This window comes from Athene noctua, chromosome 17, assembly GCF_965140245.1.
Source record: "Athene noctua chromosome 17, bAthNoc1.hap1.1, whole genome shotgun sequence".
Lineage (NCBI taxonomy): Eukaryota > Metazoa > Chordata > Aves > Strigiformes > Strigidae > Athene > Athene noctua.
In genome coordinates, this window is record NC_134053.1 from 9,628,961 (window position 1) to 9,750,856 (window position 121,896).

Genomic DNA, 121,896 nt, shown 5'->3' on the forward strand with positions numbered 1-121,896 from the left:
GGTCTTGAGGGACACATTTCCCATAAGAACTCTGGATTGCACCTTCATACTCTAGTGCATGGTTATTGCATGAGCAGTATTGTATGTGCAGCTCTACCCATCTGGGTGCAAAATCTGCACTTGCTATATTTGGAGGCAGAGTAGAAGTCAGTTGGCATCCCCCCACAAGATGCCCCTTTATAGCCCAGCAGTCACCAAGTACTAGACCGTACCTTTAACCAGTCACTCATCTTGACTCAAGTGTTTGTAATGGTTCCCATTAGTCCATTTTCCTCTGTTTCACACCTCCAGGATTTGAGCTCCCATTAAATGGAACCAAGGAGACCTTCAAACATTACAGATCATCTCAGGATACTTTATTTTTAGAAATCAGCCTCAGGCTACAACAGTTCTTGAGATTCCTAGCTCCCTTCAGACTCAAGTGTATAATGTATCCCCCACAAATCACTTGAATTACAAATTCATATTGCATAGTCCCCAAAAGCCACAGAAAAGAATGAGGCTTCCATTGAGTCAAAAAAAAAAAAAGTCCGAAAATGGAAGACATGGCTCTAACCACATGTAAAACCCAAACAAAGAGTTGTTCTGGTCAGTGGAGAGGTGTTTTTATAAATAACTAGATCATCCCCCCTATATATTTTATAATTAGTTGCTTGCCTTTGTTTCACAAAATGCTTTTCTCACACGCTAGTTAAAAGTTACCCTACTCTGGTCTAACACGAGCTGGCAAAAGATAAACACGAGCTGCCTACAAGATAAATCTAGAGAGGAACACGCTCCATAGTAAAATCCTCCGTTGCATCTGTTCACTTCATACGAACAACTGCTGCAATCCGGTATTTCTGTTCCAACATATTTATGCATTTCATACATCAGTGGTAAGCGATTAGGCAAAGCAGTCCCAGCACTGCAAAGAGCTCACCAGCTGAACCGTGCGTGTGTGTGGGACGATCAGCTGCCAGTCTGAATCCACATGGATTTTGTTACCTGTTGCCCCTGTGCAACACAGTAATCAATATTAGGGGATTACACTCTAAGAACATGAGTGGGGTTCAGTTTTCTCTAAGTGACCCAAGCACATGCTCAGCGTGTTTGCATGAGGAGATCAAGTGAAAGATCCATTAGACAATAAAGCAGCACAAGCCCACGTTCCTGTGGGCTGAAATCAAGGGCACATTTTCAAGCTCTGAGTAGGCTAAAGAAACCTGATGCCATCTGAAACAGCCCTCAGTCAGTGTGTGCCGGCTGGATAGAAAATTCTCATTATCTTCTTATCCTGCTTTGTACCTTGCTGGTTTTTTGCAGTGTCTCAATAATAAAACAGCTAAGTAGCATGCCAGAAGGAGAGACTGAAGTGCCACACAATGTTTTCTTTATGAGGTGTTTTATGTATTTGCCTCCAATAGGTTTTTCATAGAAGCTAAGGATATTCAAGGGGAGAAGCACAGCGAAATCAATATGTGTCTGGAAAAGTTGATATGCTGCTTACTTGTTGTAACCTGAAGCCGTTGCCTTCTTTTTTCTCCCATTTTTTTCTTTTTTTTTTTTTTTTTTTTTTTTTTTTTAATTACTGGTACATATTTGAGACCTGAGCCAAAATTATATTAGAAGGAATCTTGCTGTGGCTTTACTGATACTTTGAACAGGTCTTTTGACAGCAATAAATACCCATGCCGATAGCACTGTATAAGACAATTTCAAATCAGGCCATAAAGCAGCAAAATCAGATGAGTGCTGGAAAAAAAATACCTAATGTAAGTGCATGTATTGATCTACTACTGCACTGTAACACTGGGTGCTCTGATAACTCCTCCTGATCAAGGAGGCTCAAGTGCTTTAAAAACACTCATGAGCTAAACATTCCAGCATCCCATGGAAGCAGGGAGGTATCCTTCACTCCATTCTGGCAGAGAGCTGATGCCTGCTCCCACCCCTGCAGGACTGGGGACTCTGATCCCAGCAGGACCACAGGATGCACATCCAGGAAGCCATTGACAGCACTGGGACTGAACCCACAACTCCCAGCCTTTTCCCTAACCAGGAACACAGTTCTCCCTTCAAGATGAAGGAAGAAAATAGACAAAGATATGCTGATAGGCTAATGTGAAGACAAATGGTATGCTAAATTTTCACATTAGACAGTGATGGGAAAGACTTAATAATTTCTACATTGAATGCACAAGATTAATAATGCATTTTCTTTTAGTAAATATTTAAAGCATAGTCACATAGTGTCAAACCTAAGCACCCAATTTTATGATTTAGTCCCCAAAACCAGGAGATTAGTATTAAAATAGCATAACTTGGTGGGTTATTGTTTTCTCTTAAATTTGCCTCCTAATTTATGAGCCGTGAGTCCTGTTTTTCAGATTATTTTTTTTCCCTATGACAAGGAAGGTTAGAAACAGCCTTGGTGTTTGAAAGCTGAGATTCTCCCTTAATTACATGCATGGCTTTAGGAAATACACCAAATATCACATAACTTGGCATTCTTACTACGTTTCATGTTCAAAGCACTTTGCAAACCTCAGTTAATGAATCCTGCAAGCACTGGTGTATTTGGAGACAGCCAATAATTATTACTCTGAGCAGGACTTGGGACCCTGAAAATGCTCACTGGAGGATCAGGCCCCAAGCAAGCTGTCTTGGGGTCATTGGAGGACTCATAACTGGGATTACAGCTTTGGATTCCTCCTGTCCTGAAAGCACACTTCTCTTATTAAAGATATTAGCACCCAGAGTCTCATCCATTCTAGAGCATCTGTTTATACTGGCTAGGTAATTTTTACTTTATATTACTGACCTACCCTTCTAGCCAACCCTGCAATAATAAAGCAGCATACAACATCAGTAAAAACAATGCACAGAAAACGTTTTTAAATTGAAATACCACACACCTCTGTAAGACCTGGGAAGCAGCAAAGCAAAAAATGGCAGCTCATGTTTCCACACCTGCCTTTCTTTCCCATCCACCCACCCAAAATTTTAACAGGAGTGTTTCTTTGGAGAAAGAAAAATTAAAAGCTAATGGATAAGAGATGCACACTGGGGATTCAGAGGGCGCTGGTCTAGGGACAGGGAAGGTCTCATTACACCTGGAGAGCCCTTTTTCCTTTCACTGCTAAATCCGACTCTTGGGCATCCCTTCTGGAAGGCTTTCTGAGGTTGGCAGTGTTTGCACTGCTTTGAAATGCAAGTCTCCCCCGCTTTGTTTGTTTTTGAAATGGTTTGAAAGGGAGGAGCAGACGTCCTTGGCTACTAAAGCTGAGCTTTCCCAAAACACAAGCTGCTGCTCTTTGTTTGCTTCTCGTTAATTAGCTGTGTGTCTAATTAGTGACAGGTTCCCTTTGGCTTTCCTGAAACCAAAGCTGCTCCATGTCAGTAGAGGTCCATCAGGGGACTTGTCAGTGCCCGAATGTTTTCCAGCTGCTCCGTGGCCCTCCACACAAGCACACGTGCACACACACTGACACTTACCCACTTCAGCCAACTGACTGCTGAGAGCCCTGCCAATGGAGATACAAGTCACTTTATCTGCACTGAACCCTTGATTTCAGCCAGGTCCAATCTGTAATATCCTAATTTACATCACATACTGGTTCACTGTAGAGACAGTTTCACAGAAGGATAGAAAACAAGGTCTTGACTTCTAACCCATTGCTCTAGTCCACTTTCTCTTCCCAATGTTTTGCTCTGACACTTTGGTCCTGATTCACCTCTCAGTTACTGTAGTCCAATAACACTAATTTCACCCAAGGGTGAAAACTACTTTTCAGCTGTGCAGAGCATCACTCAGCTGTTTTTGCAGTTTGTTTATTTAAACCGAGGTGAGCTTGGCCTGTTACCAGCTTTAAATTCACCATTTTGGGGACTCATTGAAAAATCCCTTCAGCTGTATAGGCTGGTGTGAGAAAGAGGAAGGACACAGACTTGCACCATCCCAGGGGACCACTGAGACTGTTCCTCCCCCACGCACACGCTTCCTGCTCTTCTCTGGTCACTTCCCCCCTACGGGCTTCCATCAGCAGGTCCCTAAAGAGAGAGGAGTTTATTTAATTCCCTACTGATGTCAGATCCTGTTGGTGCCAGAGTGATTGATGGGCAAGCCCCATGACTGACAGGAAGATGCGCTTTCAATTAGCTGTGTGGGCTGTTTCCCTCTCTCTGCCCTCACTCCCCACAGTCCCTCTGGGGCAGTGCCCTCATTACAGGGTTTCTCTTTGTACCAGCGTTCTGTATTCCCTACCCTCTCTTGTATCAGCAGCACCATTTTAAACAAACGTGGCTTATTTTAAACTAGGCAAAGCTGAACATGGAACTCTCTGTCTCAGGCATAAAACAACCCCAAACCCCATCAACCCGGGGCCACCAGAGAAGGCATTTCTCCCAAGGTTCATGGCATTTGATTCAAAATACGCCCGAAACCCATGGTCTGTGGCACCTGGCAGATCAAAGCTCCAGGGAGACACAGAATCAGGAGAAAAAGCACAATCCTTACATGGTTTTGACTCCTATTTTGCAATAACCACTCTAAGACTGGACTACACACACACAAACTGGGATTACTCTTAAGAAACACTACCAAGTGTGAAGGAGATGAAAATTCATCCTTTTTGGTTTCTTGTTTCTGCAGAACATGTAATATCTTAGCTCTTGCTCTCATTCCTGTGTAACAAATCCAACCCCTGGCACAGCCACTTGTGCAAACAGGGTGGCATGAGAACATCAAAAGAGCATTTTCAGTACCTCCCCTTGGAATTAACTTGAGCCTGCCAAATTAAAACACCTAAACCAAAAAGCTTTTGTAACTGTAATAAAATCAAGACAACCTTCAGCATTTAAAATGATGATGGTTAAACAAAAGCTTCCTCTGACTTTTCTACATGGTCTTGCATTAAACTGTGGTTTAAATAATTCACTCACAGAATCCCGATGTAGAGTGTTAAACCATGTATTAGTGAATCCATGCAGTCTCTTCCACAGCAAGTGTCCAAAGGGCAATCTGCTTTGACAGCATCGTGCCATGGGAAGTATTTACCTTGTAAAAGTCACTTTCTATAACAGAATCCAACTCGCACTTAGCAGTGAAACACATTTTTCACAAAAGTAATATACTAGTGTTTCTTTCCAGGTTGCACTAGAAGTAATACAGTTTCCTGGAAATATTTTCCATGAAGAAGAAATGGTACAATCTAAACATTGACTCCAGCCCAGAAGACTGAAACCACTTTCCTGTGTCAGAGTTTCAAAAATAGCCAGATGTGGATGAAGAGCAGGTGCCAACAGAAAACATCAGCTCTGAGCTCACATGCTCTTCACCAGCCAAATCCAAAGCATGAAGCTAGGTTATTATTTAACTTTCCACAGTTCAGACAATCTAGTCAGTGACAACTGTGTGGAGATGAAGGAAATCAGGGCAGTAATGAACAACTATACTATTCTGGGACAATCGACTCCAGAAACAAAACCAGTTGAAGAGAGGTATAGACAGACTTTGCTGGTGAGGTACTGAAGGTATGAATAAGATCTGTTATCCTGATCAAAAAAAGCTGTTTTGAGGTACTTATATGAAATTAAATCATGGCCAGAGAAACTTATCTTAACCTAAGTCACCTGTGATCGGTTTCCTGTGCCCTGTCCCTCCATCCGCAAACACATTCCTGGTTTGATCCACATCCAGCAGATCTATACAGACCACATTACAAAGCTCCATACTCCCAACCCACTGGCTCTATATATCTCCAGAAGCATTATTGTCTTCTGGAATTACAGAAGCGTCTCCAATTCAATTCTGGAAAAGCACGTCTAGAGATGCCCAGCACTGATCTATAATCAACAAATTTGAGATAAACACTTCTGTACTGGCTGGTACAAAGATTCCTTACTTACACAAATTAAATAGCATGCCAATATCAATAGAGGTTAAATACAGTACAAATTCATCTGTCATTTCCAACACTGAGCCAAATCTTCCTTGTTTTAGTCAGCCAGCATAACTCAAAGTCAGTTACATTATGCTTGTACTGTTTGAGGAAGAAGACTCCAGAAGACTGGAAAGAAATAGCCTCTAATAGAGACCTTCCCCACATTTCCATGTGGAAAAAGAAACCTTGAAGGAAAGGCTCTATTGTAGCCTTACAGCCTCTGTTGCTCTTTTAGTTCAAGCTAGAAAATGCCACAGTATGTAAAAATGAACGAAAAAGAAATCAAGCACCTGACAGATTTGGTTTGGGATTTAGGTGACATGTATGAGCAGATGCATGAGACTTTCCTCTATGACTCATTGCTCATCCTTGATCAACTACAATTAGGAAAGCAACAGACGGAATTAAAATGGGACAGAAAACCATGAAAGAACAAAAGCTGAGACATCAGTCAGCCTGACCCTAACCTTAGTTACAGCATGTGAACCTGGAATAAGTCTGCTAAAATCAGTGCCATTCTTCCAGACTTACATACATGAAACAGAGATTAGAAGGTAGTTCTGACAATAAATCAGAAGGCTTGCAATATCATTACTAGTTTCACTGCAGCTGGTGTACTGGAACACATGCCTCTGACAGGGAGATGCTATAAACAACTGAAGCCTGACAGTCAGAACTGGTTTGGACTCCAAAGGCTGGACTGCTTCATTTGGACCACGCACAGAGGGATGGCAAGGTTGTCTACACACCGCCTGCTGAACAGGTTGAAATGAAAAGGGAATCTGGCTTCACTCTCCACTGTTCGTCTGTTAAGAAAATAATTTGCATTAAACAAAAAAAATTATTTCGTTTTAGCGTTCTATTAGCTTCCCCTGCAGTTACATGTTTTAGATCTAGTGCAAAGAAGGGTCCAGGGAAAAGGGAAATAGAGTTGTCTTTGAAGAAGCAGCTTAATTATGTGTAATGTGGGGCCAGAGCCTACATCTAAAAAAGGCCATGCAACAAGGAGTTCAGCAGACCGTGAGGTAAGTAAGAGTTTGAGATGTAACAAAAACAAGGAAAAATTAACATCTTTTTAGATACCATATGCTTTTAAAACCAGGGCAAGAAGGCTATAAGGAATGTCATTAGTGCCAGTCAGTGCAGCATGTCTGGCTTCAAAGCTGCCCTTGCAGCACTGCATGTGTTTTTTCATCTGGGTCTGTAGAAGAGAGCAGTAAACAGCTCTAGCAGAGCTGTGATGGTCAGATTTGGGATGGAGTTTGAAAAAGACAAGTGAAGTTTAAGTAGGAAGTGCTTGTACAGCCAGTGCTAACTCTTAAATTGCCTGTTTCTTGATCTAATAGAAATTCGCCCAGGGAAATACAGAAGAACTGCACCCTGATCCAGGGATGTGTTCCCTGCAAGATGTCTCCAGCCCACCTGAAACAAAGGGAAGGCAGAAGGATCTGATCCAGTCATTGACCCTGTCAACAACATTTGCTTCAGCCATGGGCAGCAGAGATGAGCGGGGCACGCTTATGCCTGTGCGTACGAGCTCTGTGGGCAGGCGATGGGATTCAGAGAAATCCTTTTGTGGGAACAGTCCCTGGAGCCATTCCTTCAGACTGGTTGACTAGAGTGAGCAACCGGAGGGAAGATCCACCTGGGAGAGGTTTCTATTGAAGCGGCAGAGAAATCTGTCCCAGCGCAGGAGGTCCCTTTCCCCTCGCCTGCTCGCCAGGGGAAGCAGCAGAACAAGTGCATCCCGAGGACTCTCTCCAGGTTACGGGTGCCCTCTGCCGACCAGCGGGAGGAGGATTAGCCTGATGGGAGCAGCAAGGGGGAGAAACTCTTATGTCGGAATGCCTCAGACATAATGTAGAGACCATCCCTTGGCGTAGAAAACTCCTTCCCTCTCCCCAATCTGAGGGGGTTCCCTACGTAGCCACACATCTGCAAAGGGACGATGCAGTCGCCATAAAGTCATGCACATGGGGTGACTGGGAGTGCCATTCTGAACCTCAGCATCCCTTTCACTCCCAGCCGCTCTCCAGTCAGCAAGAGCAGGGCAGAGCCAAAGGTATTTAAAAAATCACCAGCATCTGTGGGTTTGTCTTCAATGAACAACTCCCTCAGCACATACTGAAGTGTATCAGCCCCTATATTCCTGCACTACAATGGGGCAGGGGAAGAGCAGCACAGCCCAGGAGCACTCTGTTTGTTCAGAGTGAAAGAGGGGATTATCTCACTGGGGCTAAACAAGTGCCCTGAAAGTTCAAGCGATGTCCAGAGACAGATGAAAACAAGCTATACTGTGGCCACTCTGATGGCATAAGATAAAGGGGCTGATGGATTAAAGAAAAGGGCTCATTTCACAGGAGAAATGGACGGTAAATTGCTCTCTTTATTTCCTGCTCAGTCAGCTGGTGATGAATTAGGAACAGGGATCTCTGCTGAAGAGCTCCCACAAGCTAACCAGCAGCCTGAGAATTTGGGAGGTTCAGCTCCACAGGGACCCATCGGGCTCCCTTGTCCAGCAGCATCCTGCTGCAACTGCCTGGGGGCTTGGGTTTTCACTGCAGGTTGGGTGAAGAAGCAGGAGCTGCCTGGGGACTAGCAGGGCAGCTATCCCACAAGGCTGATGAAGAGGATGAGGAGAGAGGAATAGGGGCTCTTTGCTAAAGGTGTGCCAACTTTTGAACTTTGGACTTTTCCTCTGAGGTAGGGAAAGGGCCAGTGCAGCAATATGCCAAGATGAATATGCTCTGCTTGCTCCGGCCTGGCTGATCTCAACATTTCTTTTCACCATTCAGACAAAATCTAAGTTACAAAATTGGTTCTCATTTCCAGCAAGGCCTCTTTCTAAAGGGGCTCCTCCAAAAAGCCATGTGAAGTAGTTTAAAACAAACAAGCAAACAAGACACAACTTTATACAGGGCTGTAGCACAAATACCACTAGGGCCCAAAGGACATGGGGCACTTGCAAGATGTGCTTTCCTTCAGGACAGGGCTTCCTGAAGCAAAGGAGATTTGATCTACAGTGCTCAGTACCAAGCTTGTGCAAGACAAAGTAAGTAATCCCCAAACTCTCTGGCCTCTGAGGCCCAGAAATGAGATCACTCATCCTACAGACGGAAAAGCTTACTGAGATTGTACTCGGATTGTAAGAAGGGTTCATGCATCCAAAGCTTTTCTGCTTTTCCTGGCTGTATCAGTTTATCCCTAGAAATCCAGCCTTCCTTGCCAAGCTTCAGGATAGCATTATGTGAAAGGAGAGAGGTGGGCTAGGTGATCCCTTTTAGTAACATTGGGATGTGAGGACATGGGGATATTCATCATTCAACAAGCTCACCTTCTTTTGATTTCCATACCTGCAACACATAGCTGCTCCATCTCATTCAGTTGGAATTTATTGAACCACCCATCCAAGGAGTGACTGGATGCTAGGAATGAAGACACGTACTACTGCTCCACACAAGCCTGGGAAGGGAAGGAAGCCTTGCAGTTCACCTGACAGCATCTTTACTCTTTTTGCCCTCCCTGGCACAAACCAGGCTAAAAAGGCCTTCCCAGAGCAACGAAGGGTCTCCCTGTGAAGGGCACAGTGACTGCACAGTACTATTTATGATAACACACACTATAAATAGCTGAAAGGAAAGAGAGTGACATATGTGTTTGTGGCAGGGCCTAACAAGAAAATTTGCTGTAACTTTGCCCCTGGCCTATCAGGGGTTTTTACAGGATAGAAACGCTGGTCTCTTAGCACAGCTTCAGTGGGGACAGCACAGAGATTTCATGCCCCACAGCTCAGAAGAACAAGCAGAGATGCTGGCATCCCTTCAGCTCCAGTCTCTCCCCATACCAAACAGCTCAGGAGCAGCCAGAGCAGGCTCAGAGCACCTGCACTAGGGAGTTGTGCAAAACCCCACACTCACAACACTGTTTCCCACACATAAAAGGGTGAACTGGCCTCTCCAGATCGATCTGCCACCCTCCAGTTTACAACAGGCTTAGCCATTGGCCACCCACAGTGATTATTTCCTCTAGTTTTTAGGGTGGCACTGGGCTGAAGAAGCCCTTTCCCAGACCTTTCTTGGAGCCAGCTGTCCTGGGTAAGAGCCCTGCTTCCTTGCTTGCCTCAGTTCACAGACTCTGCATGTAAATGTGCATCACTCGCTGCATCCCACACCTTAAGTGCCAAAGAGGAGAGCTGGCCTTGGCATCTGCTCTGCAGGCCCAGGGGGTGTGCACTGAAAGGCAACTGCTTTCAGGTTATGGGAACAACCCTATCAGGCCTCCATTAGAGAAGGCGATGACAGTCGCACTTATACAGGTGACTAGGTTTCACCCATAAAAGACAGGCAGGAGGATGCTTTAATGAAGGGCACACCAAGAAAAAGCAGCTTCTCTTCGCTAACCTCTGCCCTCCTGGTCCTTGCCACCCACAGTGAGCTAAGGATGTTCCCTGAGCCAGAACAACCAGTTCTGGTGGCAAGAGCTTGGCTTGTTGTCACAGAGCAAGGGCCAGAGCTTGCAACAAATTGTGCTTTATAAAAGCACTTTCCCGCCTGTTTTCCCTTTGGTGGCACTGCAGCACCTCCCCTTCCCAGGTGCCCTCTCCTGGACTAGACCTCAATTAACTCACAGCCTCAGGCTATAAATCAAGTCAATAAAAGGGGCTGTAAAATAAACACGAACAGGTCTTCCCCTTTCCATTCAAATGTACTGAAGTGGCAAAGCCTTTTTCCAAGCGGAGCTTAGGCACCCTGTACTTCACTGGCCTCACAAGAGGGAATCCAATGTGCTCAGATATTAATACAGGTGACCTGGTCACTGGGATGCAGGTAACATTAAGAAGTGCCCCATGGCTTGGAGGTCAGCCTCAGGTCACTTCTTCAGAGTTTCCATGGAGTGAACTGGTATAATTTACAGCTCACAAGAGCTGGAAAAGAAGATTTAGAGATGGAGGTTAAATAAGCAATGTTGTTTATTATAAGGCCTAGCCTACCAGAACATAAAGGTATACATTTCATCCAGCAGACCTACCTGACACCTCAAATAAGGAAGAAAACTAGATCTTCAGCCTCTGAGCCAAAATCTGCTCCAAGGGATGTCCATAGAGTCAGCAAAGTTGGCTGCATGACACTATCAACAGAAAGGACTAAATTCTGCTATCAAAACAGCAGCTATGAGAACTGTGACCTTTTCTTAAAATTTGCAGAGGAAGAGAACAGAGGGTCTATAAACCATTGTTATTTGCAGTGCTCCAGTGTCTAAAGCTTCCAGCTGAAAATATGGCCACAGCATGCCAGGTGCTGTAAGCTGAAGTGAGAGAAATACCCTCCTCTGAAGTAGTGAAATCCCTGTAGGAGAGAGGGGGAAAGAGATAAAGCAGGAAGAGCAGGGCTTTAGCCATAGCCACAGGACCCATGGTCCTGTGTTCTCTCACTGAGTGATGGAGCAGGATACCCCTTCCAAAGGCTGTCAGAAACAGTCTTTCAAAATACAATGACCCAACTTATGGAAAGTTCTGCCTCCAGCCCCTGCAGAGTTCAACCAACTCTCCACGCTGCCCAGCAGCACAGCAGCCTCACTCACCTGGTCTACAGAAAAGAAACCAACTTTACTACCCCAAGTCACTGCCAGATGCCTCCATGTTCCAGAGCCCACAACAAACTTTTTTATAGCCTTCAGAGCCATATGGATCCTTGAAATATATTATCTACCCTCCTGGGTCAGTAACACGAAAATACCAGTAACTCCCCAAATGTTTGCACTACCACGCCCTTTGGAAATCTTCCATTTCCCTTGTAGCTCATAATCCAGCCCCAACGAGTGTCTAACTCATAAGCAGACTGTTTGCTAGGAGCTAAATCCTCAGCATATTATCATGAAGGAGTGGATGAGGCAACTGCAGTCCATTTTCATTTGCAGAGGGTCCAAAGCCTGTTCAGAAGAACTGAACTGCTCCTTGCACTACAGAATGAGCACGTGTGCACACTTCTGTAGTGAAACAGTAAGGGTTAAAATCCTTGGGTCTCTCTTTTTGTATTCCCTCCTTCTGTGTTGATTGTAGGTTTGCAAGTAAATGCTCATTCAGAGAAGCAGGTGAGACATCTTTAGAGTCATGAGATGGATCAGAAGATACAGAAAAAAAAGAGTTCAAGAGAGGAAGAAAAAAAGCTGAAGGGAACTGAAATCTTCCTTCAAGTCTTTGTCCCTCTGTAAATGGGGAGCTATGACAATGCTCCTGTAGTTTGTCCAGTTAATTATAGAACAATACGAGGAGGAGGGCTGTGATGGATTGGTGATTTACAAGATAGGGGTGTGAGAGCCAGAGAATGGTAATTACACGAGTGCTTCCACACTGCCTATACAACTGACTGTTTGACTAAGGAAAAGAATCTCTCCGTATCTGCCTTCCCCTTGCTGATAAGAGCCGAATGCCACACAGGCCCAGGTAAACAGCACAGTTTGGCTTCACTCAGTCTCGAGCGGATGCCCGTTGTCCTTCCCCCACCCTGGTCCTGGAGAGGCACCTAGAGAGAAGGTGCAACACTGGCAAGTGGCTCACCTTCGCTGCGGGGAGTAGATGCCCAGGGTAGAGATAAGAATCATTGAAGCAAGGCCACAGGCAAGGGGACAATGGCCAGGCTTGGGCCACAAAGTCATCCATCACATGGGAAACAAAGCTGTTGTCAGCAGGGACGGCCGCATCCTCCAGGCATGTCAGCTGTTGAGTGAGTTGGATGACAGGCCCGTCAAGAACTGATGAGGCCTCCAGGGAGATGCCAAGAGGAAAAGAAAGGCCATACAGCGACTGTCCCGATCCCACACTGGTGCCAGGAAAGGGTTTGCAGATTCCTTCCAGGTGAAGAAAGCATAAATCTGATATCAGGGTTGATTTTTCTTAATTGAAAGATTTCTACAGTAGCTGAGGATGCAGGACTTTTCCTTGGCACAAGGGAATATTGCAACTGCACAAATTAATGCCGTTTACATATTCTGACCAAAAAATCCAGGCTCAAAATATTTAGGGATTTTTTTTCCTCTTTTTTCAATGGTGTGAGGCTGTCCCTAGTTAGTGTTGTAAGACTGAGCATACATAGAAGAAACACCATCTGCCTTACAGCCCAGCCTGTATATTCCAGCAATGTGACCAGCAGCTAAGTGATACAAGCTTTGCTCCGGTTACTCCATTACAAAACGGAGGGACATAGCAGGGCACTAAATGCTCAACAGAAGGGTTGCAAGGGAAGGGAGCTATAAGGTGGTACATGTCAGTCTTCACTCTCCTTCACATCCCACACCATTACTTAGGGCTTGCCTCAGGTATAGCTTTTTTGATGACCCCCCTCAGTGGATATTCTTATTTTAGGCTAACATAGTAACTCAGCTTGACTTCCCAATCCACTTGAGCCTAATTACCCCACATAGACAAGCCCTCGCATAAGTAGCTTCTTATATGTGTAGTTCTACCAAATCATCCACCTTGAGGGAACAAGCACATTTCCAGCAGGTCTGGCTTCCACATGAAAGTAATAGAAGAACAGACTTTCTGAGTTCAGTACTGGCCAGAAAACAAGAATGAAACACATGTTTCTGATCATTTCGGAAGCTCCAAAAGAAGTTTAATTCAGAGAATGGGCAAGAGTTCGAAGAGGAAGAGGGGAAACACGTGTCCTGTTTGAAGTGTAAGGTCTCATTTTTTTATTAAGCCATCTTAGCCACTCTTAACACATGCATGTGAAGTGTCAGCCCAGGGCAATGTGCAGAGTAGTTCATGATGCAGATATTAGAAGTTAAGACATCCCAGAGCTTGGAAACTGCTGAATCCAGCAACGTGGTCTGAACTCATTATAAAGAATGGTTAATGTGGAGATGGAGATGAGGGTCTGAATTCAGACTCACAAATACCAAGGCTTGCAGTGGGGTACATCTTGAATTATAAGCTGCTCTGTCTCCTTCCTTTCTTCTCAGTGTAGCTCCTGGGACTTTCCTTCTCTGTGTCATGTTTGGTGACTTTTTGCTTATTTTTCTGCAGTCGGGAGAGATGCCACAAACCTGGAGCTGGGCCCTTCCACCCATTAATCAAAAGCTACAAGTGCTCTGCAGGGAGACAAAACCTCTGTGTGTTTTCTCTGATATTTCTGGAGCACGGCGTGGAGGGCGGGGGGGCTGGGCCAAGGACCCCTAGTTAGATTAACATTTTATTCAGAGACCTATTAATCAAAGTCAGAAGTGGCGTGAAGCGGCACCAAGGGAGAAAAATAGCTGGACAATCAAGGCCCTTTCAAAAAAAAAAAACCAACCCATGAACCAAAAATCCCGTCTCAGCTTGTCCTGATTTACTGCAACTCACTCACAGTACTAGATGGGAGAGGGGGGATTTGCAGCCTCTATCCAAACAGGAGTGGACCATACAGGTAAATTCTGGCTTTTTTCACATTAAGCAAACAACTCTCTGCATCCTGCCCCCAGCACCAGTCAAAAAAGTCCCTATCTTTCTTTCTCCAGAGCATAACGCGCTTTCATGCAAGCTTATACTTTTTAATTATTATTTTTGGAAGTCAGCACAATTAGACTTCTTTTTCTTACAAGGAAAGACAGGCTCAGTTAACGGGAACAGGTCTGGCCAGCGTTCTGCTTGATTAGGGCCTTTTGGAAGGGAGCATTTTGCCCCACAGAGGAGGAGATAAATGGCCTTATACAGCATGATACCGATGGGAGTCAGGCACGTATGTGTCGGGAGACTGAACAACCCAGCATTTGTTCCCTCCGGCACCAGCTCTAACCCATCACAAGACGAAGCACAGTGACGCAGGTGGTACGAGCCTGAAAACACACAGATGCACAGGGCACAGTGCAAAAAGGGGTATTTTGCTTTAAGATAAAGATCAGCCAGGGAAGAATTCAACACTCATCTCTACAGTTTGCCCAAAGAACTCAGCCACTGGAGCCCAGCACATTTCAGTGAGAGTCCAGTCTGAAACCTCAAGGCACAGAGGGAATTGGACCCCATGGCCCAAAAGGGTAGTGGCACGAAGAACATTATTCTGCAGGGGTTTGACCAGTAGTGTCACATAAACAGAGGCCAGAGTAAAACCTTGTGCTTTCCTCTGAAAGTGGGCTAAGCCTGTTGGAAGAGAGGACAAGGGGTAAGCTGGAGAGCAACATTATGACCACTCATGCCAAGCACTTCCTAGGAAACTATGGCAGATGCTTTATACAAAGATATCTCTGCTGCAAGGAAGGAGATTTGTTTTTTTCTCAGAGGAGGTGGGGAAAACTGCATTTGTGCATCCTCCACCCAGGAAGAGCCAATGCATCTCCAATAGCTTCGGACTGGTTTTCTCCCATGGTGAGTTCCTGGCAGTTGCTGACAGCAGGGAGACTTGGGGAACTGGATCCCTCTCTCTTCCTCAGGTTTCTGCCCCCTCCAATCCCAAAACACAAGTATGTGGAGGAAGAAACAGATTTTTCCTGTACAGATACACGAGACGCCAGGCAAGGAGAGGCTTGTGGAATGCACAGCCCAATGGATCTAGTTTCCCAGAAAGACTGGCCTGGCCTTAGCAGAAGGTTAATTAACTCTGGCAGCTCAGGGCTGGAAAATGTCCACTTCATGCACTGGAGTGCCTGTCCACGGGTGAAGAGAGGGCCAGGCAAACCATAGGGGCAAAGGTCCATCCGCAGACACGTATGAAAAGTTTGGCTGGGCTTGTGCCTGGGTCCTGCGGGAGGAACACAAGAAAGATTTAGCCAATTGCTATAGCCAGTGCAGGATCTTGTGGGTGCAAGGGGAGAACAATAAAACCACAAAAGAGCTAGAAAAACACAGCCATGCCAGGCGTAGGTGGAGATGCATTATCTTATAGGGCAGGCATGCACTCTTCCCTCCCTTCTCTGAGCATCACAAGTGCCTTTGTAGCTCAGCCTCCAGAAAAAACAGCTGAGGGCTTGAAGGGGCTTGAAGACCCTCAGTGGGTGTTGTGGTTCACAAGTAGGGGAGCTGAGCACATGACTGTGGCATAGCAGAGAGAAATGAAGTTACTCCAAGGCCACACAGACCTGATGAAAGCAGGATTTGGCTTCCCTTGCACACTGAAAGAGGACACTGTCCCACATCTCTGTGCACACTTGAATAAGGCGTGTTTGGGACTGGAGACCTCTGTTCCCACTGCTAGTTCTGCATCTTGCCAGACTGCATGATACATTTCATGCTAAACAAGACCAAAGTTAGAGAGCTCTCTTCCCAGTGCATCAGCTCCCAGTTGCACCACACATTGAAAAATGTCCTTGTTCCCTGTCATTCCTGTAACACACAGGATTTGAATATTTTGAGAAGACTCATGGCAGCATTTTATGAGACTTCTGTGAGGTGGCAGCAGCTGTTCATATAAGCACAGGGCCTGGAGACAGACAGTGTCCTCAAGACCCTGGCATCAGCCTGTAACACCAACTCTTCCAGCCTCAGATTCAGTGAAACCTAGAGGGAACTCAACGATCAACTTAACCATGAAGAACGAGGGAACATGGTCCCTCTTCTGCAGTGTGCAAATTATTAAGAAGAAAGTGATGAAGAGCTACCTGCAAGACAACCACCTTGGGCTGCGTATCCTTCCCTCCCACTTCCCAGGAAGCTGATGGGAGATGCAGGGGTGTTCAGTCCCAGCTGTGCTGCTGATTGTGCTCTGTGGGAGCAGGCATATCCCAAAACTTTCTCTGCTTCAGTTTCTTCGTCTTTGCAATAGGTGTAGCAACTGGTGTCCAGCTTGGCAAAGCCGTCTGAGATCTGTTGATGAGAAGTATCTATGAGACAGATATTTTTCTTTTACTAAGTATGTTCCCCACACTTCCCAAAACATCAGGTTCATCACAAGGTAGGTAAAAGGATGAACAGTGCTTGGAGGTATTTGAAAGTGTCCCACTGTCCAAAAGGTAACAGACCAAATCTTCTATGCTGTGTTAAAACAGAATAAGCAGCAGCTTGGGAGCTTACAAATCTGCTTGGGGAAGCCTCTGTGCAGCAAAAGGAGGGCAAGATATTAACACAGAATTTCTGTGATTCCTTGGCTTGCTACTCAACATAAGTATCATAGCCTTAAATATTTGAGGGAAATACTAAACCTAAACAAAGTAAAGTAAGGTTCAAACTGAATTGTCTGCAAAGAATAGAGAAGGAAAAGAGAAGGAATAGACGCCAGGAGGCACTGGACAAGCCAAGGAAAACATTTTGAGAACGCTATGCCACTTAGTGCAGTCAAAAGTATTTCAAAAGCAAAGAAATAGTTTTTCAGAAGTTATTGCATAGCCAAGCTGTATGCAGGAGGTATATCCTTGCCCCTGCTTTGAACCACAGATACATCCTCTCCTTCTGCCCAGCATTTTTCACTCACAAATCTCAAAGCACTTACAGATGTTCAAACTTAGCATACTTCCGAGATTAACTTTCTAGATTAAGTTTTTTGATAACTCTACTCAATAAAACAGACTTCAGTTTTTTCCTTCTACTCACAAAGTCCCTGCAAAAGCTGCTTTGGTGTGACACTACAGGGTCCTTCATGGCACCCCATAACTTCTACTGCTGTTCTCTTCATTGCAAGCTTAAGTGCGGCAGCTCCGATATATGTTATGTGGGGGGGTTAAGTACAACTTGGCATACACTGACTTGGGTGCAGAGACTTCAATAGAAGAGCCTCCCTTTCCGGCCATGCTGGACTCTGAACCAGGGCTGGATTAGCCAGAAAGGTAGAAGGGCAGGGCAGGAGGAGCAGAAAGCCAGCGCCAAGACAGGCAAGGAAATCCTGACATTCCTCTCTGAGCCTGTAACCAGATCCTCCCTCCTCTGTTATTCTTGCCATTCATTCTCCATCTGTAGGAATTGCTGAGGATACAACTAGGCCAGCTCAGTAGGCAACAACTGCTTCAGCATTTGTAAATAGTCAGTAATCAGCCCAGATCAAGCTCCTTGTTGCCAGGAAACTGCCCATCAGGTCTAGCCCTTTTTTCTGCTTACTCCTGGTCGTTTGCCTGCTGGTGTGCACAGACTTCATCCTGAGGGCTGTTTGCTGTCAGCTTGCTTTGAGCATCAGTAGCACCGATGCTAAACTCTGCAGTGAGGTTGTTCCTCCCTAACTGAGCAAGGAAGCCTCTTCCAGGCAGCTCACAAGAGCAAATGATCAGGCAGCAGTGAATCCTCTCACATATCTGCCAGGGACCTCTTCATCTTTGCAGCACTCAACTGACCTTCCTTGCCCAGGGGAGCTGAGGGAAAAGCCCTTTGAGGATGGCTTAGTGTTGGGCACCCTAGGCAGCCAGGGAGGATGCCCCAACCAAGATACCCTCAGCAACCCTCGTGAGGTCCCTGTGGCATCAGTCCGACCCTGAAACTGCCAGGTGGGGGACAGCCTGTCTTGTTCGATACAGGGAACACTGGTGAATCCACTCATGGTCCAAGGATTCAGGTGAAGTGCTCCAGAGAAGGGTACAAGATGGTGCCCCATACTGCAGTAAGTTATCTCTTATAATGGGTAGTCATTAGAACCATGACACTGTTTACACAAGGCTCCTGCTGGTGCTAACAGCAGGAAGGAGAGCAGTTCCACACAACCTCTCAGCTTTACATGCTTTTTGTCCTGGGCACAATGTCCATCTCCATACCAGCCTGCTTCAGCACTGAGTTACCTTATGCCCCGCTGGTGCCAATGCAAAGGGATGCAGGGACCCGGCAGGGTGCAGCTTGCTAACTGTGCTCAGCATTGCATCCCACCCACTTCCCCACCACAGCACAGCCCAAGGAGACGTCACCCCAGCATCTCTGGGGCTGCAGCCTGCCCACAGTGGGCAGGGAGCCCAAGGCCCTTGACTGCACTAATGCCAGGCCATCCCTGTGCTGGATCAGCTGTCGGGATCCCCGCCTGCTCCTTACCTTTCACGCGAGAGGCTGCCTCCTGCTCTGCCCTCCCACCCCAGCAAAAGCTCCTGTCTGATACACACTCCAGCTGCTTCCCAACAGAGATGTTCCCTCTCTGACTGACATTTCCTTTGAAATAGGAGAAACTCAGCAGGCGCTAGACTCCCAGTGTGTCAACACGGGCAGCTCAGCACCTCCAGAGGTCCTGGGAGTCCTTCCAAGACTGCTGGATTGCTGTGGTTAATAAACTTCCAATCTCTGAGCAACAAAAGTCTTCTGCTTTCCACGGGAGAAACCCCAAACACCCTCAGTCCTGCACTGCTTCCATCAGGTGGATCCTCATGCACAGCAAAGCAAAAATAAAGCTGTAACTTGGGCAGGATCCACCCTCTTGCAGGAAGATTTATGCCACAGAGGCTTGGCTCCATATGGAACCATAAGCCACCTCTCCTCAACAGCAGCAGCCCACTAGGCCATGAGGTTACTGGTAGTCCTACTAACAAAGATAATTTACCCCACCCTCCTCTTTCTGTTCCTCTGCTGTCTTGCCACACGCAATGAAAGACACTTCAGCAGACAGACCCTCTTCACTGTGCAAGATACAAAGCTGGTGGAAACCATTCAGTGAATTATTATTTTAATATGAAACACTCAACTTGTCAAGACCAAGGAACAGTTGGTGTATGTATCTATTTTTAAAACATGGATTAAAAAAATACATAAATTAGTGGACTTGTTTAGATGTCTGATTTCCAGTTCACAAATATTGAAGCTCTGATTTTTGGATTAGAGTAATTTTTCATTTAAAAATTCAAGCGGGTTGCTAGTAGGCAGGAGGGTGAGCACGGAGATGAATGCACCAGTTATATGCCCTGGGTTTCAGCTGAATCATTTCCAAGATAGACTCTTTTTCCCCTATCTAAGATGGGAAACATCTGAGATTATGTTCCCAGGGATGGGAAATTGTGAAATCCATGTGGGATGGGAAATTGAGTGCCTAGCACATGGGGCCCCGCAGACATCTACAGATAAATGCAAGTGAAGGTAGGAATGCTGGAAACTCACAGACAAACAGGGATTGAAATTACATGCTAATTTTTCTACAGCTAATTAACTACTGGAACAAGTTTAGGGGATACATTGCCCAAATTTCATCCCAATTTCCTCTCATTTTGACAGGACTCAGATGGTTTTGGTGGTTTTAGAAATACTTGCCTTACTGTACATAACTAACATTACACTACCAAGACACGCACAATCAAGTGCCCACGTCCCACAGCTGTGCCTTCCTGCATTGGATCTCATTAAATAAGAGATTCATCTTGGCAGTTTGTATGCACAGCCTAGCACATGCTCCAAAGGTTCCTTCAGTGAACCCTGGCTTTACCAAAATCAGTCACAGAACAGAGCAGGTCTAGGATGTCACTCCCTGTTTCCACTGCCTTTAAGTTACACATGTTTCCAGCAGTTGTATCTCCACATCATTTTATTTTTTTTTGTCTGCACGTCTAGAACAGAAACTAGAGCACTGGTTTATTGCAACACACAGGGACTTACCCAAAGTGTGACTTCTCCCAGAATGTGAACACCACCACACAGTTCAAACCACACTGCAGTTAATGTGAAACCTTCTCTCAGATCCACACATGAAAATGTATCTCATGATACATTTTCAAATTACACACCAGGCAATTCCCTCTCTCTCCACCCTTACCTTATGTAAGCACATCTCTTTTCCTCCTCTCTGTGTGCCTCACTCACTCAACACAGAAACAGAAAACATTACAGTCCATTTTTTTGCTCAGACCGAGAACCAGCAACAGCCAGATCTAAACCACACTACCTGAAGCACAGTGGGAAACTGCAGGGGACTTTGCACTCTGAAATTCAGACACAGCACTTGAAGGGAGGTTCATTTAGGGGTAGGCAACACAGAAATTACAGTGTTGCTTCTTGCACTTTTGCAAGTCTCAGGCAAAGAGGAAAAGCGGCAAAGGGCTCATTAAAATGCCATTCTTGACGGATAGTGGCAGAGGGGAAGGGAGGAAGTGATCAACACCAGTGTCTTGCTTTTAACGCCTTCTGCACTGGATCGTCAAATTAATCAGTTTGATGGTTTTGGTGCAGCTCAGCCCGCAAAGGGCCAAACATGGGAAAGCAGCAAGCTATACTTTATGTACAACTTGAGAAATGCTGACAGCACTGGGAAGGGTGGGGAAGAACAGGTACCAACAGAATAGGCAGCAGCTCACAGCAGAGCTGATGATGAAGCAAGAAGGATGACGCCAGCTTTGGTTTGAAGTGAGCAGTGAGTCCAGGGTGAAGGCTTTGGACTAGACCTGGAGAGAAGCATTACAAGGCAGAAAAACATGTACAGCTGCACAGGGAAACCACCCTCTGCTTCATAGGTTTTAATGTGGACAACCTTGCTGCAGCACATGGGGATTTATGGAAATCAAATAAGACACCCAAGTCCCACTGACTATCATTTTGTCTTGTGTCCCCACAGAACAAAGATTTCATGGTTTATCTCCCTTCCTTTCTCACTGCAGGAATCCAGGCAGCTGATCGAATATGAAGATTTACCTGAGAAAGGTACAAAACAGCCTGGGGAAAAGCCTTCATTTCACCAGCAGGTTCATTCACAGAGATCACGACACGGCACATAAGGGGGCCATTGTTTCTGGAATAAAATCTTCATTTGAGCTCTCTTCTTTGGCCATGATCAATGGGAGGGAATTAAAGTCTCATCCTGGGAAAAAAATTAGCTTGCTAACACTGTGTTGAAAGATTGGGTAATGGAGATGCAGAGCAAGTGTGGGCACCCACATCATCTCTTGGAGAGCTTGAGAAAGCCAGAGGTTAAAGCCCCTGGTGGAAAAAGCTGCCCAAAGACAGGCACAGCCTCTATCATATCCTATGAGACAACCAAGCTAAGGGCTATGATTCGTTACAGGAGATGTCAGTGTTTCACAGTACTTCATCTCCCCACAGCTCCTCCCAGTGCTGTGGGCATTTAAATTCCCTGGGTGTTTACATGTTTGCCTGTTCAGCCTCTGCATTTTCTGTCCCACGGATGCACAACCCAGTAACTTTGAGCTGTTCCGCACCTCCATCCTATCTAGCTAGCCCTGGGGTATTCTCAGAGCACCTACCTCCCACCCATCCTCCAGGCACCTTCCCATCTCCAACAGGCAGAAACCCACAGCTCTCACCACTCAGTGGTGATGGGCAAGGTTTTTCCTCCCCACCTGCCAAGGGGTGGATTTCAAACCTCCAAGGCTCATCAGACTAAACACCCCACAGACAATCAACACTACTTCCATCACTGCCATAGCAACACAATGCCCACCTTCCTCCCCTCTCGGTTTCAGTCTGGTATTTTGGAATGCTAACAAAAAAGGGACTGTTTAAACTAGCAGTTACAGGTTCAAAAAGCAATGTCTGCTGCTTGGGCAACTATGGAGCATCACTGTCAGTCTCTTTGGGCAGACACACATCACACCTGCCTTCATCCTCTCCCAGGCCCACATCTCACGTTGATTTTACTAGTAAAAGCAAACAGATTAAAAGCTATTTGCTGCCCTCTTCTGAGCAATCCCAAATTACATGTCAATATGGTTGATGGCTCTGGAGATGGTCTTTCATTCAATGTGCAGAGCCCTGTTTCCATGCAAAATGAATCACACTGAAACGGCATCAAAGAGCTGTGACAGGGCAGGTTAGAAGGGTTCATCAGCTATTACAGACGAGGGCAGCAGATCAGTGCTACACAGCCTAAACCACTAGGTATCCACAGAGGGCATTCTTGGCATTTTGGTTTTATAACTCTCAGGTTAATCCTCCGATGTGGAAATAGAAAGAAATTCCTCCCAGCATATTCTGTTCTCAGTAATAACAAACGATTCAGAGCAGAAGCAGACCACAAGACATGTAAAGAAATAGGAAAAAAATTACTTGTAGATTTAAGAAGGTGATTTAGTGTTTTTTTTGACTAAAACCACTTAAATCTTTTATGTCCTCCAGCAGTGCTCTATCCTGTCCTTCCAGGGAACATACACCTTTATCTAAGCATACAGTACATACACACATACTATCTTCAGAACAAATCTTAACACTGCAACCTGCTGCTTTCAAGGCATTTATCCAAGATAACTAATAATCCACAGAAACCTGTTAAAATAGACCATGTGCTCTCCATTAAAGCCCTCTAAAATCAGGTTTATGAGCCTGAGGGAGCCTCAGTTTTCATATGCAAATATACAAAAAAAAAAAAAGTAAAAGCCATTTCTAAAATAGTTCTTCTTTCATGTACCCTAGGACAGATGAGATGTCCCATGATGTGGAATCAACACTACTTTTCTTGGCACTCTCTCTGGGACGCCCTGCATACCTCAGTCCTGAAGGGAAATGAGTAGTTTGAAGAAGATCAGGTAGCCTCATCTTAATGACCATGAAAAATGTCTTTTTCAATATGTAAGCAATGCAACAAATCCCAGATCAGGCTGCCACCAAGGCATCTATTGAATGTTCTCACTTAGGCAGATGCACAACATACAGCTGTGACTAGGTGAGACTGGGATATGTCCTGCTTTGCAGAATTTTCCTCCCTATGATCTCCAAACACTGCTTAATCCCCAGCTGTTGCACAGAATTGGCCTCAGTGACCAAGCCCTGCAGTGGATGATACAGCAAGTTGTTCTTCAGGTGTACAAATATGATACTTTCATCCCACATATGGGGTGCAGGAACTACGGGTCTATTTAAAACAACAAGGGTACATTCCCAGTGTCCAGTGAACTCAGACAATATGTAAGCAAGCACCTGCAGCAGTCTTGAAGCAAAACATAACCACTATCACCATAAGGTACAGGGACTGAAAAACTGGTTTTCTGTAGGATTTTGGGCTAAAAGTCTCAGCTCAAAAATCAGCTTGCTTTGCTTTCAAGACTTACTTTACTCTGCAAAGCATGCACAAGTCACTGTGCAGATATCTGAAAAACAGGGCATTTGAAAGATGGAAGAGCCAGTGTGCCCCCCCCTAATGTCATCTACCAACCATCTGGACCTTCACTTAGGAAGTGCTGACCTGCTTTTTAGACACCTCAGGTTTGGAGCTCTTCATCATGGAGGCTGCAAACACACTTTGGTTTGTTTTCCCAGTTCTTTTTATCCCAGTATCTTTCAGGGAAAGGAGCTGCTTGGAAACACCCTGAACCTTTGCCAATGCAGCAGCCTGTCCAGCAGGCCTAGCAGCCCAATCCTGCATGCCCAGGTGTTGGTTCAGCCTTGATACTAGGAAATGATTTGCAAAGCACCTTAATAGCTTGCATTTATTTTTGCCATATTTCACCACTGCTTCCCCTTTGAAGCCACTGTGCAGCCTTGGACAGTCCCTCCCTTCAGGAAGAAAGCCAATTCTCCCTTCAGCAGCAGCACAGCAGATCCTCCACAGGCCGGCAGAGCAAGAAAGCATCTGTGACGTGCAGCTTTCTGAGCCAGGCTCTAGATTTATGGATTAGACATGCTGCCATGGCATACAAATCACTCTGCGCTCAGTGCAATTCATTATCACATTGCTATGGCTGGTCGCATACTTCACAGGTGCAAATGATGCCAAAAAGGCTTTTTACCTTTCATGTGCCAAGAATTAATGAGGCAGAGTCAGGACCCCCCCCCTGCCTCCCCAGGGAAGGGAAACCAAAGTCAGCAGTTCTGTCTTTGTGGGCACACCGAGTCCTGAAGGTTTTCCAGCACACTGTGGCAGTGCTGACAGGCAGGCAGCTCAGCAGTCACACGGCTGGGATTGTGCCTGCTCCCAGTCCAGCTTCTCCCAGCAACTGAGCCTGTGCCTGTAGCACCATCAGTACCTGCCCACATGCACTAGCAATATCCTCTAACTCAGGTAAATTCAGCTAAACATCTGTAGGCAAAAACAGAGATTCATTCTGCCAGAAACTAGCAGACTTTGCAATAGCACTGGGAAAGCAAAGAGCCTTTTACATCCCTTGTATATATCAGTAAAGGGACTTGAACAACAAGCATAAAACAGCCAAGATAACAATATACTTGACCTAAAGAAACAAGAAGGAAGAGATGAAGGGAAGACAATGAGTTGTGCTACTTTCTTCCACATCTGCATCTTAATTTTGGGAAAGGGACACTGGGGAAGAACAAGCCAGAAAACAAGCTTTCTGTTCCTCGGGGCGGGGGGGGGAATAATACCACAGTACTTAAAAATCAGAGATTTGAGAGTGTCAGGGGGCCTCATGGAGCATCAATCTGGGCATCTCCACAGAGTAGACTTCTCAGTGGAGCTGTGTCCCTCCTTGGAGGCTATGGTCATGGTGATGTTGCAGGGGCTATCACAGTCCCTAGCAAAGGGGTGCATTGGCTACAAAGTCCCAATCCCCAGAAGAAAAAATAAACCTCATCTGGAACTCCATTTCTTTGGGTGCAACGTCCAGTCAGGCTAATGTCACAGAGGGTTAGTGCTGGAGGGACACGGGGCAAAGAGAGAAAAAGGAGGGCAGCGGGCCCCTGAGGTAGAGCCGTGTATCACTTCCCTCGTGCCAGGCTGGCCCAGGCGCACACAGCATGGTGAATGTCCTTCTCGGCCTTCGAAACCGTCCACCCCACTGCACGCCAGCCCTCCCCGGCACGGCGAGGGGGACTCGCTGCACACAGGACCCCATCTTCCCGCCTCAGCCCCCACCCGAGCACCAGCAGCTTATTCCACTGCAATACTTCATCATTTCTTTGGCCAACACAGACCCCCGAGAGGAGCTGAGCCGATGTGAAGCAAACTGATGCAGAGAATCGCCAGGACCCTCCTTTTCTCCTCAGGCTGCTGCCCTGAGCGCCCAGACCCGCTCCTGAACCTGTGGGGAGGCTCCGCGTGGGGGGGGCAGGGACAACCAGGGCCCTTAGGGGGCGTTCGGCCGCCGTTAGCCACCGCTGGGGGCCGTTAGCCACCGCTGGGGGCCGTTAGTCACCGCTGGCGGCCGTTAGCCTCCGCTGGGGGCCGTTAGCCACCGCTGGGGGCCGTTAGTCACCGCTGGGGGCCGTTAGTCACCGCTGGCGGCCGTTAGCCACCGCTGGGGGCCGTTAGCCACCGCTGGGGGCTGTTAGCCTCCGCTGGGGGCCGTTAGTCACCTCTGGGGGCCGTTAGCCACCGCTGGGGGCCATTAGCCTCCGCTAGCGGCCGTTAGCCACCGCTGGCGCCGGTGCGAGGCAGCGCGGCCTCCCGGCTGTCCCGTCCCCTGCTGCCGGCCCTCTGCCGCCCCCCGCTGCTGGCCGTCACCCGGCGAGGGGTCCTTCTGGCGGCTGAGCTCCAGCCTGGTGTGAGCTGAGGGCTGTGAACTGGCACCCCCGTGAGCCGGGCTCGGGGACCGAGGGCACATGGGCCACGGCCCTACAGGTGTGCTTTGCACCAGGAAACACCCTTCCCTTTTTTCCAGCCCACATCATAAAAACATAAGCAGCAACTCAGTGGAACTAGACTAAACTCCACAGTTAGACTGGCCCTTTGTGGAAAGCCAGTAGCTGCCAAAGTTTAACCCTATGGCGCGCTTCTGGTAACACCTCCACCTGCCTTCCGTATTTGTTCTGCTTGGCACAAAGTTTGAGTGTAAGGGAGCATGTGCAAATGCCAGGGAGCACGAAAGACTGCAAGATACCTAGTGTGGTGTAGAAAAATAAGTCATTTTTACATTATCATGCATGATTACTTTATTTCAATTTTGCTTCTTTCCAAAAATAATTAAGGGTACTTTATTTCAATTTTGCTTCTTTCCAAAAATAATTAAGGGACATCATAACCACCAGTAGACACATGAGGAGTTTTTGCAGTTTGAGGCTCCAAAGAAAACGGGATCTCTTGTGGCAGATGCCTTACAAGCAAAGTCAGAAAGAGCCTCTAGTCTTGACAACTCTTGGCTTCAGGGTGAATTCCTCATAAACATTCAGGGCCCCAGTCTGACTCAGTACATGTTGAAGTCAGTATTAAAACCATAAGTAGATTAAAAGGAATGAAGATAGGGTAAAACGAGTAGGCTTTCAAACATTCCTTCCCTCCCCACCCCCAGAACAACACTGGAAAAGATGCATCAGGCAAGAAACATCCTTTCCCTTTTACTGATGGGAAACTGAGGCAGGAGATGACTTAAGTCACTTATCCAAAGTTACTAAGGCAATCTGCTGCAGCACCAAGGAAACTGTATTTCTCCATTGTCCTAGTTCAGTACCTTTCCTGTTCACTGTCCACCTCTGGGTTCACCTGACCCAATGCAACCAGAAGCATCATGGAAAGCATGGCTGAAATACTCTAGCATATGAGGGATCGAGCACCACAGTCCCTATGAGCTTATAAGCAGTTCGAGTCAGTTTTGTTGCTGTAGTTTATGATCTCCCTAGTCTACCAAAGCTCAGCAAAGCAATCAAGATCATGCTAAAGAGTTTAAAGCATTAAAAACCACAAGATCAGGTCTTTGGAAATACAGCAAGTGTCTGATCAGCTCAAGTCCTGCTTTGGACTGCAGTCACGATCAGACGCTGCACTGAACTGTCCCCTCTGCATATCACAAACCACATGACCTCGGCATAGCATCACCCAAGGGGGAGGAGGGTCTTCAGTCTTGTGATGTTAATCACTGTTGTAGGGGTTTCTTGAAGAAGATACCCAAGTATCTACATGCTGGTGTAGATCTTGGGTGGTGCTTCGGGCTTCAGCGGTCATTCTCCGAAATTTCCGCAGGTAGACAATGATGAAGATAACCAAGATACCCTGGAGGAAAAGGAAGATGAAGAGACAGATCTGAGAGACGAGAGCCAGGCTGCAGTACCAGTACTGGCATGTGGAAATGATCTCGTCTTCTGTGAGATAGGCAATGATCCGGTCCTGCAGGTGAGCTGGGGAGGCGCATCTCACATCCCTGTACAAGGTCCGGTTCTGCTGCCACTGGAGCCAGGAGCGCAAGTAGAGGATGTCACAGTTGCATTCCCAAGGGTTGCCCTGCAGGTAGACTACCTGGAGGCTCCTTAGGTTGTCAAAGAGCCCACTAGGAATAGAGGTGAGCCTGTTGTAACCAAGCTGGATAATTTCAGCCGAAGGACGGAAAGCAACTGGTAGTTTTTCTACAGTTAGGTCTTTTGACGTGCAGTCGATAATGTTGGTGGCACACTTGCATGGCACAGGGCATGTGGGCATCACGAGTGGGAGGAAGCCAAGGAGGGACAAGAAGAGAATTCCACCGTTCATTTTCACCTGCAAACACACCCCTGGTGAGACTGGATGAGGTGGAGACCAGGCAGACAGCACACACTCTAGGATTGACACCACAGCCCAGGTCTTTCGTTGGTTTGTTCTGAGGATGAGTTTCTAAAGTTGGGTGAATTTGGTGTCCTTCACAAGAGATGTGAGACCTGCGAAAAGAGAGTTAAAAAGAGGTGTTGTGCAAATTCTTGGTTTCTCATTATGGGAGAGGGAATGTTCCTAGTCTTCCAACCCTGGATTTGAGGTGGGATATGAACAGATGGCTACTGGGAGGCTTAGCTGCAGCCATCAAATTCATTTTCACTAGTCCTCAGAAGCGTAAAAGAGCTGCTTGTATTTTCAGCATTACTGGAGGCGCATTACTAGGGTGGCCAAGAAAATTTATGTCAAGGAATCAAAAATTAGAATATGAAACTGCTCATGCCTTATCATAGCTTTGAATTACATCTGTAACTAGAGCTTTGTTCATGCAAACTGTAAAAGGAGATTCAGAAATAATTTTACTGTTACAAGTGAAAGATAGCCTTTCCTGTTTTGAAAAGAAGTGATAAACAGTCCTTGTCCAGCAGACAGAGTGCTGACCACTGAGGGTTAAGGTCAGTGGAGTTTTCCACACTAGACATTGCTCCAGCAGGTGAATAATCTCCTTCTGGAGCTGTGACCGTGCTGGAAGACATGGGTCAATGAGCTCTCTTTGTACTGCAGTCTCATGCCACCGCTGAACACATGAGCTGCTACAACTTCTTTCAGAACACATACCTGCAACAAGGCAGTGCTTTTCTGTGTAATCTGTCAACCAAATGAAAAGAAAAAAAAAAAAAAAAAAGAACAGAAAGTTTGTTGACTTACCAGAGTAGTTCAATCCTTGCTTTCTTGCTGGCTTTACAACACAAGAGGAAGGTCCTAAGGCAGACCAGCCAGTGCAAGAGTGTTTGCAGCTGCATAGCTGAGCTCCCAGATAATCCCTTTGCAGCTGGCTGGCAAGATAAGGGTCAGGCTCATCCTAGGGACACCTCCCACACAAGTCTGCTGCATGCCACCGGAAGCTGAGGCTTCACTGAGCAAGCCTTCCAAGAAATGGGACCTGACACTGCTCACAAGAACACGATTCAGGGCCCACGTGCTCAGTCCAGCAGAAACACTGCAAAGTCTCAGTTGCAAAGTAGTCATTCAAAACATTTCAACCTGCAAGGTGATGTTACTGGCTTGTACCACACTCCCTGAGCACTGTGGCCTTTCGTTTCTCATCTCATCAGGAAGACTATATTTGGCAGAGTAGTGGGACCTAGCACTTTGCAGTGTGCTGACCCTGAGGTTTCCCTCGAAGCAGTGACACAAATCTACTCCTAAGTAGCAGTGGAAGATCTGCTGCAAGAAATGGACTTCCAGTGACCACACTGCTGTCAACAGTTGATCCAAGGAGAAAGATCCTCCAGATACTTGCATCCTCTCATGATTTCTACAGGGCTAAAATAAAATTCTTGGCATTTCACTGTCTACATCAAAATAAACTAGTTAGATTCACAGGAAGGATGACAGACAGGGAAAGATAGTGCTCCAAGGAGTGCTCTTTTGATAGCCAAGTGAGTTGGCAGCTCTCAACTGACCACATCCTTTATTCAGAAGTTGCATTACACAAAGTCTTGAGCAAGAAAGTCCAAGGGTCAAAACTATACTTAGGTAGAATCTTGTCTTCTCAAGGCCATTGCACCTTCACAGGCATTTTTCTGCCATCAGCCTGACTCCAGGCATTGGCTAGGCTCCTTAGGATAAGGCCACCAGAACTACACTGTGAAACCGTTGCCCCACTGGAGCCAACTCTTCATTACCTTGTACTGTGCACATTGTACAGAGCAGAAATGATGAATGCCCTGAATGTGCTGATGTTAAGAGAATGTAGGATGTGAAGAACAGCAGACTTTGGCCCTAAGGGAAAATCTATGATGCTCTAAACAAAACAATTAAGCTTTAAGTTTCTAGAAAGTTGGAGCAGATTCTTCCAGTTGTTTCACTATGGCAAGCAGAGTGGGAAAGAGACCTTAGGCCAACAAACGAACCCAGTTTTTCCTGCAGGACCTGCCTTCCACTTGGGAGCAGCTTGACTACTGCAGGATAAGTCTGCTCGGCTAACTTACCTCGTCTCATGTGTTTGGTGCTACGTTCATTCACAGGCAGGTTTCAGGCCAGGTGTGGCATGGAGCTGATCTACAGCCAGGCCCATTCTGGCTCTGCATGCAGCACAGACTCAGCAATGCTCCTCTGACCACTTACAAAATGGATTTCCTGGGACTGGATCCTGCCCAGCTGCCCATTGCTGATTTACACAACTCTCTTCTAAGGGAAGCTAAAAGATGGAAGAACCTCAAGATCACCATGTCTAGCTTCTGACACGAACAGGCCAGAAATCCCATGCTGGAAGCCCTGCCTGGAGACTGCTCTGACAGAAATAGATAAAAGAAGAAACAGTGTCAGTTTTGATCTCTCCTGCCCATAATGTATCACCAATGCTGTTCAAGGGAACCGAAAATTAAACAGAAAGAGGTTGCTTTTTTGAATGTATTTATTTCACTGATCAATTCAGGTAGTAAACATTAATAATAATAATAATAACAATAATCATTTAATAAAATGGATATGTTTTAAAAGGTTTCATTTTTCTTTGTTCACAATGACAAAATGTTCCAACAGAAATTTACAAAAAAAAAAATTATAATAACCCAACAGACAGACAGGAAACAAAGAGCCAGGAATGGAGCAGGGGATGAGCAAGTTGCATGGCAGGAGCAAGCCAGTGTTAAAGCACAGCAGAGTTTGTGAGGAGGAGCAGGGAACGCCACTGCAGAGCACGAGGAGTGGGACCCGTCCTTCTCTGGGGGGAGGCATGCGGGGTGGCAGCGAGGACTGCACAGGCAGGACCAGCACAGCAGTGGCACATAAGGAGTTCATGCCACGGCTCCATCCCCAGTCAGGCACAAGGTCCAAGATGTACCAACAGCCCCAGCTGCAGCCTGGGAGAGCTCTGCGGAGTAGAACAACACCCCTGCATTGACTCACTCAGCAGGGAAAAGCTTGGCAGAGGCGTGGGAATGTGCCTGGGGGTGCAGGGGTCGAGTATGAGGCTGTGGAGGGTTTTGTGAGGGGAGGTGTTAAATTACTTTTCTATCCACACTTCTCACTGCCAGAGTCAAATGGTCAAGCTACATTTGTTCAGGCGTCTCTTCTCCACCTACTGTGCAGCTCAATGCAGCAGTACAAAACGCTCCTCCTTTAATAAACAGATGCCACCTTCCAGGCCAGAGTCTAAATCCCTGGTACCCCCCAAAGTCAGTCTCTAATCCCGTTCCAGGCAGCCCCCAAACTCTGCTGCTCTGAAGAGGGAACTTCCTACACGGAGACGTGATTGCAGCAGCACCGCAGCCCCTCTGTAGAATCCATCTCTCTGGTGCCTCACGCTTGTGCATTTTTTAATAAGTGCAATTTGAGCCATCTTTGCCAGCTGGTAGCCAAAGGCTTCAGCTCTCTGTAGTTGTCAGACTTGTGACTATTGACTTGATGTAGGTGCCGTGTACACTGAGCTGATGGAATCTTCCTCACCCAGAGGGACAGAGGCCAAATCACCCTCAGCAATGCTGCCTGCCTGTGACCTGTACCCTGTGCTCTCACCAGCACACAGCACGTCCACATGCAGCCCAGGATAGAAGCTGTCAGCTCCTCTAGATCCATGCTAAAGGGTAAAGGTCTCCTTTATCTTCTAGGAATTAATCTGTTCAAAAGAGGAACATCTCCAGCTAGACAGGGCTCATCTGCAACAAAACATCCTCCTCACAGACAAGACCAGTGTAAGAAAAGAGGGGACAGGTACTGCAAAGTGTTCCCCATTATGCTAGCATGGATAAAGCTGAGAACTCAGCAGTCCTGCTTTGGACAGCAGCAAACCAGCTCCAGAAAACCTGGAAGAAGCTCCTGTTTCAGGCTACTCCACTGCTCAAGTAAGCACACTGCACAAAGAAAGGTTTATTTCCTCCTTAAGCACCTTGAAGACAAGCTGAACCCTTCCTCTCTTCTAGGCTGGCACTGCCACTTCACTTATGAGCCCAATATAGGGGAGAATGAAAGAAAAAAACGAACATGGTTATACACTGCTCTTGCCCAGCTTGCACATTTCTGCTAAGGGGCTTGCACCCTCACTTCACCTTTCCACACTGTGCCAGGGTTTCTGGCCTGCCCCTACAGCCCATGTTCTGGATAAGCAGAGGCTCTGTAACGTGAATAACTGGAACCGGCCAACCTACTCACCACCTGGACAAGCCCTGGTAAGGACTCTAAAGCCCCACGGGGGAATCAGACAAACACAGCACCTAATAACAGAATTTAGGGCCTGGCTATTCCTGGCCAACACCATGCTTCTTACCCAGGGAGATCTACTGGGGAGAGCCAGAGATGGAGGAGCAGATACAAAAGGGGAAAGGAGACAGAGGAATTGGGCTGGGAGCCAGAGAAGCAGAAGGGCCCAGCCCATGGCAGCACTCCCTGGAGGCAGAGGGAAAAGCCCAGTGTCCTCCCTCCAGCAGCCCTGAATCCCTGCGAGCACAGCAGTGTTGCTGGTGAAGCCTGCCCTGTCAGGCACATCACGCTCTGGGGCTCTTCTCTGGCTGTACTAAAGTTAAAAATACTGCAGGAAGCAAGAACAGACACAGGTTGCTGCCCAAAGAGCGCTCTTATCTCTGCCCAGCAGATCCACTAGCCTTCGCAGCAGGAAGAGCCTCAGAGCGGGGAGGTGGAGAAGAGCCTTCTCAGGGGAAGGGCAGGGGAGCAAGTGACAAGTCTGCTGGGCTGGACTCAGCCCCATGCAGTGACACTCCTGCACCTGCCATGCTGACCCAAGCCCTGCCTGGACAGGTGGCTTGCAGATCTCTGGTACAAGCCTACAAAAACTGCCCCTTTCCAAAGGAGAAGCTCAGAGCCAGAGATGTGCTTGTGGGACTGCAAAGCATGGGGTTAGGGCACAGCTCTGCATTTGGGTTGGATTTCAGCCCTAGGGTTTCTATCCCCTCCAAAGCAGTCCTGCCCAAGCACTCTGGCTGCCACTGATCTTTTCAGAGCAGATGCTGGAGACACACTGCAGCTGGATGACCAGAGCTAAACCCTGAGATACCCTCACCCAGCTACTGCAGGGCCCTGGGGTTCCTCTACCAGTACCACCAGCCTGCTGTGGGAGGAAGCCATGGCTGAGAAGGGACTCACTCCATCTCCTCCTTGCAGGCAACAGTCAACAACTCATCCTCCTTGCCAGAAAGACATAACTGAGAGCAGTAGAAGACATTTTCTTCTAAGTGACCTCAAGAGACTCAATCCCTTGCTGCTCAGTGCAAAGATCCTGGAGTTTCTTGATAGGAAAAACAAAATGAACCAACTAAACAAAAAACCCAGAAAAACCCAGGCAGGAAACTAGGCAACCATCAGGACCCCTGAGCAGGTCAGTACACAGAGAAACTCCCAGCCCCAGCTCTCTGGGCCAGAGCTGGCCCCAGGCTGAAGAGCCTGATCAGCGCAGGTCAAACTCACAGGAGGGTACGGCTGCCTCTACAATGCTTGTGCTGGCCCCAGACAAGGGGAATGGGGAGGGGGGCACAGCATCTCGGTTGGGAGTAAACATTTACGTGCATTGACACAGATAGTCTTCAAGTTCGTACACCAGAGAAACCAGGACTTTAAATATCAGAGCATTCCCAAACAAGAGATTAGTACATGGGAAAGGGAGATCTTTTTCTTTTCTTTTTTTCTTTTTTTAGGATGCCTTAGGGTCTTCCCAGGCTATTTTCTTTTTAAAAAAAGAAAAAAGAAAAGAAAGAATAATTATTAAAAAAGAAATACACATCAGTAAACTGTTAAGTGAACAGCCTCCTCCACAATCCAGCTGACCACAAAGCCAGCACTGCTGCTAATAAATTAGAGGGTGCGGGTGCAGCTCTTGCCCACAAGTCTCTATACAACAGGAAACCTTTTCTAAATGTCCACAGCTCTTGCCAGGCCTCAGATGGTCACTGGAGGATTCCCTCTGCCCTCTGAATACCTGTCTCTCACTGATCCTGCATCTGCTGCTGCATCTTCTGCAGCATCTCTTGCATCCGCCGTAACTGCATGAGACAGAGAAGAAATAGTCAAAAAGGGATCTGTTGTGGCCAGGAGCTGTGATCTGCACTGGGGTCAGTCCCTGAGAGCTGACAAATGGATCCCTCAGAGAGCATTAACTACTGCCTGAGCACAGAGGCATCTGTATCTGGGATGGAATGGAGCCACGTTTCCCTGAGAGAGGAAGCCGCAGCTTTCACACCCTGTCCTCCGCATCAGGAGCCCATGATGGTGGGGGGCAGGAGTAGGAAGCCCCAGGACAGCCTCTATAGGGCAATCCTGAAGAAACTCCTCAGATTGCAGCTCCAACCCCAAGGAGGCCTAGGCAGAAATGGGTCTCACCTCCTCATCCTTCATTTTGATCAGCTTCTCTGTCTCGGTGTCTGGTGTTGGGAGAGGCAGGATAGGAATCGGGCTTTCTATCCTGTTATCCTGAGTCAGCTTGCTAGAGAGATGGAGAGAGGGGAGAAGCGCAGTCAGTCGTGGTTCAGGCTGGCTGGCTTTGGTGTCACCACATGATGGCTGTCACTCATGATGGCAGACCTGCCAGCAACGCAGCACCATGACCCAGAATGAGACCAAAGTCAATAAAAGTTTTCAAAATAGAAGCTTGTGGGTAGCTAACAGAGAAAGTCCAAGTCAGGCTTACACTGAGAGCAAACACAGAAAGGGCTGATGTTTCTGACCACCTTTTGTAACTGCATTGGCAAGCTTAGCAGAGACATTTACAGACAATTTATCTGGTTTCCTTTGTCTCATCTGTGCATGTACCTACACATATACATGGCACCAACACAAACAATCAGCATCCCTAAGTCACCACTGCTCACCATGGTCCTTTTTTTTCCAGGAAGATAAAACCAGGGGAGCAGTTTAATAACTGCAAGTCTGATAACAAAGCCTGTCATATTCAGGAGGTGGGAGACATGAGACACAACAGGCACAGCACAGCAGCACTGCAATGAGCACTAGGGCTGCACATGAGTGCAGGCAGGGGACAGAGGAAGAAGGTAGTTTTCTTCCAAAACTCAGAGGAGCTCTCAGCAGGGAAGAGGAGGTGGTAGTAGCCGAAGACACCCAGGCTGAAACTGGAAAATCAAGATGCCACTTGCAGGCATTCACCACTTGGAGTCACCGTTGGCTTATTATTGAGACAATTCCATCCTTGGAGCTTGGGATCTCCTCCCAAAACATCTCTCTAGAGAAGGACCCTTAACCCGCTGCTAGAAATGGCCACGCTCTAGTTTTACTAGACTTGTTCACTGGCAAGGAACTAGCCATGGCGTGAGAAACGGTACCAAACTTAAGCTTTCCCTAAGCTGAGCAACTGCTTTTTCATCATGCTTTTCTTTTAATAGATACATAGCCGACCTAAATAGCAACTGTGACACTTCTCACAGATCTCTAGCATTTAACATAGTTATTTTGGGACGCCATATTCTCACTGTTGAAAAAGACTGGCTCGTCTGCTATGCAAAAATACGGAGATACACTGTGTGTGAACAGAAAGTACCAACCTGCATGTTTGCACACATGCACGACTGTTCCTTGGTGAAGTACAGCCATTTCTGCTCTGCAACGTGGCAGCACAGACCTACCCTGCCAGTTCAGGCAGGAAGTGAAGGGGACGGTTTACAAGAGATGAGTCAAGACCTACTTAAGCCTAAAATTTGTCACCAGTGTTTCAGTCGTGGAAGGGAGAAGGAAAAAAGGTTTCAAATGAGAAGGCCATGAGTGTTGTCTCTTCTATTTTCTGATCATTGTGACTAAAATAATAGAAAATCAAATGCAATAGGAAGACAATGCAGAGACATCTTTGGGGATACGTTGAGTCTTGCTAATTGCCTGGGCTCTGTTGTCTAAGAAACAGCAGCATCCCAAGGGTCATGCTGTCATTTGGACAGAACTGCAGACTGCCTTCCCCTTTGGCAATGCACACAGCTATCACCCACCAGAGAGATGGTTTATCCCCTGTTTCATGAGGCTGCATGTATTTCACCCAGTCCTAGGAACAGCTCTTCAAAAGAATTCCCAGGCCTGTTTCCCAAGATCTGCATGGGGAATCCTCAGACAGGAACACGGATTCTCAGAAGCATCCCCACCATGAATTCAGGCTGTGGGAGACATGCCTGGATTTGCTATTTTACTTCTCAGTGCCATTCCCCAGGCTGCAGCCCAGCATGTCCTCAGCAGACCCACAGCCTCCTGACTGATGAGCTGTTCTGAGAGCAACCCCAGCTCTGTAGAGAGTGAGACATCCCTGTCACCTCCAACAGAAGCGATGGGGACCCACCTGGTCATCTGCTGGATGCACTGAGCTCTGTAGTTCTCATAGTGGACATCGCAAGTGACATCCTTCAGGTCGTGCATGTGTGTCCGGATCAGCATGTTCCGCAGCTTCACAAAGTCGCAGTGTGCCTGGTTTTCCACTGTGGAAGCAACAACAGGAGGGTGCTCGGATGTCACACATCACCAGCCCTCTCCAGGGAGCCCCTCCTCACCTCCTGACACCCAGGCTCGATTAAAACCTTCCCCAGCGCTCCTTCCTCATCCTCCCCAGCCACTGCCTGGGGCTCTCCCCCTGGCCCTGTCACAGTCCTTGATGATGCTCTGTACTTCTCAATGCTGAGGCCAGGCTGCTATGTCACTGTGTTCCCAGGACTTTTTCTGGGTAAAAGGATTAATTGAGTGAATAAATCAGAGCCCTGAAAGAGGATGCCGTTCCCAGGTACATGGGATGTCATTGTTATAACCACAGTGAGCACAGTCAGTGCTGGAGGCAAACTACTTGTCTTCTCAGAATTTAGGACTGATCAAAAAATGTCATGGTAGGCATAATCAGCCCCTGGGGGTCAAAACCACAAGCAGGCAATGGTCTGGAGGGGTGAAAGAGCTGCTGTTACCACAGGAAGCCAGGCTCCAGGCAATGCTGCAGGACCCTGCAGGGAAGCACTGTGCTCAGTAGCTGTGTGCCTGCTGTGGTGATCTCCATTTGCTCTCTGCAGGACTGAGGGAAGCTGGCTGTGTCAGGCCCAGGGTTTCACGACGTTGATCCCACTGCCAAATGTCACCCTGACAGGCACAGCCCCCTCCGGAGCCAGCGAGAGATCAGAGCCAGCAGCTGGGCAGCCCAAGCAGCCAGCACCAGCCCACAAGTGCACACGCAAGCTTTTGGGATCTAAAGCTGCAGGACCTTAAAGCAATGCACCAGCACAAGGGAGCGAGCCACAGCAGCAAAAGTCATTCCAGAGTTATTCTGCCTATGGGCTTTATGAAATTTCTCCGTTTAGAAAGGAAGAAAGTTAGAGACAAACCCATTATGTATCAGTACAGCCTCCAGCCCAACTCCAGCACATACAGGAGCAGCAGCAGATGAGGGAGTGCAGGAGGGTTTAATGATTCGGTTTGGCTGAGGGCAATGGCTTCTCCCCAGAAACTAAACTGGCAATGCCCAGTCTCCCCCTTGATAAGAAGCCATAGCCGGTCCCAGTGCCTCCATCTCTACCTTTCCTTGTCCCCTGCCACGTGCCAAAGGTGGCACAGTCAGTCACGGCCGTGCAGAGGTGAGCTCTCCCTGCTGTCCCTCTTGCAAGTGCCTGCCTGTCCCTCTGCCGTCCCTGCCTGCCCCTCGCTCAGTGCTCCCAGGCACCACGCTTACCTTCCACAATGCCCCAGGGGTAGAGCCGTCCACGGACTCGCTGGCCTTTCGCCTCCACCACAGTGTTACTGCCGATGACGGCAAAGGGAGCGCTCTCCTGGAATGAGAGGCATTGCTGAGCCCAGCTCAGCACGGGGCTGCCCACAGATCCCTCCTCCAAGGGCCAAGCTCAGGTGGAGTGGAACAGGAGGAGGAAGGTGCTGGTAGGAAAGGCACAGGGACACCCACATGTGCCACAGCCACACCCCAACCCAGGTGCAGAGAAAAGCCTAAGGCACGGGGATCTGCAGGCAGCTTAATTCCCAGCCTGACCTTCTCAGCTGTCCTGAGGGAAGCTGTGTCTCTGCAGGTGCCTGCGCCCCTTCTTTGAGGGGAAGCTCTACAAGGAAGCCAGGGCAGAGAGGCTGGGACACTAAGCAAGTGGGAAAATGTTGGCCAAGAGCTTGTCCAGGCAGGGATGTACAGGCTGTACTCCTTTCTGCTCAGAAGGGAGTCAAAGCCCATTGCAACTCTCTGACAGGAGAAACAAGGCCATTACTGCATGCACACACAGGGCTGGCTCAGCTTGGGAGAGCGTCAGGCCTGGGCTGCTGGGGCCTCCAGGCAGGCCTGTATGATCATGTTGCCTCCCTCCATGCAACTAAATGTGTCACAGTGGTGCCTTATCACTCATAAATCACTCCTCCTTGCTGATGGCATCACTCAGAAATAGGTGCTTACAAATGCTGTACAACCCAGCCTACATCTTAAACATACAGGCTGGCATAGACCAAGGAAAGACTGACACTGCCTGGTGGGAGAGCAGAAGTGCCACATCTTCACACCACACCTGACTTCATGGCACCAGCAAGGACATTAGCACCTTCTCCAGGCCATCTACCACACGAGCCAGTGAAGGCTGTCCCCTGGGTACCAGTAGCACAGGTTTTTGGCACACATAGAGCAGCTCTGGCTCCTTCTGGAATAACCGACACATCCATGAGCCTGACTTCCCAGTTCCCTGCCGAGCAGGTTCCTTACCTTCAGCTCTCTGTCTTGCTGCTTGAATTCCTCATCTTCATCAGAGTCACACTCAGGGAACTGGTACACTTTAATGCCAAATTTGTCAATCTCTTCACGGATCTGTGTCCATGCAAGACAAAACCAAAAGGATGCAACACTGAACAATACAGAAATGCTGGCTTTATTCCCTGTTTGTGCTACCATGGGTTTGCTATAGCCTACAGATGGTGAAAGGATTTGATGTTTCTTCTAGAGCTGGCCTCTCTGCAAACACCACTTCCCTTCTCACAGCAGAGCACTGCTGCAATTAGACTTGCAGGTACTCTGGGTGTGTGTGTATATATATATCATCACATCCATATATATATATATCACCACATACATATATCAATCTCTCCTCCCTTCTCACCCATTCCTGCCATCACATCATGTAAAGAAAGAGCATCTCACCCTCTCTTTTAGTTTCCGGATCTCAGAGGGGATCAGGCAGTCGGCTTTGGCAATCAGAGGCACAATGTTCACCTTCTCATGCAGAGCCTTCATGAACTCAACATCCACAGGCCTCAGCCTGTAGCAGGGATGAGGAGGGACATGGTTAGCAAGGACACACTGGGCAGCTCCCCCTCCAGCACGAAGGGAAAATGACAGCACCATCATAAGAACCTGTGGCAGCACTGGGACATCCCTCAGCTAGGGCTGTATTTTCAGGAAAGCTGTCTCAGATTTTATCTGCTTAATGTCTCACAGACACAAGCTGGGTATTTGCTTCCTTGCGGGCCAAATACTGCCCAGGCCACAGCTCGGGGCCTCCCTCCAGCTGCCCTCTGTTAGCAGGCAGCCAACACAGCTCCTCTGGCTGCTCCAGGCTAGGCTGGCAAACGAGCCAGCAAGGGGCAGGGACTGAAGGCAGCTTAAAACTCCCTTTCCTACCCACCGGTCAGGCTTAGCTAGATAGGGAGATACAATGTGTGGCATTATTTCTTCTGATTTCCAAAAGAGGCTGTATGGCCTGAGGGAGATCTACTCTGCCTGAGCACAGGCAGTCTGTCATGCCAGCGAGGGGGAGGAAGGTGGTGTGATGTTTAGCTGAGGGAGAGCATCCAGACAGCTCTTCTCTGTGCCAAGAGCCCTACCAATGTATAAGCTGCTACAAGGCAATCCTGGGGCACAAGGGTCTTCCCTCGAGACTGAGTCACACCCCAGCCCTGGTGGGGGCTCTCACCCGTGCCCGAAGGGTGAGATGAAGTAGAGGCAGCAGTGCACTCGGTTGTCCTGGATGTTCTTCCGGTTCAGGCCGCTCTCATCACGGAAATACTGTTCAAACTGCTGGTCGATGTAGTCGGTGATGGGCTTCCAGCTGGGAAGGGCAATTCAATCAGAACAAAATTATGTGTGTAACAGAACAGTGTCTCCTAGGGACTATGAGGCAGCATCATCCCCTTCCTGCTGCCAGACCCCCTTCCTGTGAAGCACCACAGAAAACAGGCATGGCCAAGGACTAGGAGGACGGCAGCAGTGGCCTGCTCACCACTCAGTGTTGTTAACAGCATCTCCAAAGCCTGGTGTGTCCACTATGGTCAGCTTCAGCTTGACACCCTTCTCCTCAATGTCCACCGTGTGCTTGACGATCTCCACTGTCTGGTTAATTCTCTCTTTGAACAGGAATACGTGAGTTAAAGCTAAGCAGTAACACTGGGGATCCCCTCTCACACCCATGACAAGCTGGCTCTCTCCTTATCATTGAGCACAGGGAGTAATATGGGTTTCAAAAATCCTGATCATCCCCTAAGGAGCCTCAGGGGAGTGGTACTGTGAGAGGCCAGCAGCAGGCAGGTAGACTCTGAGAAGACACACAAACCTCTGAAGTGCTCATAGCCCAGCTGTTCAGAACATTTTGTCCAGTCACTTGGGAAGGGGAATCCCTACCACATCCAGCACCCAAGAACAAATGACAAATTTCAACATTTCAAAGGGCTAGTGCTGCTCTGCAGCCTCATCCTCCCTTTGTAGGACAGAGGAGCCCTACAGCCAAACCCTTTTTGCTCAAATACTAGTGCTTCTGTAGCCAGCAAAGGAAAGCAGAGCAACAAACAACAGGGCTAGGATCCAGCCAAGCCTGTAGCTGCTGCTGAAGCAAGGAACCAAAGCACAGATCCTTAGGACAGTCTAGATCTGTGGGCACAAGAACTGTTCACCCCGCGTTGTCCCCAACTTACCCTCTGCATTGAGGAGCTTTCTGTCTTTGTAGAGGTCTGTCAGGAACAGGCTATTCACCAGCGTGGATTTGCCCAGACCCGACTCTCCTAATTGACAGAGCGCAAAGGGGAGGAGGGAAAAGCAAGTAACATGACCCACTAATTGACTTACAAATGAAACTCTGAACAAGGCTTTGAATCCTGAGCCAGAGGAAGTGAGAGAGACGAGCTGTCAGAAGCTGTTTATTGGCATTACATTTTTTCCAGCAGTGGGAGGACTTCTGCTGCAAGATGTCTCAATCCTTGCACAAATGTGATCTTCCCAGCTTCTCCATCCTCCCTCTCCTTCCTTTCCCTTAGTCCCTGGCTGGCCCTGCCTTCACCACCCAGACTAGCCACTGTTGGAGAAGCTTGTTCCAGTGGGTTATGAGTAGTCAGGAGGGGCCCAGTCCTCCTCAGGGAACTGTCTGACTGCAACACAGGCTGGGGAGCAAAGCAAGATCTGAGACAAGGACCAGAACAGAGCGAGGGGAGGATCCGGGCACTGAGGGAGTACGTAAGGGAAGTGAGGAGAGCTGGTCCCCTTCACACACCCACCATGTGGCCCAGCCACCTCCATCCATGGGCAGTCTCACCTGCGACCATCAGGGTGAAGTCGAAACCTTTCTTCACGGATTTCCGGTGGACCTGGTTCGGCAGAGTGGCAAAGCCCACATACTGCTTCTCATGGTCCTGCAGGGCAGAGGTGGATGGGAGCAGGTCAGGGTGTGTCACCCCTCCTGCTCGAGACTCACATAGCAACAGAGGTGGATTCAAAAAGCCCCTGACGCAGAGCCAAGGGTCGGAAGAAAGGTCAGTCCCTGCCTTGGCAGTGGTGTGAGGCAGAGCACGCACCTCCTCTAGGCTCAGGGACTCCTGCCCTTCCCGCAGGTGGGCACGGAGGCCACCTCCTCCCAGCCACAGCTCAGCTGCTCTCACCAGCCAACACTGCAGTTGACAGCAGCCTCCCAGCACGGACAGCACAAGGGAAAAGGCACATCCCACCATTCCCACCACAGAGCACATCTGGGGCTGCTATGACACACAACCTTCCTAACTTTAATTTTCCTGCACAGTCACAGGCTCCCTTCACAGCACGGTCACCAAATGTCACCTTTCCCCAGGTCTTTCAGAGTAATTTCTACATCTCTCCCTCCAGAGGCGCATGTGGTACACGAAGGAGAGCTCTCTGTAACTAGCACCCCAGGGCTTGTGGTGTCCTGAGCCATGTCTAGAGGAAGGTGCAGTCGGTGGCTTTGGCTTCTGCTTGACCTGAGAGGGAATTATTTCTTGCTGTGACATAGCCACCCCTGGCTGAGTAAGGAAATCCTGAGCAATCTCTAGTGTTATTTCTGAAGAGACAAAAGTTCAAGGAATGTGGGAAGATGCATAATATTGATAACACAGGTGAGATGCTTTTGGTGAGGGTGTTACATATGGTATTACCAGAGTGTTACCTACTGCCTAAGCACCTCCCAGACGCAGCCCCCCATCACTGAGCGCTCTCATACAGGATAAAAGCTGCAGTCACCCCACAAGCGTGGCACACGCTCTGTACAAGCACACTAAGTGCACACAAGGAGTGACATGACCAGTGGTGTGTTTCACAAGCACAAAGCGTGCATCCCGCAGCCAGGAGCAAACACGCAGCCTGCGCTGCACCCCAGGGGCACACACCCTGCTCGTGCAGGGTACGTTCCAAAAGGTGAACACGGCTCATCTACAGGATTCAGAGACCTGCTCCAAGTACTGCCCCTAGGCTGGGCTGAGCACACGGTCTGGTGCTCACAGCTCAGGCAGCTGTGGGTAACTGTGGACCCCACAGCCTGGCCACTCCATCCATCCAGCCTCCACCTGAGCACCACTGGTCTTCCACAGCCCACATACCCACAGCAGTGCATTCCCCTCCCCAGACCCCACTGCAGAGGGAGGGTGTGCACGGACCCTGGCAAATACCTCCCTTCTCACATACTTTCCAAGCTAGACCCAAGGGGAAACAGCCATTCACAAATGCCTGAGCTAGAGACATCACAGATTCCACTTTTCAACATCACTTAAAATAAACATAGCCCTGGGATTCACACCACAGGAAAATCCATGGAGCCAGGAGATCCTCAAAACAAGCCCCAGCTCCCACCCAGCCATGGATGCTTTCAGGCATACGGCTGTCCTCACCCCGCAGCTCTCTGGCACTGGTTCTCCAGGCACAGCAGGGACAACCTCTGTTCCTAAATTTAACTATCCCCATTCCTGGGGCACACACTCAAAGAAACACAAATTACAATCCAGTGCAAGTACACCTATTTCCATACTGCAAGTGGGCAATGCAGCTCCCAAGCAGCCCTCTACAGCCTCTGACTGCATGCCCACACGTGTGAGCATCCTCGGGCATCATCAGCCCTCGGGCATCCCCCGGTGTGGACATACAGTAGGGAGGACACAGAGTCCCCTCCTCCCTGTTTATGGCTGCTCTGGAGCTGCCCACTCAGATGGGACAGACATGTGTTCTTTAGCATGGTCACTGCCTTCTAAAAATTTAGGTTTGGTTTGGGTCTCAGACTTGGTCACTTAGGTCTTAAAAGACAGAGTGACTGTGGGCTCTGATCTCCCTCATCTCACCCCCTTGCTAACATGGCTGAAGCAATGCTGTTTTACCACCCCACAGTCCACAAAGGCGAGGAAGGATGGAGAAATGAAGTTAGAGAAGTGGGGAGAATTAGAGAGTGCCCAAAGCGCTCCACTGGCAGCTCTAATGGCTGAGCTAAAAGGCAGTGGGATTCCAAAGCAGCCATGCAGCGGTGAGACACCAGGGTGAAAAGTGATGGCTCTGATGAGCTGCACGTGGCAAAGCAATGTCTGCCTGGGAACACTGCGAACTGTCACCCAAAAGCCTCAGGAAAGGGGAAACACAAGGTGTACAAAGCAGTGTTCAAAATGTGATAATGGCAAGATCAAAAAAACAGGAAAAGAAAGGCTGTTTCCAGCCTGTGTCCCTCAGTGCCAGGGCTGCCTCCCAGCTGCTTTGCTTCCCAGTGAAACACACCCATGAACACAACCAAAGTGCAGGTGTAACAGCCCGTGCAAGGACCAGTATTGCTCAGCGAGCAGCACAAATACACAACATCCTTCCCCTTGCACTCCTTGTACAGCCAAGCTTTGGGTGGGAGCAGGAAGAGACCTACCCCAGTCTTTACCAGACTTTGGAAAGACAATGATCACCTGCTCTCTCTAATGACTTGACATGTGAAATAGTGCAAGTAACGTGCTAGTAAAAACCGTAGCTGAGGCTTGGGGTGTTTCTCCTATTTTCTTTGGTTTTTAACATAGATGACTACAGGCTGACAATGGAGACACAGGGGAGATGAGCTCTGGTGCAACTCCACTTACTTCAGCCAAGTGTAACAGGCTGAACCTGATCTCTTGTTCCTGTTCAGCCCAACCAAGAAAGTGTGGATTTACTGTATCTTCAGTTACTTCCCCATAGCTCAGTGGAATCATGACATTTGAAATGAGCAAATCCTGGCTGACTCATGGTCATTTCCCTCGCAGTAAGGAAGGTCAGTGCTGAGAGCAATACCAAGAGAAGAGCTTCCCTTGCAGTGGGAGGCAGCCAGAGTCACAAAGGGAAAGGGCCTGTCCCCAGCCATGCCTCCCTCTGATCAGCCATAGACACACTGCAGAGCCCTGCCAGGAGCCAGTGGCCAGCATGTCTGCCAAGAGTGAAGGCAAGAGATGCAGAGGAAAGTGTGGGGAGGGATCCCCTCCTTCTAACTGCCTTCTCTCAGGAGCAACAGCATGGTCCCTGCACCACAGCCAGCCCAGACCCACAGTTCCTCATCCTGGCTTTGAGACACCCCAGCCATGTTCAGGCACCACGAGAGGCCTGTGCCACCATCTCTGCTAGTGTGCCAACATCAACACTGCACTTAAGGAGCCCAAGTAGCCTCCTGAGCCCGGTGGCTGCCTGGCTCAAAGCTCTACACCACTCACCATCTTCATTAGGACCCAACACGGACGCTATCTGCAGAGCAACTATGCACGGGACAGTGCTGAAAGGGGCAAAGAGGGCTGGGAGGGCTACCGAAGGAGGCAGGTAGCTTTCTGGGTTGTGAAAAGCTAAAATCCATTAACTAGACGAGAGACTTGGACTGAGTGAGTTCCTGAAGGCATCACAGCCCCCTCTGCATGCTTCTGAGCCTTGTGAGCCAGCTCCCATCAAGCTGACACAAGGCAGGACAACTGGCTGCTGCACTGCGCTTCCTCGCCAGCCCCAGCTGTTGGGGAAGAGCCCCAGCCAGCCGGGCCAGCAGCATTCTGGCACGAGGAGCCCCTCTCCCCACTGCCTCCTCCACCTGCTGCCTTTGTTCCTGCTGGTGTCCCGCTCCCACACGCCCGGGAACATGCCCAATGCACCGCAGCAGAGGCCACCAAGAGATGTGGCCAAGCTCTGGGGCCCTGTTACAAACCAAAGCACCCCAGGCCAAGCAAGACACATCTGTTCCCTCCCTCAGCACACACTCGGTGGTTCACCAGACATCACAGCAACACACGGTGTCAGGGGCAGAAACATTCTCAATCTGTTGCACAGAAGAGAAGCCATCCCCAGTACCAAGGTGTCTGCAGGGCTGCTGGTACCTCCAAGGCAGGGTACCACTGTCCTTCCTGATTCCCTCCTCACCTCTTTGGTGGATGTGCTGTTTAAATCAATCCACATCTCATGTGACTTCACCATTCAGCCTGGGGATAAACGGCGCCTTGCTGGGTATATTCAAAAGGGCTAAAATAAACATGGTGGGACCACAGAAAATTTGAAGAATAGCCCTTAACCCAGGTCTGAAGCAAACCTCAGAAACGTTAGAGTTTGTTCTGGGATCCTAATGCCCCTGCCTTCACTTCTTCAGGGGGGCCCTCTTGGTGTTGCAGCCTGCAGCACAAGCCATCAGCTCCCTCCCGGGCAGCCCTTCCTCCAGCCGTTCCCGTCTGGCCAGGCACGGCCGCCACATCCGCGTCTGCAGGAACCAGCACAGCCCAGCCCCAGAGAGGAGGCTGACCCTTCGCTTTCTTTCATTGCCAGAAAGCTGCATAAATTCTTAACACAAACAGTCCCCAGGGCATCTCCCTTGTACATCTGCTGCCCTGGGCCTGGGGCTGAGCACGGGAATATCAGCAAAAGCACTCGCCTACCAACATTTGCTACAGCAGAAGGAAAACCGGCTCGCAAAGCACAGCATTACCATGATAACACAAACCAGACTGTGTTTGGGCACACATGCAGCGCTAACTCCTGCCCTGAGCCCCGCCAAGCACGCCATTCAGACAGGGAATCACCGCATCAAATAACCGCGCAAAAATATGTCACGCATCTATCTCCCAGCTGTCCAACGCAGCCCTCGGCCCTGCGCCTGCAGGGGCTGCTCCCCTCCTTTCTGTCCCCGCCATCTCTCCCCTACCAGTGTCTTTCCGCTCCTCTGCTCCTCAGAGGTCTCATCTTGTGCTGCACACATCTTCTCGGGCACCATCCTCCCCCCTCCTGTCCCTGCTGCTCCCTGGCTCACAGTGCTATAAATACATCCCCGTACCTTCAGCTTGGCCGGGTGGCTTCGCTGTGCCTGCGTCCGGGGAGAAAGCAGCCGCTCCACTAACCGCTCCTGAATAATGATTGAATCCATAACCGCGGCCGGCAGGACGGACAAGCCACCGCGGGCCAAGAGAAAAAAACCCAACCCATGTGTTCCCTCCCAGCCTTCGCTAAATCCATGCGGCAGCCCCCCCGCCTACGCATGCACACACACGCAGCGCTGGCTCGGCTCGCCTCGGCGCGGCGGCCGGCGAAGCAAGGCGAGGGGAGAGGCGAGGAGAGAGGCGAGGAGAAGCGAGGAGGCTCCCATGGCAGCTGCCCGGGGTTTCCTGCCTCCGCCTGTACCGCGGGAGGAGCCTGACAGCAAGGACAGGACAAAAGCCACCGCGGCTGCTGACCAGAGCCAATGTCTCTCGCTCTGCCAGTGTCCCACAGAGAGTTTCCGCACGTACCGGACACTGTCCCAGCCATGACTCCTTTTGTCAGATGGAGGATTTCTTAGATGCCCTGACTGATATAGCTGAGACAAAGGCTCGCTCCAAGGAAACCTGCTCTCAGCAAAAACGTGCTGCTTCTGGCTGCGTGTGTGAAGGACTAAAACATCCAGAAAGCTCCCAAAAAGCAGGGTCCAAACTTAGCCCCCAGATCCTAGTCCTGGTTGACGTGGATGTGCCTCCACATGGTGCATCTGCTGTCTAGTCCGGGCTCTACTGCAGCCTCATCTCTGAATCCAATTGGAATAGCACTGATGTATTCTGGACCTTATAACAACCATTTAAGCTATGGCTGCTATAACATTTCAAAATAAAATGTATTTGTTAACCATAAAAACCCAGCCCAGCAACAGCCTAGCATGCAGAGGAAAGTCATTCAGACCTCAAGTTTGGGTTCTGAACCTGCATACAGGACCTGATTCCCAACTCTTCTATGCAGCCATAAAAACTGAATGGGAATTTATTTGAAATGGATAAAAGCTGATAATTTCATATTATCACATGATTCCAGAAATTGGAGGGTTAATATCACAGCATGTGATATAAAGTCACACAAGATGGCAACACTGGTGGTGCTGGAGGAACCTGCCACTTGCCAACGGGTTCCTGAGAAGCTTTCTGCTTGCAAACGGGGAAGGACGCAGACTGCAGCCATGCTCCTGCCTCGCTCCTGGCCAGAGCTCCTGTTGCTTCTCTCAGAACCGCAGGTCTCCAGCAGTGGCTCCACAGAGCACCTGACCAGCAGGGCCTGTAGTTGTCACCCTTGGGCCACAACCCAAGGCCTCCATCACACACGCCAAGTGTGGCTGAAGCCAGGTTCTGCTATAAGGTACCAAGTTACTGCCAGGTCTCCACTGACCTGAAGTCTGGGGGCAGCTGTGAGACTGGAAAGGACTTAGAAGCACATCACATGCTGAAAATAATAGAAAGAAGAAGGAAAATGAGGAACAGTGTTTTACCTATGCTGCCATCCTGCAAGCTCAGGGAAGGCAAGTAAGTTGCAGGCAGAAGGTCCTAAAGGCTGAGAAAAATAAATGGAAGAGAACTGAAAAACACTCCCAGAGCAGGAAAATTCCCACCATATAGTGCTGTCATACCGCATGCATGAAGACCTTTTCCAAACCACCCACTCTGCCAGCAGCATCCTTAAATTACACCCACTGGGTTTTGTTCCCTACTGTTCCTGCATGTAACAGTCAAGCGGAAGGCCTGGACTGAGATCCAGGTGTGGCAGGAATTGCCACCTCTCAGAACACATCCCCATTCTGCCTCTGCTTTGCAGCACTGCTCCATTCCTCAGGGAGCCAATAAGCCTACAACGGCCCCCCAGCCCAGTGGTAGGCCAGGCCATGCTCATGACACTTCTTTTTTTCCCTCTTAGATTCACAATGCCTAACCCTTGCTTTCCTGACTGGAGACCACCAGGGTCTGCAGCTTGTGCATGACTGAGGAGCAATGAAGGTACCACAGTGTCTGCACTGGGCAGCAAGAACAATGGCTTGTGGCACACCAAAGATGTATCCAAACCTACTTTATATAACACAGAGGTTTCACCAGTCCTTCCACACCATAAACCACAATAGCTGCAAGCAAACCCTCTCCAACCTCCACGAATTCTCACGGCTTGGTAAACCCTTGTCTGAGAACCACAGGCCACATGGCCACCAACCACAAGCGTCTTCCCAAGGCGCATGGAGACATGTTGTGTCCCCACGAGCCCACTGCACCAAATCAGAGCATTCTTCTGAGCTGGGATCACAGATGAAGTCAACCATGATTTGGTTGCAACAAAACCACAGTGTTGTTGATGGCCCCAGGAGCCATGCTGACAGTGCAGAGAGAAACAAGGAGCTACTGTGCCCTGAGTGCCTTGAGCTCTCACACATCACACATGCTCTCAAGACTGGCAGCCAGGGAGGAATTCCAGCCAGAAGGCCATGCCTGGGAACACAAAAAGCAGATTAAGACACCCAGAAGGGTAGATCTTGGTTAGAGAGCATCTTAAGGCTGAGTGCCCATGGCTTTCGACATGTTGGAGGATCAACTGGTCCCAGACTCAGCCTCCTCTGACTCTCCTAGAGATGCTCATTTTTGTTCCTCTCCCACCCAGAGTCACCAAACCAGAAATGATGGGCCAAGAAAGGACACGTCTGTGTCCCTCCGATGTACTGCATGACACACCCAGAGCTGCTGGCTCAGGTTGTTCTGTGTGTAAACATCCCAAAGACAGCCAAGCCAATCTTATTTTGCTCCTGACCTTTGTGACTGCACCCCTCTCTTTTCGCACAGCCCCTGGAAATGCCCAGTGTAAACCCTGGCCTGCTCCTCCAACAAGAAATCTGATGTACAACGTCCTTAAGAGAGGAAAAATAGCACACAGGACATGTCACAGGCAGTGTGCAGCAGAGCTCAGCAGGGAAACACACTCCTTCGCCCTTTCAAGATCTAGACCAAAACTGAATGTTTTCTTCCACTGGCTTGTGGGCCACATGCAGCTCTAAGCTTCCCTTCAGGCAGATGCTAGCAGCAGCAGCAGCAGCTCAGGGTGAAGCTGACAGCAGAATCCATGTTTCTGACTGTCAGAGAAGAGCCCTGCCTGGTCCCAACCTGCTGAACACTCAGCAAGGGAGACACAGGCTTGGGGTGCACCAAGCCCATCCCACCTCATGGACCAGCTCTTCTTTGTCAGACTGTGACAACAAAAAAGAAAGCCAAAAAAATCATCAATGAGCCTGGCACAGCCTGGCTCCTTCGCATTGCTGATGTGTCAGCCATTTGCTCACTAATAACAGGGCCTTGGCAGAGCCAAATCACGTGCCCACTCTTCTACAACATCCCTCTCCTTTGGCTCGTTGAAGCAGCTTGGGGCCAGCACAGCCCCGAGAGCTGCTCTAGGCGAGGGACGCAGCACGTCTGGGTAGTGTCCCAACAGCAACAGAGCAAAGTCTTACTTTCCCCCTTGTTAGAGGGGATTTCTAGCCTGGCATGCTGAAGATGGGCTCTGAAAAGAGGAGAGGAAACACATTATCTCATGTTTTTACACGTAAACTCACAGATGACAAAATTCACCACCAGGCCGGATCAGCCGTGCGAGGGCAGGCGGGGGCAAACTCCCACGCCGTGCTGCACTCCCCAGCCCGGGGAACAAAGAACTAGGAGCCGTGCTTCACCCACAGCGCTAATTGAAGGCAGACACAGGGCTGTGCTATCGTACAGTCATCAGAGCTGGAAGGGATACACCCATTTAAGAAAAACACCCAGCACTCAGGACCTAGCAGCAGTGACAGGCAGAGATCAGCCACACAGAGCTCAGCATGGTGGGCAGAGGCGGCTGCAAATGCGACAAGAGAGGAGCAGAAACTATGCGAGGTTGACCGAGGAGACACCAGCACAGATGAGAGACGGGGATGGGGGCAGGGAGAGGAAATTCTGTCCTCAGCTAAACTAACACCATTCTGGCCAGGTTCCAGCCACAACAACCACAGCACCACACACCTTCCTCCTGGCAGCCCCCAGCTCCCCTCAAAGCGGGGCTTCCAGCTCAGCAGCCTCCACACTCAGCCCTTTGCAAGCTCTTAGCTGTGAGGCTCAGGCCTCCTGGGCTGCCCAGGGGGATGCAGCTGTGACATCCGTCAGACAGGGGCACGGACACATCTTCTGACCTCTCAGCAATACACTATCAGTACTGACGGTGACGTGATCTCACTGTAAGCCCAAGTCTTTTCAGGTCCTCTGCTCTGCTGCTACGGGTAGCAAAGATAATATGAATGGGAGCTCGATCCAGACGTCCAGGTGTGGAGAGCTTTTCCTTCACATCAACCAGAGCATCCAGGGGAGAGAGCACAGTGTGGGGAGGCAGGACCCCAGCCAGCTCAGAGGAGAGGTCTCCCACCTGTGGGGGAGCTGGTTTCTGGCAGAGATGCTATGGCCTAAGGGCTGCAGTGTTCAGTCTCCAACCTTGGTGAGCAGCCAGGAGCATGTCCTGGAAGGAAAATCTTCAGCCTGGTCCAGACAGACACTTTTCAGCAGCACAGAGCAAGGCAATAGGGTCCCATCAGGGATGTACCCAGCCAGCCTGGCCTGCGCAGAGGGCTGGTGAAGCTGCATATCCATGGCTTGGCAGGGTCAGCACAGTCACATTGTAACAGCATTTATGTTTTTTCGTCTGAAGCAGACAAAGCTATTTTCAGAATTTCCCACAGAAGGGAAATTTGTTTTCTGGCTGTTTTCTACCAGGATGGGAAGGGCAGTTCCAGAGGAGCCATTTGCTCAAGTCAAACAGGAGCAGCAGCAGACACTAGACCCATCTCCACCTTAGACCAGGGCAACGGAGGCTGAGGAGGCAGGTGCCTTCCCTGCAGGTGCACAGCTGGGAACCTCCATGGCTCAGTTCTCACCTTCTCCTCCTGCTGCCTCCTCTCCCACTACATGGAAAGTCAGTGCTGACTTCAGACAGAAAAATCTCATGGGTATCACAAGGTTTGTACTCTGCTGCTCCATCACCAGCAGAGCTGCACACTCATCCTGAGGTTCCAGCTGACCTGGCCCAAAAGAATATGCCTTGCTGATCTAAATTCTGATGATTAATTTAACCTTGAACTTGCAAGCAAGGCTCTATGTAAGTGGTTACTGGGAGCATCAGAGCCCTGACACTTCAACCAGGCTTCATCCTTTGATGCTCAAGGAAAAGAAAGATACCAAACTAGAAATGCATAAATTCCAAAGCACAGGATTAATCTCCTGTATGTATAAGTCCCATAAGAACAATCAACACAGCAATCGGATCTCCTGTCTTTTACCTACCTCACGGGTCAAGCTTTAATTTCCGCTCAAGGATCATTGCTACTTTGTCACATAATCCCTCCAGAAATTTATCAAATTCCATTTTAAAGGCATTTGTGCTCCCTGCTTCCAGTTGAAGTACCTCACGCTTCCCAAGAGGCACTGTGTGACTCACACGATGCCTCCAATCCAAGCTCTAAAAAAGAACCAACGACCATAAGTTGCCTCTTGCTTGTTTACACTCGTGATTCCCTCTGCAGCAAATTCCCATCTCTTGTCACATCCAGCTCCTCTGCTCATCATTTAGGATAATCTGCAAAATGTAACACACTGGGCTGATGTGGAGCTGGCTGGAATTCTTCCGCAGCAGCACAGGAGGAGCCACTTCCACCCAGATCTTCCCTGCTGCCGTACCGACATGTTCCACGCGAGGGAGACGCTGGCCCGCAGAAGAGCGGGTCCCGCGTGGGGACGGGGCTGCGCCCGGTGTCGAACAGGGAGCTCCCACGAAGGCTTCCCCTTACCAGGGCCTGACAGAAATCAATTTGCAGATCAAAGCTGCAACCCTCGTTGCTTCCGCCTCACGAAGGGTCGCGGGCACTGGCACCTCCAATTGCGAACACATTCAAAAGCTCAGCAAAGGACAGGGGGTTCCAAATTTAGCCTGTTCAGACAGGAGGAGAAACCAGGCGGCGCAGGAAGGTCTGAAGCAGTCTCTCAGCACTACTTGCTGCTCATCTTTCCCTCCGCTTCATCCTCCAGCTCTGCAACAGAAACCAAGCTTGAACAGATTCCCTGCCTCTCAGCTCAAAGCCACAGCTGGGAAAACCAGAGAGAGGCAGAGCAAAGCCCTGCCAGCCCCGGGAAGCTGGGAACAGGAACTTGGGAGACAAACAGGTACACATTGCTCCATGGCACTGAAGCTGGCTGGGCTTGGGAGCTATTTGGTGGAAGAGGGTGGAAAATTATGGTGATTCATCCTCCAAAATGGAAGAGCACTGCTTCTCCAGCTCTCAGGTTCTCCATCCAAATGACAAGAGCATCAGCAGTTTTGGAAGCTCTTGATGCACATTAACATACATGAACAGAAAAAGGTTGGGGACAGGATCCTACAGAAGGTCCACTTTAAAGTTACAGGTAGTGGTCCCAATCCTGCGATCCTTACTCACCGAGTAGTCCCTTTGAAATAGAGACGACTGCTCACGTGAGTAAGGGATGCAGGATCAGGCCTGTCTACCAAAGAGGCTGAATCCTGAACTGGAGAGGACATCATGGCCTCTGAGCATCGCGAGACACCCACGCCTGGTCCAGTGGGGGCTAGTCCAAGGGCATCGTCGGGGAAGACAGTCCAGGCTGGGGCACCACAGCTGCAAACAGCGCACCGAGCACAGACCATGGAGAGCAAGGCAGTGGACAAAGGAGGCTGGAAAAGGGATGCTCCACCCAAGCAGGGATGCTCCTGGTTCATCCCCAGTATGTCCATCTCACAGATACTCCCAGCTTTGCAAAGAGGTCTTTCTTATCCCTGCTGTCCTCCCAGCAGGCTTCTGAAAACAACACTGGGAGAAAAAAAGCCAACTGTCTTGGGACAGCTCCCAACCTGTCTGGGTCTCCCAGCTATAATTAACATAACTTTAGGAGTAGCTGATGCCCACAAGGGAGGAGAATAAGCCCACTCTTAGCTCACCAGATCATTTTTAATTCCATTAGTTAAGGGGAAGAAGGCAACTCTCTACAGCAACCTTCAGTCCTTGGTAAGCACCCAAGGAGAGGAAAGCCAGTCAGCCTGTGTGAGGAATAACCCCCAAAAGTGCTGCAGACTGCACCCTTCAAGGCCAGACAGACTGCAGCTTTCAGTGGCAAGGAGGTAGAGGCACCTCCTCCTTCCTAGGGGGTCTGCTGCAGATCTCCATCCGGTGCTCAGCCCCCCAGGCTCTAGCCTCCCAGCCTCCCTCCCCGCTGTCAGCTGCCCCCATGCAGTCACACTGCGGTAACACAAAGCACAGTCCTTGTGCACACTCATGGAGATGGCAGAGGCACACGGGCACCTCCACCTTCCTTCCCTTGCCCTTGGGCTTGCACCACGAGCCCACTTGATCAGGATGAGCCTGTTGAGAGGGTGCCAGGCATTTACCCTCCTCCCTTTGCACCTGCACAGCTCTGCCCACCCTCCACCGACACACGACACAGCTGTAGCCGGCTGCAAAGTGCTGTCCCTTGGAGCCTAGCACAGAGCAGTGTCCCCAGAGGAGGCAGCTATGTGGCTTACAGTCTCACCCAGCTCCCTGCGACGAGCACTCAACCATCTGCCATCCCAGAAGGGAGCCCCGAGAGCCTTTTTCCCAGCCCCACCATATGACCAGACTGTGCAAACCTCACTGCCCACATCAGTCTGCCCAAGGCTGGGGCCTGTGTTGGGACTAGTGTCTGTCTTTGCAGATAATTAGATTCCCTTTCCATTTCCTTTTTCCTCCTGATGGTTTCTCAGGCTGGCAGTTCCCCTGCAGCTCTGCACAATCCAGCAGCATTAGTCAGAGGGAAATTCTGCTCCCTTCCTCTCCTGGATGTTGCTCTTGGTTCAATATAAACAGCAGAATGAACTGCGCAACAATTTCAGTACTTCATTGCAGGAGCATTTGTCCTTTACAGCCTGGCAAACACAGCTTTCCCTCCCATACCTGCACCCTGCCCCTTCTCCACAAATGACACCAAAAATGCATGTGATTCAAATGAGTGTGATGTTGGCAACTGGAAGCAATTAGCCAATCAGCAGGAATAAGCAGTCAGCTACAGTGGGGTTGCAGCACACCTCTATTTATGAGTGTAGAACACTCCTTTCGGTTAAGGCCTAAAAAAAGCATACCTGATTATTAGCAGTGGTGTGAGATGCTCTCAGGAAAAGATCATAACACTCTCCCGCAGGAAACCTGAGGAAGAGATGGAGCAACAACAAAAATGGGGTAAATAAACACAGAGCTGTCTCAGATTTCCCAGAAAAGGGAAAGAGTGTGTGCCCAGGCGAAGCATCCAGAGATCCTCACTGAGCATACGAGATGTCTGTCCTTCTCCCCTGACACTAAGCAGGGGCTTCCTGGGAAGCAGTACTTGTACCTGAAGTCCTGATGGTTGCAAAAGCATCCCCAGGACCTGCAGAGATGCAGAGCCACATCATCTCCACCTGACAGACAACAGCAGAGGAGTTATCCTGCTGGGATTTACAGCTCCCCCACAGATCACCCCTCACAGGAGATGTATAGACTGAGGTTTTTCAGAGATGATCTGTCAGTTCTGACCTCTTGTACCCTGTAACATGCTGTGTTCTCCACAGGCAATGTCCTGAGCCCATGCAGAGCACTGCAAGTCTCACAATCCTCCAGTGCAAACCATCAAGAGACTTCCAGCAGCTCTGCATCACCGCCCAGGCTGGGTAGTTTCTGCTCTCCACCTGGCTGCAAAAACCAAACTGTCACCTGCCCATGGAGGGGGCTTTGAAAGGACTTTCAGAAGATTTCAAGAGCTTGCTGCTGACTCTCTCCCCCCAGATCCATGCCAGCCCATTGCTGGCTGCCCACCAAGCACTGCAAGTTACCCAGGTGTGCTGCTGGCAGGCTTGCTGGCCACAAGGACCGAGACACTGCAGCCATTGAGCAGTTGGTGCCTCTTCCACCATTTGCGGCCTGGCTGGGCTTCCCAGGGCCTGGCACACCATGTACACCAGCGACTGCAGCAGGTCAGTGCTGCTGCTGCACAGCGGCAGCACAGCGCGGTGTTCCCGAAGGGAATCACAGCCCCGGCTGACCCAGAGAGGTCCCCAGCACAGCTGTGTTGTGGGCCACCAACACAGCTGTGGGACTGGCCAGGTAGATACAAAGCCTAGCAGCTTGCTGTACGAAAGAAGAGCAAAGGTAAGGGCTGCAAGGCAGCAAATGGCTGCGCTCATCCCACACTTCAAAGACTGTTAACATTCTTTACAGCCCAAGGCTTGTGCGGCTCAGGCCAGTGGAAAGAGGCCGGGGACTAGACTGTTCCCCAGTTCCCTGTGGCTGTGCAGCCATCCAGCGTTCACACTGGCTCCTTGTAGCCTGCTAGCACAGACACCAAGGCTGAGGCTGGGAGGATGCTGTCAGAATAATCAAAGAGGGAAACAAGAGATGCTCTCCAACACCTTTTTCTCCCCTTCTCCTCCATCTACTTGCTCCAGCAACACCAAGCCTGGTTACACCTCTGCTACACAACTCACCTCTTCTCCATGCCTTGCAGCATGACTGGAGTTTCACATTTTGTTAAATGCTGTGATGATGAGAGAAAACTTCAAGTCACTGAATATCTAAATCAAATTGTGCTGTCAAAGGGAATTTAAACAAAGTTTCTTCCAAGCTTAAGGGTAATGGCAACTGCTGAGTGTTGCTTCTCCTTATCAGAGATGCTGACAAGTAGGGAAAAAATTAGAATAGTTAGTCTGAGTTTGTAGTGAAATAAAGCAAAATACTTGGATAGAGAAGTATCTGGCTCAGAGTCTTAGCAGAGACTGTGCTGGATACCAGAGAGCTACACATGCCCTTCCATAATACTGGTGTGATATGCGGGGTCTGGAACTCACAGTAGTGGTGACCATATGGATTATTTACCAAGACTGATGGACACTGACAGGTCCCAGTGGCTCTGTGGTACCCAAAGGAACACCCTCTCTCCAAGGCTGCTACAGGAAACACCACAGCTCGCTGGGCGGGGAGGTCAGCTCACAGTCACAGTGCTCTTGCAACAGAGGCAGTAACAGGCACCCTGGCACAGAGCCGTGAGCCAGCATGCCCTGTCAGCGCAGCAGCCTCGCTCTGCTTCGGTCCAGCCCCAAACTTCATTAGCAGTTTTGCAGCAGTGAGAGATTCCTGCTAACCGCTGAGATGACACCATCTGTTTCCACTTACGTGCTGGCTCACAGGAATGGCTATAGCGTAAAGGACTCTAGAGAGACTTTGCTCTCCTGAACAGTCAGCCAGTTGGGACAGACACAGTCGGAATTCACCCTCACCAAAGTGACCTAGTACCTCCCTTCTGTGCAAAATACACACCTGGGGGGCACAGCAGCCCTCCCACTTTGGTTGTGCTACCAAGCTCTGTCATACACCCACCCACAGGCCACTTCCCTGCAGGCACAGAGAACCTGCTCCCAGCAGACAGCACAACTGCACTGACTTAGCAGAGGAGGGACTGATGAAGCTGTTCCCACATTTCTTGGTCTGCCCTCTACAAAGCCAAATGCAATCTGCCACTAATAAGCAACAATCCCAAAGTTAACAGCTACCGGGCTGTCCTTCTATATCAAGGTTGTGCAGAGATCACACCGTGCAGAGAAATCGTTGCCTAGATACCTTTTTCATGTATTCATTTTAATGTATGCTCTGCTTGGGACAACCAACCTGCCCCAAAAAGCAGCAAGACGTGCCAGCAGTGCCAGTGCAGCCCTAACCAGCACAAAAGCATAGAGCAGACAGTGGAGATAAAAAATGGTAGCGTGTAGTATGGGAGTGTCTAGGCGGCTTCTGAAAACAGAATCAGGAGGAGGAAAAGGATAAAAATGGGGGACACCCTGTGTGGGCAGGGCTAAGGAAGTATTGGCCCTGTCTGTCAGCTGAACTGCTGGAGGAGGACTCTGCTGCCTCGTTTTACCAGTCACACCTGCCTTGGGAGGGAAAATAGTCCTCTTGCTCAACAGGAGGTTTCATGCTTCGAAACAGATTGCTTAATTCTTGGCAATTTGCGTTCAGCAACTACCCTCTTCCTGTGGTTACTGCTTCCTCTCTGAGCACACACTGTTTTTCAGAGTCAGAAGAAACATTATGCTCCTCTCAGCCTTCCCCCCCACCCTGCAATTCCCCTCAGTGATTCCTCCTTTTAGAAGAACTGGTGCCTGTAGCGTGAAAGGGAATGAAAGAGATCAAACAAATGAATTTCTAATAATTATTAAGACTAACCTGTGATGTGATATATGAAAGCTTTGTTTGTGCCTTGCTTCATTTGTTTTAAAGCTTTGCTTGTGTTTTGCTTCATTTGTTTCTCAAGGACTCCTGACTTCTCAACTATTTCCCGAGGTCCCTTTGTCTATTTAGGTAAGATTGAAACTCTCATTAGGCTCCCTACGTAAATCACTGATAGCAGACTCAAGGCCTTCAGCGGACACTTGGGCAACTACTAGAATAAGATAAGCGGGGCTCTAACAAAGAGACACAGAGACCCTATTATAGGGAAACTGATTTTGCTGACTCAGGAGGGAGACACCTGGACTTTACTTCACAGCGCATGCTCCGGAAAGAGAGTGAACTAGCAAACACTGTGAAGAAGACTACTTACTTCCTACCTCGACCACTGAAGACCCTCACCCTATTTTCACTACACATTCCTGGACTATGTAGATGAATTCTGGGAGCTCATTATCATAAGACACCCTTTCTAGGGGATCTAATGAATATGTGTGATTTGTGTGTCTGTAAACTGATGTCCCTTACTAATTCTTGGGAGCCCTTATGGTGGAGAATCCCCAGGGTGACCCCAGCGCTGTCAATAAAAGAATACCCGCTTAACAGCTATACTGGATTCTGACCGTTAATTTATTTCAGGTGGATTCACAACCTCAGCAGAGAGTGACAGAACATGCACTAAGTTCTCCTTTCCTTCTCAACAAAATCTTCATAGTCTTGCTTGGAGAGCAGTGAACCAAGTTTTCCTGGAGCACAGTGCTTTTAGGTGAGAAAGGATTAAACACCAGGACATACCATGAACAAAATGTAGCAGCAGCAGCACACTGGGAGACTGTAGTAGTGACAACCAGCTGGGCAAAACTGCCACAAAATCAAAAGCCTAGAGCATCCTACACAGCTTCATGGAGGAGATCCTTCCCAACATGATCTTGTCCTGTTGCCCCATTCCCACCACCAGCTTCTCAGCTCACCTGTGGTTTCGCATGCCCCACCACCACTGTGGAGTGGCAGCCCTGAACCTCCTGGCAGCAGCTCCTGCAGGAACAGCCACGCTCAGCACCACACCAGTGCGGCACCGATGCTGCAACCTGAGACAGGAGAGCGGCCAGACCTCGAGTCCATTCTCAATAGCTGGAGAAGTCAGCTTTCTCTAAAGCATATCCTCCTCTAACAAGTGTATCCAGTGTAACAGCCCAAGCATAGGAACTTCCCTCACTTCTCCAATCTGACTTTGCTTTGCTGTCACATACTGTCAAGCAGTTCCATTCAGCCCTGCTCTGCTGAACTCTTTCCAAGGCATACTTCTCCTCAAAGCCCCAGATATAGTGACATTGCCATCCCTGGTCCATTTCAGCCCTGTCCCAGTTACCCTGAGACCACTTCTGGGGGATTTATGCATTGCAGGGAACACACACAGCCTGTACACACACAGCTTCAGGCCACACACATGGCACAGAGCAGGCAGGCTGCTGAACACTGGGACCTGAGAGGCCAGGAGAGTCCTGCCTCCTGCAGCTACTCAGCCCACCGGGTAAAGCCCTGCTCAGGCAAGCAGGACCTGCTGCAAAGACCTCCCACAGCGAAGGAAGAACCAGCGACCCTGCCACCAGGCTGCTGGCTAGCCCTGAACCAGGGGAGGTCTGGAGCAGCGCAGCAGGGCTGGGCACAGAGCCCCACATTAGCATCCCAGCTCCAGAGCTGACAAACCTCCCGCTGAAGGCAGTGCCTGGTACAAGGGCTCATTTGTTCCTGACACACAAGCCCATTCCAGGCTGCCGCTCAGACACCTCTTCTTTATTGTGCCCTCCTGACTCCAGCAACAGGCAGGGCTTGGGGCTCAATGGCCCCTTTCTGGATGCTGCTGGGGCTCAACACAGGAGGCCACAGATGGCCGGGGACTGCCAAGATCCTGAGCCCTGCCAAGCAGCGACACTGGCACCACATGTCCTTCACCACTGACAGCAGCACAACCCTTCCTTGGGGCTCTGCTGACCCAAACCCTTTTTCACAGAGATGGCAGAGCTCCTGTCACCCAGCCAGCCACAGTCACCTGCCACTGCACTCCAGTGTCATGGGCACAGTTGTGGGATGCTGAGAAAAGGAGACATTTTTGTGCGAAATCCCTGCTTGTCCATGCACTTTCAGATTGTTCCATTGCATACAGGCATGGAGACAACTCTGAAGCAGGAAGGAGGAAAATGGGACTGTAAACTCTTGTCCTCACCATAACACAGTCATGATGGGATATGCTTCCAGTCCCTGCTCTCAGTGCAACAGGGAAAAGGGGCAGGAGGGCTGGGGAAAGCCTCTTGCCAGATCCCACGAATGGTTAAACTCTCCCTATTTAGCAGTGGTGAGAGGGCATTTATCTCCAAGCAAGAGTCTTGATACCACCTGGGATGAGGCCAAGAGAAAAGCAAATTCCTCCAGTGAACTTATTCCCCTCCTATACCGCCTACCAAGCTACAGGGAGTTTCCTCTGCAGCCACACAGCCACAGGGACATGAGAAAAGACTGCTTTTATTTTCCCACCCATAGTCTGCCACAGCCCAGCATCTCTTCAGCTTGAGCTCTCGCCAGAAGACATCTAGGCTCAAGAGGAAGTGGCTGGACTCTCCCACATGGCTGTGAGACAGCACTTGGAAGCTGTCCTTACTGAAGCACACAGTCGCTTACTGAAGTCCAGAGCTGCGCCTGGCAGACCAGCTTCAGCAGCCAGGGTAGAGCTGGGCTTGCTAGACATCAGCAGAGTCCAAAGACTCCAGGCTCCAACTGTGCAAGAGAAAATCCTGGCCATCTCAGAGTAGCAGACATCAAGGCAGGAGGAAGAAGGGCCCTTTGCCATGTCAGGAAGAATAATTCTATGGTAATTTCTGCAAGCAGCGTCTGCCTGTGGTCTCCCAAGCTCCCCACCACTGCCTGGGACCTGGAGCTGACACCCCAGTCAGCTCCCACCCCACACTCCAGATCCTCAGAACTCCCACAGACATCTCTGCTTCTAGAAAGCAAAGCCTCCGGGAGGGCTCTGATCCTCTTTTCTACTGATCCAGTAGGCCCTTGGATACAAAGATGCCAGCAGAGGCTCCCTCTCCATGCACATACCTTCAGCACCTTCCTGCACGAACACACAACTGCACTGAGCACGTCTTCCAGCCGGGCACAGCTCAGCACCCTGCAGGACAGGCCTGAACTTTCCATCAGGAAACTGCTCCAATATGTGCCATTGCCAGAAAGGTCTCTTGTCCAACACTGGTGCTGCTCCTCCACGGGGCCATTCCCTCCACCAGTATAAAAGGGGACACATCACCCCCCCTGCCCCTCCTGGCAGGGGTCACAACCATTAAAGAGAGCAGCACAACAGCTCAGACATCTCTGAGCAGCCTTAGATCCTGGTAACTGAGGCGACATGCCAGGACCTCGCAGGGCTGGAGCTGCATCTTACCAACACCCACACTCAGGGGGCTGGCTGGCAGACTGCAGGAGGCCTCGAGATGAGATCCCACCCCGTACATGCCCAGAGCACTCTGCTGACTAGGAAGCACAGGGCCCTCCCCAGAGCTGCAGCCCCTCGCCTGTGTTGTTCAAAGAGTGGTGTAAGCTGTGGCCATGGCTCCAATTGCTGCTCCACCTCAGAGCTGGAGACGGATGAGGTCACCTCCAGTCTGAAATCACTTCCGTTCTCAAGCTGCTCTCAAGACTGTGTCACACCGAAAAGAGCGAGATGGGTGGGGAGGGAAACCCAAATCAGTGGAGCATGTTCCCTATTAGGAGCTCAACACTTCATTAATCTCTGCCTGCCAGTCAACTGCCATCCAAACTCTCCACCCTCCCTCCTTCCCCTACAAGAACAAACCCAGCAGGAACTGCTTTGAGTTAAATAGCACAAGCTGCAGGGGACTACACTTGACCCCCAGCTCCCCAAATTCAACCCAAGCAGAGCAGCAGGGAGAAATTGCAGCTTGGTGCTGTCAGACGAGCTCAGCCACACCACTCCACCTTGTGCCCAGCTCCAACTGCTGGTCTTCAAATGCCTGCACTGCAGCAGCCCAACTCTTTCTCCCCACGCACATCATGTTGGAAATGGTTTGTACTGGCAACTGATCCTATCCACGCAGCACTGAGCACCAACATCACAGCCCCAGGGGCCTCTCCAGCACAGCCCCATTCTCTACTGTCCAGCTGGCCACACTGGCCAAGGTGGCAGCAAGGTTCTCCCACCGGGATCAGGCAGTACTTAATCCAATGCCTGAGGAACCAGGCTGAGCAAGGAGGATGGAAATTCAGGTCACCAGCATAGGGTAGTCCTATGGAAAAGAACCTTGCAATGGTCACACTTGGCCAGGAGAAACCAGACTGACAGTTTAGTGGCATCATTTTAAACACACAATGACCACAGATGAGTCAGTGTCTCATTCTTGGAAGCACTAAACTGACCACAGTACCCAACAGGGCCTCAAGCAGTAATGGCCAAGGCACATCACTGTCACACAGTTCTGTCCTACACTGTCATGGTTTTTCCCCCCCTCACTCCAGATTTTGCTCTACACAGGAAGGCACTGGAATTCTGTGGGTCTCTTCCAGAATTCCCAGTCCCATTGCAATGGCGGACATTGGGTGGGGCCATTTTTTCAGCAAATACAGCTCCTGCAATCCATACACTCTTTGGATCCACCCAACTGCAGCCCATGCACATGGCCTTGGCCTCATGTGTGCCACAGCAGCGACTGGCCAAAGCAACACTGGGCATGACATCGTCTCAGTACCATGGGGTAACGGGAGCTATTGCAAATGCAATGGACAGAGTATGCTTGAGTGCGCAGCTACAGATCACATGCTGCGTATTTCTAGGACTTCCTTCAAGCAGAATCAAGACTGGAACTCAGGACTATGTGCGCTGCCAATCCTGTGCTAGTTTCTCTGGATCACGCGACACCCCTGGGGCTGAACAGCAGGAGAAGTACAACGTGACCACTTCTCCCAGAGGACATTTTGCTCCCCAGCCTCTTTCCAGAGGCCAGTCCTGTATACCAACCAGACAAAACCACAATGAAAGCAAGAGCTTTCTTCCTTGTGGGCTTCATCCCTACAAGAAGTAGTGGGCACCAGAGAAAGGAACCTGTCTTAAATCCCGGCACTAGGCACAGACCTGGACTGTACAGGTGGTTCCTCTTCAGCATGGGCTAGGAATAAATTAGGCTGCAGGACTGACACATTTCAGTAGAGGAAGCAACAGGCTGTTCCCACCTGGCTGCATTCCCACCAGCTTCTTTCTTCCAGTTCTGGCTTTCACACCTGTAACTCGGTAAGATGCCAGCAGAAGTCATCACCATGGTGAGGAGGAGCTGGTGGGGAAGCAATATCCAACAGACAGCTTGCCTTGGCGGGGAGATGAGGAGCCACAGACCTCCTCCTGAGCAGCGTCTGCTCGCTCCCAACAGGAGAGCTCTAACAGCAATGAGCTGAGCAGGGCGTGCTTCACACCCCACTGCCATGAGAAACACCAACCACTACACAGAAGGAACAGGTCTGAAGTTGAACATTTGTGCTAAGGTGATTCCTGAGGCTCACACACCTCTGGGAAGCTTCAGTTGTGGTGTGATTGACTCACGGAGGAGCGGAGACACTCACTCATCAAAGTAGCTCCTGTGTATTCCTAAAAATCATGGCCTCCAGACAGAAGTGCCTCTAGACAGAGGTGTTATGTCCTGGGCTTCAGTTCTGCCACCTCTAAACAGCAGTGGAGAGAACTTCACTATGAACACCCACACCTGCATGGGCTGGGCCAGCGATGCCTGCCAACCCTTGAGGATCCTGGGGTGGAAGGCATTCAGAAAGGGTTGTTCTCTTCACCCTGAGCCCAGACACCCTGGAGAGCTGAGCCACACTCTCTGTCTCAAAAAACCTACATCAGCACTGTTTGAAGAAGACTCCTGCTTGCTATAAGCTTCATGCTTTTTCAGTACTCAGGTACTCCTTGTGTGCAGGAATGGGCAGCCATTTGGTCTGCCAACAACTGTACATGAATAATCCTGCAAGAACAGGCATGCACTAACACTCCCACAGAGTTCTCCTATATGTTGTTGTTTTTCTGTTTTGGTTTGGTTTTGGTTTTTTAATTTTTATTTTTAAATTGCTCAATATACAGGTAAAACCCATTCCGACTGAAAGCAAAGGCTTCACTCAGGGCAGCTCAGTAAGAATCAGACTGTGCTGTATTTGAGGAACTCACAGGGAAGATTCACATAAACATACAAAACCACACCCTGTATTTTCCAAAACTAGAAGCTGGAAATATCCTCTGAGGGACTGTTAAACAATCGGGATGGCAAGATCTGAAGATATGGTATGATATCTGAGGAGATGCTCTGAAATCTGTTAGTATATGAAGAGCAACAGAAAGTAATCTAATTCAAGAAAAAATCTCTTCCCAGGCAAACCAGGCTTCCTCTGTGCAAAGAAATTCCATGGATGTAAGGACATCAGTGCCCTGGTGGAGTTCGAGATGATGAAGGTTGTATTTTCCTTTTCCAGTAATACTTAGATTTAACTATATAAACTGTTCCTCTGGGAGCAGATCCTATTTCATTGTTTGCGCAAGAGTCTTAGAGTTGGATTTTAAAGGTGAAAGCACCCACTCCTGAACTGCAGGAAGCCCAGTCAATACAGATGTTCTTGCTATAGCAAACAGCTGCTTTGTTACACTTCTCTCAAATTCTTTGCCATGCCATCCTCTCTGTCATTGGCACAGCCAGAAAGAGCAGGACATGGGAGGAGTTCAACCAGACAAGAAGAGCCTTGATTATCCACGCTGCATAAGGTAAGAAGAGATCTGCAATAGCAAAGCCTACATGAGTTTTTCAGGCTGTGATGAGTCTAGGTGAAGTGGAGACAGGCACATGGGATGCAGAAGCATCCAGTCTCAGGGCAAAGCACTGCCTAGCTCTTCAGCCAGGGATTTGGCATCCAGGGAGTGGACTGCTATCAGCTACACACTCCCAGAGAGCACATCCCCATGTGCAGGGTGCTGAACCAGAGCACAAAGGCAATCTCAGCCCCTTGTATGCCATCGGAAGCATTCAAGAAAACTAACAGGCACACAGATCAGTCAAAAAGTTGCACACCTAGTGTGATAAACAGTGCCTACCCACCAGCCAGCTGCTGCCAAGTACGCACAGGAGGGGTTTAAGGAAGAGTTTGGAGCAGGATAAATAGGACAGTTACAAGAAACCAAAATGTTAGATGGGTTAATCACTCCTGAGCATGGCTGTGATCCTTCCAAAGCCATTTGCACAGAGCTACGTCTCTTACTGATTTTTTTGAGACAAAGATGAAAGGGCCATTCAGAGCAGCCTGGAACCTACCTCCTGCAGTATTTTCCCAGTTATTTTCCTTTGCCAACCCCTTTCCAGGACCTAATCTGTGGACCACAGCACATAAAAGGCAACTCTAAACCTGGCACCAGGTGTGTAAATTCCTCTGCAGCACCCTGCTCATGGAAGGTGGCAAGAGCTCTGGCTACATAGCAGCTTATATCAGCTAGAGTGATGGCGTGGGGAGAACAGTGGCAAGGTTGCTCACCAGAGCCAAATTTATAAAAATACAGGATGTGCCTAGCTCCTCTCAGTTTCAAAGGTCTTGGGCACTTTCACCCATATTTAAAGAAAGCTGGCCCTTGCTTTGTACTGCTGCAAACTAAAAAATTTGCCTTTAAAATAACTATATTGTACAATGTCCTTTGTGGAAGAGCTGATGTTTCATCCTGTTGTCTTTCATCTCCACACCACCAACCCAGACCAGAGGAACGTGTCAGCTCTGTGGTTAATCCAGAACATGCCAACGATCTCAGAGGCATTGCAAGCAGGATCGCTTAATTTGGGGCAGGCACAGCCTGCAGTTCTGGGCTGGCAGAATGCAAAACTGCAGGGCTGTGGCCCAGGAGAGGGCTTCACAGATACCATCACCATGCAAACACCCAGTAACTCTGCCATTGTGTCACAAGACACCACTGAGCTTTGCACTAGGAACAAGAACATCAGAGCTGCTGTTATGATCTTCCTAAGAAGGTATGGGGGTTTATAACCCAACTCTGCCATTTTGGCAAATGTCACCAGTGATAATTCAGTATAAATTACTGTGGCCAGATCAGGCAACCCAGTTGGACCACGACAGACCTGGAATACTGGTATTCTCCTAAGTCTCAGAGATGGTGTTTTCTACCAGATTTGAGAGGGGCATTTTTCCACTCTCCTCACCAAAAATCACAGCCTTAGGAACAAACCTTAGCATCCAACTGGACTGCAGGAAACAAGAGAACAAAGCCCCACATCTTGCAGAGGGTCATTAAGGGACATGCATTCTCAACTATATTGCCCCTCTCCTCCTAGAATCCTTTCTACTTTAAGATAACTATTTTTTCCCTGGAAAACTAAGTGAGAAAGCAATCACAAAAGGTTAGCGCGCCAAGCTGAATAAGTAATGTCACTGCATGAGGGACACAGAGCAATCACACTGAACAAACTGGGTTCTTGATAACATCTGTTCTTTGCAGATAACATTGCTGTGACACTGGTCTTGCTGCTATTTCAGTCTTGATTTCCACTATAAAGTTTATCCAGAGTCATCAATGCAATCTCTACTTACCCTGCAGCAAAATAACAGTGACTCATTAATACAGTACTGATCTGAACTGTAAGCACCTCAGTCTTGTGGATTTTTAGTGGTATTGCTGATTTCATGGATTTCTTTCTGGGCTCCACGTGAAAATAACAAAAATAGTGAAGAGCACGAGATATAAGATGGGAGATCTTAACACAGCAGGCACTGGAAGAACAGAGTTCATGAAAATGTCACCTTTGAAATTATTATAATGGATTTCTGGAAGCCAGAGCAATGAAACTGGACTAAAGAAGATATGAGACAAGACAAAGTCATTTGACTGTAAATGCTGTGGTTGTTGGTCACACAAGGTGCAGAAATATTCAACGTTAGAAGGAACTTGGAAGCAATGGAGTGGAAAAATTGCATTTGCTAGACTGTGTGTTTCTACAAGGCAACCCAAAGGAAATGGAAACAGCCACGCAGGTAAGACATAAAGAGTGAGGCAGGACGAGGAACGCTCAGCTCAGTCAATAGGTTAGCGAAGAGCCAGCACCCCCATGCAATGTCAGCTCAAGTGACAGCCACAGCCGGGCAAAAGCAACAAGAAGGGGGTACAAAATCAGATTAGATACCCATGAATATCTCTCGGGACTTACAGCACAGCATAAGTCAAACCTTTGTATTTTTTCAGAATCCAAGGATAACCATCTCCAAGCAAATCCCAGAACCAGCGTCACATGCAGAACAGGGAAGGATTTTCTTGGGCTCCCAGCCTGGGCTCTGACTTGCCAGGCCAAACAGCAATCTCTTGGGATTTATTTTCTGTGATTTACTCTCTAGTCACCTTTTGCTGTAAAATCTCAAACCACTACCCCTCACAAGCCTGTCAGAAACATGCCATCCCCTCACAGACATCCTGAATGTCACACCATACTAGCCAGATTCGGCAGACTCTAAGTGCCCAACCCAAAAAAACCTGCTTAACTCAGAGACATGGTTCTGTCCTTGATGTGGCTGTCCCTGCAGCTCACAGTAGCCTCACATGCCCTCAGACTACACAAAGTCAGGTTCTTTTCTTCTTATCTCCAACCTCAAGGGGGCAAGAAGGGAAAGAAAAATCTGTAACAGGAGGATTTCTAACCTCCAGCGGCAAGCGACAGGGCAAGGACGGAGGAGGTCTGGTTTTATGTGCATAAAGGGAACATGCTCCCTCACCCACACACCTCTGGAACAGACTATTCCCACTGTACATGATCAAATCAGTGTCAGGCCAAACTCATGGCCCATCTTTAAGAAATCATTTTTTCTTTTCAGCCCCATTTATAAACGGTTGCCTTATAAATATGAAGCAAGACCTGCTTCCTCCACTGGAGAAAACACATGCTGGCCTATTACTGCAGGATGCCAGCCAAGAGGTGGGTGGATGCCCTAATTATTTTTTGAAAAAAATAAATGAAAAAAGTTATTTGTCATGAAGGAAAAGCCCTAAGCCTCTAAGGAACAAGCTCTAGGTGCCTAATACACACAGATTCACTAGAGCTACAAATTAGCTGAGCCTGCAGGCACATGCAGGGTGTCTCATCCAGCGAGAGCAAAGGTCTCATCCAGTCATCTTCTGGATATCCACTGTCATTAATGTCATGACAGATGGGATCCGAGTCCTCCAAAATGCCCATGTCTGTGCTGTAAGCTCTGCCTCACAGGGACTGTTTTGCTGATTAAGGATACCAATTAAACTTGGACACCAAAGCGAAAAAATTAAGTGTATTTTACTGGTGATAACCAAATAATGTAACAGAGTAATGCAGAAAACATGCAGTAAGAAAAGGCAGAACAATGCACTTAAAGGAAACAAATAAGAAACTACAGGGTAATGAATAAAATCATTTCTACATGAGAGAGAGAATAGTGGTTAAGAAACACACATCACCACTTGCACGCCTTACCATCCTCCAGACCCACGGTAGCTGGGCAGCCCCGGTTACAGTGAGGATTTGCAGAGCCTTGTCCCGGCAAGTGGGAAATCCTACGCGGTGCATCCACCCATAGGTGAGGCTTCCAAAATCACTGTAAGAGGGTCCAGCCTCATATACTAAAAAATCAGCAAGCCGGAATAACTGGCAACATTGTTTTGAGCGGAAAATATCTGGTTTCGTTGGATTCCACCCAAAGCCTGGCCAGGGCTTGGGAAGGAAAACCAAGGGAGTTTCTAACAAGGCCAAATACTTGGGTTCTCAGCCTTAAACAAGGCTGAGAAAGGAAAGCTGGATACATTCTTTTAGCATTTCATCCTCACGACTGATTATATTCTAAGCTCCATCTTTCACTAGTGAGCATACATACGTCGTTAATGACTACATGCTAAGTTAGCAGCTTCAGCTCAGGGCCTGTTGTTCAGGCTTCAATACTTCAACACTTCAGCACTTTTTACATCAACATAGGCGGTTTGTTATAATCTAGTACAACACCAACTAGCACAATGGTTATCAGTTATAAAATATACAGGATAAATCTATAGGTCAGCTCTGGCTTGGGCCTGTTGTCCAAGCCTCAGCACTTCAGGGACACACTTCAGTACCAAAGTACAAGGTGCAGCACAGGAACAGCACACGTGAAAAAGCATCCACACACTTCACAAAGAAACATAAGATGGTTCATTAAGCTTTCCGAGAAACAAGCCCCATGATACCCCTCGTTAGCAACACTATGCACACACCACGCTGCTGCTACATGCAGGGCAGCTCCAATAACACCATCACTTGTTTACCAAGAGAACAATTTTGCTATTGACTGACACCTGCCCATGACAGTGCGACCATGGGAAAAGCAGGAAGATGTTCAGATGACATTGGCCATTCAAACTAGACGGCAAAACGCCTGGTACTGGCTGGAACCTCCAAGCAGCTGCTGAGGACCAGCCCTACCACCTCAAACAGAAAGGCTTTCACTGACATTAATGAGAGCTGCTGAAAATAATGCCATCACACAGCTATGAGACGGCATGCAGCCTTTCTGTTTGAGGACCAGGAGTCTGAACAGAGCAGGCACTGAGGAACACTGGGCTCCGTCCAGTCACTTCTGGTTTATTTAAATTGCTTTGAAGTCAAATGCCATGACCCTGGTGTGAGCTGAGTGTGGTGGGGCAGGGCTGATGAGGTTTAGCCAAGTGACAAGAGGACATACTCCTGCTGCACAGTGATGGTTAGGAGGATCCCAAGCAGATCAGTGTGACAGTAGTGGAGCGTACATAGAAAACATGCCTCTAACTTGCTCACCTCTGAGGGCCTGCTCTGAGTTTCTGAAGTGTCAGCCCCCAGGCTGCCAGCAGACCAGAGCAGATCCAGTGTTCAGCTGCTCAGTGGACCTGGAGTCCTTCCCAAGCATGTGCCTAAATTAACTGCCTGGTAAAAGCACCAGGTCCTGTTAAATAACTGTCCTCTCTGATACCCACTTCCCTCATAAATATACACTCTGCCAAGGGCTCCTTTCAAGGGGAAGAGAGCTCTTTAAAGTAAGCAGACAAACAGCAAAGGTATTAATCTCGGGAGTGAGACACAAGCAGTTTCCCTTCTGCGTGCTCCAGCTAAGGACTCCAGAGCACTGCTCCAGCTGTGTCGCAGAAACAGGACTGTAAGCACAGGTACCGGGAAATGAGAGATCATCTCAGACAGTATCTCTCTTGCTGTCCTGATGACACACTTGCTCATCTCAGCACTGTGCAATCACAGCAGCAAGGCTTTGCTGTAGGCCAGCTGCATCACTTGAAGTTTAACCCCTGCTGCCTTGATTCAGCCCACTGCCTACAAACAAGGTAAATACCAACTCCTGAAGGCTGTGATGCTTCTATTAGTTTGATCCCAGCCAGCACCAGCTCCTCTGAGCAGCAGGAACCTCTGAGAATCTATAGGATCCTAAAAGCCATAAACCTCCTTGACATTTTTTATGGCAGGCCTTGGGCAGAGGGAAATTACTATTGGTCCAGATGGGCATTTCCTATACTGCTTATCTACATTTCCAGGACTTCATATCACTTAATACCCAATGCAGAGACTCAGGAGAGCTTTAAACCAAAAAGAAAGCGCAGCCAAGGAGACCGCATACATAGGGCAGGGAGATAGCAGATGCCTTTGTGACTCATATTTCACCTGAATATATAATTAATGTAGTATGCAATTTATTTGAAAATAAAAGTGGATGTAAGACTACAGGATCTAAAGAGATTTCATGTGTATACATATCACAGCAAGAATGAGCTCAGTGCGGCAGGCAGGATTAGAAAAGTTCCCACACTAAGGAAATAGCCAGGAGACATTACAAGAGGCCAAAAGTGAAGTGACTTGCCTGGGAAGTGATCTTAAAAATAATTGCAATACAAACTAAAGCAGTAGAAGGCCTGGCCTGCGCTCTCATGTGTGTTCACACAGCTCCAAAGACTGGGGGTCTGCAACGAAAAATGAAACATAGTCACTGGAGCCCAGACCACATCTGTATCGCCATGGGCTTTGCCTCACAGGAAGCAGAAGGAAGACGTTAAGCCCTTAGATCCCTTTTCCACACAAGTTAGCCAAGTGGATCTTTTTTTCCCCTCTCTTGCTTCTGCACTGAGAATGTCCAGAGGTCACTGGGACGGGCTCGCTCCCCATGGCCAGTCTCCAGGAGCTAGCACTTAAAATCCTGTGGTTTGTTTGCTCAGCCTGCGCTCCCAGCTCCCGGTTCCCCCTGCCAGGAGTCATCCTGGGAGAAAGGCACCAGCTGCCCCAGGCGGGGTCAGGCAGAGACAGGCCATCCCAGCTCCATACACACACCCTGAACACACTTGATAACAAGCTTCAAAACAAGCAGGGCACTCCCAAAGTTCCCAGGAAGAGCAACGAGCTGAGCTGAACAAAGCCGGCAAGTGAAAGACCTCAGCTCTTCTGCTCCCTGGCTCTGAGCAGTCACACAGTACAGCCACCAGAGTGGCACACGGGGATGTGTCAGCCACCGTGCTGCTCCTCTCTCCCCATGAGCTAACTTCAGGGTGCACCTCGGTCCTGGCACCAGCTGTTACTGTTCTCACCTAGTGCCACTGTGCAGAAAAACAGCCCAAATTTAAGAGGCGAGTGAGAAAACGGAGTTAAATTCTATTAAGGGCTTCCCAGTTCTGACTGACTTACAACTACATGGCTCACACCCCCCCCGAGTCCCAAGCTAGCATGAACCACAGCCTGTGATTCTACAGCACGCTGCACTTCTGAGCATTAGCCCTGAGCCTCCCTTAGCCCTCGCTGCCATGGCACGGCACCAGGCTGGTGCAATCTGAAGGCTGTGTAGCTGTATCCAGAGAGATTTCTGCCATCTTGAGCATCCCTGCACTGTGCTGTCCTGTACAGCATAGCTATGTCCCTCTCCTAGAGATGAACTTCAGCCTCAACTTCTCTTTTTTCTTCCCTGCCCCCTCCCAACTACAGGAGTGGGCAGTTGTACTGAAGCCAGAAACTAAACCACCTTCCTCCTTGGCATTACACGCTTGCAGATGCTTGTGCAGGGTTTCACTTCCTCCTCAGCTCTTGGCCAACACTTAGCCAAGCTTTGCCCACCAGCAACCAGGCCCTGCAGCCCTCCAGCATGCTCTTCTCCCAGCCAACCTCCCGCACGTGGCTGCTGTGATGCTGCTGAGGGTACCAGCCACATGGGTGGGGCTGGGAGGGACAGACCAAGGGAAGGCACAGCAGCCTGGAGCTGAATGATAATAGGCCATAAGAGATTTCAATTAATGCACTGGAAATACACTCACACAAAAAAGAAGGAACTGAGAATATTAACCCATTCAGCCTTCCAAACAGAAAGGACTCTTCCTTGAGTCCGGAACAACAGGAGATCTCTTTCGCCTTCTGCAGCCCAGCCCCTATGGGTAGCATCACACGTACAAACCCTTCCTCTGAGCACACTTGGTTTCACCTTTCACTATTATTTTTAAAGAGTGTTCCTGGGATACCAAGTCATGGATGAACAGCAGCATGCATACTGACAAGCACATGTTCAGGGATCTGATCCCAGCTTTTCTGAGGCACCACACACAAATCCAACTCCTGAACACCCTCGTGGGAACAAGATGACTGCAAACCTCTTCACAGCTTGAGGGACAATTCTCTGGGAGAAAAGGAATGTGTAACGGCAGACATTTTTTCCTGCACTTCAAGGCTAACCACACTGTAGACATACACACGCACACACACAGAGAGACAAAATCCAGCCCACATGGGAATTACTCCAGTATGCTATGAAAAAACTTGCATACACTTCACAAAAATGTGAAGTCATACAGTGTATATGAGAGATGCCACATGTTTCTTCCATGAGTATTAGAGGATTGTTGTGTGTGGTTTCACTGTCTCAGGGAAATCTCTGCTTTGGGGAAGAAGGGGACAGTCTTAGTGTTGGTCAGACAAGAAAACTCTTCAGGTGAGCAAAGAAGGTACACTCCAGTTCATGTTCTGCTATCCAGGAAAAAAGTAACACAGAAGCCACTTGAACTGAAAGAGAAATGACAGAGGAGGAACCCTCCTGGCTTAGCCAAGAGGTATCTCAGCAAGAAGTGCCTGAAGTATTAAAGGTGGAACAGAGCTCTCCAGGCTTGGTTTCAGCACATATGAGCAATAGCTGCAGCATGGTGATAGGAGTCACCACTGTGGGCAGTGGGGTGTCCCAGAACTGCTAGGGAAACCTCTTGGACTGAACATTTAAAAGTAATTTGGCAAAACTCTAAAGATACACAGCAGGGACCCAACCTGGCCTGGCACAGTAAGCAATCAGCTGGCTGAAGGTGGAGCCTCCCCTGGATTTCCAAGATGTCCATCTGAGCAAGTGTCACAAGCTTCTCTTGTTAAATGGAGGTTGCTCTTACTTCATTAGCATCAGCAAAGATCGGACCACATTATCCATCACACTTAAATATTTGGTTAATGTGCCCAAAACAGCCCTACATGACTCACTCAAGGGCAGCAGAATTCTGGGCTTGCGTGCAGGTAGCTGAAGAGTTCATGGAAATTCAAGGGACAAAAATCCCTATGCAGGAAATAATTCTTTTCATAAACTGCAGACTGCTGCTTGCACTGAGAGGGCTGAACCTCTCCCCTGCCCTGCACTAACGACCATTTATCCATTTGGAGCATAAATAATTGAAGAGAGACAGCAGCAGGCAGCAGATTCTGTGCCCAGTTCTCCAGCAGTTCTGTTTCACCACGCAGTCCATGTGCTGACCTCTTTTTACAGCCCTTTTCCAAGAAGTCAAGCAGACAAAGAAGGAAGGGGGGGGGGGGGGGGGGGGGAGAAGTCAAAGTGCCCAGGGTGGACTTCCCTCCCCAGTCCAGAATAGCCCATCTGTGCAACGCAGGGGCCTCCTGCAGCAGGACTGTTTAGACAGATGCACAGCAGAAGGACAGGCAGGGCCGAACCTCCTGACCTGCTGCAGTCCCACCCAGCTCCCAACACACTGTTTGAGCACTGAGCCTTTGCTCAGTTTGGAGGGCAAGGGACCAACGTTGTCTTTTGAAATGGGCCAAAAAAAATTCATGAACCACATAAAGCTTTTTACAGAGAAGTAAAAGCTTCCACTCCTATGCTACCTCTGGCCAAGATACACTGGGACATCAGAAAAACAAGCAGAGAGGTGCTGCTTTAAGAGTGTTTTCAGTATTTACCTCCAGATTCTGTGACTAATTTGCTACTCCCTTTCTGGCAGGCGCCTCTTGGTAGCCAGGATGCAAGACCAGGGTTGGAAAACACAGAGGTTGGAAGAGACATTAACAAGGGGAGTCAAAGAGAAACAGCCTCACCCAGGGCGATCTATGACACAGTGAGAGACTATCCAGCTGTGGTGAAATATCCCACATGCCAGCTGCAAACATAATTTTGCTTTCTCTGAGAAAAAAAACCCTCACCACAACCACCCTGTCTGAATTGATACAGAGCATGACAGACAGCACAGGAACACAGAACCGTATTGCCACTCCCAATGACTCAAAGAATCACAACTATAAAATAACACTCAACTTTGAGAAAATTAAAGTCATTGGTACTCTGTTCACCTTCCAGGTTCCATACTTTCCTGCACAAGCAAGAACTTTCCTCTAGTCGCAAGATTATAAAGAACTGTTATTGTAAGGAAAACACTGAGGTGAAAGATGGCAATGCCCCAAACATATAATGCAGATACAAATCCTCCAAGCTGCTCGAGCACAGACTTTGAGAGGATTCTGTAAAGACCAAGATCCGCTTCTGGTCTTTGTTGTACAATTGCTGTACAGGGGAACCTACCACTCACATGATACTTTTCATCACATATTTTACAATACTCAGCTAATCAATTTTCACCACATAGGTATCTATGCAGAAATTGAGGGTCACATTAAAGTCATCCTCAACCAGCTCAAGACACAGGAATCTCCACTCTTCCCTCCTCTTAATCTGCCCTTTGTCATCAGCAGCTGCCTGTGCTGGAGTTGTCCTCAGTGTGTCAAGAGCAGTACGTACAAGTATCTTGGGTACCTCTGCCCTGTGCAGAGCATAGCTTTTTCAGGGGCTACACTTTCTTGTAAGCCCATCTGAGCTTATCTCTCCATAAGCACAGTAGAGAAAAGGAGAAGACGGGCCAGCACACATTAACAGGGAGTTGGGGGTTTCCATCAGCCACTGGTAGGCAAGGCTGGGGTTGAAGGTTGACCTTAAAGTCATGTTCTATGTTGGCATAGCTGCTATTTCAAATGGAAGACATCTCTGCTGTTGTAATATCTACTGCTCCAGGAGTGATAGAAATCTCTGCTTCTTTCTTTTTTTTCTAAGAAAAAAAAAGACAAAGGAGTTTGACTATAATTTTTTGAGATATAAACCCCAGATTCTCAAAAACTGAAACACAAAGGCAATGAATTCAGGAGTTCTCCATGCCTTGCAATGACTTTGCACAGAATCTCCTCTATACACGTTACCCCCCCATATATATTTTTACTGACAAGCAGACCACTTCAAAATATGCTGAAGTAGAAAAAAGGACCAAGCTGAATGCAAAAGGCACAGCCCTGCAATTTCAAATCCACTGAAAGAACTGGATCCACCAGATAGTCTCTGCTCCCACACCCAAACAACTCTGCAAGTTGATGGGGTGGGGAGAGATCAATTTGGGAAGGAGAGGTTCCCATCCTCCTGACTTAAAAAGAAACAATGACTTCAAAGAACATTAGAGACACGGGCCTGAGCGAGCAGAAGCCAGGTTCAGAAACATGGCAAGGTAACACCCCAAACAAACACACGCCAACAACACGAGTTAGGAGGCATCTTCTGCAGGAGTGTGCCAGGAGACTCCAGTTTAACTAGGTTATTTGGGAGGTTTCACCTGTACTCCTCCCACAGCAACACCTCAGGCTTTGGCAGAGCATCCGTCCCCTGCACTTGCCCCGTTTGGTTCTCAAGTCAATACTCTTTCGACAAATTGCTAGGTTTTCCTTACACTGGGCCTACTCTTCTGCAGATGAGACATGAGTCACTGCTTCACTGGCCTACCCAGCTTCACCACAAGAATCCCTCTTCGCACTCCAGCGGTATACAAATTGCCAGGAGAGAAATCATCTCGCTTTGAGAGGTGCTGAACCGAGGTATAATGAGACCGAGGAGCTTCATCTCACCAGACAATCTGCTGTAGAGCTTCGGACCAGAAACTGGTTCCCCCGTCCAGGTTCTTAAACCACAACCCTTCCCCCTGAAAAGCTGGATGCTCTGCACATGGGAGACCTGTATCAAACCTCCTCTGACTTCAGTGCACGCGAGTTCAGTGCTAAATACACTAATTAAGAGGTCATTCCTTCAAAATCAGACAGGTGGAGAACCTACTGTTATTTTTTCTTCATAAATGGTAGCAATTACGAGTGCAACCTGCAAATCAGAGTCCCCTGGGCCCAGAAAATGCATTAGCCCTGACTATGCCATGAGGGAAGATGAAGACACATTCTTTGACAGCATGTTGTTCCATTTTTTGGACTTGGTAAGTCATTGATATTACTAAGATCTTACTGAAGACTACTCCACTTACATGTAATCTATTGTACTGCCTTCTCAGAAACTCACTTCATTTCTCAACTATTTATAAAAAATAGCTTTTATAATAAATTTTGGAAAATTGGTTCAAGCAAAAACCACAGCTTTAATAAACCTTTTAAATGGTTACCTGTTGCCAGATGCAAGTGGATTGGAACAAGCCGTCATGGGAAGAAAACTCTTGCTCTCAAAGAATGCTAAATAAAGATAATTTGTGTTTGCATATGTTCATTTTATTTTTAACAGATTGCTTTGTATTCACAAGCTTGGTTTCCCTCCACAAGTAACATGGCTGGCACAAATTCATAATGAACTGTGCTCTGTCACACAAGACCCACGCTTGCAGCATAAGTTACACGGATACACACGCACACACCATGTATTTGAGGTAGGAGCTCCTTTGCCCCAACATAACCCTACACTCTCCTGCAGACACGAAGTCTTTGGGGTACAGACTCCAGCCCACTCTTGACTATGCAGTGTGACAAGGGCCTTCAGGGATTAAGATAGTATCTACAGCTGACTACTCTGATCTCTACCTCACTTCTTCCCCTGAGGAATGAGCAGAAAGGAGCCTTATACATAACCTGTTTCCCTCTTTATTTAAAAAACAAATTAACTAAATAATAGGACGTTTGGGGAGGGTTACAAATCTCCTCTCCTGTTCACAGCTTACACCAAATTTTCTACAAATTCAGAACATGTTCTTGATTGCTTCCCCCCAGAAATAAACCAAGAATTAACAGCGATACTAGCAAATAACTGCAAAACTCTAAGCAGCTTGGGGAAAATGCACCTGACTAAACCCCATTATCCTATTACCCCTGGATTTACTTTGTTCCTCTCATCCCTACAATCATAAGCTCACAAAAACGAATGGTACCTTTCCACAGCACCCGAGTCCGCATTATAAAGGGAAACACCATCTCCTGCAGTGGCCCCGTGAATGCCCACTGCTACTGCACTAGTTTGCTTTAATGTGGTCCAGAAAGGCTGTGCAATACCACTGACTCGGTGGGTAAGGTGTTTGCTGCAGTATGGAATTAGAGCCTCAGAGAAAGCCTGGACCCAAAGGCAACTAACTGCAAGCCAGGCTGGGAATGAATGGGTGGACTTCTTCCCATCGCAGGGACTCATCGCGCTGCCCTGCTCTGTTAACCATCGCCTCCATCCCCACCCTTGTGAGACAGAGAAGCTCATTTACATTTAGACATTTACAGCAGACATCGCCTATATCATGGTGACGGGCGCTAAGGAACACATGGAACTCTGCTGATAATCCCTCACCTAGACGTTCAAGCTCAGGAGAGGAGGATTCCTCTCCCTGTCAAACACCCTAAATCCCTCCAAATACCAAACAGCGAACAAAAAAACCTGTCGATGTCACCCGATTGCGTCACCCCCCTCTCCCTCCAGGACTCAAAAGCCCTGTCTCCAAATAGCTGTTTGCTTTGCAAAGCAAAACAGATGTTCCCTAACGCCCAAATCCCGGCCGCCTGCGAGGTGGCTGATCTGCTACGCCAACAAGGAGCGGCGAGGGGCAGGACCGGGGCTGTGCCCGCGCATCTGTGCTGCGGGGGGAGAGCGCGGCGGGGAGACGTGCTCCTAATACCGAAATGCCTTCGCCGGCCCCGGCGCTGCCCGTCTCCATCCGGAGCTACGCGACACACCCAAAGGCACCGAACCCCCCCCCCCCCCCCAAGCCTACACCCAGGGAGACGAGGCAAAACGCCTATTTCCCGGGTGAATCCAGCGAAAGGAGGGCCAGCACGCCCAGCCGCGGGCTGGAACGGCGCCGTGCCCAGGTAGCAGGACAGCCCCCACCGCCGCAGCAACGCCCGACCGAGCCGGGCCGGGGCCGCAGCGAGCCGCGCTGCCCCGGTCTGGGGCCGGGCCGGCGGGGGAGCCACCTACCTGCTTCTCCTCTGCAGGGCGGGTCGGCGGGGCGGGATGCCCGCGGCGGGAGCCGGCGGCGGGGAGAGAAAGAGAAGAGAGAGTGAGGCGTGAGGGCTGCGCCGGGCCGCGGGGCGCAGCGGCCGCGCGTCCCCGCCGCCTCACCTGGGTTGACCAGCTTGCTCTTGTAGCGCATGCCGGTGCTGACGGTGCCGGTGCTCATGGTGCCGGTGCTGGCGGTGCCGGCCCTGCCCGCCCGGAGCCGCCGCAGCGCCCGCGGCGGGGGTCAGCGCGCGTCTGAAGGAGCCAGGGGCCGTGCGCGCCGCCCCGCCGCCGCCAATCGCGGCCGCCCGCCCCGCCCCGGCCCCGCCCCCCGCCGCCTGACAGCCGGGCCCGGCCGCGACCCCCGGCCCGGCCAGCGCGGGAGCCCGGGCACGGCCCGCGGGAGCCGCGGACGCGGGAAGCGCTGGCTCCCCGCTCTCGCGCAGAAAGGCAGCAGCCGGGAGGAGGGACACACCGTTTCAGAAAACACAAACACAAACGGAATAAATAGGAAATGGGTTTCCAGATTTAGCGCCTGAGAAGACAGTGGGAAGTCCTGAATCATACTGCAAGCGTACTGTGCTCTGCTTCCATTCAAACATTTTAATGAGGTGGATGGGAGTCATTTTAGGTAAAAGCTAAAGGTATTTTAGGTATAGCTTTTTAAGGAAAGGCAGGAGAGGACTCAAATGAATTTTAAACACTCCAAAAGCAGTAGCAGCACATCATTTATGAACAGCTCGTAGGAACCTCAGCTCGACAGTAGAGGAACAAGGGGGTGGGATGCGAAGCCCCAGGACACCCCCATCCTTCCCTCGACTTCCACATTTCAAGGACAGGTAAATAATGAGACTTGAAACTCCTTTGAATACTGGAGCAGCTTGGCGTGGTGATGGCTGCACAAATGCAAGGACACTCCCCAGCCTTGGAACAAAACTGACACTGATGTCACAGTATTAACTTTTCACATCCTTGTAGTCATCAGAGCATTTATCTTGCCATTTCTTTCACCTTCTCATTCAAAACATCCCTCATATCAAAACAAGGAGATATTTCCAAGACCAGAGATTGGCAATCCCAGGCACATATGTTTTAAAACCCCATTAGCTCATCCTGAGTTCACTGTTAGCCATTGATTCAAAGCATCAGAAAAAAATAAATCAGGTAATTGTCAGCATATTTGCTTGTTTTTAAATGCTAGAGAGCCACAGACCATTAGAGACTCTACCCCACAATTAAAGGCACGAACAAGCCCATCAGCCTTTCATGAGTTGTTTTATCGTCTGCCACAGTGTTTTAAATTTAATGAAGACCGAAAGGGCTGCAGTCAACTGCTCCTTGATCCTGCTGAACAGTCATTAAAGTAGTTATATGTGGGCATTTTGTCCCAGTGCTGGAAAGCACAGCCTGGAGAAGGCCGCTGGGCTGGAATTCAGAGAAAGGGACTTGTCTTCCATGGCCCTGGTACTGCCAACACCAATGGGGGTGGGAACACAAGGTCAGAAACTAGGGTCCCCTAACCAGATATCTTCACAGTAGCAAACTACACATTCCTCCACCAAGTTGTGAAATATTTTAACAAAATCAAGTTCAAATGTAACTGAATATAAACATCAGAAATTAAAGAAGTGGTAGAAGGCATAAAAATTAAGCCGACGTTGAATGGAAAGCACTTGCATATGGTATCAGCAGTACCGCAAGCCCTTCTTGGACACTTAATAAAACAGATCTTAGGTTTTGAGCCAAAATGCTCCAGCTGGAATCCACAAGCCCAAAGAAGGCACAGACTATCAATCGATAATCAGTATCTGCTAGTAAAAATCTGCTCACTGAGGCTTCCCACACAAGAACTGTGACAGTGACTTTAGGTGCCTTGCCTTGAAAACAGGAGGGAGAAAAAAGCTCTGTTTTTAATAAAATTAAAGGCTAGGTGCTTTTGAAAGCCTGCTTCCCCATTGTCCTAGTTTTCTTTGAAAGATGAACCTTTCATGTTACCTTTGTTCAGAGAGCTAATCCAGTATGTAACTAATGTAACCAAAGTCTTGGTTTCTCAGGACGGGTGTGGCTGTTCTGACTTTCACAAGAACAGATGGACAGCACATGATTTTAAGGCGGCTGCAAAATATGATACAAAATTCTGGAAGAAAAACAACAAGAAAGGTGCACATAACGGCACACACTTTATGAGAAAATATTTGCTGTTAAATCTCTCACCTTGGCCCTCTTGACAGACATGCTTACAATTCAAATCTTCATAAAACCTAGAGACTTTGCATGAACACAAACCTGACACGCCATTTCTTCTTTCAACTTCATTATAGCAGCCACTGAGATAACAATGTAATGTCCATTTTATGCAGTTGAACTCCAAACACAAGCCAAATATGCAGCCCTGCGATGCAAATCGTTTGTTAATCCTATCCTGATTAAACACTCATTGCTAGACAGCAAAATTAGGGCTAATCATTACATGAAAGACACCCCAATTTAGTACAGAAGATTAAGTGTCTCAATCCTATATTTGCAAAACAGCTTATGCATATATAATACACACAAGACTACAAAAGCATGCAGAAGAGAGCTATACACTTGGTAATGACATAAAGGAAACAGGAACATTAATTTACAGACTAAGGTGTGCAATCAGATTTTCCAAGTTATTTACTCACCTAAAAGATGTCAGTAGGTGCCTAGTGAACTCTAAAAAAAAGTGGATGCAATGTCTTGCTACCTTTCACTTAAAACACTTTTAAAGTTATTTTGAAATTAAATCAAAGCAGTTTGTATGAAGACAAATTCTAGAAAACACCTTCATTCCCCAGGGTACTTATTACTATTCCTTTGAATACGCACTGTGCACAACACCATTACAACATTTTATAGGTTAGCTTGAAAAAGCTCAAATCCAAAAAACAACCCAAAATTCAGTATTTTCCACATTCGTACAATTTATTACAAACCTTCAATGAAAATTAGTGTTACGGTGTATAAAAAATTCAGTACATGCCATTGTTCAGCTGACAGATAAAAAATGCCTGTGACAGAAATTCTTGCAATCAATACTTGAGACAAATCTTCAGAGGCATCCACAGAAGCTGTTGGCATGCGTAGTGTTTATGGTATGTTAAGGCACGATGATTTAGAAAAGTCAGCTTCTTTCCATCACTGGTGAATCATCAGTGTTCTGTACATTTTCTCATACATCACACAAATATAAGTCACCAGAGATGAAGCTTCAAAAGTAACCAAAGCACAGGGAAAGTTATGAAAAACTGATATGATACACAATGACTTAAAATGGCAGGTGAAAGTTATGATACTGTGCAAACACAAATACGTTTACTGTAAACAGGCCACAAAGTCTTCTAGTATTAATCACAAAACTGTTCAGAATAACCTAGCAGATACATAATTAACTCCTTAAACCCATCACAATGACTAGTCCAAACAGCATACTCTATCAGTTTCTGTATAAAAAGGTATAGGAAGGATAATAAAACCACATTGATAAGTATGAAGACAGTGTTACCGAAAGAATCAAAAAAGATACAATATAAATTGATTAACATTGAATATATAAAATAAGCCGATTTACAACACGATCTTCAGACTTTGTGTTTAACGCAGTTCTTGATCTGCAGCATCCAGCTTTTGCATTCAAATGTTACCACTGGGTCAAAGCAAACAGAGCACCCATCCACTTAGAGAACTGTATCCTGCTGTGAATAAAAGTGGAAAACAAAGAGCATTAGAACGGACAAACTCTCGGCACTGTCAGAGTGTCTGGGGCAGCCTGAGCCCCTCTGAGCAAAGCAGTGTAATCCAGGGAACAGGGCATTTCAGTTACTATGTCACAGGGACCTGCATTAGAACTAAATCAGCTGAGTCAGATGAAGTTTGGCCCCAAATATTTACCACAAATGTCTAATAAGAGCACATGAGAATTTATTTTTGGTAACATACTTTAAGCACCCACACCCCCCTCTATCTGCAAGAATACAAGCACTGCGTCACAGCTCATCTCAGCAGTAATGCACCCAAGAAACCAACCTCAGCCTGTTATGCGAAGCATCACTCCTGCTGAGAAAAACAAAAACCATTCAGCTAAAGAGGGCTAAAAGTAAGCAGCAAATTTAATGTCATGCACACACAGTCTTATGACACTGCAGTGGTAAAACAGGAGAGCAAATAGATTTTTCCAAGCATTCATACAGCAGTACTCATACAGCTGAAAGGAAGGATACCAGTCTGTCATTTCAAAAATAAATACCAGTTTTGGAGATCTCCAACTACTTGCCAATAGAAAAGGCTGCTACATAGAGAGCAGAATTCCAGCTTTCCCTGAAAACTGAGCTCTGCTTAAAAAGTTATGTCAGGTTTGGAACTTGTGAGACACTTCAAATTCTCCAGTCCCAAAAACACTCATTCCCAACAGGAAAAAAATAAACATTCATCTGGATAGAAACAAAGAAATATGCTAGAAAACACGATTGTGTTAACTCACTTGTAAAGTACAGTGCAACACTCATCCAGACTACACTTGCTGACCACAGCTGGGACAGGGAGGAAGAAAAGCTGACAACAGGGTCCTTTGCTCTTTGCCATTCCCAGTGGGAATTCTGTTCAATACACAATTACTTAACGTTTTAAGGAGGCCATCACTTCCCATAACAACCAGGACAAGGAAGCCAGCATTAAGGCTTTAAAGCCAGAGTCCATAGGTTGCTAGCCAAATTCAATACTCAAATTCAAAATTAACCCATTGTGCTACACCGCTGCTTCAAGCGTGAAAGAGAAACTAAATTCCTACCATTGCCTGCCTAACTCTAATCTGTTACAGAAGGTACCTCAAGAGAAAACTGTAACTGATGTTTTAGACTTACAAAAGGACTGGAATTTCCAATAAACATGAAGGCTCAGGTTATAAGCACAGCTGTGTGACCAGCATTAGCCACACAATATCCACATTTTATGCACACATACAACATACTTGGTCAAAGCATGTTTATGCATTTTCGGTGTGGATTCATTTCACTGTTCTTCCTTCCTAATCTCCTTATGAGACAATATTTTATGATACATTAGGTTGATACCTTTCTTCTAATTAGACTAACCTTACACTCCCTTGTACTCCTTTCACCAATACACAGCTTTAATAAATGCCTCCAGCTGCAATGTAAATTCATACAAGAAAGATGATATGTTTCTCCAGTATGTCATTAAAACAAAACTCTCTCAGTAAGTAGCATAACTAGCACTACATACATCTGCACCCCTGATGCTCATGGTCAGAGAGCTCAGCATCCTACATCTGTAAAAGTTTCGAAAGCCTTGGGAAGAAAGGGGTTTGCCCCCCCCTCAGCTGCTTCTAAGAACACCAGTTTGATGCAGGGCAACTTGACATCTCTCCATGTACACTTCTGAATTCCCAGTGAGAGAAGTTTGCCTTATAAGTAGTTACATTTTCTCACTGACCTAAATTCTTTTTCTTCAAATAGCACCCATTTTATGTTGTAGCTACAGCCCTTTGAGTACCCAATCATTAGCAAGAACTTTCAGAAATGGCATCTTTCCAAAAGGAATAAGGGTATTGGATGACGTCAATGTCTCACTGTTAGCTAGTTTTGACTTATTTTGTCACTCACACCCCTAATATTTTGGGTTTCTGGTATTTCTGTCACCCTCTGCTGACTTTGCTGCTTCAAGTTTGTTCCTTTTCCTTTTACTAGACTGTAGCAACACCTTATACTTTCCCACAGCAAATGTCATCAGCCAAGTATATACTAAATTACAAAACTGGCCTCTGAACTGCTTGCTAATGTTTATCAGTTAATTTAATATGCTAATAGGGTTAATATCCACAGAGTCACATATACATACTAGGCTCCAAGCTCCAGAACTATAAGAAACATTCCTTTACAAAAGTTTATTTAGCAAAAGGTGGCCTGAGGCATTTTCATGATACCGTGTCAAGCTTTGGCATGGACTTGGTAGGTCTGTTTACTCCACTCCTCAAGCCTGCTAACATCCAAGAAATTCTGGCAGCAAGCACCTCCCCTCAACCTGCATCCCACACATCCAACCACTGTATTGGACACAGCAGTGTGTCTCTGAGATACAAGCAGAGGTGGAATAAGTCATTTGTAACGTTCCTGGGTAACCAAGACTCTCAAAAGCAGAATGCAAGGTGCTACTGCATGTATTCACAAGAATTGAGAATGCCGCTGTAGCCACTGCACTGTGGACTTCATCTTTCCCAAGGCATCAACACATTACTGAAAAGCAAATAAATATATCTCCACTTGCCCCTGACACTCCCTCACAAAACAGGTGAAACACACAATTTCTGCAGTGACCCATTAGGAATTTTATATTCTATTTCATATTCTCTGGGATGACTTGTCAAAAATTGAACCATTTTACATTAATCCATTTACAGTTTACTGAGATACAGTTTGGGTAGTTATGTGAAAATCTCAGAAAAACTTGCTATTGTGTGTTTCAATCTCTTTCATTTTATGTTTTGCAAACATTGTGTCATTCCTTCAGAAGTCTGCAAAGTAGAGTTTGTTGGTTTTGGGGAGGTGGGGGGACCATTTCATTCTCCTCTCCTCTGTAAGCACAGCAGTTCTGGAAATTGGTCTCAGCAGGAATGTGCTGTTCAACATGCATAAATCCTACAGTGTTAGAAATGATACACTATTACTTCTAGGTGAGAAATTTCCTTATAGAACTAAGTCCTGACAAACTCCTGGAAGTTTTGCATGCAGAAAATGCAGGCAAATAAAAATCCAAGCAAGATTCTTTAAGAGCCAGAAGAAAGACAGTATTTAGGTACAGGTTTACAAGGTTTACAGACCAAATACTTCAGATTTACATATCATATTAACAATACTTTTTTCTTTTTCTGTACAATGCTTTGAAGACTACAATTTTAACAAAGTGCTACCTTTTTCCTATCGGGAAGAGTTGCACAATTTATTTTCTGTCAAAGGCCACAGAGATGCCAAGGTCACAATCCAAGTACAACATTATCTTTTATTATGTTCTACTTAAAACCCAGGAACATGACTGTTTCCACCAACGGAGAGCAGTATGGACTAACAGGGAGATGTAAAATATTTTTAGATGAACAGGCTCAAAGGAAGGTGTTATTGTTCTATACATCAAGGAATAAAAGTCACAACACGACTCTTATCTGAGGTCTGCCTAGCTCATTATACACAAGGGCAGGTGGGCACCAGCTACAAGGTGGTTCTTGAGGACTCTGCCAAGATCTTTCTATACAAGTTAACTTCAAGGACCTATGGAGTCACACAAATTCAGAATTTTAGTTGTACAGTAACAGAAGAAAAATTACAATTTTTGTCAGAAGTCTACTCTCTAAGGGCAATGAAGACTTGTGCTAGCCCATCAATGTGGGGTTTGATGAACAACTCCAGTTAGAAGAGCTGGAGAACGATGGCGCTCTTCTAGTCTAGTTTCTACCCAGAGAAACATCCACTGGCAGCACCAGGCAGATGTTCCAAATACTACAAATTTGCCCAATTTTCACATTCTCTAGGCTCTCAATTTCAGCTGCCAAAAACTACAACATGATCTTTACTGCCTTAAATGACATTTCTCACCAAATCAATTCAGCATTCAGCAGCATCGTTTTAGAAGGCTGGTTGCTATGACAATGCTTTGTGTTGTTCTGTTAAACGATGTCAGTTCACTGGCAGAAAGAACTAGCTGTTGTTTGGTGCCTTTGGTACTGTTCTTATCAAGAATCAGAGCAGTGTTAGTGAGCTCAGGAGGTTTTAAAATACTTGTGGAAATCATGAGCTATACTAAAAGAATTTTCAACATCCTACAGATATTTTTAAGTGCAAGATGCTTGGGGTTTTTTGTGAACACTTTTCCTTAACCATAACTACATTTCCAGCTGGCTATATTTGTTTTCCATAGCCTCGCTTCTGTTACTGGTTTGTCCCAGTATGATCTTGAAGCTGAGTGGAAGACAGACAACCCAGATTTGTAAGAATAACAAGATTAAGAATAATTTGTTAAGAATAACAAAAACAGATTGCAAAGAGATACACTTCCAGAAACAGAGGAGGGAAGGAACACCTATCAATAACCATTTCATTTGAAAAAAAAAACGGCTTTTGTAATAATTGCTCATCTGAAATGGACCAGTTCAGAAAAAATATGCTGTTCGAATTACTGCAGGCTTATTTCAAAAGCATTTTGTGTTGGAGTATCCAAATAAAACTAAAGTCATTCTAGTTTTTGGTAGCTTATTCCACCCCTCCATCTCCTTCCTCTCCAATCCTTCATTTGAACTGTCAAACATAAGAAGCAATAAGCTCCTACACTTTACAGCAGTGTCTTACACTTCAGCAGCAAAAAAATCTAAAAAAAAAAAAAAAAAAATCAAGCTTGTCTTGAAATCTTTACCATGCTTCACATGGACTTGTAAGATAAGTATATCAAAAGTTAGAGTAAAAAGATTGTTCCTGAATATTCCAAGAGTATTCTGGTGTCTAGCTGTGCTCTCACTGCTTTCTACAAACACTTCCACATGCACCGTCTGTACACAGAAGCTATGAAATCTTTAGGGAAAACAGACAAAAGTGTACATCAACACACCTTTGTTAGGGCTGCTCTCAAAAGTTCTTAATCACCACCATCTTGTAAAGTATGTCTGTACTCAAAAACTGCAGCTGTCACACTCATGACTACTGTTCGCAAAATCATCTTCCTTTCCTACCTCTAACCCAGTCTCCACTAGTGCTCTACATTTCTCTTCAGGTTTCTACTTCTCCAAAGCAAGAAATCTGTCCATCCTCTTTGGAAACACTGAACATATATATTCCCTGTATATAATCTTCACCTTTGTCATTCCTCTTCTGCTTCTCTTACTCTAGTCTTGAATGTAAAGGAAACTGCTTGAAGTAAATTCTCTCTTTGCTTTTTTCATAAAACCTTTAAAGATGTCCCTATTCAAAAGGGATCAGGCAAACCAGACCTTCCAGTCACCCCATCTGTGTAGTGCTTTATGATAATACAGACTCGTCAGTCTTTTTGGCAAGGATTTGAGTTTAGCACTTCTTAATCATTATGCAATGCCAGACACTTTCCAGAAAACCCCAAAGCACTCAGCAATCTTCTCCCCACCCTGAAACACATCTGAAACCAGAAGTGGATATTTCACATATCTGGATATTACTACATTTCATTATTCTACTGTTTACTCTCCAACTTTTATCTATTAAGGTATTTATATCATACTTTTCCCAAAATATCTGAAAACATCTTTGTATCTGTGCTTTACGAAGAGGAAAACACTTCTAAGGTACTTCTGACAAAAATCAATATATATGTATTTATCCAAAGTAAAAGAGTGAAACCATTTATTTTTACATAAATTATCTATAAAGTTACTATTTTTCTCAGCACAAAGTAAGGGTGCAAAAGAGCAACAGGAGGAGAGACCGTGCTTTCAGTAGCACGGTTGATCCTTTAAAGTTCTTGTAAAACTAGAAACACAGATGCTCAAGATAAGCTTCGATAGAACAAAAAGATTGATATCAAGTATATTTAAATTTGTTGGCAGTTTGGTTCTGTTAACTACTGTGTTAATTATAAGCTTCCTGGTTTCTCTGGAGATAGTGAGTTCAATAAAATACAGCAAATAAATCTGATGGGAATGCTGGAGGTTGAAATTGTCATTCCTCCTAAACTGCAAAGTCAGTTAACATTCATGAGAGAAACTTCCCTAAGGCTAAATTCTAGGTGAGGATTCACTTCAACGTACTGACAGAATCACACAGCAACACTAGTTTAGCAGGACTGCAATTGCAGTTCTGACTGTGCATATTAGCCAACAAATTATGCTAAAAGTCTATCTATCAGTATCTCAAGGGTAACAAAAAGTAAGTTCAAAAGTCTTTCCTGAAAGCAGTATGTCAAACAATATGATTTCCACAGCAGCCACAGAAATGTAGTTTAGCAGATTCCAAAGAAGCAACGGGACCTCCACATAGGAAGATCTCATTCAAATCCTTCTCAAATTTGTTCACATTCAATATTTCAGACCAGCTAACTTTCTTAAGATTTAGGTCAAACTACATCACAACAAGATCAAGTGGACACATAGTTAAATCTGCAAAACTCTCCTGCTCAATACATTTAGTGGTCCAAGATGTAATCCAGATTAGCAATGTAAAGTCTCTACAAAATAACACACATGACCATGCTCAGAACTCTGTTTACTTATGTGTCCATGGCTGCACATTCAGTCTGGGACAAACCATGCTCCAATTTATTTTTATAAATACCATACCCAGTATTGCCAGAAACTGTGAAACACTGGGAATCTGATGCCGTTACTGGCTGTTAGTGGGAGTACTGCATACTATTAGTCCTCAGATACTGATCTCACAGCAAATCCAGTATCTAGAAACCAAAGAAAGACCTCCCAATATTTTCCATCCTGTGCTCTGCAAGCAACAACTACGGACAAGCCTATTAGATTTAGGGTGGTTTTTTTCTTACCGAGTGTCAGTGTAAAGAATACCATGTGATCAAATGTGATTGGTAAGATGCACAAAGAATTGGGCTCCTTTGCAAAAAACAGTGATAATAATTTACACTGCATAAAGTTTCCTGCATCAAACAGCCATTTTCAAAAGCAGTCAGAGTTTGGCTGTAGGATAACAAAGTCACCACGGTACCTTCAGTTCAGACTAAAATATTTAACAGGCTGAATAATTACCAGCCTGAGGAAGCGAGAGCTTTGTCAGACATTGCTATAACATACACTGCATGGTCAGCCATGAAATTATCCTCAGTGTTTAGATTTCCATCTCTGGGAAAAATACATCTTAGGATGGAAGTTGGAAGAGATGATGTGAAGACTCCTCTATCTGAAAGACTTGGAATTGTGACAGTAAGAAACCTGAGTTTGAATTAGTTTTTTCCCCTTAACTACTTCACTCAAAGATCATAGTGAATATACCAGTAAAACCATCAACTTGTGCTTAAGTAGGAATCCAGTGAATAAATTTATTCCTTAGGACTTTTTTTTCTTCTTCTTCTTCTGTTTGGTTTCTTTTCTGGTGTTCTTTTCTTTTTTTAATATAAACAGGAAGACTGAAGGTTCAAATAAAGGCAACAAAAAATCTCCTTATTTTAGGCTTGGAATGTTGGCAGCTGCCACAAGGTCATAAGGGATAACATAATCCATTTTATTCAAGCTTTACATTCCAGAAGACCAGCAATCACAACTGGAGTATTAAACTGAAGTATTAAGCAACAAGACTTCTCATATCCTTCTATTTTTTTATTCTTGCATTTAAAAGAAAAATTATACCAGAAGACCTGCATTCTGACGAATGCATGAATATTTCCTACAAGAATTTTTTTCTTCACTCACTCTGATCCCACCTAATATATATAACATCAAGGGAGTATGTATTCGGTACACGTAACCAGTTTGTCTAGAATTTCATTTAGTTCTTTGAAAAAACTGATATAAAATTCAACAGCCTACATACCCTAAAATACTCTAACTTTTGTTTATATATAGTCAAATTAATTTTCTGAGCAGCTTGTGCTAAAAGAAACAAAGCCAGATGATTCAAAAGTAAGACACCAAAGATAAGCATTTACAGGTCTTAAAAACAACTGGAAAGGTAACATTTGCATAGATCTTTTCTTCTAGTCTATCTAGAACATCTCTCAATTTTTTCTAAAAATACTGTAAAAGCAAGTCTAAAGTGAAAAATTAACAGTAACCATTGTGAAAATCTTATGTAAGAAGAGTAAACAAGTCAGAAAAGTAATACCTGATGCATCCAGATGTTAAGCATCTTAATCATCACCAGGCTTCATCCTCATTTGGGCTTGCATCTGTGCAATCATCTCCTGCATGCGGCGCAGCTGTAAGAGAAAAACACCCACATGTTTAAGACAACTTAATGAGGAATCCAAAAAGCAGGAAGCTGTAAATCTTTGTTTCATGGTAAACACCTACTTGCCTCCTTATAAATTGGAAACATTCTATTAATTCACATAACTGAATACTTTTGTTTTTCCCATCTCAGATTCTTTAATGCATTACAAATCTTTTGTGAAAGTTAGATGTAAGACTATAATGAAAATTAAGCAACACAATTCAATTCTTTTGAAGATAGCTATGTTTGCAAAGCTGTGAATCAACATTTAATCTAAAATAAAGAAAACATGGCCCTTAGGTGTGTACAGAGATACAGTGCTTGAGTGAGCTGAAGCAGCTTTGTTCTGATACAAGTCCTCAAAGGATAATATCATGTATGAATACTCATTCTGTGGCTAACCAGATTTTTAGCAACAGTAACAGCTGAACATGAAGACAGATTTTTAAAACTACTTCAAGAAAAACAACGGAAAGATGTTTACAAAATTTGGAAAGAGACTAAACATTAAGCAACAATATTTTTACATCTAAACAATGACTCTTCCTGGAAATAACTGTTTTCTTAAGGCATTTTCTTATGACACTTATTAAGTTAATTTCCATCTCACAAAACACCAGTTATATACAACCCATTTTTTCTCCCAAAAAAAACCCAACATTAATTTAAATAAATATTGGTAAGAAAGAATAAGAAACACTAATACAGATTTTCAAAATGTATAGGCAAATACCTCATTTGGCAAAAACCTCATTTGGTTTACAAATGACTAAGTATTTTCTTCCAGATGCAGGTGGGGAAGGCTCCACATACACAATTGCAAGTGCCCTGTCTTACAAACTGGAAAAGAGAAATAGGCTGCAATTTCCATGCACACTGTATAAAACACGAGTCCGTCTCAAACTGGAAATCATGTAATAATCTGAGGCTTGTATAGCAAATTTTCATTATTATAAGAATAAATGTGCGGTTTTTAATATATCCAGCTTTTTTCCCTGTAGAAAAAAAGTAATTAGGGAATTGATTTCATTGGAGGAGGGAACCCCTTCAACTCAAAAAGCACTATTTAAACTGTATTTCCATCCAGTCAACCACATTTGCTACTGTGATACTAGTTAATCTATCAGATTCAAGACAAAAGAATCTGTGAAATTCTTAACTACTGATATGTAGTGTTGAGCCTTTAGGGGTTTTTTGGCTGCTTTGTTGTGTTTTAGGCATTTTTTTGTTTTGTTTTTAGCAAAGAAACATCCCAGAACAGGGAAAAATGAACGGTAGATGCCTATATCACTTTTTCTTGCCTGGCCTCAGATACAGATTTGGGAAAGAGTAAGAAACTGAAGAGTAACTCAGAGTAACTAAAGAGTAAAAAACTGAGATTGCAGCACAACCAGAGGTAACAGAGCTTGCCTAAAACTAGCTGGTTCATATACTGGTACTTAATCTTCTTGCTGCAGCAGCACAGGGTTCAGTAGAGACTATTTCAGGTTCCTGTGACTGCAGCACAGATGCACTCTGACAAAAGGAGATGCACACAGGATCAGCACGAAATACAGCTAACTCTGTAATAATTATTGTATACCCATCTACATCTTTCTGCTAAACACTTAAAACAAAAAGCTTCTGATCAAAAAGATGGCATAATGCAGCAGGAAGGAGGGGAAAAAAAAAAAAGCAGAAAGTCTCAGAAATTAGAGTTTCATTGATTCCATGGTCCAAGAAAAGAGAGAAGTTTCAAAGATTAACTTGTAAAAATGTAAGGCACCTGGTCTTTTGAACTGCCTATCTGCAGATTTACCATCAGAATAAAACTAGCTTTTTGGAAGCTCGCCTATTTGAGCTTTCCCAAGAGCACTCCAAGCTGAGCCATGAAACATTCCCAAAATAGAAACCATTCAGTAATCACAGGGGAAGATACTGCTGCACATGTATTATGGTGATTGCTCAAACACAGAATTCTGCTAATAGCCAACATCATATTTTAAAACTCCAATACAGCATTGAGTCTTGCATTTTCTTAACCTTAATTGATAAAAATATGCCCACACCACAAAAGAAATTAGATGCTGTATATGACTCAAATGTAAGGCAGGGCAAAAGCACTAGGAGACCTACTCTGCTCTAACATTAAGTTTATAAGAAGATTTTCTTTTTCCATTTTCACGTGGTGTTTGAGATCTACTGGTGATGTGTTAGTGTCATCCATTAGCTAAATAACAGCAAGTTTCTGAAGCTGTATTAGCATAATTTTGTAGAAAAAAAACTTTTCAGGCACAAAGCCTGTTAAAAAAACTAGGCACACTGTTGTCTCCTATGGACATTAGTATGTAAGAAGTTACCAAAACTTCCTTTTCATAAGGAAAGTTAGCAAAGAATATAAAAAAGGTACTCAAGCACACCTATCTTTTCCACTGCATCCTGGGCTACATCAGCATTTTGTTCTGGTTTTTGTTGAGCTTTGATATGCAAACAATCCAGAACGGTTGCTTTCTGCTGTAAAATTGTGGCTTCTCAAGAGCTCTAATCAAACTCACAACTCTTGGTTTCATAACTGTATTCTTAGGAGACAGCCTATGAGCAATGACAGATACCATAGACTAAAACCTGGCTACATAACTACAGGGCTAAAGTCAGAGGTAATAACTGAACTTAGGGAGAACACAAATATATTGGAGAGGAAATGGTTTGCACAGTAGGAATCCTGTCAGATCGAGTGCAAAATTAAAAAAAGAAGAATCAAGCTGTATTGTACTTAAAGTGGTAACCATATCAGTCTCTTCCACAGTTCCTCTTCCAAGTAGAGGACAGGACACAAGAACCATTCCTACACATTACAAGGTAAAAACTACTCATGTGTCTTAATCTTAACTAGACTACTGCATAGGCAGAAACAAGCCTTGCTGTTAATAAAGGTGAATGTAAAAGATCACACAGAAGACTGAAACTGATGCCGTATCAACATCTGTGTTCCCTTCGCTGTTGAGGATTGCAAGCATCAAGGGCATAAAATCACTCTGATCTTGCTCAGCAGCAAACCCTCTCACTTGTAAGAGCAGCATTAATATATCCTGCAGGGAACTTGTGTTCATCCCCTAAAGAAATGATACTGTAACATGATAGCATAGGGTTGATGCACATGATGAAAAGGAAGCTAGGAAACAATGATTGGAAATCTGTTAAAATAAATAATTCCTGTGAATTCCCAGATAACAAAAGTCAAAAGAGTAAGCTTAACCTTGGTATAAACTCCACCTAGTTTACTTATATCAGGACTAAAATTTAATTCAAACCATCATGCAACTATTGGGTACCAACTACATATAACTACTGTAGCAACACAGAAAGGAAACAAACATTTAAAATGAGAGTTAAGGTTACAGAGTTAAAGGTGAACCATACAGCTTCTTAATAGCTTCCATGCCATTAACGGAAGCCACAGATCCTGCTTTACCTACGAGATTTCATCTGTAGTATGTTTTGCACAGAATAACAAAAGTACCACTCCTATCTGAACAAGGTGAGTGGCTTTTCAGTGACAACTGTACAGATATCACAGGGGAAAAAATGTTAAAAACTGAACAATATCTACTTTCCACACTTCCCCTCCCCACACCAAGTATGATGATTTCTGCCCATGCCTCTCAATAAGAAAGTTCATAAAGGAAGAAGCTGCAAGAATAAGGCAAGATGGAAAACTGTAGACTATGGATTTTCTAGTACACCATGATGTTCCCATGGCAGCTGCTGTTGGTTAAAAATACTTCCAATACCACAGAGTACAACTAATCTTGTTAACTGAAGAAAAATACTCCTGACAAAGTTACTATGCTAGAAAAGGGGCTACCATTGAGATGTCTTTCACAGGACACACTGACATTATAAAGAAGTCACTATGGCCATAGCACTAAGTGGGCAGCAAGCATTGCTCCTTCAAAGAACTCAAAAGGACAAAAAAAAAAAAGCAATTATTAAAAAAAAAAAAAAAGTTGTTCTTCATTCAAGCTCCCAAGGGATTCCCATTGCTAATTGCTTACTAAGGGTTTTCTCCTCATGATTTCTCCCAGGACTGAGACTACATCACTTCACAGAGAAAATCTAAAGCATTTTGCATAAAGGGATGCCTCCCTCCCCCTGCACTAGGCAATAGCATTGCACAACACAAACCTTAGAGCTGTTTTTATTTCCCTCAGGTCTGCAGGCCTTCAGCAGCAGTCATGCTGCCTCTCACATAAAAGTCTTCACCTTATCTTTCAAGAAAACACTTACACAAATACCTGCAATACCAGGCAGTGACCCACACACATAAGCATCATCACATCCTCACCTACCCGCAGGGCTGCTGCTAGACTCTGGCCTGGCAGCTGTGCCACTGCAGGCTGTTCCCTCACTGACTCCCACACTAAACCAGGGTACCTCATCTCGTCTTATAAAGGGTTAAACACTTTCAGAAAGTTGAAGGATAGAGAGAAAATAATTTCAACATTGCAATTAATTCTACTATACTCAGCCTACTGCTGATCAGCTCCACTTAAGACAGTGGACCAAAGGGATTTGCCCAAGTCTAAGGGTAGCTCACTGGAGAAGAAAAAAAAAAAAAAAAACGAAAAACACACAGAGGAAGTTTGCTCCTTGCTGTTTTCATGTAATCATAGCCTTAACATTTTTCTGGAAGTATTGCCTCTCAAAACTTTATAAGGTTTTTATTGTAAGATATTTGCAGAGTAGGAAGAGTATGACACAACACTACAAACTCTCTTCAGTTTGACTGCAGCATATTTACTGTAAGGATACCTTTATTCTTATTTTCACTTCCCAGCTGAGAAAAACAGGTCATCACTTGCAAATGAGCAAAAATCACAACCAGACTGAGCAATAAATCCAAAATGACAGATTAGCAATTCCAAATTGCTGATCTGGGGACCACATCCTTTGGCATAATAAAAGATCATTTAGCAGAAGTGATGCCTTGATAAAGATGATCCTGGCACTAACCCAAGCATTCATTCCTTCCAAGGTTATATAAACCTCACAAAACTGTAAATAGAACTTCAAGCACCGTTACTGATGGGAATGCAAAACAGGAGGGGAAATGGATATTTGTTTTCTCTTCGAAGGCCATGGAATGCAAGCCCATTTCCTCTGTGCCTCTTTCTTCCCCAGATTTTTCCCAGTCTGAACCTTAGGGATGATATGGAGATGAAGGGACTTCATACCAGCTTATCTACAGAAGATTCTGCAAAGCCTCTTGATCTCTTTGGCACAATAGAACCCAGAAGTTAAAAATCTATTTGTTTTTTCAAGTTCTAACCTAATCCTCTGCAACTTCAGCAGCAGTTACCCAGAGATGATTAGTCCCAGAGGAAACTTTGCGAGACAATCCTCCAAAAATTTAAGACTTTAGCCCTTCAGCCATATTATAGAAAAAACCCTATTACATACATTTATATATATACACTACATATACATTCACACAGAGTGGTCAGAATAGACCAGTATATAATAACGTGCCTGCCATATCAACAGTTTCCAGGGGAAGTGGTTATGGGAGAATTTTTTCAGACATAGCCTTAAGACAAATAGTTCTACAAGGATACCCATGTTTCTACTTAACTACTAGACATGCACAATTTTCTAGTTCCAATAACAGGAGAAACAGTTATGACAAAATTCTCTAAGTCTACTGCCTGGATCTTGGAAGCATTAAGAAAAAAAGAAAAAGGAACTTCACAAAACATTTTCAAAAAAACACTCTTGACATTCCTGGCTATCAGCTGACAGTCTACTGCTGTTTTGCACACACATCAGCACATGTGAGGCAGTTGATTTGTGTACAGAACACTTGCAGACCTTCCACTCTTGTAAATGCATGGCCATCAAGTGCGCTTATGTTGCTGAAATGAAGTTATACAGTGAAAGATGCAGCTCATTTAATCTCCAGTACTTCATGTTATTAACTACTAGTTATGGTGATAATCAGCTGCTTTTACATTTCCCTTTAGGAAAATTTTTTTGCTATTTATGTCAACATGCCAGTGTTAGCCAATAGCTAACCCTGGTTAGCTATTTTTAAATATGGATGCTATAAAGGAAAAAGCAAATGCACAGACTGAAGTAACTGTATTTCAAAAATGTCCATGTATGGGAGTCTGAATCTTTCACCTCAGAAACAGACAAAACTGCTTGTAGGGTTTTTTATTTCTTACTCCAAATCAGTGCATATACACATCGATCTTCTAAATCATGCCTTCCTGCATTTATGGACTTGGATCCAAAACGAATTGGATAAAAGAAGGATAAACAGAAAATACACTATCTTCCAGTTGGCAGCAAGTCTTAAGTTTTCACAATGCAAGCAGTCATAAGCATTGGCAATGTACTACTTGAAATTAAATACTAGGGTAGAAATCTCTGAATCTTTGGAACTTTAGTATAAAAATTTTAAGTTGAAAGGCCTAGTAATAACTTGAAACCAGAGTAAGAAGTCAGAGATCAAAACCACCAAATCCATAAATTGACTGGTACAACAGAAATACTGTAAATTTCGCTGCGAGTCAAGATTAAAAAACACACACAATTATATCATGGAATTTTTAAGACTCAACAACCTTTTTCTACTCCATAGCCACAAGACATATGAAGAAATTTACTGGTAACATGCTTGTAGTAAGCCATGCACATCTGAAATGACATTAGACTATCAGTTTACTCCAACATACTATCTTTAAAGCAACATATGTAGCTGACAAACATAAATTGATTTCAATACTTAAAACCAGCAGCTATCCTTATGAAAAATTATCATGCAAATCAGAAGTAATAAATACCCTGCCTACAACCAAGAGTCCACATGCTACCTGCCATGCACAGTATGCAAGTGACTACAAACAAAACACTGTCTATGGGAAATTTGTATATTCAGATTAGGTCTGTCATTTTTCATAACTCCAGTCTTACACTCCATAGGTAGTACCTGGCATAGAATACTGAAACAGTAACATAGCATGTTATATTAAAGAACAACAGTTTTAGAAGTTCCCTCTTACCTCAGCCTCTTTCTGCTGGAGGATTCTATCCTTGTCTACTACTTCCTCTTCAACAGGCCTATTGAAGAAAAAAAAAAAACAAAACCAAACCCACATTCGTGGCATAAGACACAGATCTCCAAGAACAGATTCAAAGCTTGTATTTCAGCTAATATAACAACAAAAAAGGCTACATGCTTCCACACAGGGGAAATTAGGACATTAAGCCCATGCTTTCCTTTTGTAAAATGCCATCTTTACCTCAGACTCATTATTCACTTCTTAAAATTTGATTTCTTAACTCCTATGGGGATTTTTTGCCATTTACTGTAATCAAGAGATTTCCTCCTCTATTTAGTATGAAAATCAACCATTAAAAAGCTGTGTAGCCTATTTCCTTTCTTCCTTAAGATCAAAATGCTTAGCTGAATACTTAAAGAACAAGTGGAAACAAGAGTAACTTGCTGTCAAAAAAGATGCAGCACAGGTAGATGCAGATTTTTTGCATTAAGTTGCCAAGGACAGAAACCTCACCAAGAAAAAACAAACAACAAAAAAACCCCAAAACATGCACACACACACCCCCAAACCACACACATTACCAAAAAAAGATTGTTTGGTCTAAACTTCTCTCTACAGCTATACGTGCAGGAGCAAGAGAATAGCCACCATGGCAGCCCTGCAATAACTGGAGAAGCAACATCCTATATATACAAATAGGCTGAGGCGTATTTAAATATACCCACTAGAGTTTATTTTTTCCAAGTAGACATCATTTAAAAAAAAAAAACTAAAAATCTATCTTGCTTGCAGCCCACTACTTCATGCACATTCCAATTAGAAGCATAGAGAAAAGAGAATGGATACAAAACCAAGAACACTTGTCTCTAAGCACAGCACTTCACTAGATACTACTCTTCTTCAGGAAGAGTTTCATACAAGTTTCAGTAACTCCATAGATTGAAATCTCATGAGAAATAATGAGTTACAGTTTAGTTAGAAGGAAGACTGAGTCCAATGTCACAGGGGAAAAAGAAGAGACTCACAAGCAGCAGAGCCCAAAGGCACACACATACTTACTTGCCAGTTCGTTTTAGCCTCTCTGAACGGAAGTTCTCGTAGTGCAAGTCTTGGGTCACCTCCTGCAGGTCCTGCATGTGTGTTCTAGAACATGCAAAGAGCTATTGAACACTTTGTCCTTCTTGTCAAAGGGAAGAAAAACATCCTTTTATCTTCTATTTTTGTTTTATAGAATGATGTATTCACTGGAAAAATAAACCTTACGGACCAAGCCTGCCATAAAAGCTAGCCAGAACTCTGCTTTCATGCTTCCTGGTCTTTAATTCATGCTTAAGTGCACTCTTACCAATATTCTTCGAAGACCCAAAGTATGCTGTCCTCCTCTTGTTCACTAACTACTTCATTGTATATACCAGTCTTTGCAGTGTTAAGAACTTTGTGAAAACAGTTAATCAGAAAGATACTTTAATTCCGGAAGTATTTTTTGTCTTTTAAGTGCTATTAAGTATAATTTATAACTGAGAACTAGGTGGAGCTACTTGGCTCACATAACAGCTGACATTGCCTAACATTTTCCAATTGTCAAAAAAAAAAAAAAAAGAAAAAGAAAAAGGAAAAAAATGCCTGTTACCAATGGCCAGCAGAGGGCAATCCCTGCCCAGTAGAGACTGAAATCGGAAATGCACAACAGAATTCCAACAATAGCAAGATATCATTTAAAAAAAAAAAAAAAAAAGCTTAAAACCATCTACACAGGCAGAACATCTGTATCAGCTAAAATCGTAAAAGGGCGGGGTATTGTATTTAACATAGGACCTCCTATACTGCCAAAAACCCTGAGCTTTACCTCTTCATAGTTTAATCAATCCCTTTGAGTAACATTTTAAAAGCTTCTCTGACCCACCCACTGCACTAGAAGAAAACTTCAATTTCATATATAAAGCTCTCAAATCAGTTCACATAATACAGAAAATATTTTCTGAAGTCAGAGATCTGAGGATTTTGGCTGCAAAACAAGCTGCAGGGGGCTAAAAATCCATTATACCCTGCTATCAGAGGTACTGTTGAATTAAGGAGTTCATGTTCTTATAACTTTCTAATCATTGAATCAATTGTATTACCACAGTAGATGGGATAATTTTACCACTACTCACACCAGCATTGTGCGCAGTTTGAGGAAATCATTGTGCTCTGGATTTTCAACTTCAACAACTCCCCAGGGGTACAGACGGCCTCTGATTTTTTTCCCTTTCACCTCAATAAGTTGATTGGATCCAATAACAGCAAAGGGAATGCTAGCCTAGTTGAGACAGAGCAGAACAAGTTATTGTTTTGATTTTTGAGTGGTTCTTTTTTTATGTGTTTTGTTTTTTCTCTTAAAGAAAGCACAAAGAATTTTAAGTAACAGATGGGAGAGGGGGACAAAGAAATGCTGACAAATGCACTCTACTAAAATCCTTCCACATCAGAAAACCAATAAATCCTATTCTACACAATGAAATCTCTCATTATTAACACCTGTAGTTTTGTTAGGATCATTTTGTCTTAACAGAGGCACAAAAGGAAATGACGCTTTGCTTTAGGAACACTTGACTGTTGAAGTACAGTTTGGGCATAATGTGTCATCTGATATAACATCATGCATGGAAAACGGCCAACAGAAACAGACTTCAGATACAGATTAAAGTAGCTAGAGAGAGCATTTCAGATACACTCTTCAAGCACCTTTGAAAGTATCATAGCAGAAAGAGGAAGTGATTTCAGTAAAACCTTAATTATCTGCTCTAAGAGGAAAGTTGTTAATTAGTACAGTAACCATAACATGCGCACATTCTCTTTGCTTGCATGTTAAAAGGTTTGAGTCAGAAAACAGACTGCACATAAAATTTTTTTGTGAAGAGCTGCTTACATTTAAAAGAGAAAAGAAAGTCACTACACGCTACATCTGGAATTCTGATCACACAGAGACTGGAATAAAAATTATTATAATTCAGAGCCAACATTCAAAAAAGTTTGAATTTTCAACATGTTATAAAAGAATAAAGTACTTTTAAGCACACTGTAGGCTTGAAGAACTACTGCAGCAAAATAATAAATTAGGAGTGAAACTTGCCTTTAAAACTCTGGTTTGTTCTTTAAACTCCTCATCTTCATCAGAATCTGCATCAGGGAGCTGATAAATCCTAATGCCATGTTCAGAAATCTCATCCAGAACCTTAAGTTTGCAAAACAAAATTCTTATTTCATTGAAGAGGTATTAAATTAAAAATATTTACAATTGATTTAATAGCCTGCATATCTAGAAAACTCAGGATGTTTTTCTGCTTTAAGTAGTTAACAATGCTTAGAAAAAAAATCATTAGCAGAAATTGCCACTACTTATGCTTTGAGTTTATGTACTACTGAATTAGTTTGTGTCCTAGAGACTATCTTACATGGCATTCATTTCATTCTGCCTATGAAGAAAAAAACCCCAGTATTTCTCAGTTTTTCTTCATTCAACAGAGACTTGAACCTCAAATCCATAAATATCCTGGAAAGAACAATACAAGGTATAAAAGCACTCAGCAAACAACCTACATGTTTTGAGATGTAAGAAAGGAATACTAAGTGGGAAATCAATCACATCCTTAAATTGAAGGAAGGAAGCCTACACCAGACCTGATCAGATTTTAAAGATTTTATTTTACTATTGCAAAAAAAGTACTTTAAAAACATTCCTGAGATTTGCTAACTACAGAGGTTCTTTTCTAAGAGCTACTAACAAGCATTTTAAAAGGTCAAAACATTTGCTGAGATTACCTCTGAATTAAACTGTTTGTAATCTATGATACAATCTGCAAAATCAGAAATGGCTAAACACGAACAGCAGCTCAACTGTCTGTCCACTCAGAGAAACGGACTCACTGACTAAACACATTTTGTGACATTCCTTATGTACATTTCTTTGCATATGCCCTTAGCTAGCATATTTTTGTGCAGTGATACAGAAATAAAGATTTAAAATAAACATATCAAGATGCAACCAAGGCGTCCAATCTGTAGCTGTACTTGGGGAATAATCATCAGAATTAGAACACTATTTGCTACGAATGTCAGATGCATGACTAGTAAAATATTTGTAATACAATGTACTCTTGCAGAACTTTTTGAAGGCTAACAAATAAACACCTGATTCAGTGTCCAAAGTGCCAAATAACACAGGCTTAAATTTTTTTTAAAAGGCAAAAAAGATAAAAGCATTTTTAGACAGCATCACTAGTAAATTGTTAAAAAAAAAACCACAACAGAATATTTACATAGAGCATAATACAGAAGCAGACAAAACCCAAGTGAAGTTAATATGAAAAAATAAGTAAAAGCAATGGATTTGGATAAGGGATTAATTAGTTATGGCATCAAAACCATGCAGCCCATGCCAAAGTATATTTTCTTGTACTTACAAAAACCTTAAGACAGTGCCTATTGTCTTTTGAATCAAAACCACAAAAGCTTATTATCCCCTTAAACTGGAGATAGTTATTCAAAACTAAGAGAAAAAACATCCATAAACAGGTTATTTTTACTGTCACTAACATCTGAGATTAACATAAAAAAATAGACTATCTGTATTCCTGTACACATTCTTTTCCTAATGAAATCACGGCAGGGGTAAGCAGCTAGCATAATTCCAGACCTTTGGCAGTTTCAAAAGGTGGTACAAGTCAATCCTTTCTCCAAACCTGAAGAAAATACTTCTACTGCCATACTATTAAAAATATTTAAGTCAGAAATCCCATGAAATGCACTGGCAAGACTTTCTTTCACTAAAGAAAATGTGGTGGTAGGAGGAGAAGTGAAGAATGCCGAGATCCCGTAACAACTCTCTTTAAAGGGATCTTGGATGTCTCAGCAGAAAAAGGTTAACTGTGCAAGCTTCCCTAGTATTAGTATTCTCTAACAAGTTGCAACTGTAACCCACAACCGACACCTGAACCAAGCAGCAGCTCTACTGCATTACTGAACTCTTCTAGTAGACAATGTTTGGATAAAATTGGGGGTGGGGTGTGTGTGTGTAATCCTAAAAGCATTCAGAAAAGCCTAGGTATAGACTTGTGTTGTCTTTGCTACATATGTAACTGAACACTAGCTTAACAATACAAATACAACCAGACTTCAAATAGACAAGAAGTCTTAAGGAGCCTTCTCATAGTATTGTTAGGTTCCTCGATCTTCTGTTGTGATGGCAACCAATAGCTACGGTATAAATAAAACTTGTCCAACCAAAGCTTGATTATCAAACAGCTGTTTAAAATAAAACAACCCTTCAGACCATTAGAAGAGGTACAACCATGTAGGAACCACAACTATTCCCATGACAGTGTTTTCCTGCCAGGTATACAAACATACCCCCACACACACACGCGCGCACACTCTGAATGTTATGAGCCCCCACCTACACAGAGAGCAATATTTTTAAATGAAAAGAAATTTGGGAGTAAGTGTTGACAATAAGCAATTGTTACAATCACACAATTACATTTAAATCAATGCATGTTGTTACTGTTTTGCAAAATGGAAGATAATCAAATTGTCACCAAATGATAACAAAAGATGCAAAGCTGGGATAATTGGACAGTGCTGCAGTGCGATGCCTTTAAGTAGCTGCATAAAACAAGAAAGCATGTTTAACCTGGCTGAGATCTTGAAGATAAAATGCAAGTGAAACAATAACGGGAAAGCCGACAACAAGGGGTGCTAGAATAATATATTACAGCTGTTAAGCCTAGTGCTTTCCTGAAAGGAAAAAGAATTGCAATAAAAACAAACTGTATTTTATGGTCCTAACAATGAAGCAGCATTTTGCTTCTTCAGACCTGAATTTTATTGGCCTCAGAGGATTCTGTGTTCCTAAAGATTAGCCTTCCCATGGGAAATTAAAAAAAAAGTCAAAATATTAGTTCCCCTCTCATGAAGTCATTCTTTTGAGCAGGTTTCCTTAGCAGCCTTGCATGGCACAGCTTGTGAAACTACCTTGCATTTCTTCCCACTCAAGAGTTTTTGAAAAACTAACTTTGAATTCCAGAAAGACCAAACAGGAATTACTCCAAGCTGGGTTTCCTTTTCAAGCACCACAAACTGATCTTGATGCTTAGTCCAAAGCGGCAAAACAAAAACATTTTACTTTAGATTGATGGCCAAATGGCAGAAACATCTAAAAAAATTAAAGACTTCAAGCTGCGTCATCAAAGCAGGATTTTGATTCTTATTCTTGATTAGTGATTCTGTTAGCCAAGATGCTTTGAGTTAGAACAATATACAGTAGCTAGACTTTCAAAGCTTTGGAATCACATTATACATTTGACTTAGTATAAACTCAGTTTGTAGAGTGACCTTTGCCAGCAGTACAAAAATAACTGAAGACTTGTTTACCTGTTTCCTAACCACTCCCTCAGACTACAGCATAAACACCATTCATCTTGTTATATTGGGCCAATGCATAAATGCAGTGTCCATATACCTAAGTCAAGACTGTTTTAAAGACTAGCTAGTTAAAAGCAACTTTGCTCTAACTAGAAAGAGCTAGACATGGATTAGCACTGAATATGGTTGAGAGGTTACCTTTAAATTAATCTGTTCATTAAACTGGGATTCATCTACATCTTTCACAATAAACGTACACCATAAACCCTCAATCTAACATCACTTACAGAAGTGTACTGAAAAAAAAGCAATTCCAAAGCCACACTGGGAAACACATTGCTTGCACTACTGCCATGTTTCAGCTACAATCCAGTGTTAACAATACACAGAAGTGAATGTCAAACAGCACATGCACCATGCTATGCTTGACTCTAAGAGCAAACAGCAGATAAAAGGAGCACAGAAGAGTCCCAAAACAATTACAGCATGTACTAAAACCTGGTGAGATTATGTTCCTCTTTATTACACCTTAGAACTGCTTTTGTGAAAGATTACTATAGCTAGAACCTATTTTATATTAGTTTATTTTATGTATTTGAACTAACAAGGAAGAACATTCTGATTCCCAGTGAATTATCCTGTAAATTAATTAACATTGCACTTAAATCACAGGATGGTTTGAGCCAGAAGGGATCTTAAAGATCATCTAGTTCCAACCCTGTGCCCTGGGCAGGGACACCTTCCACTAGCCCAGGTTGCCCAAAGCCCCGTCCAGCCTGGCCTGGAACACTGCCAGGGAGGGGGCAGCCACAGCTGCTCTGGGCAACCTGTGCCAGGGCCTCACCACCCTCACAGGAAAGAATTTCTTCCTTACATCTAGTCTTAAATCTGTCCTCTTTCAGTTTAAAACGATTATCCTTCATCCTATCCCTACACCTCCCTGTCTTTCCTGTCACCCCTTTAAGTACTGGGAGGCTGCTCTAAGGTCTCCCCAGAGCTGCCTTCTCCTCCAGACTGAACACCCCCAACTCTCTCAGCCTGTCCTCACAGGGAAACTGCTCCAGCCCCTGATCATCTTCATGGCTTCCTCTGGACCCACTCGAGAAGGTCTGAGTCCTTCTGATGTTGGTGCCCCCAGAGCTGGACACAGGACTCCAGGTGGGGTCTCACCAGAGCAGAGCAGAGGGGGCGAATCCCCTCCCTCGCCCTGCTGCCCACCCTGCTCTGGGTGCAGCCCAGGACACGGTTGGCTTTCTGGGCTGCGAGCGCACGTTGCTGGCTCACAGGCAGTTTTCCATCCACCAATACCCCCAAGCCCTTCTCCGCAGGGCTGCTCTCCACCCACTCCTCGCCCAGCCTGTGTCTGTGCTTGGCATTGCCCCGACCCATGGGCAGGACCCTGCACTTGGCCTTGTTGAACTCCATGAGGTTGGCACGGCCCCACCTCTCCAGCCTGTCCAGGTCCCTCTGGATGGCACATCCCCTCCCTCCAGCGTGTGACCGCACCACACAGCTCGGTGTCATCGGGGAACTTGCTGAGGGTGCCTCGATCCCACTGTCCGTGTCACCAACAAAGATGTCAAACAGCACCAGTCCCAACACCCACCCCTGAGGACGCCACGCGTCACTGCTCTCCACCTGGACATCGAGCTGTTGACCACAACTCTGAGTGTGACCATCCAGCCAATTCCCCATCCACCGAGTGCTCCATCCGTCACATCCACGTCTCCAATTTAGAGACAAGGATGTTGTGCGGGACAGTGTCAAAAGCTCTGCACAAGTTCAGGTAGATGATCAGTTGCTCTTCCCTTATCCACCAATGCTATAACCCTGTCATAGAAGGTCACCAGATTTCACAGGCACGATTTGTCCTTAGTGAACCATGTTGGCTGTCAATCACCTCCTTATTTTCCATGTATCCCAACACAGTTTCCAGGAGGATCCACACCATGATTTTCCCAGGCACAGAGGTGAATGACTGGCCTGTAGTTCCCTGGGTCTTCGTTTTTTCCCTTTTTAAGAGTGGGGGTTATGTTTCCCTTTTTCATTCAGCAGAGACTTTACTAAACTGCCACAGCTTCTCAACATGATGGATAGTGGCTTAGTCACTTCATTTGCCAGTTCCCTCAGGACCTGTGGATGCATCTCATCAGGTCCCATGGACTTGTGCACCTTCAGTTCCTTAGATGGTCTCAGACCTGATCTTCTCCTACAGTAGACAGTTTATCTTTCTCCCAGTCCCTGCCTTTACCTTCTGCTTCAAATCTTTCAACATCATTCTGCTACCAAATGCTGAACCAAAAAATAAGAACCTAAGCAAAATGAGCCTGAAGTACACTGCTGAAAGATTAAATACAGTTTCTTTACAAAGTAGCAGCTCCACAAACATTAGTATCAGATAAAAATCCTTCACCAAGTCAGTACAGCCACAGAAAAAGAAAAAACCAGCATAAGCAGCCACTCTGCTTTGTTACTTCCCTATGAGTTCTTTCAATTTGCCCACAGAACCTGTCACCTCCTCATAGCAGTTGTGGAAGAAAAAAATAAAATCTCAAGAGCCTGGACAGAATTTCTCCCAGCAAGACCCAGCAGATCCTTTTTAACTCAATGAAGAAACTTTTTTTTTTTCTTCCCCCTTTCACCTAGTTCATCATAAAGCTGGTCACTTCTGTATAAATCCCTCTCCCCACCTTCAGTGAATGTTTATCTACATTGCAGACAAGGTTCATACAGGTCACAACTGTCCCCACTTTAAAGTTTCTCAGATGCAGAGGATTTATCCCATTTCTTGGGTAAGTTTTCTTACATCACTGAGCTAAATTTATACAAACACAACAGTAATGCTAGCAGTACCTCACCTTGCCAAACTGTAGTTCCTAACATGCCTAGACCATGGTCACACCTTTGATTGTGGCACTGGTTCGGGAGTCAGTGCACTATCGGGGTGCACTGCTTGTCAAGATACGTGAAGCCAAACAATGGCCAGATTCTCAGCAAGTGTAGCTGGTAAAGCACATCAGACTTCAGTGAAAATTTCCCACCTGGGACTTTCTGAAGATTAGGTCCTTAGCCAATATCATTCACCCCTCTTCAGTTTGAATTTACTTTATATTTGGCTTTAACACTGTATGGTTGCATTGTTCTCATGATCAAGTGTTAGACCTACTCTTCTCTTCAGCCTTTCTCTCTCCTTCAGCGTCAGTGTGTCAGCCTTGGCAATCACAGGGACAATGTTGACTTTTCCATGAAGAGCCTTCATGAATTCTACATCTAATGGTTTCAGCCTGCCAACAAGTAAAAAAAAATAGGGGGAAAAAAAGGAGTGGGTTTTTTGTTTGTTGTTTTTGCTTGGTTTTGGTTTAACAGATCAAATGTATTAAAAATTATTTATTTCAAATATCTACATAAATAGTATTTCCAGAATAAATGAAGTCAGAGCACTTGCTTATCAGCTTGGTTGTGTAAAGGTTGAATTACAATTAAAATTGTCACTATAAGATATTATAAGCTCTTATGTTTCTGGGTGATAAACACTGTAATACTGACTGCTTCAAAACAATATTAAATGCCAAAAAGGAGACAAAGCAGAGAAGAGCATTAATCCCCAAGGACCATCTTAATTGCACTGGCTAACTGACAGTGTGGGAAGTAACTCAATTAACTTTAATGTTAAGTTTCCAGTTTAAGTAATGAACAGACTTATGAACAAGACATAATGCCCTAAAATACAAGAAGAGCTTTTTCTTACCCATGCCCAAAGGGAGAGATGAAGTAAAAACAGCAATGGACTCTGTTGTCTATAATGTGGCGCCTGTTTAGACCGCTCTCATCATGAAGGTATCTTTCAAACTGGTTGTCAATGTACTGGATAATTGTTCTGAAGCTGGGGGGGGGGGAGAAGAAAGAGAGGCATCTTAAATCAGCTTTAATATAATTATGAAAATATAAGAAAAGGAGGAGAATTGTACTTTCATTAAGAACATTTCTCCTACAAAAATTCAGCTTCCTAGCATTGTAGCTACTACTAAGGAAAACTATTTTGATATCACAAAAAGATATTCTCATAGCAACCACCCAGTGTCTATTTATGCCTAGAGCTACTTTCAAGTGTTACACTGCACACTGAAGAAAAAGTTCAAGTGCAAGCTCAGAAATAAAGCACTCAATGTTGAGACAACACAGACAGGAACAGAAGATTAAGGATTTTCCTCCTTTTTTTTCTGGGGCTAGGGGGTGAGAATTTGTTTTTAAACCAGCTGACAAATGACATATCCTGGATATCCTCTTGATTCACAACCCTCACCCTAGAGCTAGGTTTCTACAGTTACCTATGAAAATTGTGGTATTCTAGTCTATTTGAATTAAGTACAAATACATTTGCAAGCATCACATGACTTATGAAGCTATTTTTGTTAACTTACAGAATTCTTTTCTGTTGGAAAACAAAAATAATTCCTACTTATTTCAAGGCAATTTAAAATATGCCCTACAAAAAAAGGAATGCAAAATTTGATCACACAGATTAATCAGATACAAAGAGCATGACTAGAGAGAGAAAAGAAAACACAATGCATTACTAAGAAGATTGTTTTAAGATATTCCAGAGCATGTAGACACCTGCAAACAACATTAATATAAAAGGACACTTTATATTAAGTACTTCAGGGGAAAGGAAATTAACACACTGATGAAGATAAGATTAGGCAGACGATTGCGTATCATGGACATATCTTAAACTACTTGGGGAAAAAAAATGAGCAGAAAGCTTAACCTGAAAAAACAGTATTTCTGTGGCTGAGAAAGTGCAAATTTGACTAGAGAAATTTAAGGAAGAAACAGACAAAAAAAACACAAAAAAAGAATTAGTAATATAGAAAAAATGAACACATAGAAGCTCAACCCCTGGGGTGCATGGGTGTAATGAAGATAAGGAAAGAAAATGACAAGAATGATGTAAGATATCCTGGATGGAAATTTGATTTTCCAAAGTTGAATAAGCTTTTGGATCTAGAAGAAATAAATCCGTAATAGAATATAAATACACGTTCATATCTTTGCAAGATTTGTACCATTCTAAGTCACAGTACAGAAGATGACACAGCAAAACATAGACTTTATTGGGTTTTGACCTTAGTGCTGCTCAAGTCTTTAAGAACTAGCATCTTAATACCTAAACATGTTGAAAAAGGACAACATGGTTTATGTTCCTGTTGATCTTAGATACTCTCCTCTTAGCTGGTGAAAGGTAATGAGACTGAAGACACAGAAATATTAGGACAGAAACCAAGCACAAACAATGGGAAAGCAACTATCACACATTTCCCTGGCAATGTAATTAGTTTACGTGCAGTTTTCTAGCTGTAACTGCTATAATTTTCCTTATAAATGTGGTGTCAGTGTCCTGTACCTTCTGACTTCCGGGAAACACCTGGCTTATACCACTGTGCTATCATTACTTAGGAGATAGCACATCCTGTATTACAACAGCAAACAACACAACCGTTGTATTTAAGCCCACTGGGGGAAAATGAACAATATTACTAAGCTGCCAAAACCACACAAAATACAACTTAACATAAGCCAGCAGAAAAAGAAAGTTAGCAGCAGCCAGAAAGCAGTTATAAAGAATGACCTGCAACACTGCAACCAAGATGAAATGATGCATATGATGAGCAATATCTAACAAGTTAAGCTGCAGACTGTTTCTCTCAAGCATCCTTTTGATGACAGATTTGATCCCAGATCTACACATGAAGCAACATTTTTCCCCTCCCCGCCTTGGATCCTTTCTCTTCTGTCTGATGAAGTAGGTTACCTTAAGGACGTACTTCTCCCGCAATCCCAATGTTCTTACGCATGGAAGAGCCATTCTATGCTTCCAAACTCCCACCATAAAGAATTTTGCCATTCTCCAAACACATGTCTAAACTGATGCCAAGAGCATTCCTAGCTGTAGTTTAATTCTAGAATACAGATCTCTAGTTAGCACTAAAGCTTCAGACAGAATCTAAAAAATTATCACTATGGTTAACTATAGTTACCATCCTCCTTTTCTCACAGGCTGTTTTAAGTACAACAGTATTTAGAAAACAAAAAATAATCAACTTTATACAACACATTCTCTAATAACTCACTTCCCAATCCAACACTGTTATTCTTCCAATACAGGAGATCCAATGGACAAACTCCTGACAATTAATCCTTACTAGCACTTCTTCTGTGATAAAAAATACATAACATTGACTCCAGATTCCACCTCTAAAAAAAAGCCCTTTCACCAATGCAAAGACAGAAACCAAAAGCCATCAGGAAACCTACTCAGGAGAGAGATATTTGAAACAGTATCAAAGATTGCTGCCTCCTAGAGATATTGTGCCAACTTGATTTACTTCTGTTCAAAAATAACCTTAGTAAAATCCATCACCCTGAAGAACAGGTAGTCTGCACAAATTGCAGCTTTCCCAAAAAAAGTGCTTTATAAAACTTGGATCAAGATCAGCACCATCTACCGGTTAACCATTATTGCAGTAAATATTGCTGAACACAAACATAAGTTCAAGAACACGAACTTGCTGCTTCCTCTGAACTAACACGGAAGGAAGGTAGTTGCACTGGGTTAAGTCTTGACTACAGTTTGAAACAAAGAGTCTATCCATTCAAGTCCCTGTGACATCCTGTAAAGACTAACAGACTTAGTCAAAATGACATTTACCATGGCTCAAAGACCTCTTATATAACATTAAAAAAATGGGACTAGAAAGAGACAATTAAAATTAACTGCATCTTTTTATTTTGTAGTATTTAAGTACTATTTGTTCCCATAATGTATTTTGATGATGAAGATTTGTCACAGAAAACTAAGTATAAACCAGTAAATTGTTCTACTGGGTCTGAATCATCATGGACTGACTCTATTTAGCAAGCCTCCAAAAAGTAAGGGGAAAAATCTGAACACGTAGGTCTCTAAGAAACATCTTAACAGAATAAACAAAGGGCATTAGAACACAATCAACAGGAAGAGCTCTATGTAACACAATACACAGGCTGCAGAGCTCTTAGCTACACCGGAAGGAAGCTCTAGTCAACAGTGCACAAAATAAGCAAGATCATGCTGCAGTCCAGAAAGATGCCTTAGTGTTATTCTGAAAGTTCAATTATTTTTAACTTAATAAAGTACAAAAAGTGGGAGGTAAGTAAAAAAATCCCACTACAGCTTCACTTTTAAACTTTCATTTACCGTATTATATAACTTCACTGTCTTCACTTTTGCTGTTTTTCTACAGAACATCACAGAAAAAAAGAAAAACCCATGTCTGGTAACAGTATACTTCAGAATAATCCAGAAAACACAGCATTCTATCAAGATTACAAAACATTCCATTAGCATTATAGATGCTTATCTTATCAGTATTTGTCTCTCTCTTGACCTTCAACTTATAATGAAGAACTCAAATCAACTAGTATTAGCTTTATGCTCCCCTTCCCTGCACTGTGACACTTTGTTTGCCTTAAGATTACCATCACCACAAAAAAGTGTGAACAAAAAATAATGGCCAACCAAAACAAATACTTAGCACTTCTTAAAAGACAACCACATGGAAATTCAAAGTTTAGTTTCTAGTTGCACTGGAATAATTCAGTCATCCTAGTAAGCACATTATATACTTCATCTTTATTTGAAAAAAGTTATCACTGAGCAGTTTTCCACATCTGAAGAGCATGACAGTGATTTAGAAATTAAATTTATTAACAAACTTATTAATTCTAATTTTGTTACAAACTGCCCAGTTCCTTCATAGCTATTTTACCATTTTCTTTCTTTGTGATCTTTATGCTAAAGCAATTATGTATGTTGTCCAGTGTATTTGCAGACAATTATTTCAGACATTAAAGATTATCAGTGATATTTAAGCCAGAGAGAGCCAAGTAGTAACTCCACCAAAAAAATGCAGTTCTATTCAAATTGCTAGTAGTACACATAAATGACAGGGAATAAAAAGTACTGTCTTAAAAATAATGGAAGCTGGATGGGCCAGAGACACAGAAGACAACCAACAAAAAAAATCCCCCAGCCAGAATTCTGCCCTATCAGAACAGCTATGGAGACAAAAAGTTGACTGAAGTTGTCACAGTGAACCTTCCTGGAGGAAAGGCCATTAGTTTTGAGAGAGAATCACTGACAGCCTAGAGAACACTAACCAACCTTTCAGAAACGTAAAAAAGTGGTTATAAAATTGAAACAGAAAGTTGTACAAAGTAATAAAGTTTTACCATAGATGTGTACTTTAGGCAACAATAATTATAAGAGAAACGTGATTTGAAAGCTCACACAAACTAAAAGATCATGTCACTCACAATATGAAGATGAGCACTGAGAATGCAGAAGTGCTCAGAAAATTGTGCTCTAACTGCAAGGACTCAGAAGAAAACCTCTACCATGAATAACCCTCCATTAATGTTAAGAATAATGAATCTATTGCTTCCTTTTAGTACAAAGTTATCCAAAGATCACCAGTTGAATCACTTAAGTTCAGAGAGACAGAGATGGTAGCATGTGTTTGCGTAAGATACAAACTCTATCAAGCAAAGCAGTATTTACACACATACCAGTCCTGGCTGTTAATGGCATCTCCATATCCTGGTGTGTCAACTACTGTTAAACGCAGTTTCACCCCTCGCTCCTCTATCTCTACTGTAGAAGCTTCGATTTGAACTGTTCTCTCTATTTTCTCTAAAATAAAGGAACATTTTGATTGTTATTATGCCTATCAATTGCTGCAGAAACCCCTGCAGGAAACAGGAACAGAGAAGGAATTCCAATCTGAAGTGTACTGTAACCTACATGGCATGAAATATTTTTTAAAAAAAACAGCTAGCTAGTAAAAATCTAACACATTTTTGTAAATAAAAAGCAACGAACTAAAAAAAGGCAATTTACTCATGACAATATGCAAAAATAAAATTATAATACTCAGATGCATGCTAAGTTATTTGTCAAAAAGTATTTACACCTCTACCCAGGATTTAATGCATTACAGGCAAAAAACATTAGATGAAATGGGGATTAGAGCAAAACCACATTTAGGTATATGGAAACCTAAAAGGTTTGGGAGGTTGTGTTTTTAATAACGATGAAGAAACAACAAAAGCTGAGTCTTTGAAAGGAATAAGAAAATGACAGCTCAAAAAATAATTTGGAGGATTAAAATACATAAGGCAGCATGAAAAAAGGGTCTCATGGGTGAAGTTGTGATCAGAATGAAGCAATGTTAACTGAAAAAACATGACATTTCATAGGGTATGTGCTGGAAGAACTGCAAAACCACATTTACCTGCAGCTCCAGGAATATAACGTTCTGGATAAAGATCAGTCAGGAACAAACTGTTAATTAAAGTGGATTTTCCCAAGCCAGACTCACCTACAATCAAAATAACTTAGGTTATTAAGCATTTTACTCCAGGCTTTTTAAAGCATGTCCTCTTTCCCCAAGCCCACATTATGGAGGAAAAATAATGTTCATCAGGATCCACCCTAGTTTTTGAGATAAAAACATCAAAGGTTCAGCTAAGCACTTTAAAAACACAGGAAAAGCAAGCCTCTAGAGTTTTTGTAAGTGTTACATGAAAATGTGAAGTTCACTGTAATAGATTTCATAATAAAACCTGAAAGGTCATACAGCACTTTGACTATAGATCTAGAGATAGTTAGGTTACTTCAGGGAAATAAAAGCACTTTTAAAACTTAAACTTACAAAAATAGGAGCTTTAACTCTTCTGTTGAAAATTTCTGACAGTTTTAAGGTTTTCCTAAGCTAAAAATTGAACCTGGAACTCTCTTAGTAGGGAGAATTAATAAAGCAATCCCAGACTAACTGTTGAGCTTTGCGCATTTATACTTAGGATACATACATCCTCTGAAACATAAGATAAGAAAATTATTTAAAATCCGCCTAAGAAGTTCCATAATTCTAGAACTTCATGTCATACTAATTTTGTCCTATATTAGAATAGTAGAGTTAAACCTGTAAATGCAATTGTTAATTCTGAATTTCAAAAAGTCACTTTTTTTCCCCTAACCCAGAGAATCAAAGGAGTCAGCATTTAGGACAACTGGCCATGTTATTTTAGATGCTACTAACCTAATCTTAGAGATGGAGAAGTTATCTGTATTTATCATCACAAACTACATGAAATATAAAAAGACCTCTACACTTATCACAAATTGCCTATTTTACAGACATTTTTGGACACTGCCACCAAATAATTTCAAATGATACTACAGAGCACAGACAACAAGAAGGGTTACACATCTCTTCTCATTTTCATTTTTCAGTAACATGTAATTCTGTGATAACTACTACATAAAAGTGATAATACCGTGGACTCCCTTTGCACTTGTATAACACTGAACTGATTCAATGCAAGTAGAATTCATCATGTCACTTAGAACAGCTTTGTGCCTAAAGGACTTTCCATCAGAGACTCCTACAGGTGCACATTCACAAAACAGGCAAATTAAAAGTTTAGTTATAATACCAGAGTGAGTCAGTATGGAACAGCAGAAAACACAAGAATAGCATCACCATTTCAACAGCAAGACATTCACTATGTGCATTCATGCCTTCAGCTGGGGAAACAGGAGTCAAAGAAAAGATTAAGCAACTATCCCCACCATCTGATGATGAGTCAGGAATACAAGAATGTCCTGTTGGCTCAAAGTCATCATCTTCAATCACTAAAAATATTCCCTCCTACCAAACATGACAAAATAGCAAGACATTTAATTACAGAATGTATAGATGTTCAAAGCTTTTTCTTCCTGTATAGCAGTCAATTGCTAGGTAGGAAGATATACATGTCTAGGTGAAAGAAATGTTCTTGTTGTTAGCAGTCAAAAATACTTAAACAAGTCACTTACCAACCACCATCAGTGTGAATTCAAAGCCCTTCTTCACAGATTTCCTGTGAACCTGGTTGGGCAGATTAGCGAATCCCACATAGCCTGCTGAGTCGGAAAACTGACAAGAAAACAAAAGTGGAATATAAGCAAGATCCCCTTCCCCCTAAAAAGTTGAAACAGAGTTCAGTTGATTCTACACAATGAAGTGCAGAGGTATATAAAGTATGCAGAAAAACAGAGAATAAAACAATTTTTTTGCTGCCATAGGAAGGCAGATCTCGAAACAGGCCCATTTAGCAAGCAGTCTGATATAAACAGAAATCTGCTAAGTACCTTGAGCTACACACAAACAAAAGTCTGTCCTTGAATTAAAAAAAAAAAAAATCTGCAAGCTTGAGAGAACACACTATTATTAGTCTTAAAATGTAGCTAAAAGTCCCAAAGATTTTAAACTAGAGTTCAAAAATACCTGTTCAAATTTGGTATCTGCTGCTATTACCTTCTATGAAAATAAATAATGCATATTTTCATATGTAGAAAAAACAAGAACATTGTATAGTAATGCAGAGATTACCAAGACACAATCACACAGAGATCTATTTTCTGCTGGTTAAGCTGTTCACCTATCTTCACAGTGTTTAGCTTCTAACACAAAAGCAGGAAAAAGAAATGTGCCTGAAAAACTTATCAAAGAGATTTGGGCTATAAAAAGGCCAGTCTGCTTCACCATCTGTTATCAATTGACTGAAAACCTAATAGGAGCCTAAACAAGAACTGCAGCCACTTGATTTAGGGACATATGAGCTAGCTGGAACCAAATGTTTTCTGCACAGATGAGAACACTTTTTACAAAATGCCATACTTCCAGTGGGGCAGAGGGGATACAGGGGAAATCACTTAAAAGGCTATTAGTTATTTGCTAACAATCCTTTTAAAACACACCCAGATGGGCAAAAACATTAGAAATGAAGGTCTGTCAGATGAAATTTCTTTAGCTAAAGGCACCATTCTAAATGTGTAAGCAAACACTGAATGTCTGGCAAACATCTGAAAGCCTATTACTAGAATCACATGGAAGCACTGTTTCTACTAAACAGTTCCTTTTACAAAACACATCTCGAGCAATTAGGTATCATTTATGCACTATTTTACCACTTCAGTGAAACCAGAAGTATTTTCAGAGGTTGAACAGATTCTAAACAAAACTTTTGGCTATGCAGCCATCTCTTTACCTTTACTTTTTCACCTGACTGAGACATGTTTCGTCACTCCAAGTTTCAGACACTGGAAAATAAAATCCATAGCACATGTTAGCCTACTGGAAGATTACATTTGCTTTCATTTTGAACTGATCAACCGCATGTAATAATCACATTTTATTCTCGTAGAATGAAATGTCGCATACTCAAAGATTACCAGAATAAACAAGCCATAATCAAAATGGCTGCTTCTGTGAAGCTATTCACCAGAAAGAAATTACACAGGATTATCAAACCCAACATACTTCATTTAAATGCTCAAAAAGTTTTAAAACAGAAAGATTCCTTTAAAACTCAAAATACTAAAATTCAGTATCCTTAAAGATCTTTCACCCATGCTGTCTTTAAAGAAGGAAAAATATCTACTGAAAGTTAATGCTGAGTATGCACAGTACTCCTGATATAATTTTTCTTTTAAGTTCTGATATAAAACCTGAAATTCATATTCTCTGTTCCCAATCTGCTATACATAATAGCATAAGGAAGTCCTTTCCCTTCCATTTTCACCATTTCCACTTACGAATTATATATATATGTTTCTTAAAGATGGTTTACAAATAGGTGAATGCAATCTAACCACTGTCCAGAAAATTATGTTTGAGAATTAGGACCACATACAAAAATTATCCTGAGAACAGGACACCTATGGGATTGCCAGGTAAACTTCATAACATTATTTTCAGTCACTTCCAAGTACTATCACTGAATGTGAGCACCACACCGAACACCGCAGAACCTTAGCACTTGGCTAACCCACACTGGACACGAAAATTCGCCCTGATCTGAAGGCCTATCAAAAAGATTTGTTCTTTAGTTTCAGACACCCAGAACAGCTGGGCTTTGGCAAGGCCTTATCTTTTTACTCAAGGATGTTAGTTGTGCTATAGATTAGTTATCACAGCAATAGCAAGGCCCTTTTATTTCGAGCAGCCACAAAGCCCTGACAGGAAACGCCGAAGTGGCAGGAGCACTTCACAGCTTGGTTTGTTGACGACGCAGCTCTTGGCCTGGGAAAGCAGGGAAGTGACCTATGCAGGCACCTGTGTGTTCGGACAGAAATGCTTTCCTGTTGGGTAGCGGGAGTCGTTCTAGCAGGATACAGTCCAGTTTCTGACACTGGCAGTTTGACAGTCAGATCCTAGCAGAGACATACTAAGCTTTGGACTAAAGGAAAAGTTGAAGTTAGCATAATTGCAGCTTGGAGTCTTAAAGAAAACATGTCTCCAGCTCACACGGCATTTCATTTGCCCTGAAGCAGGCATTTCAAATCCTGGCAGCTGTGCAGACACCAGCCACCCTGTAAGCAAGGAAAGGTTGTTTTTTTTTTTCTTTCTCCTCCAACTACTTTTCCCCTGCATCCCCAGTTCATTTGCTTGCTAATGAAACCCCAATACATCCATTGCCTGGAAAATAGGGAGGTCCTGTTCCTAATCATCTTCTGACTGCCTCTAATTGGGCATTCCTCAAAACAGCCTGGGAAACATCCTTTAAGAATGGTTTTGAAAAAACAGAGCTTATTTTTCTTTGAAAAATATGCAAGGGCTCATTCCAGCTTCCAGCCAACCAGTGTTACAATCCTTAAAGACAGTCACAGCCTCCCCTACAGATGTAACTCAGTGTTCTGTCCAAATCTTGTTTCTGTGTTTGGAAACCTCTGTTGTCATCTTGTCTATAAAATCAGTAATATAATTCAAGAGTTTAGAAAAGTTCCTGAATAGCCACTGAGTGCCAATGTAGATAGACTTTCTGGCCCATTTCTCATAGTAATGAGAAGTCGCCCACAGCAGCTGCCTATAGTTAAAGGGGAGAAAGAGGAACAATTCAGATTTAAATATGTATGGCAAATTCTCTAATTATTTTTGCTTTAAACTGACATTATAGTCCCATCCATTGCAGCATTACCCAAGCTACTTGATTAAAAAGCAGAAGAATCAAAATTGTTCTCAACTGATTATGACACATTCGGCTTCAAAGTTAGTCTGTCATCTCATATAAAGCTAAATTTACAATAAGTTATTCCACAAATACAACTTTAAAAGCCTGTTTCCTATTGGGCAAACCACATTCATCTTGTGTCTTACTCTGACCAAAAAGTTGCTGTCATGAAAGATGCAGGACAGCCGCTCTCCGACTGCAGCGCATGCTTAAATGCCTGTGTACAACAAGCATCCACTTAATTATTTCCCACTGTATTTTGTTAGAGTAGAAATATTCTAAGTTAGTTGAACAAAAAAAAAATTAAACTGCTGTTTCATAACACCTAAATAAGGCACTGAGGTTCAAATGAATCCTCAGCTACTCAGCCTCTACACATTTCACAACTCCTAATACTATCCTCATGAGGTTTTGTAGAAGATTATTCACCTGCCCAGATGACCATGAGACATCTTCCAGAAGCTTTACCAAATCATTACAAATCAAAATCTTAGAAGTAGCAGAACAGCGTATGCTACATCTTCTTACAACACCAAATAACTTCAGCACTTGAAGTATTGCTTACAAGTGATAACTCCTCAGTGGACCAGACTACACTATGCATCAATGACTGCTGAAATCCTGAAGTCTGTCTGCATACAACCGAGTCAAACATTAAAATAACATGAGGCTGAGTGTCTGACAACATTCTGGATAGTCCCACATCTAAAAATTATATTGTTTAATTTTTCATCAATTTTCCATTATAAAGTTTAAGAGTCACAGCTGTTGTTTTCTTTTGATTTTCAAAATACTATTTCAATCATTATGAGCTAAGCAAAGCAGCACACACAAAATATTTCAAAGAGAAAGTAACAGATAAAATACAATTGCATTAACTTGCAAAAGCAGTGAAAATTTGTAGATAATTGTAGGCCCAATTTAGCAAGTCTAGCAGAAAAAAAGGGGACACTATGCTACAGTATAGGAATGTCCAAAGCACTTTTTGAACAGTGGATAATATAACAGTTTTACTTTGGATTCCAACAAATTCCTATCCCAAACAATGTGCTGTTTAGTAATCAAAGGGAGCAGATTACCACTAAATTCAGTTACAGTTGCTGTCTCTACAAATATAGAGGCCTGGAACATGCCATCCTACCATCTTCTGCTAAGAACAGTATTCCAGGGAGAAAGAGAGAGGGGAAGGAAAATGGGTCATTTCCTTTGTTCCTGTCAGGATGCAAGAAGTAAACTGTTAGGAACAGGCAGACTGGGAGCTTCTTAATAGAAACTAAACAAAGAAAACACTGTAAAAAAACTGTACAAAGAGTGTTTCCATATATGGACATTAAACAACTTTTTAAAATAATCACTTTAGAGTGACCTTACAATCTCTACAAGCAGAATAGCCCTCCTGATTTATCAAATGAGGTCTCTTCCTTTCCATCTGAGATCATGTAATTCTGATACTTTTTTAAAAGTATTTAATAGCTTAATAAGGAACACAGAAAGCAGTAAAGACCTAAGTAGGTTTCCAAGTGTTGGAAATGGTCTCAATATTAGCATTTTTAAGCTTTTTCAGACTTAACAGAGAAACACCAAGGATATGTCAGTAAAATACCAGTATTTGTGGTTTCTCACAAAAAGAACTACAAAAACTCACAATGTCAGTTAAGTACTGAAGCACATAAATAAATAAAAATATATTAAAATAAATTGATAACTTTTCCAAGGATCTTGCATACAGAGAAACAAGGAAGTTGTGTGAAAATTTAATATTTCCTCACTGTATTCCAAACTGGATATAGGGGTATTCAAATACAAAGCAGTCAAATTTTTTTTGGTAGCTTATGCTATCAAAGTTGTATGAATCACTCAATTCTATCAAACAACAGAGGGTACAACAGAGCCTGTTCTCTGGATCATGCTTTGTTCTGAGCACGTCTTCACCTTTGGGGTTGGAAACCCCCTCCCAGAAGCTCTCAGGGAAAAGCACCACTCCCTCTGTCAACAATCCCAGATGATTCCATTTTCCTCATTACGAACAGGTGTTGCCAACTGAAGGAATCCTCTTTTACACATAAACAATTGAATACATTACTCATATTCAGGAAAATGACTGTATCCCTTCCAGCAAATGCAACAATCCAGCTACAGCACTCGCAGGTAGGCCAAGCTAAGTGTATGCCACTGCTTGAGTCAGCATTCAGTGTTCTTTTTGCTTTAATAATGTATTTGAACCAATGATGCACTGTATAGATTACTATGGGGAATACATTGCTGTTCATCAAAACTCGTAACATTTCTTTGACTTAACAGCACACATATGCACAGCAAAGGGAAACAAGGACTGAGCAAGTACAAGAGCACCAGGTATAAGCACAGTTCTGGAGCAGAAAAGATATAGGAAAAGCAATGCATGAGCTATAGAGCTCTAATTCTAAATGTTTTATTTAAAGTTCCATTTCAATATTAATGTATTACTCTAGACAACTTTCTTTCTTACTGTCATTTTAATAGTCAATTAAAAAACACAAAGGAGGCAATAATACCATTCATTGACGATCAGTTTTAGTGATTATGTGCTTCCTGCGCAAGCAGCTTTTGACAGTATTTTCCCAGAGCTACTGTATCAGAGAAAAATACTGTAAAACAGACCTGTGTATGTGAAAGGAGGGTTGTTTTTTTTAATTAAAAAGCTAAATATATTAGCCACGATCACTCATCAGGAAAGAGGTAGCTCTGCCTCACATCCACAAATCTTAACTCTAATTGTGTACGTACTGGCAAGGCACAGCGAACAGTGGTAAGTTAGTATTTTAAATCACTTCCAAATCATGCTCAAGTCCCATGATGCTATGCAGCCTCTAACCTGCATGTGACCAGTAATTTAAAACCAAGAAAAACACCCCAAAACCAAACGGTAAAGCACTTGTTCTGCCTGTTGCCAAATCAGGTACAGGTCTTTCTGTGTAGGGGTGGGCTCTGCATGTCCCCTGCAGCACCCCCTGGTTCCCAGCAGCCGGTCCCGCTTGGTGTTGCAATTTAAAAAGCATCCGAGGAATGCCCTGCGGAGACACAACTTCCTGGTCCGTCCTCGCCCCGCAGCTCCAGCGACATTATGCTGGGCAGGACACAGAGGCCTTGTCCGCATCTCCAGAGTAAGGCATGTCTTGCTTTAAAAAAAAAACCACTGCGTGTGTAAAAGGGCCCACGACCCGACCGCGGGGTTTCGTGAGTTCTGCCCCGATACGCTTCTCGCCTCCTCGTACATCAGCTTCAAAAACCTCGCCCCCGGCAGAGGAGGGACACCGGAGCCAGGCCACTAAGCCCGTGCATGGAGCACACGCCGCCGCGGGCGAGCTCCAGGGGCCGAGCTCCTACCGCCTCACCGGCGGCTGCAGGCCGGGCAGGGCTGGGCCCGGCCACGCCGCGTGGCCAGGCGGAGGCGCCCGCCCGCCCGCCGGCCAGAAGACGCGGGCCGGCCCCCGGCGCTTACCTGAGCCTGGGGTCGCTTACGCCGGTGCCCGGCTGACAGGCCGCGATCTGCCACCTCCGCCCGCGGAGCCCTCCCGCATCCCACACGCCACCGCGGCCGAGCGCCTACCTACCTTCCGCACGACTCTATGGTCTAGGCCACTTCCCCGAATAGCAACGAGGCGCGGCTCCGAGACTAGCGAGAGGAGGGATAGAGCGTCTCCCCCGCCCCGCCCGGTTGCCTGAGTGGCAGCGGGGGGAGCCGGCCTGTACCGCGCGGGCGGGCGGCGGGCTGTTGCCATGGCGACCCCCCCCCCCCCCCCCCCCCGCAGGAGCCGGTATCCTGTCGGGATGGCACGGTGGCAGCCGTGACCACGGGCGCGGGTCCGGCACTGGCCCCTCGG

At 45.2% G+C, this 121,896-nt stretch overlaps 3 protein-coding genes across 7 annotated transcripts; all 3 read right to left on the reverse strand.

The window, feature by feature from the left end:
* Positions 1 to 26,541: 26,541 nt before the first annotated feature.
* Positions 26,542 to 29,223, reverse strand: GP1BB (glycoprotein Ib platelet subunit beta). The gene is made up of 2 exons (XM_074921158.1): positions 28,946 to 29,223; positions 26,542 to 28,245 (listed from the first exon to the last, which is right to left on the reverse strand). The coding sequence occupies exon 2, from the start codon at positions 28,079 to 28,081 to the stop codon at positions 27,467 to 27,469; it is 615 nt and encodes a 204-aa protein (XP_074777259.1). The 5' UTR covers positions 28,082 to 28,245; positions 28,946 to 29,223; the 3' UTR covers positions 26,542 to 27,466.
* A 1,415-nt stretch (positions 29,224 to 30,638) lies between these two features.
* On the reverse strand, positions 30,639 to 78,811 carry SEPTIN5 (septin 5). 4 transcript variants are annotated; one of them, XM_074921197.1, is made up of 11 exons: positions 78,676 to 78,811; positions 41,719 to 41,815; positions 41,105 to 41,191; positions 40,417 to 40,540; positions 40,111 to 40,245; positions 39,339 to 39,456; positions 38,907 to 39,008; positions 37,887 to 37,983; positions 36,522 to 36,657; positions 34,571 to 34,673; positions 30,639 to 34,233 (listed from the first exon to the last, which is right to left on the reverse strand). In XM_074921197.1, the coding sequence occupies exons 2-11, from the start codon at positions 41,726 to 41,728 to the stop codon at positions 34,177 to 34,179; spliced, it is 969 nt and encodes a 322-aa protein (XP_074777298.1). In that variant the 5' UTR covers positions 41,729 to 41,815; positions 78,676 to 78,811; the 3' UTR covers positions 30,639 to 34,176. The 4 variants fall into 4 exon arrangements, with proteins under 4 accessions (XP_074777298.1, XP_074777297.1, XP_074777295.1 ...); XM_074921196.1 differs by lacking the exon at positions 78,676 to 78,811 and adding an exon at positions 78,532 to 78,539; XM_074921194.1 differs by lacking the exon at positions 78,676 to 78,811 and adding an exon at positions 46,702 to 47,022.
* A 2,302-nt stretch (positions 78,812 to 81,113) lies between these two features.
* Positions 81,114 to 121,596, reverse strand: LOC141967421 (septin-2). 2 transcript variants are annotated; one of them, XM_074921199.1, is made up of 13 exons: positions 121,515 to 121,596; positions 116,072 to 116,123; positions 114,858 to 114,957; positions 113,272 to 113,358; positions 112,547 to 112,670; positions 107,688 to 107,822; positions 107,106 to 107,223; positions 100,650 to 100,751; positions 99,691 to 99,836; positions 98,597 to 98,680; positions 97,538 to 97,595; positions 90,387 to 90,480; positions 81,117 to 82,271 (listed from the first exon to the last, which is right to left on the reverse strand). In XM_074921199.1, the coding sequence occupies exons 2-12, from the start codon at positions 116,096 to 116,098 to the stop codon at positions 90,412 to 90,414; spliced, it is 1,050 nt and encodes a 349-aa protein (XP_074777300.1). In that variant the 5' UTR covers positions 116,099 to 116,123; positions 121,515 to 121,596; the 3' UTR covers positions 81,117 to 82,271; positions 90,387 to 90,411. The 2 variants fall into 2 exon arrangements, with proteins under 2 accessions (XP_074777301.1, XP_074777300.1); XM_074921200.1 differs by lacking the exon at positions 116,072 to 116,123 and having other exon boundaries at positions 81,114 to 82,271; positions 121,515 to 121,587.
* Between the last annotated feature and the right edge of the window lie 300 nt (positions 121,597 to 121,896).

Excerpts from the sequence above, each read along its gene's own strand:
- SEPTIN5 (XM_074921194.1), bottom strand. The coding sequence starts at position 46,791 with ATGGATTCAATCATTATTCAGGAGCGGTTAGTGGAGCGGCTGCTTTCT. Across the intron at positions 41,816-46,701 it reads GCCACCCGGCCAAGCTGAAG|GACCATGAGAAGCAGTATGT; the intron begins GTACGGGGATGT and ends TCTGCCCTGCAG. Across the intron at positions 40,246-40,416 it reads GCTGTTAACAACACTGAGTG|CTGGAAGCCCATCACCGACT; the intron begins GTGAGCAGGCCA and ends TGCCCTTCCCAG.
- LOC141967421 (XM_074921199.1), bottom strand. The coding sequence starts at position 116,098 with ATGTCTCAGTCAGGTGAAAAAGTAAAG. Across the intron at positions 113,359-114,857 it reads ATTCACACTGATGGTGGTTG|GTGAGTCTGGCTTGGGAAAA; the intron begins GTAAGTGACTTG and ends TTTTGATTGTAG. Across the intron at positions 99,837-100,649 it reads AACAAACCAGAGTTTTAAAG|GCTAGCATTCCCTTTGCTGT; the intron begins GCAAGTTTCACT and ends TGTCTCAACTAG.
- GP1BB (XM_074921158.1), bottom strand. The coding sequence starts at position 28,081 with ATGAACGGTGGAATTCTCTTCTTGTCCCTCCTTGGCTTCCTCCCACTC.